The sequence below is a fragment of the Lepeophtheirus salmonis genome, chromosome 7, assembly GCF_016086655.4.
Source record: "Lepeophtheirus salmonis chromosome 7, UVic_Lsal_1.4, whole genome shotgun sequence".
In the NCBI taxonomy this organism is placed as follows: domain Eukaryota; kingdom Metazoa; phylum Arthropoda; class Copepoda; order Siphonostomatoida; family Caligidae; genus Lepeophtheirus; species Lepeophtheirus salmonis.
Window position 1 is genome coordinate 28,561,080 of NC_052137.2, and position 144,179 is coordinate 28,705,258.

Here is a 144,179-nt window from a genome sequence, read left to right on the forward strand (position 1 = left end):
AATTTCCAGATTTTTTTTATACATATTTTTCACAACTTTACTCATCATAAACAACATCATTTTTTTTTTTTTGCAGAACTTCCAATAAATGATGAACATTTTGAAATGTTTGATCTGCATCTAACTTAATTCTAACAAAAACGGAAGTAAAAAACTTTCTGTTATAATTAACATGCGTTTATTTATTTTGCTTTAAAGTCAAGGATCTACTCGTATTTATTATTGATGTTGAAAAAATACGTGAATCATTGGCAATAAGGAACAAACTTAATAAAAGATTTACAATGATGTATTGATCTTTTTGTGTCGATATTATCATTTTATTAAATTTAATACAGGCGGACCAGATATATTTAGATCGATATAATTTATAGAATAGAATCCTGATTCATAGTGCATTTCAGCAAATCCTCGACAATTGAGCTTAAGGTAAAAACATAACTCTTGTGGAAAAACAATCAGAATTAAATCATGGATCGAAGGATTTGTATTTTATTTATGTCAGGATTAAAATAAGTATAATGTTATTTGTATGTCCAAAGTAATATATATATATAAATGGTACGACCTATATTTAACATCCAACACTATTTTTTCTTTAAATTGATTTATAATCTGATCCTCCAATTTCAAATAAAACCAATGTACAATGGAAGTTGAATTTTTTTTTAAACCATTATTCGATATTATCGGCGTTAATAAAGACATCGCATTGACCTCGGAAACGAGAGCAGGTATATATGACCATATCCTTTGGAAAATTGAGAAATTCTTCCCGAATCCTGAACATCAGCTCAGATTTTGTGTTGCAAGAGCATCTGTTGTTTTTTCTCTCAACTCCACTTAACACAAACAAGTGTATGAGGTGGAGGTCCGATGAGCTTGATTGCTTTCTACAGAGTTAAAAAAAAGTCACAGTCATATCTACGTTTACTGGAACAAAATTTTGTCAGCTTCACTTTTATTCATCAAATTGACACACGGCAATCATCTGTTGTTTTGCTGCTTAATTTTCTATCTGGGCAAAAGTTTGCAATCTCACTTTGTGTCGCGTCCGACACAAAGTGCAAAAAGGACACACTGACTTTTCCATGATTGTGGAATAAATACTTTGTTGACCCACATCATTCCTTTTGAATGGAGGCTAAATCAACAAGCTATGTTCTACCAGCGTATGTACAGTTGTTACCGGAACTCAAAGATTGCTGTTATGTAAACTATATAAATTTGAACAATTTTGTGAGGACTTTTTATTTTTCAAATCCCTTTTACATAAGATTTATTTCTAAATTATCCAGGGATATGAGATTGTAAACAAAGTGACTACCCTAATGTACAGAACACAGTTATTACTATAATTTATGCACAGATAACTTTGTTCCATCTTTCATAAACAACTATGACAGTCGGAGATCTTCAGAACCTACTTGTACCCATGTCCTCGAAAATAAAGCAAATAAACTAGAAAAATAAACTTCCTGTCTGCTCCTTTTTTGTTTGTTCATCTTCTTCCATAGAAAAGAGTTAGATAAATTGGGTTGTTTCAATATTGTTTGTATATGCTCCTGGCAAATGGGGAGGAACCCCTAGGGAAGGAGAAAGAACAAATTATAAATGAAATCAAACGACTAAATATATTGTTATTTAAAAAAAAAACAATTTATATTGAATCATTAGATAGAAAATATAAAAGGGATCAAATGCAACACTTGAACGTCATGCAGCCTAAATTTTCTTCCCATTCCTTGAACTATCCTCTTTCCCTCAGCTGTTGTTATTATTATTTAACTACTGAGTAGTGAACATCCTTTTCAAACCCTGATTGAATTGATTGTGTGTTTATAAAGGACGAAAAATAACCTTCAGGATTTCTATTGGAGTTGTAACTCCTTGTTGGACTCTGAGGAGAATTCAGGATAAAGATCGGAGTAATTATCACTTATGATCTTGTTTATTTCCTTCTTCCCCTCTTTCCGTGTCACAGTTGATTGTAGCTAATCTAATAAAACGTCCTGATACCTAAGTTACTCTCATCCAAAGCATTTCTCAAATTATCAGGGTTACCATGTTAATAGTCGGTCTCTTTTATTTTAACATGCTAATGATTTTTATCACTAGTTAAAAGTGGAAGTGAATTGGAATCAATTCGAATCGAGGATTGACATTGAAATATGTATTTATTGCCAATTTCCAAAACATGCTTGAAATTGTCAGGGGTACAATGTTGATTTTTAGTTGATTTTATTTTAACATGGCTAAAATGCTAACGATTTTTATCATAAGTTATCACTCGTAGTCATCATTGGACACAAAGTAGAATTGAGGATGGACATTAGACGTGTTCTTCTTTTATTTCCTGCTCTTTTGCTTAATTTTAACATGCCCAAAATACACGCAATTTCCATAACTAAGTATAAGGCATAGGTAAGATTATTTAAAAATAAGAATATTAACAAAAAATTACTTTTTTGTTAATATTTTTTGTACTGTCTCATGAAATGTCTGGCAGAGATGAATGGATAAACTTTATCTACATTAGTACCGTGCATTTGTGCCAAGGATCTATGACTCCAGTAATAAGGGTACTAACAAAATAATGACACCCCCTAATTCTGTTTTTACGAGTAATGTTTTATCGCTCGTATTATACAATACGAGTATATGTATACTTTTGCATGAGGGTATAAACGTGAAAGCTCTTTTACTATAGTTTTAATCAAATAAACACATTTCTTGATTGAGAGGATCCCAAAGGAATTTTTTAGAATATCAACTACTAAAGTAACTTTGCAGTAAGAAATTTCCAACATGTTTTGTATTTATATACAACATACAATTACTTATATACTCTAATATACATATATATTGAATATAAAGTAGTAGGGATGCTTCCAAGTCATATTCGAATCATGAGTATTCAAAACATAACAAAAAATTTATAATATTACTCGTAAAAACGTGTTATTACTATTTAGAAAGTTAAATATATACAAAAAGTTGTTTTGGCCTTTATTTATTAGTGAGTACCAGAGGTTTCTCATTTTCCGGATAATGGATCCTGGAACACCCATTTTTAAAATATGGGATGTGTGGAAACATTGTCAAATTTAAGTATTTCTATTGATACTTAAAGAAGAAATAATAAGTTTTAAGGCAGTCCTACTCCTTATAAAATGCATACTTCTCATGTTCTTTATTTTTATCAGTATGACTATAAGTAGAAGGGTAGTTTTGTAGAGCTCATGTATCTAGTTTGTTTTAATTCCGTCACTCGATCCTATCAACAAAACCCATAGATTTGATAAGTAAATTAGATCAAGAAGAGATCATCTCGAGGCAGTTCTGACAAATAATAGTTAGTACACACTCTATAATGTGTATTACTTAGTGGGTTGTCAGTCCTTATTTAAGACTGAAGACTGCAGCCCCGTCCAGTTAAGTCTTGTAACAATCCAGTTAAGGCCTGCATATCAGTCCTAAAACTTATCAAATTAGGTCATTGATGAACTCACTCACCTTTATTTCTTCTTTTTTAAATATGTTCTAGTCCCGAAAGTCCAAAGGACCAACAGTTTTAAGGACCGGTCCTAGAATGGGCTGTACCAAATAAATAAGGAGTTCTTGGTTTTTGTGCTTCACGGCGCTTAGTATACTTAGTACTTTAAAGATAAGTTCCTCAATCTTCCACCTATCCTTACATATACCGTGAGGACGTTACAATGAACCCACCCGAGGGACTCAGTTTTACATCACAGTTTATCCAGATATACAGTCCGAATCACTGATATAAGGGGTCCAATGACTGGATTGGACCAAATAAATAAGGATGGACAAAAAACTATAATATTTCCTTATACTTAATCAGTGCAACTCCATCTAAAAAGCAATTAAAAGAAAGAAAGAGTAAATAAAGTAGTTCATAGTTGTTTTGTGACGTCATAATCTGTCTATACATATGTATATTATGTAATTATAAATTATTTGTTTCGGAGCTCTGACGCATTAGTAACATAAAACATTATTCGGTACTTCCTGAACGTTCTATGTAATTCAAACTATATTGCCACAAATAAATAGCAAATAATAAAATACTCGCTTGCTACCTCAGTTCAAATTTAAATCATCCAATTAAAAACCATCCCTACTATATGTAATTAATATCATTTTTATAATGTTCTGCTTCAGTTGTGTGATGCATGATACAGTTTTCATTTAATTTGGATAAAGTTTCAGATGATGTAATCGTATTTGAATAAGAATTAACATCAAACTTTGAGTATGAGTATCTTCTGAATATATATAAAAGTGAGATTGTGTGTTTGTGTATGACCTTTATGCGTGCCCACACCGTTACACCTAGGAGGCTGAAATTTTGAAGGGTTCCACCTTTTGAACCTGGTCAGGCTATGAGGGAAGGTGTTGGTTTTTGCAGTGGTCATATAAGGGGCTTATGCTATATCCAAAATAAAAAAATCCTTTTTTGCAGCTCAAGAGGACTACATAAGGTGCTGAGTTAAAAATGAAAAAGTGATTGGCGCTTCAAAAAGCCACTATACAATTGTCTACGTTTTCTACATTTATTCGAAATCAAAAAAGTTATGAGCAAAAAAAGAAAACGGTGAAAATTGATTTTTTTTATTATTCAAGTACAAAAAAATAAACTTTAAAAAAATATTGGATAAGTTAAAATGATAAAGCTTGTAAAATTTTGTCTGGAGATGTTTTTCCATATAAATCTGACTCATAAAAAATGATGTTTAACTGCAATTCATTTTCTGAATATTTTTTATGGAAAATCCTTTCTTCCCAAACATTCTTTTTTTTTAGAAAGGATGCATTCAATAAATCTTATTAAGCATATAATTATTTACATTTAAAATAACAATTGAATAAGCTAATTAGACATTGAAACAGACAGAAAAGAATGATGTTGTTTTTTAATTAATACGTTAATAGTTCAGTAGAGTACCATCAAAAACTACCATTTGGCTATGTGCCTCCAATTGGGAAAGAGTCCATGATTTTAGTCAAAGTGGATACGCAGCCTTGGATTCTGGGGGGAATAATCCCGTTTGAGTGCTTTGCCGCGTAGATCATTTCCTGGACCTTGAAAATAATGTTCTCTATTTTGAGACACTCGTCATATGAAGGAGACGTGAAAACAAGCCAATCTAGCTCGGTGAGTCTCACTTCGATGTGGTGCTATGCCATGTCCTAAAAAAACATAAAGTAAAAAACATGCAATGAAGTCTCCGTCTCCTCCTTAAAGAATGAGACTCCCTCTCAATTTATTGGTAAAAAGTGAGGACGTTGCTAACCTATACCTAAGCCACTTCTAGTGATAATCGCTGAACATATTTTTCAAAATTCCTAATGGGTCTACTTTTTTTATGTTACTTTTTAGGTCCAGTCTATTCATTCCTCTCTGAATTAACGTGGAGGGGGGTTCCACAGCATGGCCGTTGGAGAAAGCCTCTCTTATTATTTTAAAAGATTCCGTTTCTAGTGCAATACAGGCCAGAGTACTATTCTTATCTGCTTTTTTGATCCGGGAAAGTGTTTTTCCGGTCACTGAAAGTATGAAATTCCTCAAAACGATGTCACTCCAGTGCAGCTGACCGGTAGACGTTACCCCCTTGTTTTTGAAATACTCATCACGACTTCTTAGATAAGATATATACGTGACTGTCCCTATACAATTTATTTCCTTATTTTATAAACTTTTTCCCACAACAGCTGAGAGATGGTACATATCTCATAATGTGAGAATCTTTAGGACATATATTTATTTCTTTGTGGTAAAATTGGACACTTCTTTCCAATTTTTCTTTCATATTGACATCGTTTCTAATTGCAGCGATCCTGGCCTTCGTATTTACCATAATTACTAGAAGTGACACACATTCTTCAAATTGCTAGGGCGACCACATTTATTTATGATTCCTATTGTTTTTTTCTTACATATCGGCAAATCATATTTTTACAACTAAATTGATAATTACAGAGTTGATCTTATTTTGTGGTACAAATTTAATTTTGTTCAAGAATCTGTATATACATAAAAGAGACAGATGTTGGCCTAAATTCCATTCAGACCTTGATTATGCATTCAAACTCGAGCCTTGTCCACTCCTTCTGGATGGACCCCTCTAGAGAATGGACACACCTTTGAGGAGTAGTACACACCCTCTCTTCCAGATGTACTAAATTAGTATGAGGGGTTTGCGTCTGTAGACGAAGGTGGCTGGCTACATGTTGATATCCCAAAAGTATGGAAAGTCGTCTGTAAATGAAGCCTTGGGTCTTTGTGGCGCAATGACACGGAGCTCCGTTTTGAGTGAAATTTAAGTTGTCTCCGAAATTTTCTATGGCCAGGGTAGTACTTTATAATCCAGAAGTTCGATGTGAGCATCAGGATTGAGCCGTCCTTCCTCTCCAATAATATTGGGGAAAACTTCATAACACCCAAGACCATAGTTCTAGCTAGATTTTTTGTACAATATATATGTTTGACTGATGTTGGTATATTGTATAGATGTTCAGTTGTGATGTAGCGGCTATTTTGCTTATACAGTGTTGTATCAACGGTAAAAATTTTTTTGTCAGAAAAGAGCAAAACTTTCACCAAATTTTAGTTGGCCTTGTGAAAATTTTGATACTGCATTGCCATTTCATACCATCTTAGTTTGTTCTGTTCAGAAATAAGATGTCTTGTTGTCCTCCTCTGTGATTTTGCTCCAATCTCATTCCGGATTAACAATAATGAAATGTGTAGCTCTAAATAAGATCACCCCTGTATATACTCGTGCATCATTCAATATATGGGGGGATGTCAAGTATTTTAAAATAGTTATAATTATTTGGGTTCTTAATTGAAACAAAGGAAATACATTCTGGGAGTGAGTGAATATGAAAAAGCAAGGTTGGGAAAACCATCAATAATAATTTTATAAGATAATTAACTTAACTCTACTTAGATAATACTTAATTGATGCTCACGCATATACAGAACATATTTTTATTAAAAAAAGATAATATTAATAGGTAGCTCTTAACTTTTCTATCAAGAAGAAAGGAAATTAATGTTGTGAATCACAGCAATAAGTAATTTGCCAAACAAATCTATTCTATATTTGATAAATAATAGTTGTGTACAGCAAGAAATAGTTAAGTTTATAGATATTGATCATTAGGGACTGGGGGGGGTATTTTTCCGGGAAATTGATAGATAGCTAGAGATAAAAATTGATATATTCTGTTAAAAAAATAAATATCTAAAATTCGAGCTCCGAATTTTTTTTACTTGCCATTGAACTTTCCTATCGATAAATAATGCGAAACAAAAATATATGCTATATTTTTATGATGCATTGTTTTTCATATTCATTAGTAGATTCCTATAAAATATTGTTATTTAATCAACAAGTAGAAGCGAAAGCGATAAAGGATTTAAGTTCAAATTTATCTGAAAAGCAATATTTTCTGATTTCTTATATGTTAGTAATATGCTTATTTGTTTTTAAAAACACAATTTGAAACTTTTTCCACAACAATTACTACAGGGTGCTCTAGATACATTTAAAAAATCTTTAAATGCTTATAATGAACGATCGAGACTGAACCATAGTTCTTCATCATATCCTTGGTTCTTTTCTCCAATGTCAAGGACTGTGCTCCTCCCATAAAGTTCTTAAGTACTGTACTTAAGGCGAGTTACATTCGCCTTGATTCGTGGATACGCACTGGTCGACTACGCCATGTTGTTTTATCAACTTACGACGTTTCTCCTGATAGACGATTCTATTGATACTAATACAAATATATTCAATACAAAGATATATTCCAATATTATATACATACAGGTTTTAATCTTTCTATGCGATGATCTTGCAGAAAGCTACAGTTAAAGACATTTTTGTCCAAACCCCAGCGATTTCTATCCCGATGGAGAGTTGAGTATGACGACTATGTCAAGTAGCATTCATTTGTAGAGGCCCTGAAGAAGTCCATTGTCAGTACAATGGCAATGCTGGATCCGCATGAGGTTCCCCCCATATTTTATCTTCCAAATTCAAGTCTTCCAGCACCGCGTGGACTTATTATTCGAGTTCATCACTGTAATAAAGAAATGCGGAACTCGTTATAAATAATTGAATTTGATTAAATGTAACATTCAAATAATAAGAATCTTATGTTATGTTACTTTAATATTTTGAAAGGAGAAGATGTTGTTGTCAAAAGTGGCTTCTCCACAGTCACAAAGCTTTCCATCCACTTTTTTGATAGCTCTCTGGACAGTCTGGTGAGAAAATCCGAGATCTCCTGCATGGACCATAATGGACTTGAGAGGATTAGTCTGGGCGGGTGTCTCTAACTTATCCGCTCCCAATTTGTTTTTGTTTTTTGACAGTGCACTTCTTCCTCTCCAATGCTTTGTACTTGGTGACAGCATAGACAGTGGTCCTAAAGACACCCAACTGCTTGAACTGCAAGAATAGATATTCCTCAATCACGTTAAAGTGTAATTTTCTCGAATTGTGCGTAAGCTACAAAGCTCTAGTGTTTTTTTTTTTTAATTTAACTAATTGATTATGCTTTAATAATCGAAATATGAATTAATTTCAATCACTAAAGCTTCACTAATTATTGAATTAGTATGTGCTCAGATTTTAATGGACTACCTGGTATATAGAAGAATTCGTATGCAAAAAGTAAGGCTAGGTTATCATATAAAATTGATTAAAAATGTGGATGAAAGAGTTAAAAAAATTATTTTACAAGTCATAACAAAAAATTCGGAATTTTTTTATTTTTTTCAATATGATTTGTGGGAATAGAGCTGAGATTTGAAAAATTTTAAGTCTAGTAAGTATTATGAAAACATTAGCTAGACAATGTAGATATGACTGACTTATTTTGTTACCCCTCATTATAAAATCTTTAATCAACAGCTGTTCATTCCGGACAAATATTCATTGCACACTCAAACTGTTGTTTCTTTTGTGAAGGCGTATTTTTTTGTTTCTTTTGTGAACGAATGATTTTTCTTTCCTTTATCCATGGCATGGAAGAAAATTTAGAGTGCAAGTATTTATTTAGTAACCAACACTTAGTTTTACTTAAAAAAACTACGTAACTATGTAATTTTCTTTCATGTTTTTGAGTAGCTCAATTTACAAGTTTTATATCATCCATGCGGCAATACCTTGCTATAAATTAGTATAGTTAAGTTGTTAAGCTGGCCTTTTGTTCTGTATCCGGTTTACCTTTTCAGACTGTTATATTTGAAATTTGGATTTCTTGCTTCTCCTCACAATGTTAAAAAAAACCAATGTGTCTCATTTTAGAGAAAGAACCTCCTGACGAGGCCATGAAGCCATCAAGGCTCACTACACACTTAAATAAAATGCATCCAGAACAAGAGAACAATGATTTATCGTACTGTTTGCCAAGGAAATGGATACAAACACTCGAAGGTTGTCTATTTTTAAAGTTGTTGAATAATTCTTTAACGAAAATGACATACCTATGAAAAACATCATTGCGTGTTTTCTTCAGATGGTGCTCCATCATCAAAAGGAAAACATATTCTTTCTTATTTAAAAAAGGCAGTACCTCATGTTTTTACCATACATTGTGTAATTTATCGGCAGCATTTGGTTGCAAAAAACTTGAGTTGTCGTCTTCATAATTATATCAGTATTGTTGTTAAATCGGTAAATAAGATCAAGAGCCCACTCCTAAATTCTCGAATATTTCGTCAATTGTGTGGCTACAATAATGAAGAATTTGACTGTCTTCTTCTACATACTAAATTTAAATGGTTATCCAAAAGAAACTGTTTAAAACGATTTTATTCTCTTTTCGACACAGTCGTGCAATTTTTACAGGAACTTGAGGGATGATCTCTTAGCATGCAAAACAGATATTGCGTATCTAACTGATTTATTCTGTAAATTTAATGATTAAAATTTGGAATTACAAGGAGATGAGATGAGCCTATTTAAGGGAAAATCTAAAATCTGTACTTGCATATAAAAGCTGCAAGAAAACATTGGTCATCAGAATATGTCTAATTTTCCAAGTCTTCGACTACTAATTGATGACACTAACACTTCAATAGATATATCTCTTGATATATTGTGATCATTTGAAATCCCTGGAGAATGACATGATTGAAAGATACCAAGATATCATTCATATAGAAATACTAGACTGAGTGCTCAATCCATTCGTTCATGTTTGTTCAAGTGACACTAATTTTGTAATTCTAGAAGATGTAATTGCTGTAAAAAACGATTTTGAATTGTAACCACTCATTTTTGGTTATATAAATAAATTCTTGAAGGATATTCAAATTTTTGGGAGGCAATTAAACTTTATTTCCTTGATTTTCTATCCTTTTGCATAGCTGGCAGGGGATTTGGTGCAATTTCTAAACTTCTTTTAAAGCAAAGAAATCGCCTATAAATTATAAAATTATTTCAAAATAAAAAGATAAACTTGACGTACGGGCAAACTTATATAGTGCTCCCCAATGTTTGTTTACACCTAACCTAACGCCATAAATAACATTAAAATAAAAATAATTTCTACCAGTCCATAAATGTCAACATTTGGACCAAATCATGTCTATAAAATATTTAGCTGTGTATAGGATTACCTATTAACTATTTTTCTCTGTTTTGACTACTTTATATAAGTGAAATTTCGAAAGGATGCATAATAATTTTAAGGTTTATTTACATCATTACTCCAAATAAAAAAACATTAATTATTTGAACAGTAATAAATATTGCATATATTAATTACAAAAATACAAAGGGAACATCAATTTCCATCAAAAATTAATATTAACTATTTTGATTGTAAAAATTCAAAGGAAACATCAATTTCAAACAAAATAAACATTAATCACCTATAAACATCATAAAATTAAGGCAAAAAATCCTTGAAAAATTGCTTGAAAACAAAGTGCCTATTGCACCATTTTAAAATGGTAAAAAAATATAATCAAATTATGTAATAAATATTTTGATACTTTTCAGTTTTATGCCTCAAGAGCAAAATAATAATGTTTAATTTTTTTGACGATACAAATTAAAATTTATAATTATCAATATCTAAAATATAGTTACTCTTCATAAAATACGTTATGTAATATTGTCATTGCGATAGAGAAAATGTGTGAATGAGTCATTTTCACTAAAAGATGAATTATAGGAAAGAGAAAGAAATTGTTTAAGTGTAAAGCGGGTTGACAACAAACTTTGAGTGTATACACATGTAGAACTTTGTTATTGTTTTGGCAGCTATCCAGAAGTGTTTAGAGTCAGTTAAAAAAATTGTTACGGTCCACTACGGACAAAAAATGTTGACATTATCAACTTTTTAAGCCTGGGCAGCTCCTTTGTCTGGAGGGTCAGAAAGAACTAAAAAAAGTTTTGATTTGATACGGAATCAAGAAAATCAAAAAAAAATTATTTAACTTTGTTGAACTTAGTGTTTGGCCTCAAAGCTCACCTTACCTCGCCCCATGGACTTCTTTGTGTGGAGCACAGTTGAGCGAACCACCAACAGATCCTCCAGCAATACAAAATCCGAGCTAATGTTCAGGATCAGAGAGGAATTCTCCAATCTCCCAAAGGAGACGTTCATCAGAACTGCTCCCTTTTCCGAGGTCGATTCCGGTCCGTTATTGAGACCAAAGGTGGTTATATTAATTTAATTCATTTTGTGATTCAGCTTTATTTGATATTAGTTTTTATTCAGATCGTGTCATTAGTTTAGGAGAAAATCCTTTTTATATCGTGGTGGCTGTTAAATATAAGCCGCACCGTATATAACTTTCTGAGCCCGCTTGTACAAGCTTATATTTGACACAACTTTTTTCAAATATCAAAATTCGAAACAATTGAATAAGTTGCCCCACCCTAATTTACAATATTGGCTCAAACGTGTTGTTGATTGAATAAAGATAATTCTAATGTTTTATACTCTTATTCGACGCATACAAAACATGATATGATATGGAATAGGATCCCTACTGCAAGTACAAATTATGTACTCTATAATTTTTCACTCTTCAATATACAACTAGAGTTGCATAAAATATGACCTGCTGATATGCTCAAAAAAGAAAAGAAACCAAAGCCGATATAGTGATCCCCACAATTTGTAGAATATTTTGAAGGAGAGCAGCTACGGTGTCATGACGTTCGTTACATTTCCTACAATCCGCCATCAGAGGAAGAAAATAAACTCAAGTATCACTCTATTTCAAGCCAGAAATATAGTAAAGCCAATTCCGAAGAACTCGGGTACGCTATAAGTAAATATTTACTATTCAAAAAGATCCGGGATTCAAGATACGAGACCCGAAACGACTTTGGGTACTCGAGTTTTCGCAGATAATAAAAAAGATTGGAGGATATTTCGGGATTTTAAAAAGCTTTTAGGATTGCTTAGTAGTTATAAAAAAAAAGAAATCATCTATATCGAACATGGCATCTCTATTATTCTTTATTGGTGCTTGGAGTAACAACTTTTTGCACTACGGGGTTATTCCAAACAGCGTTACCTACCATACATAATAAATGTACTTTGTATTTGGTCGTCAGCTGTCGATATTTGTGCTTCCTTTCCTCTAATCAGTGTTCTTTACATTGATTAGTTGGATACGAATTTGTTCTTATTAAGCTGAGAACCATTAACAACTATTATTAAATAATAATTTTATAGTTGGAAGAATTGGATAACTAACAACGGATTTGGGGTCTTTTTTTTTTTTTTTTTTCCAGGAGGAATTGCTTACTGTTATTATGACAATAATACTTGTAATAACTAAAAAATATGTTCAAATAATAATAACATTGGGTTATTCATTTTTTTGGGCCCAGTAAATCAGTAAAATTGTAAACACATAATCAAGATCCTATTTTATTAAGGCATGAACTTTATGTAAATGCTAATCAAATTAAAGACAAGTATGCATCTAATTTTGGTTCGAATACTTAAGTCTAAAGATCCCAAACGAGCTAGATCCTAAAAAGTGTGGATCCTTTTTATATTTAGCATAAGTTACTCAAATATCGATCCTCAATTCTACTCTGAGTACAACAAGGACTTAGACAGATAACTCTGCAACAAATCCTCAGAGTTGCTCTTTGTCATCCATTAGCCTATGTACTAATGATTACTTTGTTGTTGATCCTTATTTCTACTCTGTTTCAACAAGATCTTAGACTTATAAGTTATAACTAAAATGCGATGTGGGGGTGGTTGTGAAATAAAAAGGAATAATTTTAGTCAGTTATGCTAACCGTTTGCAATTTTTAGCACGCCCATTTCTTTTGGAGTTGGTAACCTAAAGAGTGGATCTTCTATTCCAAAGCTGTTGCCATTATTATTTAATTCCTATGTAGCAAAATTGGTAGCAATTTGACACCGAAAAGTGAACATGGTAACGATCACAATTTAAAGAATGTTTTGAAGGAGATCAGCTTAGCTGTTTTAATGTTTCATTAGATCAGCTACAAGTAGTTGTGACGAGGCGGAGGGAGATAATGAAATAAATAAGGGCATTTGTAAAAATTCATCGGACGTCCATCCTCAATTCTACTCTGAGTAAAACAAAGACTTACAATTATAGCTCTGGAACAAGTCCTAAGAGATTACTCCGTCCTTTAACAGAACACACAAATGTTCGATCCGGTTTCGTATATATTAACAATAGCTTGTATTTAGTAGAAAAATTCTATCAATAATACTTGTTATTAATTATGCCAATTAGTCCTTCTTTCACATTATTGGTTTTCAATATGTACTTTTTCTTTTTTTACAAACATAGACAAAAACCTTTGACAATTATTTTTTACGTATTTTTTATAATTAGGGTTGGAAATTGTAAGCATTTTTTATCTGTGAAAAAACAAAAATTATCATGGTAACCATGACAATTTAAAAAATGTCTGAGATGAGAGGAGCTTCGCTCTTATGACTTTTGATTAGATTAACTACAAGCAACCATGAATAGAGGGAAATAGACACAAATCACACTCCGTGAGTATAAGGGACTTGGGAAAAATCCCTCTGTTGTCGATCCTCAATTATTCTCTGTTTATAAAATCATTGTAACTTCCTTACAAATCCATAGTGCGACTCTCTGTCTTTTTTATAAGTAAAAAAAACAAATAATAACATGGTATCCCTGAATATTTGAAAAATGGTTTGGGAGAAGGGCAGCTTAACTACTATGACTTTTCTTTAAATTATCTGCAAGTAGCCAAGAGAACAAGGAAAATAAATAAATACAATTTCCACTCCCTGTCTATCAGGGACTTTGGGAAAAATCACTCCGTTGTGAAGCTTCAATAATTATCTATTTCTACACTGTTTGTAACTTACCAACAAATCCTCAGTGTTACTCTGCTTGTAAACTTATTTTGACTTATCAACAAATCCTCAGAGTTACTCTCTGTCCTTCATAATCATTCAAGCTATAAAGTAAGTCGTATGAAGAAGACGTGATCATTATTTATACAAAGTAGTGTTCTTAGCAACACTTTTTAGTGCATTCAATGTTTCTCCCTAGCTAACTACACAGCCTTCATGATATCAGAGATAAAAAGTTGGAAACAGCTGAGAAAAAAAACGACCAAAATAATATAGTGACGTCATCTGTGATATCTGTGTTCTATTTAATAATGAAAACAGCTTTAGAAAAATAAAAATAAAAACACTGTGGGATTTGCCAAATCTAAAGAAAAATCATACGTAGAAAAATGCTTAGGATTTACAAGCCAATATATAATATTGATTGATCATCCACAGTACATTTGATAGCATCGTTGAGATCTACATACAACCTTGTACGCAGTATACATATAACTATTTAAAAAGAGAGTTAGCGTTGGAATCAAATGTGAAGGTCAATAGAAAAAAGATGTTGAATAATATATATAATATATACAGGGTTAATCTTATCTAGTTGTACAAATTTTATTATTTTCTATACAGAATGACATTGGTACAAAATCAAAGAGGAGGACAAAAAGATATCTTATCTTAGAACAGAGCAAGTTGAAACGGGTGAAAAGAGTAAAAATGATCCAAAAAAATTTGGAGGCTCACAAAAATTCTGGTAAAATTAACTGTTTATGCCACTATGTAAAAGAAGAAAACCCGCTCGCGTCACTGAGACATATCATCAGAACAAAAAATCCAACTGGAACCATGGTATTGGGCGTGGTGTAGTCTGTCCTCCAATTTTTGTGGAGAGGAAGGAGTACTCACATATAAAATAAAAGTTTTGCAAGGTACTATTTTCAGACGAATTTGTCAAATAAACCTCTCGTTTAAATTTTACCCAATGGAAAAAGATAAAATGTGCATAAGTAAATATGCAGGTATATCTGCTAACGTTATTTCGGTATCAATTATTGAAGTCAGCTTGTAACTTCTTTATATATTTTAATACCAAATGAAATCTGCTAATTGTGTGGAAATAAATCTATAGAAAATAAGTTTAGCAGGATATGAATATTTCAAGTTACAAAATGAAGAAAACATATATAACGGAACCTCCTAAGAAAAATGATAATTTCCAACATATTAAGCATGGTTATAATGTATATACTTCCAGGTGTCCAACAAACACTGCTGCACCAAGGGGAGCATATTGGTTTCAAAGGATTATGATGCTATAGAGTTTTTGGAATACAGAAGTCAAGATATGATAGCAATTACCGTGAGAATTCAAGAAAAGGAAGTAATAATGGTATCCTATTATGCAGATATAAAACTAACCTGCAGCTTTCCTATTCTATTCTAGAAAAAACTGTTAACTAAATGTAAGGAAGAAAAAGTACCCATATTAATATGCATGAAAACCAATGCTCACAGTTCTTTGTGGGATTCAGAAACGACCAATAGAAGAGGTGAGAAAATAGAAGAAATGTGTGCCTCATTATGTGGAGTTTCTAATTAGGCAAGTATGTCGTACCATAAATAGATTATGTTCCAAATGAAATTAGAGATTGAGCCGGTCCTAATAAGATGTCTCAGGATTGTGGAATGGTCAGAATTTTTGAAGATACTACAACCTTTAAAAAAAAAAACTCTTATAGGGCTGGAGGAGACAAAATTCTTCAAAAAAAAAAAAAAAAAAAAAACTTCTAACTGAAGTCACTGAATTTATTAAAATAATGCTTGAAACAGTAGCACCTCTTAGAATAAGGCCCCAGAGGAAGACTGTTACTTGATAGAAGAAAGAATTAAGCAATTTGATGAAAGCCGTCAAGAGGGCTGAAAGACATGTACTCAAAACTCAGAGTTCCAAAGATAGAATTACTTATTATGGAAGAAAGAGAGAACATGGGAAAGTAATAGATCTGGAGAGGTGTCATCACTTGAAAAGGAGATGTACTGAATGGGACTCACAACAGGCGGCTATAACGCCGGCAGTTAAGCGGAAAATGGAAGAAATAAACACAGATTAGGTATCCTACAAAATGAAGCAGGAAACTTTTCCATTGAAGAAATTATGTTTTTTTTAAATGTTTTGTATAAGTGTTGCCTTTGGGATTTTATTTTATGTGTAACAATGTGATGAAATCATTGATATGAAATATGCCTCAATTTCTGGGTATATGCTATACAAACTAGTTACTACATTAAATTGGAGTTTTCGTGACTTTGGGACGGCTGTTCCGTCAACTATGCTCCAGGGGTCCGAATAATAATAAAAAAATCAACTGTATAAATATTTTTTCGGGACGATAGATCGTACTTTGTAGGTTCCCCAATTCAAATGAATCTTTCCCTATATGTACATATTTTGTTGATTTTTGAATATTCTAACTATTACTATCAACTACGGTTAGAAATTTGGTTCCTGTCGATTAACTGTCTATTGTCATATTTATGCTTCAAGAGAGTGACAATTAAATTTCGCTTTTTTCCGCATTAATAATAAATTATCAATCAGCATCAATTCCTTATAAAATATTTAGGGTGAATTGTCTTTGGACTCAATGAAATTCTCTTAAAAGAAATCAGTAATAACTAATAATCAGTCTAACTCGTTAAGCAGCAGCTTTATAGCAATCAGAAGACTAAAACGGTCGGGTAAAAAAATGCTCAAAGTTTATGTTGGCCCTTACAGCCCTGACTTGAACCTACTTGACTGACCTTCTGGGCACGCGTGGATTGAGGCCCTGCACCATCTGCTACCCAAACATTGCCGCTCTGAAAGCCTCCTTCAATTAATACTAGGAGGCAGTACTGAGAATTCTATCTGGAGCAGGTGTGAACCTTTTAGACGACGCAAAAAGCGAGAAAATTAAAAGGAATTGTTCTTAAGTTGTGTTTGAAGAAAAATTGAAAAATATTGCTGTACATATATTTCACCTATTTGTTCTAGAAATAAATGCTATTGTTATATTTGAAAAGTGTCCTAATTTCCATGCAAAACTTTGTATATATATGGATTAGGATCCATAGTGAAGTCAATCCCTCAAACCAACCACTTCTAGCTTCAACCACAGTCTCTAACCTGCACCAGACATAGGCCTTAATGTGGAAATCTTTGTCCATGTTGGCATCTGCCTTAAAAATGGAAGGCAGCAAGGAGTCACAATGTTATGTGTACGTTCATTGGTCTCTTTTCCAAGACACAGTACACATAGTAGTCCAATGTCTTCAGGTCCAGCGAGCTAAGAGGCCACCTTTTATTATCTGTAGGGCCTCAAAGTGATCATGAGTCTTCCTTGCAGGGGCTCTCAATCCATGATACTCCTTGAAAGCCTTTTCAACTTTGTGAAGAGTTGATTTTAGCCGGTTCGTAAACACAATGTTAATCTTGGGCTTACACTCAGCACGTAGGTGTAGAATAATAGGCCCACAACGTGTGTATACGAAGAGCATCCCAAGGGTTTTTTAATTTTTCCCAGTTTGGAGAAACTGCACGAATTTTGAATTCTACCATGATATCAAATCTTTTAACATTGATTATAGCCAGATAACATCATTATCTATTTTGTTATTAGCGTCCTTGGTCATGCACCCGGCACGGAGGTACATACTAATGGCCCCACCTTGTTCGTATTCGGAGGACATCTCAGGGATTTTGTACTTCTTAATATATTGTTTTGTTATTTAAGTCTAATGTGTACACTTTTACTCACATAGCTCTTAGGGTTGCCAAGACAATTAGATCTTAACTTTTTCTAAATTAAAATCCTATTTATAAAGTAATAGAATACATTTTCAGTCATTCTTTTTTTTCCAAAATTGTTTTTATATTGAAACAATTATTGGGGAGCATCTGAACCAGTTTCCCATGTGCTCATATTTTACCCCATTATTTCTATACCAATACCCCGATTTGAAATCTTGAAATAGTTGATGAAACACACTATAACCCTTTAAGCGTTGAATTAAATTTTAAATGAAATTATTATTTTAAATTATTCAAACATGAATAACAGGGTGTGTATAGTTTATAAAGTCTATAAAGGTAAAAAATGTCAGCTGGTACAACAGAATTGACTAAAAGTACAACCGATAAAAACTGTTGTATTAGTCTTAATCTTAACTAATAATGTGTTTTTGGTGACATAAACGTACACAATTGTTTACAACTACTTAGCATACTAGGAACTTTGTCCCTCCAGAAATAAAATGGAAGTCAAGGAGAAATGAATTTCATGTAAATGCACCATCAAAGTTTTTGTTTTGACTCAAAAGGGGTATGCTTTTCTGATGCAACATTAACTTAAAACTTTAACAAAACCTTTTCTCTTCCAGCCTCGTTCTGCTTCTAACCTCTACTTCTTTATTTATCTATAATATATGTATTTTTTGATAGTATGACCAATTAGTCACATATGGGCATAAAAAGTTAAATCGACCCACCCTAGTATGTATACTGAGCTCCAATCAAACAAAGAAATGAATGAACTCACTCTGGTTTGTATTTTGTTTGTATATTTGTTTTTTTTTACATTATTATAAACATTAAATATTAAATGTGTAGAAATAAGACAAAATTTTATATAAATCTATTACCTTTCATAATATGAAGAATATATGCATAAGTATAAAATAGAAAGAAAAAAAAACAATTTATATAATATTATATATCTTTTAATCATAGTAAAAAGATACACATAGGTTAAATGACGTAGAAAAAGTAGTCCTTGAGCGAGCGAGCGAGCAGGTTGATACACCTATTCTATCTAATATGGTTGTACATACAAAATGAGTCCTTAAAAGGGGTAAAAGAGAGGGGGATTTCAAGGCCTATAGTAGTACAAAAAAAAATTGTATTTATATCACAGTTACTTTTCCAATGAGCCTATGGAAATATATTTATGGGAATTTGCAATTGGTTATGTTTAAAAAGTAGGGGGAACCCCTTTTAAAAACACTTTTTGAAGAAAAAAAAGCGTAGGAGAAAAGTATATAGAGAGATAAACGTCTTGTAATGCCCGAAGGGTATATATGTTTCATCAAAGTGATTTTGTGTGAAAGAAGACGTCTTGCAAGTTTCCCATTTTACTGTGGTATGTTGTCTGTATGGACAATGGGTTGTTCATCTGTATGGAACGTTTTGTTTGATGATTTATGAATGAATCCGCTTTAAAAGTCATCGTCATACGACGCAGCACGTCTTCCACCCTTTGTCATATAGGTAGAGCCTCCTCCCTCAGTCGTATCCTTCCCTCCAGGGTTTTCAGATGCTGCACGAAAATTGTCAAAATCTCCATTCCATTCAGTTTTCCAAGAGTCGTACAATTGACTCTGGTAAGGATTGGGCTTGGAAATCGTATTTGTGTTCGTATTATACCCACTGCTACCATTCGTATAAGGCCGCTGCTATAAAAAATATAACATATTAGCTAAGGTATTCATCACCAACTACAGATATAAAAACTACTTTATTCTTTTGCGTGTTATAATAAAACTTGTCATTATTCCAAACATCGTCCATGTTGTAGAACTCGTCATGACCGTAATTATCATATGCGGCCAAGGTATTCTTATTCATTTCATTCAGCATGTCTTCTGTAAGAGGGACTTCTTTCTTTTTGGAAGACCGTCGTCGGCGACCTGTCATCTAACGTTTGAAAAATAAATATATATGTATAGAATATTTGTTTCTAAATAAAATACATACCATTGTGAAACCGAATATCATTAGGAATAAAAGTGTTCCTAAGCCGAGGACAATGATGGCAATAGCCCAATCTGGAATGGCTCCTCCCTCATCAGCTGTTATTGGAGAATCGTATTCATCAGGTAAAACTATTTTCGAGGAAGAAAAAGGGAGAGAAAATAAGAAATGATGTCATCTGAATACATCACAGGGCCCGAGCAATATGACCACCCCACTTATGATAATAAAGTTATAATTTAGCTGGAATGACCTTTAAAATTCTGTAGGTCTGAAATTATTCCCACATGAGGGAATATATAATTTTTTACTTAATTCCTTCAGGAGTGAAAAAAAACAAAGTTAAACAAGCTAATCTGCATGGGTTATTATTATATATGTCACCTGACACGCTACCCCGTGGCTCATGAAAACTATTCGTGTCTTTTATCTAGCTGGTTTGGCAGCATAATGCTGTATCTCAAATACCGCATATACACAGGCAGTCTTGGATTCAAATCATGAGTTTTAACTTGTGTCAACGTTTCATAAGTCAAATAAACATTAAAAACAAATATTAGGCATGATTTTTAGAAAAACATTTTTTTAAGGCAAATTTCCCAATATTTCACTTCCTGTGTAGTTCGGAAAGGATTTATAACAAAACGGGGATATTTCTATGTGCGGAATGCCATTTCAATTCCAGAACTAACAGATCTATTGTACATTTTCTGTAAAACAATTTGTGTAGTTGTTTCCGATTGCACAAAACGGTATTGAATTTGGGTTTCCCTTCGAATATAAGCCAATCAAATATCCCCGAATATATACCATTTAGATAGGTAGTTTAAATCTTTTAGTATTCTGGACTAGTAAATTTTTTTGAAGTGCTAGCGAAAAAAAAAAAATATATATATATTAGCCTGTTGGCTAATGCCTAATTTTAATGACACTCCAGCCCTTGTCTAGAATTCACAGCATGATCATATGTTGATTTTCAAAAACTAGTCCTAGCTTTAGGGAGGGAGCGGTGGAAGGGGGTAAATATTATTAAATTTAGAATCCTATTCAAATAAGGAATATTTGATAGGGGTGCTTTTTTATTTTCAAAATTAATATTATTTTTTAAATAAGTATTCTTATAGAAAATAGGCAATGTAATATTCATATTAAGAATACCAATAAATAATTATTACACAAAAATATCCTAATTTTTAATATCGTCATATTTGACATACACCTTTAAATAGCAGATATCTAAAGAATTTATAAAAAGTCCCACGGACGCTCTAACAAGGATGTTAAAAAGATCCGGCAAATGAGAACGGTTGGCCACTCTACATATACAAAAGCACTAAATCTTTTATTTTCCCCCCTACAGATGTTTCCCTTTCAACATTTAAAAACATTTCCCCTTAATGTGTTTATAAAACCTACCAATAAAGTCTGTTGAATTAGGATCCACTTCAAATTTTCCAAGCATGGCTTTTCCATCTGATCGCTCCATTTGTTGATTTAGTACTGTTTTTAAATCATTTGTCTTAACAACATCTTCAAACTCTTTGAAGTATACGTAATAGTCCACAACAATGGATCCTTTACTAAAGGCGTCAATTTCAATATGATCAAAGTTGTCTCCCACTAGAGAGTTTCTGTAAATCTCACTTAACTATGTAAAAGATATAAAATAAAAATATATAAATTTAGTTGCAAAAAAATATAAACTGTCAGCATGTAAAAAAAAAAAAAAATTGACGTGGTAACCCTCACAATTTGAAGAATGTTTGAGAAAAGAGTGGTTAAGCTATTTATAATGACGTTATATTGTATTAGCTCCGAGGGGCTAATAAAATTAAGTGAATAGCACACAAGTTTCACTCATTATGTAGCATGGAATATATAGCAGGACGTACGCAGGATTATATATATATATATTACTTATTTTAGGGGGGGTTGATTTTTGGTTGTTTTTTTTTTTCAAAAGAAATCCAAAAAAACTATAGCTGTCCACAAAAAAAAAAAAAAAAAAAAAAAAAAATTCCGATAGTCCACTGTTTCAAATATTAATCCATAGCAATTTACAGAAAATTAAATTATAAAAATTAAATTTTTTCAAAAAAAAAAAAATCAATTATGAAAATGAAGTAAGACCTTTTTTTTCGGAGAAAATAATTAGTTAAAAAAAAAAAGTATCTTTATTTTGATGTAAAAAAATTTCCTCCATACCAAAAAAATGTCTAGTTAAAAGGAAAAATCCTTAATTTTTTTTTGGGGGGGGGTCCACAGTTCATTCAACCCATCCCTTTTGATGCCCCTTGATGCCCCTGCATAGTCATTTACTCGTATATCAATCCTTAATTTCTACTCTGGCTCGCTCCATCAAGGCCTAACACTTAATAGTAGTGCAGTCCTTATTGAAGACCGAAGACAGCAGTCTTTCCAGGTCAGTATCGGTCCGGTTCAATTCAGTCCTACAACTTATAAAGTTTGATCCTTGATGACAACACTGAACTCAATTTCTTTTTTTTTCTTTTTTATCAGTTCTAGTACTAGTATATTTTGTACAACTTTACATATAATAACTTCAATAAAACTTACTTCACGATTGATTCTTTCGGCTAAATCTTGAAACTCATAAGTATTTGGATCAGTCAAACTATTGGACCATTCATAGCCACCCTTGATTTTAACAATACCAGCTAATCGACAATTAACTCCGCATGTGCCTGGCGTTGTAGGTTGAGCCGTGGTAGTAGTTGTAGGGATGGTTGTTGTAGTCGTTGTCGTGGTGGTAGTTGTCGTAGTGGTAGTTGTCGTCGTGCTCTGATCAGATGATCCAGAATGTTTGGATTTTGATGTCGTTGAAGGTGGTCCTGCAGGCCATCCAGCAAACTCTGTGGTAGTTCTAACTCTGTACAGTGTGTGGAAAAAAAATAGAATGATATTTTTTATACTTTTGTATGTTTTTTACCTATCTGAGAATGATTTGATGACGATCTTCGGGGGAGAAGGAGCTTGGGGTCGTTTAGGCTTCTTCTTCGTTGTGGTTGTTGTTGTTGTTGTGGATGTGACTACAACTACAGGGCTCAAAGTTGATGTTGTTGTAGAAGACTCAGTCGTTGTAGAAGACTTAGTCGTTGAAGAAGGTTCATCTTTCCCTCCAGAAAGATTAAAGCCTGGTGGTAAAAAGGCAGATATGTCCTCGTTACTAATGCTTCCCAATAGATCGACTGTCTTTGTGGTGGTCGTTGATGAAACTGTTGTTGTTGAACTGATAGTAGTGGTTGTCGATGATTCCTCTTTCTCCAGTTTAAATCCAGGGGGTAAGAAGGAAGAAATGTCGTCATTACTAATACTAGAGAAAATTTTCGAAACAGGTTCTTTTGTTGTTGTAGTTGAGGCTTCTGTTGTTGTTGTGGACGCCGTAGTAGTTGTGTCGGAGGTTTTAGAAGAGGGAGCAGAATATCCAGGAGGAAGGAATGAATTCACATCATCGAATTTTACAGATGAATATACCTGGGGGAAAATAATGAGAAATGAATATCAATTTTTTGAAATATTGCATAATTATAAATATGTACCTTCGATATTCTTTTAGTGGTTGATTCAGGCTCAGATATGTCGGCTTCCTTTGGCTTTGAAGTAGTCACACTAGATGAAGAAAATGTTTTACTACTGCTGCGACTGCTTGAAGTTGTTGCATTTTTCGGAATTAAAGCCTCCAAATCCTCAATTTCAATGCTTGACAATATATCAGCGATAAGAGCTGCATCAGTAGTAGAGGATGTGGAAGATGGAGAGGCAAACACGAGTTTTGGATTGTAGTCAGAGGGTAAGAACTTGGAGACATCATCTGCTTGAATTTTCGTTGAATATTTTTTGTGCTTGGAACTGTATCCAGAACCCTTCTTTCTAGGTAGTAGACCGCCTACCTGATCAGTTGGAATAGCAGCCAAAAGATCTCCCACTGTCTTCTTTGCTTTGGATTTTGGTTTAAATCCCCCAAGAGTACGACGAGTAGTTATTTGAGTAGAAGTTGTTGTAAACCTTGCAGTCGTTGTATTAATTCCACCTTTCTTTGATCCATAGCTGAGACCCTTTAGTCTGTCTCTCAAACGATCTCCCAAAGAGGACGTAGGGCGAGGAGAGATGATGGGAGACTTTTTCTCATCTGCTTTAGTCGTAATAACTGGACTATGGGCTGTTGTAGTTTCTTTTCTTCCCCCCGTATGAGATTGAATCTTTTCACCATCTCTATGTCTGAACAAATCTTCCAAAGATCTAGGCTTAAATGTGGTTGTGGACACCGTTTTGATGGGCGGAAGAGTCCGGATGTTAAACAGGTTTATTAAAGTCCGGACTGTTGTTGTTGTGGAGGATGGAGAGTTGGATGAGAGTGTTGTGGCGGGGTAGATATGAGCCCAGGGGTCTAGATTTGACTGCAGTCTATCCAATTCACTTATACTAATTGTCTTTTTAGTAGGAACTGCTGTAGTGGTTGTTACTATTGTTGTTGTTGTCGTAGTCGTTGATGTCGTAGTCGTTGTTGTCGTAGTCGTAGTCGTTGTAGTGGTAGTACTTGTGGTTGTAGCTGTTGTAGTGGTTGTGGTGGTAGTGGTACTAGTAGTTGTTGTTGCCGTGGTAGTTGTTGTGGTGGTTTTTGTAGTTGTTGAAGTTGTGGTCGTAGGCGTTGTTGTCGTCGTTGTCGTTGTTATAAGGGTTGTTGAAGCAGTTGTGGTTAGAGTAGTTGCTTTCGTTGTAGTCACAGAGGGAAATATATTTGAGCTCACTGTTGGTACAAAGATAGGAGCTGATGTAGATCTCTCAATAATTGTATAAGGGGGTGGAGTTACCAAGAGAGAATATGGTTTAGGTGTTTTTTTGGTTGTGAATGAGATGGGAATAGGTTTCAAATGGGGATGTGGAGACTCCTTTCTGAAGCTATCGTCAATCAGATCTGTGTCAATAAATCCGTGGAAATTTTGCTTGGATAGAGATCCTCCCTGCAAATTGATGAGTGTAAGATCTTTGTCAATGATTTCTTCAGCTTGGGGTTTGTTATTATTGTTCCTGCCTAGGAGAATGTCAGCAAAGGTGATCAAATTACTTTCGTCAGAATCATCTGTAATGGGCTGAGATGGTGGTCGGATCTTAGATGACCTCTGTAGTGGGATAGAATCTAAAAGAGTCTTTGGGGCACTGTTATGGGTAGGTGTAAATTTCGTAGCAAAAAGGAATGATGGATCAAACTTGTTAGTTCCTACTGTTGGACTGGGAGTAGGAGGAGAAGGAGGAGGTGGCGGAGGTGGAGGTGCTGATGACGCAGTTGTGGAGTCACGAGTTTCACTGATAGGTGATGAAGTAGGTCTAAAACGACGTCGTGTACCACCACTACGAGCACTTGTCGTTGGGCGAAATCGTCTTCGAATGGTTGTTGGTACATCAGTGTCTTTGCTATTAGTATCTTCGAATCTGTTCAAAAATCTACCTCCTGATCCAGAGGCTCTAGGCTGTTCCTCGACAATTGGAGGATTTGGAGGAGGTCTTCTTGCTCTTACGGTCTTTACAAAGTTCCGTTTCTCTTCTCGTACTGCTGAAGTGGGACCTGGGAAATCTTCAGGAACGATAGGACGGCCTCTTACACGAGTTAGAGTTGGAGGAGGAGTGTTCCCTTCAATGAACTCCGTTGGTCGACTCGTATTGGGTCGAACCACACGGATACGTTTGCGTCTTTGAGGAGGAGGTGTGGGAACTAGGGTCTTGGGTTGAGTTGGAGGAGGATCCTCAATGGCCGAAGTCCCACGATTAAAGACTTTAGCTCGTGTTTTAAATCTATCTGACACAGGAGTGGGATTAAAACTGGGTTGAGAAGGTGGAGGCGTTGGCTGATTAAATCTACGTTCAGGTTGACCGCCATTATTTATGAAGGATGTGGGCCTTACTTTGAGGCGACTGATGGTAGAAGAGTCTTCAACTTGATCAGTAGGTATAATCACACGAGGGGCACTCTCTTCCTGAACTTCCGAAGGCTCTGGAAAATTATTAAACACCGAGAATGTTTTAGGACCACTGAAAGGAGTGTTTAAAGGCCCAGATGGCTGCGGAGATTGCTGTGGTGGTGGAGTTGGTGAGAAAGAAAAGCTTGGGGGTTGTTCCTGAAATGAATTTGCCTGTGGTGGTCTCGGTGGTGGAGGTGGTCTTGGCTGAGGTGGCTGTCCAAAGGAATTCTGGAATTCTGGAGGAGAGGGTAAGAGCCCAAATTGAGAGTTTTGTGACACTACTTGTCCATTAGGGAAACGAAAAGTTTGAAAGTTCCCTTGATTTGATGGGAATGAAGGCTGTGAACGAGGTGGGACTTGACGTCCAAAGGGATTGAATTGATTAAATCCCGAGACAAAAGGTTGGAAAAATGTTGTTCCTGCAAAAAAGAGATGAAAGGAAAGTTAGTCATAGTCCAACAAAAGAAACTCTACTCGTATAATATTAAGCATTAATATAAAATAAATTGAATATAAATTCGGTAATAAATTTAGATGATAAAATGATATAATAAGAAAAAGAGTATACAGTGTGGGGACTCAGAACTTGTAGATTTTAATTACGATGCTATCCCCCTTATTTTTAATAAGGTTACAATATGCAATCAAATGACACCTGAAACAAAACTGAACAAGGTTTTTATCCAATGTCTTTAAAAATAAAAATATGAGGTTTATGCAATTTCCTCTGCGCCGGTGCCAGTACCTGTAAGGCCTCAAAATCATTCGCTATCTCCATCTTGATTGCCTACGAGATCAAGAAGTCCATTACAACCGTATACGGGCAAGAATAATAAAAACTACAGTAACTATATGACTGACTTCTGGCTGCTTCCATGTGGCCCAATAGAGTCAATTATAGGCTTTATATTTCAATCAATATAGCCCCTCTCAAATAATATTAATTTATTGTTATATTCTTTTCTTTTGACAATCGACTTTGTCTACTTTTGCAACGCACACAAAGGATTTATAAATATAATTTGTCAATATAAATTGACGATAATTTGTTGAAAAATACGAAAGTAATCCAGACTTAGTTTTGAGAATAATCATTCTAGCTTACTTTTGTGTTGACAAGTAACTTCTGTAAACACAAGGGAATGAAAATAACTCATTCTGTTTTTGTTCATACATATGAATGGCTCGAGATGATATCATATTATGATAAATAAATATAATGTTGCTTCAGGGTTTGAAAGATAATCAAAGAGAGAGAATGATAGGGGGGGAGGCACAAAATGCAAATATATTTAATTTAATTAAAAAAATCCTTATACATTCTTTAAGTGCCTATAGGCACACATTCAAAGTGGACAGCATAAATTGGAGCATTATATATTTTTAACAATAGTATCTATTTATTATTAAATCAAATCAAATCTTGTCAAATTAAAATAATAATTATTTTAATACAGAGACGGATTTGTTCAAATTGTACGTAATAGCAGCTAAGCTATTTCATAATATTTAGAAAAACCTCATCAGACAGATCGGTACCTTCACTGGTTTTTCTCGCAAAAGTTATAAGCGTATGCCCCTGCTGGACTCAGAATAGAATTGAGCATCGAAAACAGAGTAATTTGAGGCTATATTTTTTGCTTAATACGGATTGGGACTCATGTTTGTTTCATTCATTTCAATGCTGCATTTTAATTATCTAATGTAACAAAGTGACAGCTAAGCTTCTCTCCTTTAAAAACTATTCAAATTTGTATAGTTATAACATTGATGTTGGATTTGTTTTACATTGCATACCACATGAGGGCAAATAAAAGAAGTGATTAGTTGAGAAAAAGTATTGACGTCATTTTTACAACATTCCTTCATGAGGGGAAATTACAACAAACAAGCAATGATGCATGCATTGATTTTTGGAATCTTTTTGAAAAAAAAGAAGTTCAAATAAAAAAAAAGTTAGCCTACTATATAATTTGCCCGATTGACAAAAAAAAATTGTGGTGAAAATCAAAAATTACGAAATTTGGGGGTTTGGAGGGAGTTACAATCCCTACAGTTCACCCCCTGCAGACGCCGCTCATAACACATACTATTTGAAGGGTTTGTTGCACAAAATTGTTCGCATGCTGACCAATGTTTTTCTTTTCTTTTTCTAAATTTGTTGTCATTATTATTTCACTGTTGAGAAGAGAACATCTATGTATAAAGTGTAACCATAAATGCGAATCCTCATGAATGACAGAGAGTAATAACGCATAGTTACTCTTAGATTACGTATAGTTTGGTATGAAAAAGCAAGTTCAGCGTGAACTCTACCATATAATTCTAACAACCTGGAATTCTCACGCAGCTTTTATATTCCCACATGAGGGGAATATAAAAGAAGTGATTGGTTAAAAACATGCAAAAATGACTTGAGTCATTTTTTACTCCATTCCTTCAAGAGTGGAAAAAACTAAACTGCAAGCGAGATTACTTCTTGTGTCTAAAATTCCACAACATTACTCATAGTTTTTTGTTTAAATCAGTTGAGTTAACTGAATTGATTTAATAATTGCCAAAACAATATCCCAAAAATAATATATATAACCTAATATTTCATAAACATAATTTACTCCAAATATTGGCACTTTTGGACCAGCAGAAATTATTTTTAGTTAGTTAGATGGAATTGCACTGATTAGTTATAAACAAACATTAGGGTTCAATGGAACAACGTAGTTCAATGAACGATGCACACGGAGAAATTATTCTCTTAAACTCAATGTTTGTAGGTTCGGTCTTGGTTGTTCCTTGAGAAGGAACTATACTTAATGTTTATGGACTTCCTAGGTTAGACGGAGTAAAACAGTGCAAACTCCATCTGACCAATAAAAGGAACATAAATTTTTTTAAAATAACTCCCTCGTTTCAACTCTTATCTTTCACTGTATTCTTGTTTCTACTACATCCCTTTGGGTTAAAAGCTGAAATTATGATCATTCTTATTTACCAATATGTCGCACGTTTTTCAAGTGTTTTAATTTTTATAGTTAATTTTTTCTACAGAGTGGTATTAATCTCTTCCTTTCTCCTTTACAACGTAGAGAAAAGGATGTTTTTCTATGTATCGTCATAGAATGTAAAAAGAGAGTATAATGTACTCAGAAAAGTACTTAGTAAATATACTAAGAACTATTTCTTTAAAAATACACACCATTCACAACTATTTATTAATCTTCTTTACATATAAAGAATTATACTTGTTCACACTAGAATTTATAAACAAAAATAAAACTTCTCCATTTTTTTTAATATCGCGTCAGCATATATACATATAAATATGAATATTTCTTTCATATCAATTATTCTTTATATGTATTAGGGTGGATTGTTTTGAGGGGGTTTGATCATCTTAATCGAATTTATAAATCGGAGTATCAGGAAAAGTTAATTTTTGGTAATAAAATAATTTGTGTAACATATAAGTTCTAGAGTAGCGGTGTCAAACATCTTATAATTTTGGTAGGGTCCAGAATATGAATCTGCATTTAAAAAAAAAAAATGAATTGACTGTAAATTACTTTACATTGTAAATCTGGACCACTATAGTATTAAACTGGGCCTTATGACCGTTGGTCCTTCGGATTGTCAGTAATAGATTATTTAAGGAAAGAAAAAATAAAGTTGAGTGACGCCATCAAGGGCCAAACTTCATAAGTTTTAGGACTAATATGCAGAATTGAATTGGATCGGACCGATACTTAACTGGAAGGACAGCTGTCTTCAGTCTCAAATAAGGATTGCACTACTTGGAAGTGTAATTCCTTGTTGGAGTCAAAGTAGAATTAAGGATTGATATCGGAGTAATTGGCTATACAGGGGCGTTTGCAGGGGGTGGATGGAGGAGCTTTATCCGCCCCCCTCCCCAAATTGAAAAATTTTCCCTTTCTAAAAATTTTATGCAAAAATATGTGTTAAAATTTTTTTGAAAGAATCATTTTCAAAAAAAAATCAAATTGCAGAACAAAAAGGTGAATATTTGAAATTTTTTTCCAACAAAATTAATTTTTACTGAATAGCTATAGATTTTTGAATTTTTTTTATAATTTTATTCGAAAAAATTTATTATTTGAAATATAATTTATGAATTTTTTTTTTTCAAAAAAATAAATTTATTACATTTTTTTCTAAAAAATAAATTTTCTGTGAAATTCTATGAGTATTAGAACTAAAAAATAATATTTGAAGTTATTATTTGAAGATTGAAATTTTCTGTGAATATTAAAATTAAAAAATTTAATTTCCTATTTTTTTTTCGAAAAAATATAATTTTATGTGAATAGCTATAAATTTTTTTTTCGTACATAGGTAAAAAAAATTATTCAAAATTTAATATTTGATAGTGTCTTAGTAGACAACATAAAATCAACACTTTGGTGGAACTGACACCAGTAAGTGAACACATGTATTGGCAGGAATTGCATTATTAATTTTTAATTTAGCCTCCCCCTCATCAGGGAAATGTCTTTTTCAAAAAGGAAAGAAGAAGACACGGAGTGCAGGATTTTTTAAGAAAAATGGACATTTTCTTATATATTGACATAGCCGAATGGAAAACCGGTATGCTGACGATGAATACAATAAGTTTTGGTGTTAAAAGAATACAATATTTGCACCATGTTGAAACTCAACTCAAAAATATAACAGCTTGCAGAGGTCACTGAGAAAACAAATTGTAGAACGGCTACAAAATACAAACCTCATTTAAGAGATCATCTACACTAAGTAGTCACATTTTCAATTTCCCTTACCAACCCGCTTAATCCAGGTTTGACTATAGCTTTAAAAATTAATTTTTCATTCTTCGTTTTGATCATTTTTTTAAAATTTTGAATAGGGGCTATCGAGTAAGAGATTGGTTTTGGTAAAATAGTATCAAATATGAATTCGAGTAAGGGATTTTCAGAGTTTCCCCGTTATATATTAAACACTTTTCAAATGTTAATTTTTTCACATAATTGATTTCTTTTGTAAGCAGTATTGTCTCACTCTCTTTACTCTATTGTTAAGACATAATTAGTATACTTATTTGTATTTTATGTTGAGCAATTATTTATTTGAGATTGATGATAATTAATTAAAATTAAGATGGTAGAAAAGAATTGAAATATTATTATTTCCTTGTTTTGATGCATTAACATGACATTAATCCAATATTTAATAAAAAATTTGTTTTCCAATAAGATAATAAATTGATTGCTATGATTCTTATTATAAGTTTAAAATACCATTGAAGTTCCTCCGAAAAATGAAATGTATGACCATTGTAGGTAATTACAGAATGGTTCATTAAAATCTAAATACTTTGAATTTTAAACTTCAACAAAATATAACTTATTAATTAAAAATAAAATTTCAACAAAATTATTTCCATAAATAGATTTGTGGCTGATCTCCCGTAATTATTAATGTAGCCATCCCTAGCGGCAACGATGTTTCCTAGGCGGCGGCAGAATGCCTGGTACTCAATGCGGATTTAGTCCTCCGTTGCTGTGCTGGCTCATAATGGCCTTGAAGGCCTCGGTGTTTGGATGACAGACACTGCAGGTCTTCCCCTTGACGTGCACCTAGAACGTGTAGTCAAGGGGGACTTTAAGAAATTCAAAATACGTTTAATTGTCCTGAAATTTGTAATAGAATAGTCTTTGACGGTACATATTACAAATTTCAACCCACTCTAATATACATACAATCATAAACAAAAAAATATTTGAGAATTGGAATTTATAACTCTACACTTCTATACAATACATACAACATGAACGAACAAGGATAAAATATTGCTTCGTGCTTTTATTTATTGCATTTCGCAGCCATTTAGATTATGTACGAGTTCAGCATAACAAGTATATATAAATATTTATTTATATAATACAGTAATTCCCCGTTTAGTTAGAAATCGATGTTGTTTTTGTTGTACGATTTTGCCTTTTAAAGCCGCTTTAATATGAAACTCTACCATTTACAGAGGGAAAAAAGTATTTGATCCTTTGTCAATTTTTTAAGTTTGTCCAATCATAGGAAAATAACAGTTTGTTATTTTAATGGTAGATTTATTTTAACAGTGAGTAACATTAAATTAGATTAAATAAAAAGTTCTGAGCGTTTTTTTGCTCGATGTCTTTTGTGAGCCATATCTCACGATTAATATATTACATAATTAAAGGTTAAGTGTACAATTAAAAAAAGTTCATTTACAATTTTGTGTTTGAAAGAGCCAGTTTTTTATTACAGCACTCAAAAATGGAAGGGAAAAAGAGGAACATTCTTCAGTATCAATACAACCAAGGTGAAAAGGTGGAGCAGGGAACCAAAAATATTTGTACTGTTTATGGACCCAATACAGTATCGAATCCAACAGAAAAGTGGTGGTTCCATTTATTCCGTACTTGTAATACCGAAAATATCAATAAAATAATGTAAATTGTTAGTTGAACCCACATGTAAAAACTTATTCAATTCCCCTGGAACTAAAGATTAGCCAGAAAACCGTTTGGAACCATTTAAATCTGATAATCCCAACTATGTTAATTTTATTATCAAAATAAAGTAAAAAGTAAGGAGATGAATTACCTTCACCTATTCTATTATGCATAAAATTAAAAAGTGTTTAGAGGAAGATAAATGCGGAGTATAGCACTCAGAACACCTTCCCAACGTCAAGAATGTAGGAGGACACATTAATTTTTTGGAAAGATTTTTCTCTCCTATAAAGAAATGAGGACTTCACCTCATTGAAAAGTGGATCGAACAAACAAATCCAGGAAATCTTGGGTAAACATCTCCTTCTCACAGCCAAGAGCACTATAAATCGGCCGTGTAATGGGTATTCCAGCACGGCAGTGATCCAAAATATAAGAACGAAGCGACAAATAAGGTCACGGAGAAGCTTAACCAGTCTCCTGATCTTCATTGCATTGAATATATTTAACTGTGTTCTAAAATGTTATGTAATATATTGGGGTATATGAACCCCCAATAGCTAAAGATAGTGCTGTATTGAGTAGTTTAGTACTTTCAAGTATTTCATATAAAGAACCATATTAAAATATCTGCTGTTATAATTTTACTCATATGCAACATTATAGTGTTACTTCCAATTCAGACCCTTTGGTTCCTTATATTGGATACTAAGTACAAAGAAATTTGTCAAATGCTACTAATTGCACCAATTTTTGCCCCTGCGGTCAGACCCCCATGAAGCTAAGGCCCAAAATATCATTTTTATATAATACGTTTTTGTAGCAATTTACAAGGATGCCTTAAATATATCTATCCAAGTACTAGTTGATCAAAAAGAATGAAACAAGGCATTTAAAAAAAGTTCTACACGTTGAATATCCTTTGTTATGTTAAGAAAAAAAATGAAAATACAACATGAACATGTTGTAGCTCTTTTGGCCAATTGCCACAAAGCCAATAAAATTAGCAAGGCTGAAGACCTGGGTTAGATCCTTGTGTACAAGGTGACAGAACATGTAGAGTAAGGAAGAATACTTCTTGATGAACCTGGACTTTAACATTTATTTATAACACAAACTTTCATAAATAGGGTTTCAAATGTATTAGTGGAAAAAATACTTTATGGGTCTTAGTGACAACGGAGCAGACCCCAAGGGCCAATAATAGTGAAATTATTAGTATCTGACAGTTTTTTGTATTGGTTTAAGTTTGGAATGAATAGTTCCTAGTATACGGTCACCGCAAACAAGTGAATTTTGACTCCGTTAATATGTTAAATCAACTTTACCCTGATCTCTAGGGCCAAACAAGAGTAAAATCATAACTAATGTATCATCATTTCACATATGTATTTACTTTCTTTTAAATGAAGTATGAATGGGGTTTAAGGGCCTTGGGGCTTTCAAGAAATTGACAATTGTCATGGGGCAGTAAATTCTCCTGTTTTTTTTTTTTTTTTAATTCCCTTTAGATAGAACGAGAAGTCAACAAGCTCGAACGTACACATTCTGTAATATTTATTGAGCAAACATGAATGTATGTAAATCCTTGGAGCTCTTCCCATCAAATCCCTATGGTATGAAGATAAAAGACAAACACAAATTCTCTTCCTGAGTATAAATATTGTACTTCTTATATATTATTCCCATATCGAGTAGGTATCTTACTTATTTTTTGATAAGAAAATGTACACTTATATTCCCTCAACATCATTTTAAATCCTATGTTATGTATTATCTTAGCACACCGTCATCTTCTTCACTATTTCCTCCTACTAGTTTTTTACTTTGGAATATAATGTCCTTGAACGAAAAAGATACTCCAAAACTTATCCATCCATTCACTTCTTTTTCTTTGTAAACAGGGCGGGTATTTTTGAGAGCGCAAGGTAAATTAAATATAGGCTTATTATTCAAATTTCTGGAATGAGTTACGATACCCATGAATTGGAAATATAGTTAGTACTTTTATTAGATTTAATAGACTCATATTGACCCCCCTATATGACCTTTCAATTTAAAGAAATCCATTTTGGGTAATTTATGTGAATTTGCAACGCCTTCAAAGGTTTAATAAGAATAATCGGTTAATAGAATTTGACGATAATTCATCGTTGAAGAATAAAACACACTACCTTTTTAGAAAAGGCATTCTATCTTGCTTTTGTGTTGACCGGGGACATATAATAGGAGATAATTCTAATATATTTGTGTACTTCATATATAAATACAGGCCAATATTTCATAGACATATTTAATCAGTTATAGGCTTATTATTCAAATTTCTGGAATGATTATAAATACTTAAGGAGTATAGGTATTGTTTGGAACCTTTATTTGATTTAAGGGACTTATATTGCCTCCGATATGGCTCCTTATAAAAAAAATGTTTGATATAGCACCATTTAATTTATTCCGCTGTCTATGTTCAACGTGTTTTCTGCAACATCAATATATGTAATATTGTAATTGCAGGTAACAGCCATGCAGTAATCCTCTGTGCATACTATAATATAAATCTTATTATTATATCTTTTTATATGGTATAATATATACAATGTAAGCTAAGAATAAAGGGTATAGTTATTTAAAGTTATACTTTGGTATGTATAACTTTTTTTTATAATTTATATCTCAAACTTGAATAATTTAACTCCCACTTGCAGAACAGTTGCGCCATTTGATTTATGCAATTTGTGGAAAAATGAATAACTATTATAATTTCTCACTAGCAACTCAAAATCAATAATTCGTAGAAGGATAAAAATGTAATACTCACTCAATTTTGAGAAAAATCCTTCTTTTTTTTTTTTTTTGTACTGATAGGCCACATATGATAGGTACATAAAAAATTAAGATATTACTCTATAGATTTAATATATGTCGTACAATAACATAATAATAGTCTTAAACACAAATCAAAGAAAAGGAGAAAATCCTAATACATTTTTGTATTTCATTTATATATATATACAGCACAATTTTTCAAGGAATTATTTGAGTCATTTACAGGCTTATTATTCATATTTCTGGGATGAGATAAGATACCCAATATTTTAAATGTAATTTGAAACCTTTATTTGATTTAAAGGACTTATTTTGGGCCCGTTATGGCTCCTTCTAAAAAAATAATTTAAATAGCATCATTTCATTTTTTCATATCACACTTTTTTAGAATGGAACCTTTGACACTGCTTTGAATCTATGCTCAACGTTTTTCTTCTAAATTGCTACATATATGTAATTATAGTATAACTGCAGGTCATCCTCTTATTTAATCTTAATTAGTCATAATACATACATTGAAAGTTAAGAATGAAGAGTCTAGTTACTTATTCTTTAAACTCGATTTTTTAGCTATTAAAACCTTCTTCAGGGACAGTTGCAACATTTGATGGGTAAAATTTTCGAAAAACTACAAACTAGTGTCATCTTTAAATCAATTCAAACAATAGCCGATACATATAAGTATATTTTGTTAAATTTTGGCGTGTCTGAGTCAAACCAACCTTAAATAACTGGCCCCAACCCCCCATATTTTTCAACTATAACGTGCTAATGTTGAACGTTGTTGCATTTAAAACATTTAAATGCCATTATACTTTCTTCTTACATGTTGCAATTTTTTAACACTACTTTACCCTCTAATATATTGTAATGATTAATTATTGTTTATCAATAATTGCTGATTCGGGTGAAGCAAAAGAGGATAAAATATATTTTATTGTATGTCATTTTGCAAACCAATGATAGAACTATCTAATATAATTATTTATGATTTATATTTGAAGAAAAACAAATCTACTTATTAGTTTCTTAAGGGACAATGATGGGATGATTACATAGAAAATGTACACTTATTTGAATGAAAATGTTCATTTTACCGAGCTGATGAACAAGATCAGCGAGAAATTCCAGAATCTGGCAAAGGAGACTTTCATCAATACCTGCTCCCGTTTCTGAGGTCGAGTCAAGGCCAGTATTATTATATAATTATTATTCAATTTTCCTTTGACATTGGTTTTTATTGAAATTGGCAATGGGCATCTACTATTGCAACTTTAACTAGGGTGTCCATATTTTGATTTCCAATAAAAGAAGATGTAGTCCAATTATTGTCGATGTTAGAGGACAAATATTTTGAAAAAAGTAAAATTGAAGATTAAATGTTTCTTTGTTATCTTAATTTTTTTTTATTAAAAAGAAATTACAGACTTTGATCTTTCTTCATATTACAAAAAAATTGATTTTATATTTTTCTATTATCATGGAAAATCCTTGTTGTGTATTGAAACATGAAAACCAATCAGCCTCACTAGTTCAAACATTTCTTTTTACATGTTGAAAATTTGAAAATTGATTTAACCCATAAAACACCGGAGAATATCCCCTGGACGCTATAAATAATGTATAAAACGGTGGAACGTCTACTGAATCAAGACCCTTGTTAACATCACCATCTTGCTATAGGATTTACAAAAATGAATTGTTCTGTTGAAGAGGAGAACCTTTTACGCTTAAATTAGCAATACTGCAGGAAAATATTATAATCCTTCAAACTGAAGGAGATGTAAACCTATTCATGACATACATATTAGAGAATGAACAAAAACGAAACCAAAAAGATAACACCAACCCTTCTTCCTTTTTTACCCTTTAAACTATTATTTTTCTATACGTTTTGCCCATACATGTATATTAGATCAAATGCTGACAAATGACTTTGAAATGATTTTAATTCCTATTTTTTGCAGAGTTACAAATATTGAACATGCATATTTTTGCTAATGATTCTACTTTTGTTATGTCCTATTGATTCGTTCGTCTTACAAGTCCAAGGATGTTTTGTAAGAAGATTTACCACCATAATCCCATGAAATAAATATATAATTTATTAATTCTTAAGCAATATATAAACAAGAATTTATTTTGATGTATACATGATACAGTTATATAAGTATTAGTCCACAAATTTGCAAATATATTCAAACATACAAACTAAATGCAATTAGTCAATTTTAACTTAATGCAAAGCACTCATTTCATATGGGTACATTTTGTACTATTGGACTGGTTTTCAATAAAATATTTTTTTTACATGGTGAGAGAACAAAGTACAAAAATGTTCTTTTTGCTAGGAAATAAATTAATGTGGTCAGTCAATACAAAAGCAAGCTAGAAATAATTCTCAAATGGGAGTGTATACTCTAATATATTTCCCTAAATGAATTCAGCAATTCACAACTCTTTCCCTCTTACATGACAGGGTACATTGTGAAGTTAATCATTCAGCCCAACCACCTCCAGCTTCATTTACAGCCTTAACCTAGCCCTTAACCTAACATGCACCTTGAGGATAAGCTCCTTGGTCATTTTGGTCACTGCCTTACGAATGAAATCCCCTATGGATTAAACAGTGTTATCTGCAGATTTGTTGAACTATTTTTTCAAGACGCCTCACATATAGAAATCCAAGTGTTCAGGTCAGAGGCCAAAATTCCTTTGGATAAACACAAATGAAATGGAATGCATGTTTGCTCTAAGAACGATCATGAGTCTTCCTTTAAGATTATATCAACCCATCCGACTCCTTGAATGCCTTGGCAACATCGTAAAAAGTTGCTTTGGGTAGCCATGTAAACTCAATTATCTCTTTGGGCGTGCAACTGGTACGTAAGCACACAATAAATGCCACACAGAGTTTGTATTTCGAGGATATCTCCAGGATTTTGTGTTATTTATTATACTATCTTGTCAGTTAAATCTGATAGGTACATTTTCATAAATACCTATAGATATTGAGGATTAAGCTTGCTCCGGATTTAAAATTGTTTAGAGCTTCCCCATAATGTTGTAATTTACTATTTTTCATTTTGTCTTACGATAAAATCATGTTAGGAGAAAACTTTTTGCAAAATTTGAAAAAAAAAAAATCTTTATTCATCTAAAATAGTTATTTATTTCACATCTATATTTTGACAATATGTTGACTATTTTAAAATAGAAGTTTTATTTTTTCCATAAAACTTTGAAACGTATATCATAAGGAGTTCTGTTCATCCTTTTAATATTGATGGATATTCCTCAAACTTTAAACTTCTACATTTTTTCAAAATTGAATATTTTTGGACTATGTTTCGCCGATATTAAAAACTAAACCTTTTAAGAACCAGTCCAATACCCTTTATATCCTTAAGCATTTGTCTTTTTCCTTCTATTTGCTGCCAAAATGAACATTCAAATTCCCTAAAAAAATTAATTTAGGGGGAAAAGTGCGGGTTATGCAATACAGTAATACTTCATATGTGATTGTGTTATACAAATACCCACTTTACGGTATTATTATAAATTAACTTTGAATAGATTTTGTATTCATCTAAACTAGTCTTTAGTTATAAAATGCTCTATCTTAACTTGGATTAACTTTTTTTTTAAATTATAACTTCAAATGCTCTGTGCTAGTTTTAAACATTGATCAATAAGGCTAAAACTCAATATTTTTTTTCGTCCTTTTTTTAGAAAAAGAAACATTTTTGGAACACGTTCTTCATACATTTTGAGAAAATAACCATTCTAATAACCAGTCAATTATAATGTGTATGTTGATAAAGAAAACCTCAAGGGCAGGGCGTTATTCTTTAGTGGGAAGTGGGGGGGGAGTTCTTGAACAAACTCTTTTGAGCCTTGATGAAAAAACCTTTTTTTTTTCCTGAATCTATTTATATTTAAATATTCACATTGGAGTTTTTTTGTATATGTTTGCATTGTATTAAGAAGATTTTTTCACGTTGAATACACTACACGAATAATCGTTCCGGAAGAGGAGCTGACTCTGATAGACTTTATATATGATTGTGTGAAATATTCTGGCTTAATGACAAGTTGATAACAATGTTGATTGTTAGATACTAAATATTAGCAAATCATGTAGATATATGAGTCTTTACCATTAACGATTATTATCATTATTCTACCCTTCTACATAATTATATGAAACAAACCTTTGATAATATTTACGCTAGAGTCATGAGTAGTGATGGAGATCGGGCATATTATGGATATTTAAAAAAAAAACCTCTAAAATCAACATGGTAACCCTGACAATTTCAAGTATTTTTAAAGTAAAGAAATAATAATACTCATAACGTTTGATTAGATCAGCCCCAATCCTCTGTAATAAAGGAGGAAAGGATAGTAAAGATAAAAGAATATTATCAACGATATAAGATCCTGGTCTGTATCGGTCGAAATATGTCTAGAAAAAATTAGTTATGACCGAATCGAATAAAAAGGTTCTTGGATCGAGTCTCATAATTAACACTAATATTTAATTAAAGTTGAATAATGTGGGAGTTAAAATATTATCATGTTTTTGAAGATACTAAATTATTATTCATGTATGTCATTGTATACAATCACTACTCAAATAAATAATTACTGTAATATAATTAGTTGCAAATCACGTACTCATAAGAGACTACGTCATCAATGATTGTAATCATTATTGTCTCCTTCGACGTAATTATATGGAATTATTATAATATGTATACTGTACAACATAAGACTTTGTGTGTTTGAATAACGTTCTACGCGCCGTGGCGCGTAAAACAAGGCCAATGAAGACACATTTAATCAATCAGGGTCATGTGTAGAAATATGTTTTTGTATGTAAGATTCTAAAGGGCTTCCTACCTACATACAAACAAATATAGGGATGGAGGTAGGTAGGTGGATTCAAGGGAGGACCCCCCCCAAGGTCTAGATAGAAAATAGGTTTACCTCATTCTTATGTATTATGTAAGAGCTTTATTATGGATATTTTATTTGATACAAGAGTATGTAAAATTGATACTGGGCTAAAGGGGCAGAACCCCCCCCCCTCCAACGAAAAAAAAAAAAATTACTAGAATATTTTATGGTCAGGATGTAGAAATTTGCGCAAAATAAGAGAACTTTTTTTTATTTTGGTAAATATGCAGCAGAAACATAAATTAAAAAAAAAAAAAATTCTTGTGAAAAACTATGGACTTTTCAAAAAAAATTTAATATTTGAAATTTGTTTCCAAAAAATTTAATTTCTAGTGAAAAACAATGGACTTTGCAAAAAAATTATTAATATTTGAAATATTTTTTCCAAAAAAAATAATTTTTTGTTATTACCTACTGATTTTAAATTTTTTTTTATAAAAATTAAATATTTGAATTTTTTTTAATATCTGAATAGCTGAGGATTTTTGAATTTTTTTTCCAACAATTTTAATTTTTCATTTTTATTTTCCAAAAAACTAATTTTCTCTGAATAGCTACTGATTTTCTACAAAAAATTCCAAAAAATTTAATTTTTAGTGAAAAGCTATAGATTTTTCAAAAAAAAAAAAATCAATATCTGAATATAATTTTTAGTGAAAAGCTATAGATTTTTCAAAAAAAAAAAATCAATATCTGAATATAATTTTTCAAATATGTTTCCCAAAAAAATTTATTTTTTGTTGTTTGTTACTGATTTAAATATTTTTTGGAAACTTCAAAGTATTTAAATTTTTTTACTATAGTTGAAAAGCTGTAGATTTTTGAAAAAATTTCCAACCAGTTTAATTTTTCAATTTTATTTTCCAAAAAATTTAATTCCAAAAATCTGCATATGTATTTTCTACTAATAACAATTGAATATTCTACATCATAATTATTGTATGTATATTCAGTAGCAACACTATTTGTAGAATAAATGTTCAATGTAAAGCCTCGGAATTTTCAGCCCATTAATGTATTAATGCAGCTCAATATTTAAAGACATACTTGAGTCAGTTATAGGCTTATTAATCAAATTTTGTGGGATGAGATAAGATACCCATATGCTTTTGCGATATTTTATAACCTTTATTTTATTTAAAAACTTATATTTGCCCCAATTAACCCTTTTCTAAAGACAATATTATGTCCATTGCTTATTCTGTTAGGGTAACAATCAATTTGGCTTAGTTTAAGTGCAATTTGTGACACACCCTAAATGGTTAATATGAATCATTTATGGGTAGATTTGTACGATAAATTGCCGAAGAGTACACAAGAAATCTTTCACTAAATTTTGAGAAAAAAAATTCTTGCATGATTTTGTGTTGACGGGTACATTTGTAAAATTAATTTTGGCTGGCCCTATAATTTCACTGTATAACGTATATAAACTGAAAAAAGGATATTTTAATATTATTTTGAGTGGATTTTATCTTTTTCTGTAATAAAAACGTGAGGTTAAAATAATTTAATCTTAATTAAGTTTTAGTTTAAGGTCTTTAAATCACGTTTTTTCTCTGTTTACTCACTTTGATTTCCCAAATAGTTATTACTATACTTAATAGATGCCGACAACTGGGATGCTTGATCCATGCTGTCATAATTTCAGAAGAGACCAATCAATGCATTATATTAATTTTGTGCAATGCACAGAGTATCAAAATGTAAAAAAAATGTATCGTCATCATACTGGAAATTGGCCATTTTAATAAAGGCATAAACAATCCCATTTTATAAGAATATAAGGCCTTGCCCTTAGAAATACAACAATTAAGTTATTTTAACTATTTTAGTATGGCATTGGATGAGTTTTCTATAAGCTATATTAAAAGTTTTATATGTATGTGTCCAACAAGGCGTCCCTTTTTGGTTTATAATACAATCCGTGACGTATGTATTAATGCTTAATTAGACGATTGTATCTTTATTGTGAATACTTCCTAACCTTTCCTTTCAAAATAACCCGAATAAGGGCTTAAATATAGACAATGCTAGTCAGTTCATCTAACTATCGAATTTAAGAAAATTGTACACAGGATAACAAGTGCTAATTGAAGTATGGTCAATCATTGCTCAAAACAATAAAAAGGCAAATAGGTAGTTGACAAAAAATAGAATGTAAATTAAGCAGAGCAGGGGGTTTCGCAACATAAAAGCTCCTCCGTACTTCCGTATGGATACAGAACCATCTAAATAAATGGTTTGGATATTCGGTACGGACTAAAATGAAATAATGTCATAATCAAATCTACAAATATTGAATTTTAGCTATCTAATTGTGCCTCTTTGTATCGGTATTCGTTTGATCTCTCAAAACCTACCCTAATAAAAAGTAGTAATGGGTCACAAGTTTTTTTAAAGCTTCAGTATTAGATTTTTATTCAGTAAGACTTGTCGATTAGCTTCACAACCCAAGTAAACTCGCAACACATCAGGCATAAAAAAGAGAGGAGGGGGGTAACAATAAACATACTCTCTGAAAAAATGATATGGAGGTACAGATACCAAATCTTAAAAATGGTACACTGCCCAGCTCTGAAATTTTGTATATACACACCACTAACTTTACGTTATATAGGATAAGCTTTACCATGTTTATGCTCTAGAAAATGGATTATAAATTAGTAGCATGATGATACAAATGAATTTTCTAGGCATTAAAGCCAACATACATTTCCCTACATGCATGTTCGAGCATCAAATGTATTCCATACGATTGAACATTTCCTTAAATTTCCTATTACTTATTATTACATTAAAAGCATATTTCAATCATATATATAATATGTATGTTTTAACGAGAAAACCCTTGGATTTTTACATAAATATGCTATAAAGAGTTTGAGAAAACTTTTTGCTACGCAGAGATGGCTTTTCAGTTCATGTGAGATGGTTATATAAGGATTACACATGTACTCAAAAGGAGAGATAATTATATTAATCGATTATCTCATAAGTAAATCATTCTTTAATGATTTACTTATCTTCCATTCAGCATGGTCCTTTCAACGACAAATACATGCATTTAGTTATTTATTCATAGCAATCAAACAAATCTATATGATATATAATATGAAAAAGGAATATTAATTATTATTAATCCATCAAATGATCGTTAATCACAAGTTCGGCCTTTCGTTGTACTCATAAGCAGCAAATAATTTTAGGACTAGAAATAAAACAAAAATAGAACAAACCAAATTGTACCATCCATCATGAACAAAGGATAAAAACTACATAGGTCTGTACATATAAATAAAAGCATTCGGACTCGTAAAGAAAAGAATTGAACAGCTAACTCTAAAAGAGTCATTAATAATATTTTCTTTTAAGAAGTGCTTTTATTTGTAATAATAAAATGTATGGGATCCCGTGAACAAGGAATAATATGTAATCCCTATAAGACCAATTTGTAACTAACTGAGCATCATTGAAAAAAGTTACTCTGATCTTAGTTATGCTAAGTTTAAAATTTATGTTTATTTAATGGGCCTCTTGTATAAGCAAATTGAAAGAAATTAAAAAACCAATAAAATGATACCCTTGTAATCCAATATTAACATTTCTATTTTGGGTTCTACAATGTAGGATAATTATTTTGACTACTCGCAAGCAGAGTTCAAACTATTCTCAAATGTCAGTCAGATGATGCTAACTGATTCAGTCTTGTTTTCATGTAGTTTCTTGGAATTGTAGGCTTAAACTCGGTGGGAACCTACTCAAGGCTTGACTCAGGATCCTTAAAAATTAACTAGTCGGCTCGTAAGTAAATATATTTGTGATGTGTCAACATAAAAATAATCTTGAACAAAAAAACAAAAGGAAGAAGAAAATCCAAAAATATTTTTTTTACTTCTGATATACTTATAGACCAATATTTCATGGACACATGCTTATATTTCAAATTTTGGATATAAGATAAGATAATTAAGAATTTCAGCTATGCTTTAAAACCTTTATTTGATTTAAGAGCCTTATATTGATCCTGATTAAATAAATCCTATCTATTTTATCCGTTTGTTCATAATTCGTCAAGGAATACAAGTATAATCCACACTTAAAATCATTCTTGCTTGCTTTTTGTGGTGATGGCCACACTCAATATAATGTACAATATATGGGAGTAGACATTACTATTTTAAGAAGAGGTATTCATCTGTGCCCACACTTGAAGTTATTAACGATAGATTGAAAAATAATAGTAAAAAAAGCATTGCAATATTATTACCTTATGATATAATATAAATATATAATGGGTATCCCTTTGTTATTTTAGGGAATGGGTTAGAAGAGGGGAGGGGGGAGGGATTGAAACGAATTATATAAGAAGACAATAGAAAATATAATAATATCAGGGTTTTTTAATCATTAATAAAAGAGAGGTGGAGTCGAAGACTCTTAAGCCTGATTGATGATGACAAACATTGCTAAACCAGGCGTATCCATAAGGGGTGGGCTGAAGGGGCAGTAGCCCCGCTATTACGATATTTTTCTTTTTACTAGAATATGTTTTCGTCATACTGGCAAATTATGCCGAAGAGCAAAGAATGTAATACTTGAAATTTTTTGTAAATATCTACTTATTTTTAATTTTTTTTGGCAAAAAATTACTATTTTTGTAAATAGCTGTTGAATTATAAATAAAAAAATTTAATTTTAATTTCTGGATTTTTTTTTTTAATTACAAAAACTGAGCCCTTGTCAAGATAAAAGACCATCATACTCTCTTACCATTCTTGAGGAGTATCGTCCTTCCTTCAGGGGACTCTGAAGTCAGTAATGCATCCTCATCGTCCTCTTGAATAGAGAGCGGCAAAAATAGAGTCCATATGACTAGGTACTTGTATAATAACATGTTAATTTTAGTTGTAGCTCCTTGATGCAAAACACTACATTTCTTTTGTTAGCACAAAAAACAAAAGATACAGATAAACCTTGAATAAATATTATTTAAGAAGACGTCGTCACTCGTCGTCAGAGATCACATTCAATACTGAAAAACACTTTCAAAAGAATGGTTGATCATTTAGTGGTATATAGTAAAAAAAAAAGAAAAAAAAATGGATGAAAGAGGGGGGACGTGCGTCCCGCGTATTTAGTACATCTCTTCTCTTCTATGCTGTTAACGTGTTGTAGGAACAGCGCTGAGGAAACGAATTTTGAAAGGGTTTATATATATATAATATGTATGTATATAGTATTTACATATTCTATAAGTAACCAATAATACTATATACTACAGTGTGCGTTAACGAAATCTGAAACAGTATAAAAGGTTAAAAATAAAAAGTTAGGAATAGTTAGAAATTTGAAATTTGTGAGGTACTTTTTTTAATATATTTTTACTTATAAATATCATGGAAAAAACAAAACAAAACAATCTTAAGCTCTTGCGTGCAAGTCGAGAAAATAACACTTGAACGTGATCTACGAATTTCTTTTAACGCACTCCAAGCAGTTGGGCGTCTCCAAGAACACTGTCTACGCCAACAGCCGTTGGAGAGGAATAATGGCTCTGTAAAAAAACCAAAACTGGACTAGGAGAGATGAATTAAAACAGTCCTTGCATAAGGGCCCGTGCATGAGATCTCTCTGTGTGTTTCACACCATAATGTCCAAAGAGCTATCAAAAAAGTTGGTGGAGAGGCCACTTTTGACACCATTAGTGAAAAAACCATCTCCTCCGTTGCAAAACTCTTTTGATTGAGGAGTTTGAACTCTTTTTTCTTGCCCTCCTAAAGTTCTGATGCCAATCCATTCGACTACACTTCTTGGTTGTAGGTCAAGGGAAAGGCATGTATACTCTGTTATTCAAATACCGAGGCCCTCAAACCAACAGTCAGCTAGCAATGGAACGCCATGACCATAGACTACTTCCGCATTGGGTACCAAGACTTCCACCGCCACCTGGAAGCTATCATCGCCACTAAGGGCAGCTTCTATAATGATTAAGAGAGCTCAGAAACACATCTATTAATAGATATTTTTTTTGAAATTCCATTGCTAATGAATAAATGATATCTTGCTGAAGTTTAAATTCATAGTATTCCGATTTTAATGAATCACCACTCTGTATTTGCAGTTAGGGACATATTTGAGGCATCTTTGTTAAACTTTAAGGATTAGAGTCCGAAGTTTGGAAGGAGTCTAATTCATGTTGTTATTTTTGCCCTGCATCCTGCAAACCCCACCCCTCCCCCCACCCTCATAGCCAGATCTTATCGAACCTCCCACTGAAGGCTTTCAGTATTCCTGCCTGGCACAAAATGGATGAGGCTTACATCTGAAAGATTTGCTCTGTCTTTAAGAACTGTTTTGAAGTTGTTTGGCACAGCTAATGGGAATCATATATAAAAAATTAAATGCTGATTTATTAAACTTAATTTCAAGTTTGTATTTCTATTTGTTCTTGAGATATATGATGAAATATTATCTTACTGATATTTGTTCCTATTTCAGTTACACACCCTGTATGTACTATAGAGCTATTTGTTTTTCAACTATTTTGGAATTTTGATTTGGGGTATTGCGAAAAAGTTGTGATATGAAAATTATCTTTGCAAATTGCATGTTTCTACAAGGTCATCTTTAGGTAGCCCCCCATAAAAAAAAAAAATCAAAATTTTCCAAAAATGGAATTCTTCAAATTTTTCAAGGAATTTTTTATTTATTGTGAATAGTGAATAGATTTTTAAATCTCCAAAAAAATTTATACTTCTAACTTTTTAACAAAAAATCCAAAAACCAAGTACCCCACCCTCCCAAAAAAATATATAAGTATAGATAGTTTCTTTGATGGCTGTAAGAAAAAAGGTTAGTCATGAACTATGAAGTCAGAAAATATTTTGGCGGATGAATAATATCGAAATTATTTATTTTTTATAGATCTCGAAACCTTTTGGTCTGTAACCTTCATGATTTGTATTTTATAATATGGTCTTCAATTATTATTGGTATTTTAACTATATTAAAATTATCAAAATATCCAATTAACCAAGATACAGTTAATAATATGTTATTCATATACAATATCAATGAATGTATAGGATCCATCCCTAAGGCTAATCCAATTTAAGTCATTCAATAAAAGAAGAAGAATATACACATTTAACCCGGAACCATTACGAAGTCTTATTGACTCTTCTTCCTTCTAGATTATTATATGTACATTTATCTACAGCATACCAACAAAAATTAATTCACTCACTTTATTCGTAGAATATATTATGTATATATATATATATCAATCCTATTCCCTTATTTCATTCTTATTGAGAGCAAGTAAATCTGAGCATCCCTTTTCACATTTACAGTACTTTAGGGTCTTCGTGTTCCCTCTTTTTTCGAACTTTGATTATGGCTAATTCCAAAAAGTTGTGATATGGTAAAAAAAAAATAACCTATTCAAGATTTTGTTTTCTGTGATGTCATCTTTAGATGGTACATTTATGTAGTTCAAAGGTTGAAGGAGACAGACGTGCTTTATTTTGTTCATAAATATAGCATTCATCATTTTTATGCATTAATTAATTATGATAGACATTAGTCTAAGCTATAAAAATTATTAATAAAGTTTTTTTTTTTTGTAAAGCTTTAACATGACATTTAATAATAGTCCAGAGCGTCTCTCCTCAAGCCTCTTTAATTTCCGCCCAGGAATCTGTACCACCAATGACACCGTATTCTTACAAAATCTAGCCAATAAATATAAAAAATTGCCCAGTTGCTACCAAATTTGGCTAAATTTAGCCGGAAATCGACTTATTTGGTAATACTGATGAGGCATACAAAATAAGGTAGGGCAACCAAAACGAAACAGACAACAAACATGTTCCATAATGGCTATGACGTTGTGGAACTATTACATTTAGTGTCTCCGTAGGAACTTATATAATAGTCTTAAAATAGTTTGCACCGTGTTTGTTATAATATTCATATTTGTCTCAACCCCCAATTAACGACCACATGATATTAGGATTGAGTCCCACAGCTTGGGAACCATTGATTTAGATTACAACCAATAGTTGTTGTTGCTTTTTCAGTCGAATTTGTAAGTGATAAGTAGACTGTATAATTACATTGCACTTTAAAGGAGTGGCAATATAATATGATGCACCAAAGCATTAATTCTATATGTAAGCTTCCTCATTTCTTGACGTGCAGTTCCAGTCAACTACAACACGTTAGAACTCAATAAATTTTTGATTTTTTTCCATTGACCTTCCTCTAAAGTAAAGTCTGACGTAAATATGTTATAACTATAAAATGTACATTCAACATACATAATGAAATAATGCAAATGATTTCAATCAAAGTAATGTAGGATTTATCTCAAACAGATGTGCTTTCACGAATAACTAAATTGATATATCATAATTAAATACATGCACCATAGCATAAATATGTACAAGGCATTTTAATGGGTAATCAGTATGTATGTGAGTTGTTGCCCCAGATGTGCTGCGGCAACGTAAATTACAGTCTTGAGCCAAAATCAAGAAAAGTAGTAAATCTTTATTTATTTTTGTACTTCACAAACCCAATATTTCATAGACATATTTGGGTCTATTTTAGGCTTATTATTCAAATTTATAGTAGGAGTTAGGATACCCAGTAATTTTTGCTATAGTTTAAAAAGTTTATTGAGTTTACCAGACTTATACTGTTCCCCATATGCCTCTTTTCAAATAACACATTTTTAATTGTAATGATACATTTTGGCAACATTAAATGAATTTGCAAAGGCTTCAGAAGAAGAATTTATTTAAAGAAATTGACGATAATTCGTAAAAGAGTACAAATGTAATATACACTTAATTTTGAGAAACATGATTCTAGTCTGCTTTTGCAATGACAGGCTACATATATAAAATTCCATGACAAAAATTAAATAACTCAGAGATTATAGTCGGTATAAGACAATGTATTTTATAACTAATTCTAATGGTTTAATATTAACCTACAATTGACCGATATTTGATTCAATGTACAAGGCCTTGTTCTGAACAAATTTACAGAAAGGCCTTGTCATCGATTTGCAATTAGTACATGCAACTTCTTCCAGAAAATGTTGGCCATGCAGGCTCAGTAACTGCCATGAGGGAGTCCTTGGTGAGTCTGGAAACTGCAATCACTTCAACTTTGGGCATACTTTACATTGCAAAGTCAAGATAAGTGAAAGATTCCTCAGAATAGTCTTTCTACCATTCACACATTCTTTGTGGTGTGGAAAGAGGTCCAATCCTGTTGTTGCAATAGTTCTGACTTGAGTAAAAAAACCATGGAGACCCACTGCTGCTTGACGGAGGCCTTGTGGTCATACAAATTTTGGTGAGGCATAACACAAGCTCTATTGTCGTCTACATCATAATTGGAATAGTCGAAGAGGAACAGTCTGGGAAACATAACAGACCTGTTGACCCATTATCCCTTAAGCGAGTTAACAATTTCTGACCTCTCTTGAGCTGGTTGCAGTTGAAAACAGTTGTCGATGTATTCCTACATAAAAAGCCTTTCCCAAATCCTTCTCATGCCATCTCAAAGTCTAATCACGAACATTGAGAGCAGTTGACTTCTGACAACTGGTCTTTTTTAAACTTTTTTATTTATTGTTTATTCACTGGAATAGTTCTTACTTTTATTAACGCAACCTAGCATTCTAAAATATTAAACCTAAATTAATCCAGAATGATTGAAAGTCAAGGCCACGATTTTACCTCTCACACTGTACATCCTTCTTAGTTACCAGCTGAAATTAAAATCATGTTTTTTCCCCGAATATGTCGCAAGTAAAAATGGCTCTCATTTTTCTAGTTCATTTTTGGTGTCTTGTACTTTTACATTCCGTAGTGGTCATATTTTTAGCAACAATGTACATATTCATTCATGATATGAGTCTTATGTGACTATATGACGTCATGTAGTTCAATTAAGAGTGTTGTTTGTATTTGCATACAAGTTATGAGTATAGGTTTAATTAGGTAGGCGGAATGTTTATGTACCTATTCATTGCATACAAGCTTTGTTGAAAGATGAGTTGATACAAGTGCGCGTTCCTTGGCCATCTTCTACTCACATTGAAACTTTTCTCCTTAAAGCAATTCATTCATAAATAATTAACTACACTAATTAAGCATATAGTCTTTGCTAGTATGTACAATATCTGAGATTTTCATATAGGCACGTACCATACAAAATTTATATTAAAACACTTGAGAATAATAAATACCAGACTTTTTTTTGTTGCAAAAAGTTGTGAATACATTTTTAAAGTATATAATAACATTCTATAATATATGCGACTACATATTATGCTTGAAAAATAAATGAAGAAGATAAGATGTAAATAACAACTACGCTTATTCCATGTATGGGAAATGAGTAAACTAGCAATATACATAGCAGTTGTATTTTGAAGAAATCTATTATTTTTACGTTTGTTGGCTTGAATTATGTGTATTTAACGTTGTATAAGTATGATCAGTTCAAACAAGATGGCGTTAGACATAACAGATTTGCTAAACATAATGAACTAATTCGACAATTTTGCAGTTGTTGAAGATGAACAACAGCAAAGAGAAATTACACCATTTTTTATAGCCTTTCTTCAAAATGTTAAAAACGTAAGCCAAGCCACTAAAAAATGTAAATAGTATTTGAGGCCTTATACTGTAAAAGCCAATTACATATAATTTTGGGTTCCTTCCTAATTTTGATGTCCAACTACGCTCTGGAAGACAATTGTCAAAAATGCGTATAAAATATTGTAAATATTCAATTCCGACCGTCATGTAAGGTCATGATGTTTTGATTACCTAGGGGATAAGCATTATTGATTTTTTTTTATCCATGAGTTTCTTTTTACTGCATCTTATCCACAAAGTGGTGTGGCGGTTTCTAGTTAGGGGGCATTACATAATTAAATGAAATAGGGTATTCCTTTTTATTAATTTATCTAACGCCTCAAATATGATTTTAAATTTGAATTTATAATTTATAAAATAACTAGTCGTTGTTTCCGGAGTAATTCTCGTCAACTAGACATATTTTGCTCTAATAATATAAAAGGTAACTATCTCGCTAAGAAATCCCCAGAGTTAATTTCTCTTTTCCAGCTGCACACTTATACGTAGTTACTCAATATTTATTTGTTATGTCCTCAATAATGAAATATGTATAATAACGGCTTGAGAAAAAAATAAGAATCTAATCTTATGACAGATGAGATACTGAGTACTTTAATCTCTAGAACCCTACCTCAAAGAACCTTCACTTCACACACTCAAGGCTAGTCGCAAAACGCCATTAATATAAATACATGAATTCTTATTTCTAAGATATAAAATATGATATGATATACATCAGGGAGTACTATATAGAGTGCACCCTGAACACACGCTCAATGCTTCGTGTAAAGCGACTGACATATTGCAAAAAATGTATTTGTTTGCATTTATTTCCTCTGGTTTTTGTATTGCTCGTGTACAAATGAAGTCAACGTCACTATCAAACAGAAAAAGTATCCCTTCCTACCATCAGAATACTCTCTCTCAATTAATTGGGTAATCTACGGTCAATTGATTTGAATTAAGAGCTCCGCTCAAGGGACGATTTCAACGTTTCTTTATTTTATCGCTGAGTACGGAGATATGTTATGATTTCATGGGCAGTTAAAGGAAATAAGTTGATTGGTTATTATTACATCATCAATGTTAATCAGAGTTGAATAAAATTGGAATTGCCGATTAAGTATTACCATAAGAAAAACAAAAATATATTAAGTAATTAATTAATATTATACACCCCCCTTCTAAGCTGATACGTTTGATCAATCTTTCGTACATCTTGTAGTATCTATAAATTTATTTCTCTATGGATGGAACAAGGCCTGGTGACAAAACAGGTAGAATACCCATACTTGAGTCCCCACAAAATGAATAGTGTATGCAAAGAAAAGGCTTCACCATATTGTCAGCTCGGAAGAGGTGAATAAGATCCGTGTATGAAGAAGTTGGACCATTTGTCTTTTTAGCAACATAATTAAAATGCAGCCTGCATTGCACAGGGGATTTGCATCATATTATGAAGATTTTGTTCGTGAAAAAATACTTATAATATGGGGATATAATTCATGACAGTGGTAGAGCATTTTAACGTATTATCATCATTCATTGTTATGTCCTGGTTATCCTATTTTAAAGGAATCATAATTATGTTTTTCACCAAATTAAACTCTTGCTCTAATTCATACAATAGTTTATATCTTTTTCCCTTTTTAAAGCAGCTGCATACTTTCATTGCAATTTTTTCATGCAAAATGTGTCCATTTTATATAAATGCTACATAATATATCGCCCCATCACTTTTGATTTATAATGTACAGGGAGCGGGGATTATATTGTCGCCTACTTTAAACCTTGATAACTTGAAGACGACATTATCAAATAAAAAAACCGGTTACCAAATAGGAAAGCCATTTTTGTCAGCTGACGATTTGTAGTTCAGTTAGCATCATGCCGTCATCATATGAGGAGATAAAGAGCTATAAGTGGAACGAGGAGCTTTCGAGGTCCGCCGTAGTCATGGCATTGGTTAATGAAATCTCAAATTCAACGATTGCTTCAACCTTAGGAGTAAATTTACGGTTCAGGGTATCCGTAAGAAGCTAGAGGACACCTGGGATATTTATGCCACCATAAAGAGGGCACCCTAGGAGGAGGGCGCCGACAGGAAGGTCAGGGGCGCCGACTTTGTCGACAAGGTGAAGAAGATGGTTGAAAATGAACCTACCAGGTCCATGAAGGCCATGGCGAGGGATCTGACAGGCTCTGGGTGGGGCAACAGGACTCAGCACCCTGCCATGTGTCCAAAATCTCCATGCAGTGGATAACCGAGAACTGTTATGACGTCGTAACCAAGGATTTGTGGGCTCCTAACTCTCCAGACCTTAATCCTTTGGACTATTTTGTCTGGGGCTATGTCGAGAGACATACCAACAGACATCCCCATGGTACCAAGGCCAGCCTGATAGACTCCATCAAGGAGGTATTCGGCAACATGGACAATGAGATGGTCAGAAGAGCCTGCGGCCAGTTCAGAGGCCGTTATTGATGCCAACGTTAATTATATCGAATGAATGGCTATTCTATACCTATATGCTCGTCATAGTTTTGATTTTCAATCAAAAAGTTAAAAAATGTATATTTTGTGTTGTTTTTTGTAGAAAAATATTTTGGCGACAATTTGATCCCCGCTCCCTGTATTCTATGGCATCGGATGAATACTTTCTATAAAGGAAGTCCGAGTCCAACAAGGAAACACACTTATAAACCTCATGCCAACCCTCATTGTTACTCTCCGTCTTTAATGAGCACACGCATTAGTAATTACTTCATTACAAAAGTTTTGAAAGACGTAGTGTATTTTCCTAAACAAACTCTTGTATGATTTGAAACAGCTTACTTTACGTACTATCAACTCAAAAAATTTCATTCAAGATCCTTCAAATACGTGAAATTTCCTCTCCCTTGACAGTCGAAGTTGAAACTGAATCAAAAAAATATAATTTTGTACAATATCATATTTATTCATAAAACTAATACCAATGGTGTATTTTATCATTTAAAGCTTCAGCTTCCATATAAAAGGTCACAAGACTCTGTTGCTCTGTAACAATAATAGAAAAATAACTCTGTATTTTACGTAAATAAATGCAACCTTTCAATTCTACATTTTTTTTTTTTTTTTGAAGTAAATATATTTGAGTATTTATTAACACTATACCTATGTATTGTATATACAATGCAAATATAAGTACTCTTTGTGAACAAAGCTTTCATATATATGAGGAAAAAAGGGAGAAAAATTACCTTCTTCTATTCGTATAAGTATAATATTTACCATTATTAAATATAAATATATTTATCTATACAAAAGGGCCTTGTCAAATTTAATTTATAAGTATAGTTATTTATATTAATAATATTTTTATTTCATGAATAATGCATTGAATTGATGGCTGCATCTTGGAAATATAAAAAAGGATAATTTATAAACATGTATTAAAGTTATAATTTATATATCCATATCCAGGGGCGTCCGTAGGATTATACATATATATATAATTAATTTCTAAAACTACAGCTTTTTACAAAAAAAAAAATCCATATCTATTCACCAAAAAATTTCCAAAATTAAATTTGAAATATATTTTTTTTTTTTCAAAAGTTTGGATTCCATTTGTACTCTTCTACCAATATTCGTCAATTTCCATCAACAAATTATGCTTATTAATCGTTTGTGTGTGTAACAAGTTACTCATAAAGTAGTTAAACTTGAGTGACAATATAAAAAAATGTTAAATTGATAGAGTTTATGGTAGAAAGAGCCATATCAGGGACAATATAAGTATTTCAAATGGATTATTGGGATTTAAACTATCGCTAAAATACATGGGTATGTTAACTCATCCTGCAAATTTGAATATAAAGCTCATAAATTGCCTAGAATATTATATTAATACACATATTGACCATAGGAAAAAGTGAAATAATTATATATACTGGTGCAAAGGTCAAAATGATCTAACGTGAAATTAATTTAGAGATTACATAGCAAAAATAAGCACACAGAACCTAAACCAAAAATATGTTGGAGTGCCTAAAAAAACTTCATTAAGAGCCTTGATATGTGATTTCTTCTACGAAATCTGGTTCAACCGATGCAAAAAAGTCCAAAGTATGAAGCATACACACATCATGCTGAAAGATACAGAACCAAAGAGTGTCAAACTTAGACTTGAAAAGATGAAATTGCTAGTGCGATTAGAAATATTCCTTACTCATAGCTGGAATTGAATAATATAAAAACAAAGAAAATAATAATAAATGATAGCTAGAATTTATTTAGTAATAAGTTCTAGCCACACACCTCCTACTTTAAACTCCAACTCTCTTGAAAAGAGGTTATGTTGAACAGATGAAAGTACATGGTTAGTAACTACGTCATTTTAAGCAGTTGTAGTAACCATAGGAGACCGATAAGGACAAGTCATACGACTGAAATATTTTATTAGGACCGGACTGCAGTCTTTTTAAAGCAATCCAACACTATATTTCTTAATATGTTTTCAAATTGTCAGCAATTACACCATTAATATGTCGATCATCCATGGAATATTTATTATTGCATGATCCTCATCCCAGGAAAATACGTTAAATCGTTAGTATAAAATAATTCATCTCATATTTTGGTTGCAACTTGTATAATTTATTAATACCAAATATTTGGTATTTGATTAGGAGCTGGTGATTTTATTTCCTTGCCTAACAATAAGGAGGTTAGTTCATTGGGTTGAGAAATATTTAAACTGCACGTTATTTATTGCGATACTAGGGGCTTGACATGTGTATGCATGAATAACATATTTAGAGTGGTCAATTTAAAAGGTTATATACAAATTTATAATAAATTTTTTGAGGACTGTGGATATTTGTAGATAAAGTATTCATAGGTGAAGTGTCTACCATTTTTATTTATTCTTTTAACTCATTAAGATGTTACTCATTTTTACAAAATAACAACTTAATGAGCATAATTGCGGGATTGATTTTTAATTTTTTTCGAATTTTGATTACGGCTGGAGGGGAAAGGTTGTCGTATAGCAAGACAATAACCAATGCAAAATTTCATTGTCCTACGAAGTAAAAAAGCAAAAAAATGTACTTACTAAATATTGATTCTAAGAAGACAGTTTAAATATTTTCATATTTAATAATTTTGAATGACATTTTTTAACCTATAAAAAGTGTCACATAAGTTGTTTTTTATATAAAATAGTGTTTTGGAACAAAAAAAGTTGGGAAAGTTTTATGATCTCAGTATAGTGTGCATCTTTTTTATACATTTTCAGAAAGGATAAAATCAAAGTTTCCATAGGTTATTCTCTCTTTTTGCTTTATAGTACAGCTTTAAGAAAAAAATGTATATTTGTTTTTAAATGCTAAAACAACACATATCATAATTACTCTTTGCAACATAATAATTAATCCCGTATTTTAATCGTTATTGACAAAATAAATAACAATGGTATCCTTTCAAACTAGATGATCTACCTAAAAATGACATAGTAGGAATATAAAATTATCTATAAGTGAGTTTCTTACAATATCAGCATTTTTACGAATTAATCGTAATTGAAATTCGAAAAAGTTGGGAAATAAACCACCAATATATGCTTCATTTCATGATTTTTATTATATTGACACACACCATATATACTTTTATCTTATATACCTTTTATTTTGATATATATATATATGTCTTTAATTACGTTAAGTAGCTCCATTCGATGAAAATAAATGATAAATTGTATTTTATGTCTATAATTAAATCTTATTGATTATGTTGATGAAGAAATAAAAAAAGGAAGACATACTTTATCTTAAAAAATAGACTTTCTTTTCCCTTTGAGTACTCTTGAAAAATATCTTACCTAGAGAAAGAAAAAGATTTTTTGTTAAATACATTATAAATATTAAATATATATATTTAAAAGCTGCCAAAAATATGATCACGTAACATAATATATTTGTATATTTTAATAAATTGATATTTATGTAATAGGGAAAATCGACACTTTTTAAAATCTTTTTAACGCGTATTTAACTATATTGTAGCACACAACCTTTCTTTCGTAAAGAAACCGTAGTTTGCCAACTGTTTCCAAATAGGGAATTATTATTTAATAATGGTTGGGTATTCTAAACAGCTAAAAAAGAAGTAATTCAACCAATCAAGGCTCAAAGCACTGACTAAGAGAAAGTAAGTCATAACATCGAGAGCTGACAACAAAATGCATTGTATATTTTTGTTTTGGAGAAGTTACGCCGTGTTAACGAATAAAATCTATGTTGATCAGGGTTGGATTCGATTATTGCTAAAAAAATCAAAAATACACATCTATTCACAAAAAAATTGAATTATTTAAAAAAAAAAAATTTAATAAAATTTTTTTAATTTTTTTTTCGGAGAACTATTTTTGAGTCGTATCCCGGGATTTTTTGGAAATATTGTACAATTTAAATTTACTGATAGTCCTACTGATAAATCGTCATTTTAGCGTTATTGCTATCATATGCAAGTTATAACTTTAGAGACCAGTGAACCGTTTTTTGTAATTCCGTAAACAAACCCAACCCGCAAAAAAAAAAAAAAAAAAAAAAAAAAAACAAGTGATGAAGAAATTAAATTTTCGATATATGTGGGATCTGTATTGTTTTGAAATGTATAACCTGACCCGCAAGATAAAAGACTACTCGCACATCACACGAGTATAAGTAACTAGGTATATTAACAACATAGATAGGGCTTCAAGTATTTTGTTTTCTTGAAAGAGAGCAAAGTTTTTTATAAATTTCAAGATTGAACTAATATAATATCTACGTTTTTGTCATTTTTTTAAGGTTTTTTTTTAAATTTTCTCTTTTAAAACGTTTAACTTTGTTTGACGAAATTTCGTAAACCTGACATGAACGATCTATGTGATATCATATGACAAAAATCTTACTATAGAACTACATAAGTTTATAAAATTAAAATAAATTTGATACATTATAGTAAGTACGAGGAATTTCTTAAATTAAACAACTTAAACACTGTGAATAATATCAATCAAATAATGTATCAACCTCCTGAAAAATAAAAGGGAACCTCTCTCTAGGTCTTTAACATAGCCACCAATAAATTAGAAAAATAAAATTAAACGGATTAAATGTATTTTATATACACAAAACCTAATGTGTGGCATAATATAATATTCAACGGAATACATGCATTTTTAAAAACACGCAACCTAACCTATTTTTTACCATCTAAAATTTTGTTGTTTAATGTAAAGTATTCGTGCTAAGAAATTGCAATACAATTAGTCGTAAATGTGTAAACTTTTATTTATAAAAATATACACTGATATCTCACTATTAACATCAACAATGTTTTCTGTCAACTGTTAATATTATTTAAATTTTGCAGTTTTTTCTCCATTTGATAGAAAGGTTGCGTGGTCTATTGTTTTATTATATTTAGTTCCGAACATTTATCTGTGGAACAAGGTATAATTTAATCTTGTTAAGTTGATAATATATCACTAATACTATTAAATTGAGAGTTGTTTAATAAATTTTAGGAAGCATTACGGACGGTAAAGTACAACTTTTCTCGTGCAATTTGACAAACATAATTGTATATTCTTGTAATATTATATTTTTATCACATTTTAGGGTCTGACATATAATGCAACTCAGGTCAGGTGTAAGACTCATTATTTGTTGTTCTCAATTTAACATCCAATAATTCAGTATTTACCCTAATATTAATAAAAATAGTTTTTTTTCTAATACCCCTAAAATACTGACGTCACGTGAAAACAATCTATAGTTTAAACCAAGGATGTCCAAGACGTGTACCACGGGCTGCATTGCGACCTATTCAATATTTAAGTGCGGCCCACCACTAATTATCATTTCAAGTAGTATTTTTAGCAAAATTGTCATAATATCATCAAACACGTAGAACGCTCATTATACGTACAAACATAAAAGACGTCATCTCCTATTTTCTGAGACTCTTACAGCAGGGCGTCCGAGAAGGGGGTGGAGGGGCTATATCCCTCCGAAATGAATGATTCTTTTTTTAAATTATCGCGCTGGTTAAAATAAATTGAATGAGGAAACCAAAAAATGTATATATATATATATGTAAAATCCTGCGAATCCTGCTCAACAGGGTTGGCAGATTTTCAATATGGTGGTTTTGAATCTATCAATTGTATTTTTAAAGATTAGATGATCGTATACAAAATATAAGTACATACTTGATATAAGCATAAATTTTGCAAAATAACAAATTATTTTTTTGCAGGTTACTAAATTTTTTTCTTACTCAAAAGTTGACTCAACCCCAAGAAAATTGTAAAAATACTTACTCAACCGCCATATTTTATATGAAAGAACTAAGTTCAGACTCGAGATCAACACGTCAGGTGCTACTATAATTGAATACGGAATTCAAAAGATTTTTGGGAAAATCAAATTTTGGTTAATTATATTTTTGTGTCAGTACTTATTTATTCGGTCCAGTCTTCAGACCGGCCCCATCAGTCCTTGGGACCAGTCCTTCAGACTATCAGTCCACCGAATTATCAGTACTAGAACTGATTAAAAAAAGAAGAAATAAAGTCAAATGATGTTATCAAGGGCCGATCTTTATAAGGTTTTAGGACTGATATACATGACTGAACTGGAACTGGATCTAGACTTAAGCGGACGGGACTGCAGTCTTCAATCCTAAATAAGGACTAACACAACACTAGTTATCATAGATGAGCATTGAAAATATAATGAGTAATAACGCTAAGAGTCTGTTTAAAATCATAAAAACGTACTTGAATAAACAATTTAATAGGAAATACTAGAATTAATAAATAAAATATGGGAATTCTAACTGTAATTTACCAAAAAAAAAAATGCAAATAATTAAAATCATGGTCGATGATGTGTGACTTTGTTTTTACATATTTGTTTGTATGCATGCATGACTAGGTTCAAAGGATGTGCCCTATAATGTACAAAGATAAAATGGATAGAATGCAATTATTTCTTTCAAAATTCCTAGGATCGTGACACGATGCAAACAGGGTATACGCAGGAAAACGACCATTTTTGTTGTATCTGAAAATCTAAATCGATGATTAATCGAAGGGGATTAATAGTATTGGTCATAAGATAACATGGCAAGATTTACTATATTGTCTCAATATTGTAATAATTTCGACTTCAGTCAGAGAAAAACATTGGAAGAATTAACACTGAATCCTTTCATCAACTATTTGAAAAGAGGAAACTTGGATCTTCCAATAGCTTTTGTTACTAAAGCTATAAGAAATATTACAATGTCCTCCACTAAAAAGTGATTGAAATATCCTGTACTCTCTGGCAATCTTGAAGTGAGGTAAAAATTATTCGTATAACCATTGCAAGAGTTATTTATGCTGCGACGAGTATGAGCATAGTGATCTATACTTTACATTAAGATAGTAAATCTTTTACCTCTTTATCAATCTATTTCTTAGCTTATAAATGATAATTTTTATATATTTAAAAGAAGCGATTTTATTTATTTTTATGCTGAAAAGCAAACAAATATAATGGGTGCATTTATAACCAAAACATAAAAATTTCTTGTACGCAAAGAAAAGTTCTTACTCCTACTTTAGCACTCCAGATATTTTATCAATAGTTAAACTTCCCATGAGATTTTTAAACAAAACAGTTTAAGGATCTCCTTTAACAGCGTATTTGTGTTTTTGTTTCTTAAGTTTTTATTATTATTCAAAGTATCTGTTTATTTTACCTAGGATAAGCTATTTTATGTCCCAACCTTTGTTTACATGTGTTTTGCTTATTTGTGACTCTCCTTAAACATTTCATTCGTGTTTTACTTTGGAATTTATCAATTGAATCCATTATTTAAGGAAATACGGGCATGAAATATGCCTTTTGCCCAAGAAAAATAATATATGATTATTCTAGGGGCTTGACCGAGTGGCCCTTTGAAATAGACATCAACCCAAAAAGTGTAGTCGAGGGGATAGGCATCAGGGCTGTGCGGACGCCAAAAGAGTTGAAATGAGCTCATGAGAATAATTTAAAACTCATTCAAAAGAGTCCTGTAACGAAGGAGATAAGGTTTCTTTCGTTGCTAGTGACAAAAATGGCCTCTCCGCCCTAACAAGGCTCTTTTCGCTCACTTTTTTTACTCTCTGGACAGTTTGGTGGGAAACTCCGAGATTTCTTGCATGGGTTCTTATGGACTTGATGGGATTGGCCTGGGATAATTTCTTTAACTCATCTGGATTCAGTTTGACCTTTTTGACAGAACCCTTCTTCTGCTCAAACGTTTCAGACTTGCTGGTGGCGTACACGGTGGCCCCCAACGAGATGCCCAACTGCTTGGAGTGCGGAAAAGAATTATTAATTAATTTAAATCACTTAACCTTAATTAATTATTCAAGTAGTAAGTGATCAGATTTATATATATACAGGGAGCGGGGATCAAATTGTCGCCTACTTTAAACCTTGATAACTTGAAGACGACATTATCAAATAATGTCATGTTATGCCTCCCCACATGTTTGAAACGGGTCTAAAGGTAAATACAGAGGTATACCTGGATGTTATCGAGAAGGGGTTCTACCCTAGATCCAAGGGGTGGCCGGAGACAGGCCCTGGGTGTAGCAACAGGACTCAGCACCCTGCCATGTGTCCAAAATCTCCATGCAGTGGTTAACCGAGAACTGTTATGACGTTGTAACCAAGGATTTGTGGCCTCCTAACTTTCCCGACCTTAATCCTTTGGACTATTTTGTCTGGAGCTATGTCGAGAGACATACCAACAGACATCCCCATAGCACCAAGGCCATCATGATGGAGTCCATCAAGGAGGTATTTAGCAACATGGACAATGAGATGGTCAGAAGAGCCTGCGGCCGGTTCAGAGGCCGTATTGAGGCTGTTATTGATGCCAACGGTAATTATATTGAATGAATGGCTACTCTATACCTATATGCTCGTCATAGTTTTGATTTTCAATAAAAAAGTAAAAAAATGTATATTTGTGTTGTTTTTTGTAGAAAAATATTTTGGCGACAATTTGCTCCCTGTATATAGTGATAACCATATCATAAGATGAAATGAAATTTCATCTCAGGAAATTATGAAGCAAGATATACTAAATGGAGACGAGAGGGAGTAATTATTGTCATTTGCTAAGCAGAGGAAGAAGAAACTTACTTATAATTTTATGAAGGCATTATTATTTTTATTTTTTTTAACAATAGATCTAGAAATGAGGTATTTTCTTTTAATTACACAATGAACATATCTGTAAGAAAAGAAAATATATATTATAAAGAAAATGAATGTAAAAGTGAAAGTTTCTCCTAATTATATTTCTGTCTTCAGCCAATAAAAACTCAAGAAATATAAATGATTATCCTATTAGATGTACTTTTAATGTGTTTAACTAATATTGACTATCCATCAGTCATTTCTATCATTAGTATAATTAAATTTAAAACGTTAAGTATCATTATAATTTTGACGTTTAATAATGATGAAGATTTCAGGTGTTGTTTTCAACAACATATACAGGGTGTGGCCTTTATTTGACGACCGACACAATCCAATTGAATTTTTGCTTATTACTTGAATTTTAGTTAGTCATGGAGGCAAATTAAATTTGAAATTTGACATTTCATTTTTTTAAATATAATATCTGAAATTTCATTTTTTTTAAATTGAATAAATGAATTTTAATATGAGATTTTTTTTTGTAAATAGAAATGGATTTTTGAATTTTTGTTTACAAAATTTAATTTTGTAATTTTTTATGAATAGCTATAAATTTTTGAAAAACTTTTTCGAAAATTTTTAATTTCTTAATTTAAAAACCCAAGCTTCACCCAATATATACTCCTGCAGACGCCCTTGTATAAATATTCGATAGTAGATGTTCGAGATTGATTGATGATACTGTACCTAGTTTGTATCTATAATGAGGTGCTTAAGCAGAAATTGTTCGATGGAACGACTTTTAAATTCGATTTGAACCCTTGAAGATTTAAAACTGTACTGGGGGTGATTTCAAGACCTTGGGACCGTTTTATCCCTAGTAATAGCTTTATAGACTTATAATTTGTTGAGAAATGACTTCAAAATTGCAATAAATGGTTTGTAATGCTATAATCAGGCTTCATGTTAGACAGGCATATTTTAATTTTTTTGAAACATCTGATTTCAACCGAATATTTGGGCATCAAAGGATTTTTAAAAGCATTTTTTTTAATAAAATAAATTTTTAATAACTTTAAAAAAATATTTATTTTATAATTGATGACCTTGATAATCCTACGAAGCCCTATAAAGTCCACTGGGTATCCCCATCTAAGAATCAATGCTCTAATTTATAGCTATTATTCACTAACATTTAATTTCATCTTATAATTTTATAAATAAATACCTTAAATTGATTGAAATACTCGTGTATATGAATTGAAACGTTTTAATTAACATATTTGGAACTTCTCGTTATCTTAATATTTGTTGATGATTTTTTTTTTTTTTTTGTGCTGACAAATGTATTTATATGTAGCCCATAATCAAATTAGCTTCACATAATCCAATAAATGAAGAGAGTACATCAAGAATAGCCTTTTCATCAAAAAATGACTATCCTTGTTTGTATAATATATATTTTTATATTATTTATTTATCATTCTTAAAACATATTTTGTCTTTTTCCTATAAAAAAATAAAAAGTTATTTAACAATTGATTAGTTCTAGCATTTGTGCTGTATGTGAGTCATATTAAGATTTATCCGTTAGCACAAAAGTAAGCTGGAATGATTTTTTTTATTGGGTGATGATTACATTTGTATTCTTTAACGAATTATTGTCATTGTCTGCAAACAAATAATACTCATTAACCCTTTGGATGCGTCATATTCTGCAATTAAAGTTTCCAAAATTCATTGTCCCAATAAAAGAAGCACAAATTGATAGATTTGATTAAAATGGGACCATATCAGGATCAATATAAGTATCTTTTATCAAATAAAGAATCTAAGGTATAGCTATATTTCTTAGCTATCTTAACTTATACTACAAATTGAAATAGTAGGCATAAAATTGACTAAAATATGAATATATTAACTATTGACATGCATACAAAGCATTAAAGAGCGGTGCTCAATTGATTTTTTTCTCAAAAAATACAGTAAATAGCTATGCATCTTTGAAATTTTCTACCAATTTTGATTTTTTTTTCAATTTTTATATTAGATTTTTCTTTAAAAATTAGTTATAAATTTGTCAACAGATGTCTATTTTTGAAAAAATTCCAAAAAAGTTCAATATTTGAAATTTAAACTTCAGATATTTGTTTGAAAAAGATGCCACTTTTTGACAAAAATTTAATTTTACAAGTTATTTTGCCATTTTTTATTTCATTTTTGGATATTTATTTTACAAAAATCCAAACTAAACAAAAATATATATATTATCCTGCTTACGCCCTTGGAATAGTAGAATAACTTCTACCAACTGATTTTGGGTTGTTGTTTTTTTTTTTTGTTTCTTTTTGTATGAAAGGTTGTTTGTTACAATATTTAAAAATGTATATATACAGAAAAAGAGATTTTTACTTTTATAATATGTGTTACTATTTGTAAATTACAGGGCTTAATATAACCTTAATAACACATTCAAGTTATTATTCAAAAACATATTACATTATTCTCGATGTCGGTAATAATAAACCATATGCATGAATATATGTTTTTGATTCTCCTACTTAAGTCCTTGTACGCACATATATATATTTAAGTGAACAAACTTTCCTTATAGAGACTTTAAAATGTCACAAAATGGGAAAACCTTTTATTAAAAAAGTTGACCAGGCATCACTTCATAAATAAAAATACATTTAAAAAAATGAATAGGTAGCTTACTAGCCGCTTAAAGAATAGGACTTTAAGTAGGATATCAGTACATTTCTTCAAAAAATTTGTACTAAAAATGGAAATTGGAAAAAGTTGACCTACTTTGATACCTGTGATATTTTATATGACCTTATAACTGTACTTTACCAAATTAAAAATTATATGTCCATTGCTTTAAGTATAAAAAGACTTTAATGATCACAACATTCCCAAGTTCCTTCTTATTATCTTACAAAATATTAAAAGAATACGCATTCATCCGAAAAGTTGGGTTAAAATTAAATCAGATTTTACCCCCCCCCCTCCCCTACTTTAAGTTATGGATCTCGAGTATATAGAAGAAATGAAAAATCGAATCCGATTCGTTATAATAGTGAATTACCGTAAAAAGACGTAAATCTCATATATTCAGATTAGGACACAAAGAATAGTAGAACTGTAATAAATTATTATTATAATTTTAAATGGCCAATACGTGAAACTACGCACATTGAGTTGAAGAATAATTTATCCCTTGCATGTTATCCATTGATCTACGTCATTCTATATTTATTTTTTTCATTTAATTTTGGTCCTTTGAAGCCATTGCTAATTGTACTTAGGAGCTTATAAACTTTCTGAATATACCATATAAAAGATTTTACACGATATACTTTTTTTTGCGTAGACGTGATATCTCTTCTAACATAGAAATAAATAAATAAATTTAGTAAGCTTAGACTGGAATTAGATTTCTCAGAAAGATAACAAGTGGGTATAGATTGAATTGACAACAATGACTTACAAAGGTGAAGGGAGTTTATAAGCTTGAGGAACTCTTTGATGGATGTGAATCCATCCTTAGGAAGACTTCAACAGGGATGCACAAAAAGGATTCACGGATTCTTTCAAAGATTTAGATTCAGAAGATCTACCCATTCACTGATCCACTATGTCTTCATTTTCGTCGTAATTTTTATTTTGCTGCAGCTCCTTGATGATTGATGGATCCGGGTGACCACATTTTTTATATATTATCTTAGGTGCAGATATTTAACAAAAAATATATGTTATTTTTTAGAATTTGATTGCCAAAAAATTGACCTGGATTTGAAATATGGATAATCCGTTAAGGGATACCAAATATGATTTATGATTCAAATTGAAAGGCCATATCGAAGCCTATTAAAGTCTAATAAGTGACTACGACTATTACTGATGGACAAACATAACTTATTTATTTGACAATTGCTTTAAGTTTATCATTAATTAGTAATGGTGTCTGAACAATGGGCACAAGGAAATAAAATAAGGAGTATCGTGATCCCTAAGTAATTGTAGCGAGTGTAATCCTCTCAATTTGTTTATTCACAATATTTTGCCAGACCTGATATCATAATCCCTATGAGATATAATTAAATACATACATACTAAACAATATATACAGGTTCTAAATAGTTATAGAGAACATAAAGTTCTTCACATTTGTCAAGCCATTAACATAGTTCTTTAAAATGGTTTCCTTGCCTTGATAAATTGTTGATCATTTTTGTTGGCAAGAAGGAGGCAAATTGACATTAAGTACACATATAATGTATAATTCTAAAAACATTATTTCAAGAAAAGGTAGCTACCGTAGGATTGTAGGACCGCTCATCGATGATTGTGTGATTTGTGGTATTGAAGGTGCTTTTGCCAAAGTATAAGAAAAAATACAAGGGGTTCGAAAAGTCTTTGACCACCTATAAGAGGCCGATTTAAGTGGTTTTGTACAGTTTCCTTCCTCTTTTTTTATACATCTTAGCTAATGGAAAAATGTTGTCCCAAGAAAATGGAATCAAACAGCGTAGAGATTGCCTCATTGGTCCGCGCCGACAATAACAACCCTGACATTGTTAAAAGACTGAATGTTAATCGTCATACAGTGTACAACGTCAGAAAGTTTGTACATAATCGTGAAAGCCTCAGAGATCGGCTTAGAGGTGGTAGACCAATAAAATTGACCGCAGAGGCTGCTAGATATCCATTTGAGGTCAATCCAACCATGAGCATGCCAGAGTTTGCCAAAAGATAAAAAAGCAAGTAAATTTACAGTCTCTAAGGCTGCCAAATATGCTGGAGGGAAATATTTGAAGTATGTTGAAAGGCGTCTGATAACTCACAATCAAATGGATGTCTTTGTGGAACGCTGCAAGATGATTATAAGTGGCATCAAACACAATGGTGATCGGATCAGTTTTTCTGGTGATGGGAAGACATTAATGTAGTTCCTGTCATCAACGAAGAACAAAATGACGGGGTTGTTTGCTTTGAAGATAACCATAGAAGCCTTTTGGAGGTATCCAAGACGAAACATCTACCCTCAGTGATGATACTTGGGATCATAGCCTTAATAGACAAAATGTTAAAAATAAGGTTTTCAACAGGCTATCAGCAAACAACAATTGACTACTTAATGATCTGAATGGAGCCAAGTCTTACTGTAGATCCAGAAAACCTTTCAGAAGTCAAGGAAGAGGTCCAACAAGATTGAAATACTTTAGACCTCCCCAGTACCCTGATCTGAATCCTTATGGATATTTCAATATGGTGGCTTATTGAGTATGAAGCCACCAGAGTTCACAAGAGTAAAATAACCCAAATCCAAGTCTCTGAGGAATCCCACAGAAAGTCTAATTGCAAAGTATGTACTGCCTTCAGACCTCATCTGGAGACTGTAGTTAAAACTGGTGGAAGTCAAATTCATAAATAATAATCTTCATAACATTTAAATAAAAAAGTTTTTTTTTTAATATTTTCCAATTCAACTTCATTCTATCTGTTGTATATGGTTATTTATAGCACAATCAAAGAATATGTTTTCGAACATCTGGTATGTCAGGGGTGCCCGGAAAGGGTGGACTGGAGGGACTGTAGGCATTCCCCCAGAAATATCCAAATTTCTAAAAAAAATATTCTTTAAATTAAAAAAATATATATATTTTTCACATTTTTTTCCAAAAATTAATTTTTTTTGTGAATAACTACAGATTTCAAAAAAAATTTCCTAAAAAATTGAATTTTTGAAATTGAATTCCTTAAAATTAGATTTTTAATTTCCTGTAGATTTAGGAAACTTTTTTCAAATTTATTTGATCTTTTGGAAAAAATATTTTTAGAAATTTAATTTTTTTCCCAAACTTTTTATTTTTAGTGAAAACTGTGGATTTTGTAATATTTTTGTGAGTAGGTGTGAATTTTAGAATGGATATGGATTTTCTTATCTATTTCTTTTTCTTATAAATGTAATTTTAATTTTTTTTTTTTCGAAAAACAATCGTATGTTCACATATATTTCGATAAGGAACCCACATAGGTACATTGTCTGAGGAACTAATGAGTTTTGCTCTTGATTTGATAATGAGAAAGAAGGTTCAACTCATTCCTATCTATTTGTAGTAACTAAGTTTTCACTTACAAATAGAAAAACGCAACATTAATAATTTATTCTAAGAACGAATCTTCTTCATTTTTTTATTCATATAATATGTTACTTTCCTCCAAAAGATATATTATATTATTTTATGATGTATGTATACAATGCTTTAGAGAAAGAAATGGAAGTAATCCAACTCTTCAAGGTTGTATGTGTACTTTGTAAATAAACAAGTCTGAATAGAAACTCGAATCAGTCACCCTTCTATGTAAATATATGTATACAGTATACCCGTCAACACAAAAACAAGATAACATGGTTTATATCAAAATAGAGCATGACTTACATGTGTATTCATTGACGAACAATTCTTAGTAACCCTTTAGACCAGCCAATTGCTATTTAAGTTGCCAAAATTCATCATCCAAATAAATAAAAAAGACTTATGGGATTCAATAAACGTCTCTTAAATCCGCCAAAGGGTTTTTAACTATACCAATAACCTTTGGATAACGTAACCCACCCAAAAAATTTGAATACAAATCCTCTAATGGACTCAAATATGTCAATGAAATATTTATCTACATAAAGTAAAAAAATTAATTGAGATTCGGGATCATATCGGGTCCAATTTAAGTCGGTTAAAACAAACAAAGGTATGAAGCTGTAGTACATATTCTTGGTTATCATATCTCGTCCCACAATATTGAATAATACGACTAAATGGAGTACATTATTGGTATACAGGGTTGTCTGTAGGATGTATATATTTTTTTTTTGGAGGTGGTAATTGAAATTATTTTGAAATTCAACAAAAATTTTAAATATTAATTGTTTTTTTCAAAAATTCACAACTATTTACAAAAAAAAAATGATTTTTAATAAAAAAGTTAAAAAATTTTTTTTTTTAATTTATGAAATTAAAAATTTTGTAAAAAAAATTAAAATTTTTATTTTTAAAAATTAAAAATTTGTTGAAACAAATTAGAAAAATCAAAAAAAATTAAAAACAAAAACTTTTGAAAAAAAAAAAATCAAAAATCATCATATTTATTTGTTTTAAATTAAATTTTTTGAAAAAAAAATCCAAAATGTAATTTTTTGCTCTGCAGCATAATTTGCCAGAATGAGGAAAAAAATTCTAGTAAAATTACTGTATATTTATAGGAAGTAAAAAAATCTATTGAGATTATCTCCTTTTTGTTCAAGATTGTTTTCATGCAGACACAGCAAATATCTTGTACATGATACCGTGTCGTCCATGACTTCTACATCTCCATAAATGACTTCATGCTGTTTTTCTTTTCAACTCTCCTATACATTTTATGTATAAATAAAGTACATACATAAAATCAAGTCCATGCCAATAAAATATTAATTCTCTTAAATTCCTTTTAAATTGACATTTCATGGGAGATATTCAATGTTCTATATGTCTACAGTATGCACATGTCCATACCAGTTGCATGAGGGGAGCTCAAAGGATAATGAAAAAGCTTTTATTTATATATATTTCCTTTAAATTGAACTTTAATATAATATTATTATAATTGGGAAACTTGTGTGACAAAATCGCTTAGTAAAGTAATGATGTAATAATTTTCATCATTTAATGAAGGTGATGATGATATAATTCGCCATTTTATTTGATTTTCCTCTCTTCAAAAAACAATCTTAAAGATGGCGTAATATATAAGGTACATATATAAGGTATGGTTATAGGAAGATTGGCCTCCTGAGTATTGTCATCGGAAAAATTTAATTATTAGAAAATGCCCTATGTTAATACTCTAAAGGCAACTTTTTTTTCGAGTTGCCGACAAAGCAAAAACGAAAAATCTTTTAAAATTTGCCATTACATTTTGCTTTTTTGAGCACCACAGCTCTTATTGACAATAAACTGAAAGGTGGAGTGCCGATTCACAAAGAAAAATTGAGAGCCCTAGTTTGTCCTCTACTATTGACATTGTCAAATACAAAATATCAGATTCAGCTAGATACATTATTATTTTAAAAAGAATTGCTCGCCTTCGCGAACAATTTTATTATTAAATTACTTGTACCGGGACGTGCAAATTATTTACCGATGATGTAAATATACTTTTTAAGAGGTTTTGTGGTAACCAATCTGATTGTTTCGTATTTTTACTGTTAAAATAAACAAAAATCCTTCCTGTGAGAGCGTAACAACTTCCACACGTGAGACCATGTCCAATCAGGAAACACAGAGGATCGAAATTGCAGCCCTCCTCCGAGTGGGAGTGCCTCATAACAACATTAAGAAACAGGTTGGGGCCTCGTTGAAGACAATTTACAACGTTTCCAAGCGCTTGGAGGCTGGGGGTGATCTCAAGCATTCCCCTGGGGCTGGCAGGAAGCCCACTGTCTCAACAAGGCAAGTAAAGGCAGTGTTCAAGAGGTCCAGTGTTCAAGATCAACTGTTTCAAGGCATTGAAAAGGGCTGGTGGAAAGTCCCTGAGGTGTACTGGACGCCCTCTGCTAACTGAACGTCAGCGAGAAGTCAGACTTGAGCGTGCCAAGAAAATCTTGAATGATATCAAGAGCTCATCTGGACGCATTATCATTTTTTCAGATGATAAAACTTTTACCGTCGATTCTGTTTTCAACAGGCAAAATGAGCGTGTTGTGAGCTTTGGAGATGTTTGGAGATCCAACGGGAAGGCCATGAAGCCGGTATGGTTCCCCACTGGCTCAGATTAACAGCGGAGGATTATGTGAAGATTCTGGCGTCCAAGGTCCTTCCGTGGATCAAATCCATAGTCGGCAACTCTCCTTGGGTTTTCAACAAGATGGAGCACCCGCCCACGCTTCCAAGAAAGCTCAGGAGTGGCTCAAGGACAACATGAACTTTTGGTCAAGGACTACTGGCCCCCTCAGAGCCCAGACCTGAACCCACTAGACTTCCCTATCTAGGCGCACGTGGAGACCAAGGCCTGCAAAAAACGACACAAGAACATAAATGCCTTAAAGGCTGCTGTCAATAAGGCTTGGGCCTCCATCGACCTCGATTACATCCAGCAAGTCTGTGGCCGCTTCAGACGTCGCCTGACCAGTGTCATTGAGTCAAATGGTGGCTACATTGATTAAATTTGATCACAAACTATTTTATTATTCTAAAAATGTATGAATAAATTGTTTCTCAAGTCATTCAAATGTCATTATTGTCCGCGATATGTTCTGAACAAAAATCGGTAAATAATTCTGCACGGCCCAGTATTATTAAAATGTTCGATTGTTTTTAGGGGTAAGTCTTGGCTAGGAAGTCATATTTGAAACAAAATTCTTATTTATCTTAATGTAACCCAATTCCTCACAGCAATTCATATTATATCTATATATATATATTTTTTTAAATGCCTGCAATTTTACTAAATATGTAGTGATTCATCATACCAATCTCTCCCATCTAGAGATCCCATTTGCAGTAAAGTCGATGAACATAGATAGCGGCTGTCGAAGCTTCCATTGTAAAAAAAAGTATTAGGAGGGGGCCTTGATGATTCCTGAAGCGGCGGTGGTGGTTTCAATTTGCCTGGAAGCCCTATGTTTCTACTACACAACTCGTTGACGTGGAGAATAAGCTATTATATAGGGGTTATTTCGAATTGGCGGCATTATATGACTACATAGGTTGATAGATGTACATGCTTTATCTAAGAAAAACTATCCAGTTCATCTCTATCAAAGAATGAATTATATCTCATTTGTACTTCCCAGAAGTAATGTATTCATTAATCCCCTATTTTCAAATTTAGGAAGGTTATGAAACAGTTTCCTACCAATAAGCGGTGACTTTACTGACCAATTAATACAGGTTTAACTCTCTATATATTTTTTGGTTTTTACTATTTTTCTTATGATATCTATTATTGTTCATATATCTCCCTTCATTTACTAATGTTGCTAATGTCTTTATTAATGGCATAGAAAACAAAAATGAGGAGCAAACTTCTTTCTTTTTTTTTCCTGTTTTTTTTTTAAATCAAAGTTTCGTTATTTCAATCTTTTTTTCAAAAGAGATTAACAAAGTTATATATTTATTTTTGATTCAAAAACTTTTTTTTTTTGCTTTTGACGTGCATTAAACAATAATTATAATATTACGTACATATATTGTTGTCTTAAGCCACAAAGAAAATCCTTTATAAAGACAACTTGTAAAATATAACATTATCATGTCAAATTTGAATGGATCTGGAGAAAAAAATGTGTCAAACTGTTTTTTCTTTCTTTTTTAGCTCAATTTTTTTTTTCTTAAGTTTGAATGTCTTGTTAATTTATGCTAAGAAATAAAAGTAGACGAATAAGTATAACAGCAAATATCCTCAGGACAATCCACAATCCCTTTGTGTGTGGATTTTTACAGTTTTGATAAACATATACTCTTCATTAGTGAGCTCTGATATGTACCCAGGGTTGCAGTTGTATAAAACGATTGTATAAATGATATTATGATCTTGCTGATTTGAAGTATGTTTTGGAGGATATGAGTTTAGCTGTCATGCTGTTTATTAGATTAGCTGCGAACAGCTACGAAGGGATGGAATAAATACGGATCCCACGTCGTATATACCAAGAATATCGAGAGGATTTCCTCCGATCTCAATCCTCAATTATACAAAGTTGGGACACAAAAGATGCAATTTCATGTAATTACGACTTTCTTCCCGTTATTCTTACTTGCAAGGTGTTAAAGCGTAACCAAACGGCAGCTCAAACAAAAATTAATAAACAAGTTTATTTTTATACTATATCTATAAGTGTAGAAATGTTGGAGAAGCAACAAAAAGGCAGTGCCAGTGCCGAGAAGGCTGCAAAGACTGTTGGCATCTCCATCCGGAATACCTACAACATCAAGAAGTCCATTACAGCCCAATATAGCCATGAGGAACCCAAATGTGTCCCTCCTCAGCCCAGGCTTAAAACGCATAGATTTTGCAGCTGAGGGTGTCTTGGAGAAGAATTTATATTACACCTCTTATCCCCATTTGAATTCGCTTCTTGATGTCATCATTATAGTGTGGTATTCATGGGCACAGCCTTTAACGGCAACAGCAGCCAGTCTCTCGAGTGTAAAGGCTGTAATTGCTTGTGAAGGAGAACATATTGAATTAACAACATAGTGTTTAAACATATCATAAATTATTTTTGAGTTGCTTTTTCTTGATTACATAAAAATTACGTTTTTCCTAATTTATTCCTGATACTATAGCTTAAGGATTCTCACACGTACATTTTTAAATCCTGACAAAATTATCGATACTCCTTTCCATCTTTCATGAAAAACCATATTTTGCAGACCATATTATATAGGAACATCTCTTTACTAATGGTTATAGAACCTCATTCGATAACCTTTGTTTAATTCTTTAATAGGTACATAACGTATATATATTTTGGAAGGGCGGTAATTCTATATACTGTCATTCAAGATGATTTAAGAGTGGTTCTTAAGATAAGAATATACAATAATTTATAAGCCTCAACGAAACCCCTTCTTTCTCATTACAAACCTCTTCATCATAAAGAATTATATTTGGAACAAATAAACAACGTTATTAATTTCTTAGTTAATAAATATTTATGTATATTTTAAGAGCACATTCCCCAAATTACACGACTGTAAGTTGCCTTAAGTCAAAACATATTGCCCGTCAAAACAAAAGCAGTCTCAAATAATATTTTTCAAAATTGAATGGGGATTATATTTGTATTCTTTGACAAATTATCTTTAATTTCTATAAACAAATTATTCTCATTCCCCCTCTGAGTATGTTGCGAATTCCCCTAAAGTACACGAAATTGATCGTCACAGAAAAAGGGGGGAAAATCGATTTGTTAAAGTTGAAAGGGATCACATCGGCGCCAAGATAAATAATATACAAAAAAGTGCTCAGGACAACTTTTATTCAATATGTGAGCCTTCAGCTCTAATAATTGTCTCAATAAGAGGCCTAAATCTCTAGCAGACCTTAACTATTTAGTCAGACTCGAGCTTGGTACACTCTTACTTGATGAAAGCTTCAAGAAACTGGACACTCCTCTGAGTAGTAGCACGTACCCTCTCCTCCAGACACACCTAAATAGAGTAGTCCAAGGGTTTAGCGTCTGGAGAGTATTGCAGCCACATTTTTAAGGTCCCGAAAGTACGTTATGTTGTCTTACAGGTCGCCATAGCTCTAAGTGGCGCAATGACACCCAGCTTCATCTTGAGTGAAAACAAAGTTGTCCCTGAACTTTTTTCTGGCCCAATGTAGCACTTTTTGATCCAGAAGTTTAATGTAAGTGTAATATATTTCATATTTCCTTTCATGTTTTTATCTTCTTGTATATTCGTTTATGTATTAAAGTACTATGTTTTACGTATTATAAATAGTCTCGTATTTTGTAAATATATTAGAGTATAGTTAGAATACACATGATCTTATAAACAGTGTTACATTATTCCTCCCCGTGATTTCTTCTCCTCGTGTCTCTCGGTCATCCTGGATCTCTCCTAATATAAATAAGATTGTGTCTCTCCCTCGTCAAGACACAACATTGGCGACGAGGATCACGTGACCTCCTTGCTGTGGGATCGTCGGCGAAGCTAGCCCTGTTGGAGTTGGGTAGCCCTTTTTCGTCGATGGGGAGAACGCTCGTTCGTCTGCAGAAGGCGGAGCAATATGGACTGTGCCTCAGTTTGGACCTCGTGGAGGAAGGAAGAGAACCTTGGTCACTTTCAAGAACTGAAGCGTGTGTCCGGGTCAGGGACCACATAATTAAAAGTGGATTTAGTCCTACGCAATTTTGGTTCTCTGCTGTTCCTACTCTCCCGTTCACATCATTGGTTAATGGATGTGCAACGGCCTCTCTCCTGGATCATCCTGAGTTGGATGAGGGTACATCGAGCAAGATGTCTCCCAGGGACGAGCAGGGTGCTCGTGTCTCTAAAACCTCTATAAGGGTGAAGGTTATTTCTCCCAGGGACGAGCAGGGTGCTCGGGTCCTTAAAACCTTTATGAGGAGTATTGTCCTCCTTTCTCCGGTGCGCGTGCTTCCGTCTGTGTGGTGGTGTTCGTAGAACATTACAGTAAGTATCTGCATTAAGCTGCCCCGCCCCACCACCTTTCCTCTCCACAAAATGGGAGGCAGACATCGCCTTTATTGGCCACTATACTTTTTGTTCTGGAGACGTTGACCACTAGATAAAATCAACTCTGTATATATGAAGTTTAAAAAAACCGGTATTTTTTCTTTTTTTTTTTTCAAGATTGTTTCCCTGTTGACAAACCACATACATATATTTGCTGCTACTCGGTGAAGGAGGAACCAATTAAGTGCTTTTTAAAATAATCTTATCCTCATAATGATGATAATCCTACAGAAGGACTCACGTACTTTTTTTTCGAATTCATCATGGAATACAAGAAATACCTGTAGCAGCTACACATACCTACTTATAACGAGGCCTTCACGATAGAAAATAAACAATTAATAACAGTCTTCAAGACATTCCAAGCCGCCGCCACATCTTTCTTATTATTTTTGGAAAATAGACATAGATATACACGGAAGTGAGACGGTTTTAAATGGTCTTTTCATGGGTAAGATATTTTGTATTTATGTAGATATGAATGAGAGTGGAAAGCCATTAACTTTAGTAGTAGTATTTCATTGATTGTACCTACGTTATATCACGTGATATATCGATTAACTCTTGTAAGATAATAAGGGTCAGTTTGCCTCGTTTCGATTATTGTGTAGACCAAAGTAATTATCCTCTTTTTTTTTTTTTTTTTTTTTTTTTTTTTACATTTACTCTTCTAAGGGTTAAGCACATGTGTCCAAAATTTGAAAGGCCGTTGATTGGATGTTTCGTGTCTGTATATAAAGCTTCTTTACATGCCATTTTGACCCCTATACTTCATAAGAGGCGTAGATTAAGTTTCTTTAATTTTCATATTTTATCTGCTAATTAACTGTTTTATTATTTTACTGATAATCAAGACCAAATATCAAAGTGTGTATCAAAGCTCTAAAAAACAAATTCCGTTGATAAAAACTGTAGACAAGTTTGCATCAGTAATAATAAATGCAGACAAAGAGATAAAAGGCCCTTCAAAACCAGAACACATTTTCAAATCATTTTCAGGTGGTGGATTGGCTGTTTTGTGTTTGTATAAAAATATGTTGCCATGGGTCATTTGTTATCGTAGACTTCATATAAGGATCAAATCCCGAATAAACTTGTTTCTTTGATTTTCATTTTTTCCTTAAAATTATTTATTTTGTTATTTGACTGCCAATCAAGCTCAAAAATCAAAGGTTCTGTTAATGAGGATCTTATAACCACGTTTCTTTGTCATACGAACAACAAATAAGTTCTAAAAGCTTTTCAGAGGAAGAAACTGTGCCGAAAACAATAATGAAAAGCAAAAGAAGAGATTTCAGAGATAGAAGATCTTTCATAGATAGCGCTAATTTCCTTCATGGCCCACACTTTTTTTATTTGTCTAGTTCCAGTGGATTTATACAGTACAGATCAAAATGACCCTAAACATATGTAAAAACCAAATGTCACGTAAATAATTGATTCGGTAAAAATAAGGCCTTCCGTTCATTGCTGAAAATTTTCTTTTCAGGTACTCATTTGTAAATTTTTGTCTGGTCATCAGTTCATATTGACGTACTTAAAAAAAACCTTAAACACATAATCAGTTTATGTCCAAATTTAGTTGATTAAAGAAACTCTGTACTATTTGCGAGATGTTCATTTTGAGGTACCATAAATGACGTCACTGAATCCTTTGACGGATGTAATTATTTCTCTCCTTTGCAGAGCTCACATTGTGATTTCAACTAATAAAAGTCACTTAGTTAGTTATAGAGTACTATTCATGATACCTTCAGCGCATCTAGCGGACAAATATTTAAGTATTATCTTAGCCAACTAAAGAAACACAAAAATTGATCACATTCTTGTCGTTTTATCTTTGGCCATGGCGTACAATATGTCTTTTGAATTGTCCAATAAAGAGGGAGAAAAGAAATGAATATCTAAATGAATTCCATTCTACCATTCTTTTTTTTAAATATTCATTGTTCATTTTTCCCCTATTGATACGTTCAAAACAAACAAGAAACATAAACCGCCTCATTTTCAGCTGAATATCCATGCTTGTATAAATTTTTATGTTGAATTATTGTTAACGAGTTTCCAAAAACGGAAAAAACTCCAAGTACATAGGAATGGATATCCAAAATAATTAAGTAAAATCGAAAAAAAAATCAAGATGGAATATCCTTGCCTAAAATCAGTCAAATAAGACACTAGACTAACATAGACTTTGATGATTTATTGTCGTTATTACCTCTAGATACGTATATATTTGTTAAGAAGATATGAGTACGTGAGGAGTATACGGATCTTGACTTGGAGCACGTGACATTACTATCAGTTGTACTACACATAAAGATATGGGTTATGTAAATAATATGAATACTATTATTGTACGGAAATCAAACCATTGGAACGGAGATATGCTTATAACACCTAAGTACTTTAACACTAGGTTTTCTACGTATTTAAACTACTAGAAGTACCAGGCAGTCAAAATTACGGCTTTATATACTTTTATATTACATATTGTGTATTTCATTTTCCAGTATCAATTTTTTTGTTAATATATAAATATCGTTATTTAAAAGACGTAACTGATTGTCTTCAATGTCTACGAAATAAATTCAACTTGATATTTTTTGCACAATATTTTATTAAAAACATTGCGAGTGCATGTCCGCGAATTTTTATTTTGCACCCACAACACGTTTCTCCTGATTTGTTGATTCCTTCGGGACTGTCAGTACTAGAACTTATTAAAAAAAGAAGAAATGACTTTGAGTGGCGTCATTAAGGTCCAAAATTTATAAGTTTTTGAACAACTGGTATGCAGGACTGAACTGCAGCGGACCAAGACTGAACTGCATGGGATGGCAGTCTTTGGTTCACCACATTTAGGAGTCTTGCAAATTGTACTTTAACTCACCATACAGAATGAAAGAATGGATATATTTTATATGAACGGGCACATATTAGGCCTAATATAAGACTATACCTTAACGAAGAATGAGTATTCTTTTGGAACACTAAGACGGATTCACATACAAAGGAGCTTTAATCAAAGATTTGATATGGATTATTATTTAAAGTATATTGTATCCTATTTTGCCCTAGTGATTCTACTTGTAGGGTCTATTTTATCATATAATATTTACTTTATTATTGAATTGATTCTCTCAGAGATTGTTGGTTCATTGTACATATTATATTATATATAAATAAGTAACATTTATTATAAAGTTATATACGAAGAATAAGTCTGTGTTTATTAAAAAAATGATTTATATGCTAATACAAATGATTTATGAAAGTGAAGCTCCTTTCTATTGTAAAGTTATGAACTAATAGAACTTCTAACATACATACCTAGATATAAGGGGTGTTGCATGTGAATGAGGACACTTCTCCGTTTTAATTATAAGAACAGAGCAGTGGAGCTACAACTTTATTTTACTTAATTTTCTTCACACACTCCTTGTAAGCCATTATCCTTCGATGTGGTCTCTCTTGACGGTTTATAAAGGCTGCACATCCGTTGGAGATAGTCTGTTTGTTCATGCCCTTCCAGAGCTCATTGACAAAGGTTGTCAGGGTGGTGATGTTTGGGCTGTAAATGGTGTAGGTCTGTGAATCCACGTACGCCCAGAAACTTGGGCCATAACTTTTTCCTCTCTCCCACTATTGATTTTACTCCTAAGAGCTTCCCCTTCATTTGATTGACGAGTTAGACTTTATTTTTAGACAGATTGAGATGGTCAGGTATCTCTGGTAGAGTTATCCCTACCTGTACAAATGCAGAAATCTTGATCGGAACGCTTCTTTCTCAGATCATTTTACCATGAGAGTAACGATCGATCCAGGAAAACTGCCATACATACACTCAGTAGGTTCTAAGACCATTTAAAGCCTCGAAATTGGTTAGTACAATCTGGAGTTATAAAATTTGAGAGGAGTGTTCTAATTTCTATGCATCTTCTATAACAAGAGTAATAACAAAGGTATCCTAATAACAAAATACCTTTTTTTATGTACATCAAGTAAGGGACTCATTTATAGGGATTCCAAGGTTATTTAATAACGTTTTTAAAACATTTTCCGAATGTGGTAAAACTATTGTTCAAAATGTTTTTCAAAATATTATTTTAAGACTTTAAATCCCCAATCCGTCAATGATCTCAAGGGTTGTCATGACTTGCTTTTTGGATAGACCCAAAATATAATGTATTACCTATATATTTTGCTGTTTTCGTCAGTTGACTATTTAACATTTCAAACAACTGACTCTACATGTTTACGAATTCAAGGTCATATTAATACTAAAGCACTTGCTCCATACTAACCTATAAACCATGGAGTAAAATCAAGACCACAGCATTAATATGAGTCAAAATATGTTGGTTTAGTGATAAATTTTGTGTCTCATGGGGATGTCGAGTATACTTAAATATTACTACTCTATTACTGAATTAATGAATTCATTATTTAATTGAATTAACATTGTGAACTCGGCTAAGGAAAGATCAAATTGCAAAGGTCATAAATCAACATCATCAGTACCGTTGTCTAAAAAGCAAAATCTCCAAGAGGAAAAAGTTTTTACTTCGCCAAAAAAATCTCTTCAATATAACAAAGTTTTGTTACTTTGTTTGATAGCTTTGGTACCTACGCATATCAAAACTTCATTTAGCTGCTATGATTTTTGTCATTTTCTACTTAAAAGTAGATGTTATGAGTGGAAACACGGTATTACTTCGGTTAAACAAAAGTAAATGACGTAATTTATTATCTGTTGTCGATATTTCTACTACTTTTCTCCAAATCAGTGTTTTGAACGTTAATTGGTTTAATTAAAATTTGCTCTTGTTAAGCTATAAACAATTATTGAACAATAGTTTCATGGTTGGGAAGAACTGCCTAATTCCTACAAACGGATTTTGGGCTTTTTCTCGGTTTCTTTTTGTAGGAAAGATTGTGTGATATAACACAGTATGTGGCGTGGACAAACAAGCACGTCGTCCTGATTATGGAAAAGAGAAGCAAAACTGATAGCCTAAAAAAATAAACAAACAAAAAAACAGTATATGATTGGTGAAGCCCCACTCTTGATTCTGTAACCTTTGAAAAGGTCAAAATTGGAAAATAGAAAACAATTGCGTAAGATTTATATTATATTTTTCCTAGGTTTTCTTTTTACTTTTTTCTTATAAATTTGGAAAATAATAGAAGCCATGGGTGACGTGTACATGAACTGTATGTTATATTGACCTTAAAATATCTGTTTCTGATGTTTAATAGCAAAAAGAGTAAATGGTTTTTAATTAATTTCCTTTTAGTTATATATAATGTACGAGTACATATATATTCAATTAATTATGAAACAAAGAAAGATAATTAAAACATCCAAGCCCATTGCTTCCACATTTACAGTCATAAATAGTACATTTTACTATTTACATAATAAATGAAATAGAAAAACTTGAGTGAATATTTGTTTAAAGAAATATATCCACACAACGAGACAGAGAGATAAAGATACTAGAAGTGAGATATATAGATAATTAGTTCCGGGTGTATTCATTGTCCAAAGAACCTGTGGTTTTTATTCCTTTTTTCAAGGTCGCGTGTAGTATTCTTTTGAGGAAGAACTTTTTGTTTAAAAAAAGAATCTTTTTACAAATGAAATGGATGTGATTAATAGAATATATACTAAGGGTCTCTCTTGAGATCCCTTTTGACCGGCATACCTTGGAGATTTCTGAGAACCCCTTCCCCCCTGCATTTGATTATTTCCAAACTATTAGTAGGCATCGAAAAAAATATACACCTTTTGCTGTGATAATATAGATGATAAATCTCAACAAATATTTGGTATTACTCTACATTTTTCATGAGCACACTCACACGTAGCTATTCACTCAATAATTATCTCCTCAAGAATAAATAAAAACAACTTGATTAAAAAAAAAAAGATTTGATGAGCGAGGAAGTATTTTAGCTCGTTCCTAATCCTCATCTTAAATCACACTAATTTAAAAAAAAAATTATATTAAGTACTTTGAGTTGAACTAAACGCCGGCAAAATATTATACCCATTTTTTTTCTTTTATTGATATATGATATACATCAAGGAGCAGTATATACAGTGTAGCCTGTGATTGTTTTTCATACATACAGATAAACTTTGTTTTATTAGAATATATGTATACGTTACATTTAATTATTTGTAATTCACCCAAAATTACACACTACTTTGTTATTTTTTTGAGGCGGGAGGGATAGAGCATGGAATTGAAGATAAATAGAAGTAAATTGACGTCATTTTGTTTTCCTTTTTTTATTCACTAGAGTTATAGATTAATCTTTTTTTAATTACTTTATATACTTATTGTTCGTTGTGCTTAATTTATATTTCAATACATTTTTTGTTGGTGATTCTTTGCAAATAAACACATTTAACAATATCCGTGGTGAGTTAGTTATTTTTTGTTTTTTTTGTAATTTTAATAATGAAAAATTATTTTTTTTGTCAAACATAGTTGTTACGATTTAGGACCATATGAGGAGGACCAATCTTTGTTGCAATTTCTAGTTTTGCATTTAAAATTGTTAAAGGTGTTCCTTCAGAACTTTTATAAAAACATTATAGTAAAACCTCATAGCACAACTGTTTTGTTACCGAATGCATGTTTCCACTGTGATGATAAAGAATAAGTTAGTGTATTGGGAGTAAGCAGGATTGATTTAGTCAACCACACAAAATAAAATCAACCACTCTCAAACCATCTTTATTAATTGGTTCTCTCTTCATCTTGACAAAGAGTAAATACTTTGATGGATCGAGACCAAGACCCACAAAAAAATTTTAGAGATAAAAACCAAATCAATAGTGAAACAAATTTATCTTCTTTACACAAACTCAATCAGTTTTTCAGTGAGAAACTTTTTTTATATGTAATCATGTTGCAAGTTGCAAGTCTAATGTATAATAGCCATTAAACTTCTTTTGACAACAAAGGAACATTGATTACTGCACATTACTGCCACCTAATTTATACACGTGCATCTGCTGTAACAATCTCTTGGGTCAATTTTGATTTAGAGGCTTAAACGTATATTGCTCGTAGTTCAAGGCAAATAGTATCATATTGAGTCCATGTTTTCCATATAGATGGATATTGCATTAATTCCAATTTTCTTTGCTTTAGTCATTCCAAAATCGCAAACCTCTTCAAAAGAAATGAATGCAAGAATAATTCAATTTCTTGTGATGGGACACATTGTTTTTAATGAACGTTATCTGATCGCAGTCAAATTCAATTTACATACAGAAGCAAACTTTCAACTAAATTTGTTTTACAAATGCCCACATGGATGATGTTCGTAATTCAAGGAATTACTGCATTATTCTTTGAAACAGAACCTTTAAAAGCCAATATTTCTCTTTCTATCCCAATGATTATATGAGGAAATAACCATTAAATCACTATTCTAAAAACAATAGCACAAATAAATCCCCCATGGCCCGATAAAAGTAGGAACATTCATAAAAGTTTTGCCTTATTTATGGTGGAACTATAGGAACTGTTTGATGTACAAGAATAGTCATTGGAACGCCCTACATCCAATCAAGGCCTGACAGGAATTCCCATATTATACAATACGAGGAAGTTAAATTTATGTAGAAAAATTCAAATTAATCCATGGCATTAGTTACTTCTGATATAAACTTTGCTTTAAACTTGTATTTTTTGAATGTTTTCAATCATAATTATAATTCTTATAAATCTTATTAAGTTTTTGCTGCGATAGCATCATGTAGGTCGTTAAACAATCCTTATTGATCACCAATTTAAAAACCATACTACCATATATCCCTAAAACACATTCAAAAAAGTCAACATTTCTCTCTAGGGTTGAACAAAGACAGGTATTATTAGCCTGTGTGACTCAGTCTTGAATCCTTATAATAACATTAGATCCAAAGTTTACATTCAAATTCGCAGAAAAACAACTACATACATGAGTATGTAAAATACCACTTACTGATTTGCAAATAACCAATGACGTTGTATACCCCTCCTATGACGTCAAACAATACTGTGGTTCTTTGTAACTGCAGTGTACTTATTATATGGATACATATGGGAGTATGTACATATATTCTTGCAAATAAATGTAATTTAGTTGACATGTCTGTTCACTATCCAAATATATATGTATAATTTGGGCGTAGACTACATATATAATATGAGAAATAAAAAAAGCTTTTTCTGTGTCCGGTTTCAAGGTCAACCATTTTTATTTTTCTCATCATTACTTCTTTCTTCCTTCTGCTATATTTTCATAGGCGTGGTTCTTTACAACAACCAACACATCCTTTCCTCTTCGTTTTCCTCCCTCCCTTTTGTTATATGGCTTCCTTTCTTTCATCACAATAGATGGCTCTCTTTCATGAATCAAACAAAGTAGAGTCTCCGATAAGTGTTGTCTCGGTCCATATTTATTCGGTCCTGTCCAGTCTTTAGAACGGTCCTTGGGAACGTTCCTTAGGAGTGTTAGTATTATAACAGATTAAAAAAAATAATTTATAAAGTTGAGTGACGTTATCAAGGACGGAATTTAGTAAGTTTTTATAATTTAATTGGACCAGATTTAAGTTGAACTTGGAACAAAAATTATTAACACTGTTACATAATTATTTGTATAAATAGTTTTATTAAATATATATATATATACTAGTAGAGTGTGCCCGAGTAGCAGGGATAAATAGATGGGAATAGAAACAAGGAATGAATGTAGAGGACAAGTGATAAAAAGAGGGATGTAGAAAGATAAAAAGGGGAAGGGCAGAGAGAAGAGAAAATATGTTTTATTTCCGTCAAAAACAGGCTCTTAATGATCTTGTATGGGCAAAAGCACATCATAGGAATATATTTAGTTATTTTATACGTCTACTTGCTATATTTCAGACTAATCTGATCGATCGTTTAGTATTCCAAGCGTAATAACATTAAAAAGAGACTTATAAGATTTTTTATTAGCATGTAAGAAGGGTTAACATATTCTTATTATACTTTAAGTCTGTCCACAAAAAAATAGTTTAATAATAAAATGATAATTATTAAAATTAGTTTTAGTAGCTGGTTTATTTGCTTCACAATATAAGAAAAACAAGTTTGACTCCATATGGAAACCTTTGTGGTCAAAAAGGGGGGATTAGGTGGGAGTTTTAGATACATAAAATCATTTGTTTGCAAGTTTTTATTCGATTTTTGTTTCCGTGATACTCCTCTGTTTCATACTAATAATGTAATTAGAAATATCCATAAATATTCAACATAATCTTTGCAACGTTATTTTTTTCTTTTTCTTTATTTAAAACATTTTTGCAGATTATTACGTGGATTATTGGATCCTTGGGAATAAGGGATAGAGAGTAGTTAATAGGATATAAATTCATGACTTAACTATATAAAAGTTGCAATAACGTGTAATCCTACAGAAGGGATTACCGAAATCCAATAATAAATATGGTAAAACCCAACACTTGGCAACAAATAAAGAAAGAAAAAAATCAAATCGGATTTGCAAAAGAGAATCCCATTTTTTTTCTTTGATCTTATTTTTTGCACAAGAAGACGACGTAAAAAGGCGTTTTGACTAATTAGTAGAGATGTGAAAATGTACGTAATTTTAGGCATGCGAGGATGGAATAGGGTATACGCAAACTAATAAATATATATTATCTTCAAGGAGGTGTTAAATAGTTTTATCAGTTCATACAAGGTTGGTCAGAAAAGTTTTCGAACTCAATATGAAGATGACAGCACTCGTAAATAAATGCTAGCAACATCCATTTAGCATCTGTTGACAGTTAATCACTAAAGTTTTATCCATTTTGGATGTACAGTTGTTATGTAACAGTCGTTTGAGTGAGTGGATGTGAGTATTTTTTGGGGGAAAAAATTAATTTATTTTTCGACTTAGTTTCCTCGCTTTTCCATTTAATCTCGACCTTTTGACAGTCAAAAAGGAAAGAAAAGATTTAAATAAACATATGACATCTAAATTCCTGTATTTTTTTTCTTGTTGCAAACTGTTTATTATTATTTAGAGAATAGTTATTTATCATTATAGGGATTGAATTGATAATTTTATCAAAATAAGTATCAATGACAGATTATGAAATGACACAAATTCTAACGAAGGCCCTTGACTGAAATTTTTGAGTTCCTCATTCTTAGAGTCAGCCGCTTTAAATCTTATGATAATTAATTAAAACAGTTGAAAGGAAAATTAACTACTTCTTTGTTTATTTCAAAAAGCGAGCCGTGGATAAGTCAAATCATCGAAAGTTGACACAAGAAACGAGGAATTGTTCATTGTCTTGAGAAAGTAGTATAACAATATACAAGAATAGACTACACTCATATATGTAGGCTAATGGTTTGGATGATACTGGTACAGACAGAATGAATGCAGACACACACTCACTCTGCAACTCTTTATATCAGAATTCAAACCATTGTAAATAATCCTTACAAAGAGTCACAATGCATCCCTTAATAGATAATTAAAAAATTAAATCCATTCCTTGAATTCGAAAGAACAAATTATAATTTAAATGTACGAATATCTTATTAGAGTAAAATCCTTAGACAATGGAGCTCGTGTGCTTCTAAATTTATAAATATGAAATTGTAAACTTTCAGTATTCAGTAATATAATTTATTTCCGCTTGATTTGAGCCGGTGTAAAAGTATGCAAAATCATTCAGCCCCAAGGCTCAATTTAAACATGAAAAATACAAACAAAAAAAACATCATAACAACAATACCTATGAGTACACTCGAACAAAAAATATTTGGATGTCTCCAGTGAGTGTTTACAAAAGAAACAAGTTATTTCTTCCAATGTTCTACCAAATACACTATCGAAGGTTGATAAGTTGGCAACCACTCTGTACTTCAACCAAAGTAAGGAATAGTCAAACATTCTTTGACTGTATCCAAAATTGAGGTTTTAAATTTCTTCTTTGCTATTGGATTTAAAAATGGATTTATTTAGGATTTACTCACAAAAAAAAATATCCGGCTATTGTTTCCTATCATTTTTTATACAATTAAAAAAAAATATCCCTAGGACCAATCTCTCTTGTCTAAAAAACAACTTTCTTCAAATGTATATTTATTAGAGTAGAATAATATAAGGAAAACATTCCTCAAATGTTCAGGTAGAAATTTCTGGTAGTACCTACTAAAACAATCCTGTGTTACAAGGGAGTTATGTGGATTGCAAGAAATCAACTGCCTGTCTTACTTTTTGCATACTCTTCTGGTTTGGAATTTTAGTCAACTTTGATAAGAGAAAGTTTATCCCTTCAAAATCTTTGTTGTATCCGGATCTACAATGGGATAGTGCTCTAATTTCAAAGGCATCTTTAGAAGCCATTAAATGCATTTATTCAAATTTGTGGGATGAGTTAAGAAACATATTTTTAGCCATAATTGACAGCCTTTATGTCAATTAAGAAACTTATATTGCCCCCACATGGCCCTTTCAAATAAAATATTTATGAATTTATTCTTTTCTTTATTGCGATGATCAAAGTGTAACTTGCGACACACCCAAAGGATTAATTAGAATAATTTGTTCATAGAAATTGAAGATGATTTATCGAAGAATACAATACTAATCCAGACTCAATTTTAAGAAAAAATATTCTAACTTACTTTTATGTGAACGGGCCACATATGTCATATTTCTGCCTTAGAGGTTATTCTTTTTTTATAATAAAAAATGTTTTCAAGTGAGTAGCAAGTATACGTACAAGAATTTGCAACGCTTTTACGCCTATAATTATTTAAAGATTTAAAAGACACATTTTGAAAGATCTAAATGAAAAATTGTCAAACAATAAGGTAAGCTGGTATTCGAAAGAGACTCAACTTCTATGTGTGAAGAGAGTAAACTTTTTTTAAACAAACATGCTTTTAAAAGTTTTTTCTGTAAATACAGATTTTACAACCTCTTATTTGTTTTGAAGATGTTGCTAAAACGTAAAACTATGTTTGTAAAATTTAAATTGTTTTCTTAACGATACATGTATCTACATAAATATCTATCTAAAAGCCTAAAAACAAAATAGAAGGTTCTAATGAGATCCTCAAGAGATGCAAAAAATGTTTTTTTTTTTACAACTACAAAAAAGAAATGATATTATGGGCTTTGAAGAAGTGGAGTTGAAAAGAATTGTAGGATAATCTTGAGTTATATCCTCATTATGGTTAATAGGGTGATTAGAACAAAGAACAAAGTTTTATGGTCATTTAAGAAGGCTTTTTTCACGTAGGAATGTTCCCTTTGAAGCGTTTATTCCTATCAAAACCATAACAATTGACAACGTCATTACCCTTATTGTATCACACATCCTTTCCTCCAAAAAGAAAACAACAATAGGCACAAAATCTGTTGGTAGGAGTTAGGTAATCCTTCCCAACTATGGAACTATTGTACAATGATTGGATCGAATTTTGTTTGTAGCTAAGCAATAGCTAATTATAAATAGACCAATCAAGGTATTAGAGACCAATAATAAAAACAACGCCTCCAATATTTCATTAATACGACTATATTGTTATTACTTTGATCAAAATATGTTCACTGAACATCACTATATAGAGTGCACCAGGTAACTTGTTGTCATATATTCAGACAGAAGGAAAGACAAACTTTTCTTATTAATATAAATGTGTCAATCTCCTCACATGGGGTTTAAAGTGCAGAACTATTTAAGGATGAATAATTATTTCAATAATTTTGTTTCTAAAATAAAAGGATTAAACACAGTTATTAAAACAAATTGGAAATAAACAAAATAACCAACCACTGTTATTTATATGTACGCCACAACGTTCCGTTACATTAACTTTGTAATTACATCAATTCCCTCTCCTAACCAGAATGCATCAAAATATCACCTCTGTTTTTATTTGCCAAAAAAATGTTCTTTCAAAATCTAACTTTTTTTATATTACGTATTAACGTCATATAAAGGAATGCAAGATATACCTTGTATGGCCAGTTTTAAAGGACTATGTGAAGGTTTTCATTATCATATTACTAATATGGAGAAATATGTATGTAAAAGGACGGGAAAATATTAAAAAAGGCTTGCCAAAAAGTTATATGGAAGCATAAATATATAGTGTAATTTATTTACGAATAATATATGTCTACATATTTCTTTTTTTTTTTAAATAAAATTGTAAAAGTCAAATTTAAATATATGCAGAGTGCACAAGGAACTTAGAAATTATTTGAAGTCACATAAATATTTTAATATTTAAAGTAAGTATTCAAGATTCATGTATGTGATATTATATAGGGTTTTTGGAATTTCGAACAAAATTCTTCAAAATTAAATTTTTTTTTTTCAAAAATCTACAACTATTTGCAAAATCATACAAAAGTTAATTTCTTTAGGAATAAAAGTTTCAAAATCAAATAAAAATGTTATAGTTTTTGGAAAGAAAATTAAAAAATTTGTATTTATTCACAAAAAAATTGCACTTTTTTGGAAAAAAACTCCATAATCAAATTTTCAAATATAATTTTTTTTTTTAAATTTAAATATTTCGAAAATAATAATTTCAAAATTCTATAGTTATTCACAAAAAAGTTGAAAAATCCACAGCTGTTCACAAAAAATTTCAAAAATTAAATTTCAAATTTAATATTTTTTGTAAAAAAAAATCAAAAATTAAATTTCTTGGGAAAACATTTCAAAAATTATATGCTTTTCACAAATTTTTTTTGTATAGATTTATTTTTTAATAAGTTGGATATTAGGGGGGTTCACTTTTCCATTCCCCAACTCCAAATAAGCATTTGAACTATAAAATCTTCCGATTAGCATAATTGCTGATGATTTGGTAGGAAATTATAAGTGTAAATGTCCGTTGGACTCTTAGTATAATTAAAAATTGACCTCAGAGTCATTCCTTCCTAAATTATAGCTTAATACGGAGCAGAAATTGTGTTAATTTCCTTAGTCTCATAGCTGTTTTATGCTTATTTATTAAAATCATAGAAGCTAAACTGCTCTCCTCTGAAATGTCATTTAATTGACTATGGTGGCCATGTGAATTTACGGTTTTGTTCTTTCTAACAATGCCAAAAATACTTACAATTTACAACCCTAGTCATAAATATAATCATATTTGTAAGTTCAGGGAACATTTATATACATTTGTAGATTTAGAGGGATTTTTATGATAAAAGTATCTTACTGATGTATCCAGGTCATGTGGAACGAAGATCTAAAGAAAAATAATTATCAAAATCCCCATATGAAAAGCTAAAGATAATTAGCAAAAGTTTATAATGTAAATTAGTACATTAATTTGTCAAATTAAAGTATATTTTCTTGTAGGTATGAGGTTCGAACTTGTTTATTTTTTTAAATTGCTTTATTTATCATATAATGTGATACTATCAGTATGACAAGAAACTGTCTAAGAAGTGAAAACATTAAAGTCCTTTAAAAATCGTCAAGAATGCAAAGGGATCTCAAGAGGGCTTTTTTATTATTTTGATGATAAATGTTCATTTCATTTTCTTGCTATTTCTTACAAAAATGAAATGAAATATTTTGTTTCCTACATAAATAGCATATGGAATTAAAATCCTCAAAAGGAGGTAAGGGGGAGATAGGAACGTTGACAATTATAGAACACCATCAGGGGATAGATATTGGATATAATATGTATATTAAAGAAAATTGAAGTACATATATACATATGTTGTGTGTCGACATAAAGCAATGTTGAACAATCAAGAAAATCCCGATCTATTTATTTACTTTATATTTACTTACTTACCGAGTTGTACATCACATCAGAAGCATTCAAATTTTTATCTTCAACAATATATAATTTATTCATTAAAAATAGAATTTCAACAAAATAAATGGCATATTAAATATGTATCTGAGCTCTTATAATCATTAATATAGCTGCTCTTAGAGCCTTTGATAGATTCCAGACGGCGGTGGAAGGCCTGACCCCCGTTGCAGATGTAGTCCTCTGTCATTATGTCCCAGTGGTGGTTGTCAGTGGCTTTAAGGGCCTTGGTGTTTGGACGAAGGTCACTGCTGACATTTTCCTCCTCATACACCCAAAAGGTGGTGTAGACAAACGTGTTGGCATCAGGGCTGTAGGAGGTCAAAAAAAGTCATTCAAAAAAATCTTCCAACGGGGGAGATGGGTTTATTTCATAGTTGGTATCAAAAGTGGCCTTTCCACCCTCACAAGGTTTTTTCCACCCATTTTTATAGCTCTCTGGACAGATCTCTTGCATGGACACTCATTTTGTCAAATCAAATGTGTGGTATGAGTTAAGATTCCCAATATTTTTAGATATAGTTTAGAATATTTCTTTGATTTAAGAAATTTATACTGGCTCCAATCAATTAGAATCGATTTCTCATTCTTTTATTATGACAATCAATTTTGGTTACTTTAAGAAGGAAATTGTGACACAACCAAAGGATTAATTAGAATAATTTGTTTTATAGAAATTGACGATAATTTGTGGAAGAATACAATTTCAATACACACTTAATTTTATAAACAAGAAATCTAAGCTTGATTTTGTGTTGACAGCCAAATATCTAGATAAAAAAACGTAGTGTTTATACCATAATTTGAATTTGTCGTTTTTTTTTGCCTGAAGGAATTAAATAAATATTTATGTGATATATTCTTTAGTCGATATTAAAAAACATCAATCACAATGAAACAAACCGATCTCATGACTCACGAACACGCAGTTATCTGTATTGGTTCACTCAACCTTTTATTTATTCCATGAAGTTATAGGTAAATGGCTCAAAATACATTCATTTGTAGTCGTTAGACCATTCTTCCCAACTTTGGGATTATTTTCCAATTCACAGCTTGGTAAGAGCTAATTCGAACTCAACAATGTTCAAAACACTAATAAGGGGTATGAATAGCAAAAAATTGACAGCTGAAAAATAATACACAGTATATTTGTTGTTTACTAGCAACATAGAAAAATAAATGTGGTATATAGAGGGAAAAATTTGGAAAGTATCTTGATCTAAGGTGTTGCACATTAAAATCTGGACTAATAATAAATGTTAACTTTCTCATTAATATAGGATGTTTACTGATTATTTTTGACATTCTGGTTCAATCATCCTTTGTGTATTAAGAAACTATAATAAAGATATCATAATCTCATCATCAAGAGTGAGTAAATAGACAAAAGGACTCTGATCTTAGATCTAGATGGTGAAGTTAATGTGGTGAAATAATGAACATTATGGAGCGCTTTAGGAGCCTGGTTTTGAAGGTGGCCAAGATGAATAATGGTGGAGAAGACCTCTCCAGGAAAGCAGGAAGAGAAGCGTAAAATTTGAAGAGGGAGTCGGAGATCCTGTCAAGCTTGGAGAAGAAGATCAACGAGGATCCACTCAAATCGATGAATCGCCTCGCCAAGTAAATGGCTTCAAGGAACATGAGGAGGGCTGTGAATGGTGACTTGGGATTGTCCTCAAACACAAGAACCCCGAATCGTCTTCTGACAAGGTCATGAAGGCCAAGATGCTTGTGAGTCCACGTATTGTTGCCCAACGCTGTAAATTACAGCTGTTAACGTACATTCGGCGCTCATAGCAGAGAAGAAATGAACGGAGAAAGAGATGAAATGTATTTACATATATTGTATCACGCCACCAAAAATGCTAATTGGAATATCACCAATCAACGTTTATAACACTGATGGAGAGAAAAGAAGAGAAAGAAGGATAGCTGACAACAAAATACTCTGTTTATTTTTGTGTGAGTAAGGTAACGCCGTGCCAAATAAGAGAGTTAATTTATTATTCTTTTGGGGATATTACTGTGGCCAAGGATTTAATTAATTATATTAAATCAGCTGATGTATAAAAGCAATGAGTAGGGTACACGTTGAATACTCAACAATGCAGGTTTTTTTTTCCAAATATTTTGGAACTTTGATTTCAGTAAGTGCAATTTCATTGTTCTGCGAGTTCATTTTTAGGTTGCACATCTCAATTAAATTATAAAAAAAGAAGTAAAACTCTTTACTTAGTCAATATAGATACTAAGAGTACATTTTCAGTTATTTTAGATAATACAAATATGATAGACATTTTTATAAATGATAAAAAGTATTTAAAAAGTTTTTCTGAAGTTGTTCTATGGAACAAAAAAAAATAGAAATAATTAGTAAAATTTGATGCTCCGCGTATAGCGCGCATCAGTTTATTCTCTCTTTTTGCTCCATATAGTATCTTTAGAAAAATAACTTTTTAATGTTTTTTATAGATAAGAATTATATCTAGGTTATTTGTCTTATGCAAAATAATGATTAATGATGTATTTCAATCCTTATTGGGGAATTAAATAATGTTTGACTCCTTTCAATCATTTTGCTATCTAAAAATGACATTATTTTTTACCACATGACAGCTATTAATCAAAATTCGAAAAAATTTAAAACAAACCCCCCTCATACCCAATCCCTTCTTATAGCAGGGGTATTATTTAATCGGAATCGTTCCATTCAAAAAGGCGTCTGCTTCAAATTACCAAATTCTCTGTAAAAATAACTTGTCTTTCTTTATATTTATTTTACTTATCTTTGGATATATGGGATAATGTCGTGAGAACGAGATATGAGACCAAATGCCTATTTAAAAGGACTATTTGCCTGTTTGGTTCTTCAAATATCACTATGAATGTTAATATCATTGTTTTTTGGCAGTGGGACTCATTTGAGAACACATCAACGCTCTGTTATAAATATAAAGATATCTTAACTAATTAGCCAATTATGTTAAGTGATCCTTTGGGTGGAGGAAGTAGAATACATTTGTTAGAAGAATGCAGACAAAGTTGCTTCCTTTTTCATTCAATGTCTATAAACATATATACATAGATAGGCAATGCGTGATACATTCCTTCAGTTCTCATTAAGGAATCAATCAGATTATAAATAATGCCCTTGAAATATTATTATTGGTTACATACGGCTCCCGGTCCACTGCAGGAGATGAATACTGCCTCTTCAATTAATAAACCATGATATTAATCAATGAATCATATTATGGTAGTATTTGTGTATTAATAATATATGTAGATTATAATATGTGGTGAAGGACATAACGAACCTAGGAAAGATTGTTGACCTTAAATGGGTGGAATCAAGGACGTTTCGAGAGTCATATTCATATGTTCACAAGAAATGAACCTACTAAAATATGAACCAATTACATCACTAGACCCCAGTAACAATAACTATCCTTCTTATTACCTATAATTGAGTGTATACATATATATATATATATATACATATTGTGTACAAGTTGCGATTTTGTACAAGTTACAAATAAGGAATGAGAGAAATAACTTTAAATGAAAGATTCAGAGTACTGGGCATGAGGATCTTGCAATAATTGAGTCTTCATGGATGATCGATATATTAATGGTCTAATTTTTGACAATTTTAATACAATATATTATAAAGTTACAAGGACCAGACTGCGACAGAACTCTACGAGACTGTAGTTTTCAGTCCTAAATAAGAACCAACACAGCACTATCCAGAGTTACATTTCACATAAATGCATTGAACCATTTAATTTGAATGGATCAAATATACATGATAGTATCCACTTATAGTTGCCATTAGAATGACCAATGGAAGGGTACAATTTGTGAATACAAGTTACAACTTGTACACAAAATATGTATATATACATACATGTCACGCCCTCTATCAAAGGGAGGAAACAAAAATGGCGCTAAATACCAAGAGCAGACATATTACATATTGATATTATTAACTAATGCACTTTTATCCGTCAATTTTCATTTATAATTAAAGTATAAACACTTGATTATCATTCTGTACGTTTATTTGACAAGAAAAGTATTTAATTAATATGGAAGGCAAACAATTAGTTATATATATATATTTAGTTTCCTAACGAAAAAAACAAAATCTAAAAGATAATTGCATAATTTTAAAAGTTAATATGCCATTCGTCAATGGGCAACATAAAAATAATAATGCATGCAAAGGATTTATAACTTGACCCAACCTTGACATTAAACTATTATCATCTTTCAAAATGATGCAAAACAAAATATATATTAATGTTTAAAAATACATTTAATAAAAAAAAACTGGATTTTAGTCATTCTTCAATGCGGAAAAGAAACTTGCTTACCTTGTGAATCAACACTTAAGAAGTAAGGTGAGGATAGAAGAGCCAATATTAGGGGTAAGCCCCTCATTCTGGAGTTTATTTCGCGTCTTACAAATAACTTCAAAGTAAGAATTGCTAAGAATATAAATCCCCTTTTTTTTTGTCTAATGAAAAATGTGTCTAATGTGTTCCACTTAGCAACTGGTCAAAGTGCACATTCCTAATAAAAAAATTGTAGAGAGATATTTTTCACAAGAATGAAGACACACTATATCACTTATTGATTCGACACACACAAAACCTCACGCGTCTACTGCGACCAAAAAGCGAAGATAAACTAAAGCTGTTTCATGGAATGGTAGAGTCTTCTTTTTTTAAATATATAAATACATATTCAGGTATGCTTCTTCTACCTTAAAGTCTTGGCGCACACACGCCGTATATATTTGGTTGTTACTGCTAGAATGCTACAACATACATCGGTATTAAAGTAGTCACAAAAATGTCCATCATACAATATATTATAAAAGGTGAATAATAAAAAGGACAATGGTGGTCATTGGTCATCTTAAATAAAAGTATTAGGTGATGCGAAAAGTTTTAAAAGAAGGAGGTTTGAGGCTTATTTTTAGTCTTCCTCCTTGGAAAGTTTTTCATTCTCAGTATTATGTAGATTTTAATGTCAAAGACATTGAATAACTAAGATCAAATTTACTGTCAAAAAGTGATAGTATACTATTCTTTTGGACTTTTATGAGCAATCACTCAAAATATTGCTCCCAGTGACTTTTTGGTGAAGAAATTGGTCATTTTGCCTTGCTTTTTTGTCAAAAGTGCTCATTTTTCTAAATTAGTATGAAATATAAAGAGAAAATTTGGATTCTAGTTAGATTACACAACAGTTTTTGATGATATTTTTCAAGGGTAAAATCCACCTGCAAAAACCTTCCTTTATTAGGCTCTCTTTTTGGAGGTAAAACTATGTATATGATGCAATCATTCAGGGTTATAATTACATGATTGGATATGTGAAGGAACCAGATTTCTCTACAGCAATCAATTAGAGGAAGGGGAAATTTGCCGCAAAATTGACTCTTGAACGAAAGAGAAATACATTTGTACCAAATTATGAAAACCTGATCCTGAATTTATGGAAAAGATCGGACGTATGATCCGGGGGTGGTGATGATGAGATGCCTCCATCCAACCAGACTCCTCAAGATATCTCCAGTTTCAAATTTGCTTTAATGTGGACGTCTTTTAATATGTTTAAAACTACCAGTTCTGATCAAAAATAGATATTAACGGATCAAAATATTTCTAAAATCTTTCAAAATTGATGTATAAACTATGGTAAATATAAAAAAACACAAATTAACTTAAATTATTCTTTTAAAAATATGCTTTGTTTGTATACAAACTACTCAATTTTTATATTTTGGGTTACTATTTTTCAAAATTTTAGCTCCTTTTATTTTTTTTTTCAAAAAAATGTCTTAAAATCTTAAAATGAGTTAATCCAAGTATCGAAATATTTGTTTATATTTAGGAAAAGTTGAGTAGATAAATAAGAGCTTAAGAATTGTGTTCTCAGACTGTGGTACACGTATCACTACTGATCGTATGCGAACTTCCCTTTGGTTGTACGGAAAGGCTTCTACAAAATGTGGTTTGTTAATTAGGAAAATGTTAACAAATACATATTTTATAAAATAAAGTCATCCCAAAAGTATGTCTTTTATAAAAAAAATTTATTAGACTTTGTTAACATATCCCTAATTTTAAAGGTTTTGAATAATATTACACCAGTTCATACATAATGAACATTGTATGGGAACCTCTGACTTAAGGTATCTTAAAATAGATATTCCTGTTATGGGTACTACATGTTTTTATAACGCGTTTGGTCAAAAACAATCCACGTGAGCATATTTGCATTTCTAAACTGTAATTCCATTTAATGTTTTTAAATGACAACATTTTCTTCAACAAATTTTGTTTCCGACACGCAATAGGCATTCCTTTCGGAATCTCTAATTATATCTCATCCACTCAAAAAACAGCCATGCAAGAACATCAAATTACGTGGTTATACATAGAAATAGATTTTTATTACCTTTTTTAGGGATCTATTCGGACCATGTTACAATTTAAAATATGTAAGGTAATTAGTTAGTATTGAGACCCAGTCCACGACCGAACCTTTTTTGGTTTGTTTCTAACATTTTTTTAACCCAATATTTCGATCCTAACCACAATCTCAGATTGTAGACATAAATTTAATCATTTTTAAATCGTGGACTATTTTTCCCTGAACCGATTTTCTTGCCACTCCTCATTTATGGATTGTAAAAATTTGATTATTGCAACACATTTAGTTCTATGAAACATTATACTTCGAATATTTTTTATTTAAAAAAAACATACATCATCCTCAATTCATATATAGAATCGGTCTTGCCCAAATTCAAAATACGACCCATCCAGACCAAATTTTTACTTTTTTAATCCTCCGTTAGTGAATATTCTTTTTATAACACGGTTAATCAACTAGTTAAAAAAGAAACTCAAAAATAAAACTTATTTAATTAAATGGTAAATAGCTAAAAGATTATAAAAATTAATCTTTAATTAAATTTTGTATTATTTGTATAACGATTTCTTTTTTTTGCTAAAAATACTTGGGTGATAAGCCCAAAAGAAAAAAATAAAGTCTTATTTTAAAATAATCTGAACGACATGAATCGAACGAGTCTTAACGAATATAAGGTCAATTTTTGGTGGAGCAACAGGCAAAGTAAAATCATACTCCACAAAACCCCACAAAAACGATACAGACAATAGGGAAAGGTTCACAGGGTAATAACGCATAGTTCTACATTCCATGTTGCTCTACTAAAAATCACCCTACTACGTTATTTTTATATTAAAACACAACATTTATATTTGTAATAAAAAAATGTATCAAATACTCAAAACGTTTTCCGAACTTCAAGAATCAAATCAGTAACTATCAGTTTTGATGGGTTTGTGTGTATTAAATATAATAGTAGCTATTACTCCTCAGTCCTCACTTTGAAAAAAAAAAAAGGAAGAAAAATCCAAGAAAATACTAAGGAACGACTTTAAGCTAGAAAGTTCATTAAATTTCTTAAACGTCGATTAAAAATGGCTTAATATACGAATAAATCCTAAAAAATACATCAGTATGTATATACAAGGTACGACCTGTAGTTAACAAACAACATGATTTTTTTGATGGATTTTCTCTTAAACTTATCATCCCATTTTAATAAAAACCAATGCCAAATTAAGGCTGAATATAAAAAAATTGTTATTATTCAATATATATGCGCCTTTGCCGTCAATAATAGCCTCGACTCGACCTTGGAAACTGGAGAACGTCTTGATGATAGTCTCTTTTGGCATAATCTGGAATTACCAGAATTAATGTTAGAGTACTTGGGGTTGAGGTCCAGTAAGCTATGAGTCCAAACACTCAAGGCTCTCAATTTTCGTTGTTAAATAACGACTACACATTGTAATTAGATTTCATGTTTTTCTGGAGTATACTTTAGATTCAAAGGAATAAGAAGTATTTTCTAAATCTTGGTGTATCTAATATCCCAGTTGACTAAAAGAGAATAATACGAAATTAGTTTGGCCCACTTAAACTAATTACTGTTTAAGCCCGGTCTAGGATTTTCAAACCGAAAGCAACACTATTAATTATGAACCAATAAATTTCTTTTTTTGGAATGTCTTATTCGTTCATTGCACCACCCTGAGGTGAGGGTTGAAAAGTGTATTGACCGAACCACATCATTGATGTTTTTTTTTGTGTTTTTTTGTAACCTGAGCTACTGTGGTTTTTAAGTGGGGGTAACAACATAGCTTGATTCTGTGTGCATCCCTATAATTTTACCTATGATTGTACAAACCAGAAAAAGATCATTTGACGAATGATCTATTGAGAGCTGTTTGTGGATAAATAACTCGGTCATGACTTATAGAATCAACAAACAAAAGGCAATAAAATGGAATCAAGTTTGACACGTTTTGACATAACTGTACAATGATGTACATTCATCCAGAACGTCAAACATTGTACATAGAAGTACAATTAATGATTAGATAGTAATGTCTACACGTATTTTTTTTACAAATGGACTTCAATAATAAATCCCGATTGTTTTTACATTTTATATTTTTCGGTTCTCGATGCTAGAATCGAGTGAAATATTATTTTTATTTTTTTATGATTAATCTCCATTCTTTTCGTAGATCTCCTTTTCAAATTGACACATGTTTTATAACAAGAAATTGACTAGGACTATTTCAAATATTGTAAATTTTTCAATTTTCGGTTATATTCTTAGGTTCCCTATTCAAATTGACTCATGTCTAATACCCACTCATTGACAAAGACTAGACTTTAGGTTGTCTTTAGTTTATTGATGGATTTTGGGTCCTAATTATAGATCTCAGTAGTTTCAGCTATTTTTACACATTATTTGGGGTATGTGTATAACTTTTTGAATCTCGATACGAGAATCATACATTGTATACTTGTTCGATTCTTGGTTCGATTCTTAGTTTATTTTTAAAATTGACTCGTGTCTAAGATCAACAACTGACTGGGACTAGTAGTGTCTAGGTCCATAATTGTTTGGTCCAGTTGTTTTCAGTTTTAGGAACGGTCCTATGATTCTTTGGGAAGGAGCCTTAAGACTGTTGGTCCTTAAAACTGTAAGTACTTGAACAGATTCAACAATGAAGGTGATGCTATCCAGGAACGACCTTGATAAGTTTTTAGAACTGACATTCAAGGCTGAACTGAAACTTACCGAGTCTAAACTGGAATGGACTGCAGTCTTCAGTACTAAATAAGGACCAACACAGTACTAACTGTGACTATCCTGGAGGGGACTTTAAGTGACTAATGACTAGCCTTGGAACCTTCGTATTGGCTAACGACTCGATACGTTTTTTTTATTTCAATAGCGTTCTTATAATTTTTGGTTCCGAATTGGAATATATTTTGGATCCAAATCGCAGTTTCGATCTTTTTACTGTTGTTATCAATTAAATTGAACCGGAACCTTTTTTTTGGGTGGTTTTATATATCTGAGATCCATCATTAATTTGTAGTTACTTAATGTTGTATGTTACGAAAAATACCCAGGATCCATCACAAGGTATTTGTCAAACTATAAAGAATCAATAAAAAATTTCACAATTTGTTCCTTTATTAACTTTTAAATATATATTGTGTGTAGTGATGTATTAATTGCAATTAGTGTCTCAAGGTTTCGACCTTACATTTCTATATATAAGGTGCGTAGACATAACTTAACAAACTTAAACAACATTTAAAAAAAGGAGGAAATCTCAATATATTTTATATAAATATAAATTATATTTTTTGGGAAAAAAATATGAAAAATTTAATCAAATAAAAATAATTTTTTTTTAGTAAGCCCTAAATAGTTCTTTTATTTGGGGGGAGAGGGAGCTACAACCCCTCAACCCCTTCCCATTGTGGACGTCTACGATATGTTTAAGATTTACATATAAGGTTATAAGCTGACTAATAAAAAATATAGTATTATTTATAGAAGAAAGAATTATAGATACCCCTATTTTACAGAAGGTTACTAACCTTCCTTTTTACCTTCCTCCCGTTGCACTCTCTCAGTCATCAAAATAATTTCCATGCATCATCCTCTTACTATGTAGTATATAATGTATCTATCACCAAAACCACTCATTCTTTCCTTTTCACCATCGTTCTCTACCTGGATCATTTTTACTCAGACCTGCAAAACCTATAAATAGGAGATATATAATATTTAGGTGCATGTATTTAATGTTTGAAGTAAGTATTACATCGAAATATATATGTACTAGGGGGATATATTTATTATTTGTGGAAATAAAAAAATGTTGTTTGTTTTACGTTGTAAAAATATCTACCACTACCGTTAGTACCCGGAATTACCCGGAGTACTACCTCCGCTCTAATAGTATAGACGATAACTCACCCAGACACATTCAGCGTAACTCTTTGTTTTGAATAAGAACAATCATATGTAACTACTCAAAACTTTTATGAATTCATATGTAGGGTTCTCTCCTCAAGAATGAAAGAAAAATAAGGAGTGTTTGTGAAAAAAAAAATAGTTTGGGCTGACATGGCGTACTTGAGCCTTTAGAGCACTCACTTATAAATACATACAAAATATATTTCAACATACCAGCGTTTATATTTAATTCAAATCTGAACATATTCTATGGATGCATATAAGAGAATTGTTCTTGTTATACAGATATACCTACAATATTTCATTCATCCATTGTTATTTCTTAAATTAAAATATGTTTTGATATACATCAAGGAGCACTCTATACAGTCTACCCGGTGACTCGTTTTCATATGTGTATGTTAAAACGCTCTATAAGCAAATTGAAAAAATAGCTATCATCAAAAAATGAGATGAATGAAGAATTTACAGTAATTGTGGTTATGGGATAATGCAAAAATTAATTATTCATTGGAGTGTCTATGATGTAATTTTTGAAAATACAATGACTAATTGATAATTATTATGTGGCACACTATAAAGTTTACATGGCCACATGTATATAACTCGTAAATACATAATTTATGCATAGTTTAAATGGGAGAAAATGAAATGATAGCATCAATTTATAATTAGTAATTAATATGACTAATGAGTCCATTAATTATAGGATTTTTAGTAGAACAAATTACAACTGGTACTATTTGCTTACACAAATTGCAACTTATATATTTACATATAATATTAGTCAGAAAACAGCATTTCCTAGAGCTCTTTTTTTCTTTACAAAAATAACATACCTTGTCAGGGAGGACTCAAAACTTACCTAGTTATTTCTATAAGAAAAGTTAGGAATCACATGATTAATATTATCATGTGGTTTTTGAGATCAGTTATGTTCTGAAGACCAATTTATTTTTGATCCCTTCCGTGGTCTTTACCTATATATTGGGCAGGTCGGTTGAATTGGTAGTCTATAGGCAAGTTCTAAGGTTGCCATTATCAATGTATATATGATAAGGTTTACCAAGAAATTCTCGACAACTTGAATCAATACACATGCAGCTTAGCGTGTTTTCCTTTACCTCTTGAAAGTCAGAAATTAGCCTATCACACCTGATATTCTCCTCATGTGGGAATTAGCCTATTTCTTCCTCTGAAATAAGCATATTTGCTCATCTTTGTTATAAATTATTATTTATAAATTTGCCCTGCTCTAATGTTATTTTAAATATAGAAGATTTTCTTAACAACAGTAATTCATTTTCTCCCCCCAAAATCCTATAATAGGCAGCTGATAATAACAAGGTTCTTAATTCAGTAATATCATAAGTCACGCTCCTGCCTTCTCCTTCAAATGATTCTTCCCATTGTTTTAATGCAATTTATACGTTGGCTGAAAACATGGCTTGCATCACCTTGAAAGCATCCTGGGGTATCAACAATCCATCCACTACTCTCCCGAGTAATTTTCTAATCTTGGCAAACAAAACACGACTTTTTACAGATCAGCCTACTGGTCAAATATCCCTTTGTAATGACCAGGGCCATTCCTCTATTGCAGTAGTTCTCAAATGGGGGTAAGCGTACCCCTAGGGATACTTGGAGGCACTCCAGTGGATACTTGCTATTTTGAAAGAATATTTTATAAGTGGTACATAACCAAGGGCGTCCGCAGGCGTGGACTGGAGAGTCTGTAGCCCCCCTCCAATTAAGAAATTTTTGTTAATTAATAAAAAAACTTATGTTTGAAAATCTTTTTTTTCTTGTGAATAGGTTTTTTTAATTTTTCTCTAGAAAAACTTAATGGTTGAAATTTTTTCAAAAAAATTAAATTTTTTTCTAAACAGCTGTGAATTTTGAATTTTTTCCAGAAAACTTAATTTTTTGAGGATAGATATATTTTTTGAAATTTTTTTATGTAAATTCTTTATTTTTTGAGCTAAGATATGAGTTTTTAATTTTTTATCGACAAATGTGTTGTTGTTTTTAATAAGTGCGGGGTTTTGAAATTTTTTTCCCCAAAACATTTATTAAGTTGATTTTTTTTTTTTACTTTAATATTTATTATTATTTTAATATAATAATAAATATTTTAATCTTTTGAGATAAGTTATGGATTTTTAATTTTTTTTCAAAAAATTTGATGTTGTTTCTAATATTTTTGAAATTTTGAGAAAAATTTTCGAAAAATTTTGCATTTGGAATTTTTTTTTCAAAAATTCAAAAATTTTGAATTTTTTTTCTACAAAATTTAATTATTCATAGTTGATTCCAAAAAAAAATTAATTTTTACATATATTATCTAAAAAACTTCCAAAAACTGCAGGCGGACGCACCTGTTTTTTACAGGGTACTTTGGCTATATTAATATTTTCAAGTAGTCATTCACTAAAACAAAGGTTGAGAATCCCTGCTCATGTGCACTACTGCTCCTCTTTGTTGAAATTAAAATCTTTAAATTTCTTATTTATAGATTACTACTATGGAGTAGTTCATTACTAACTAAATTAAGTGGTATTAATATATGATCCAATAAAAATATTTTTTTATCATTCTTTTCTTTTGGAATTTGCTCACATTAATGGTACTGTAAAATAAAAGGTAGTTGTCCCAACCTTGCACAGTTAATATACATATTTATAAAGTAAAATTGTCAAAAACTATTCAAAATATTGTTTTTTTATGAGAACACGAAAAATACATATAAATATAACATATATTAATACTCATGAGTAAAGTAACACGCAAATATCGTCAAAAAGGTCACATTGTAACTACTAATTAAATCATACATTCAAAAAGGCATTGAATATCTGTTTTGATATTCTTGCTTCTTCACATTAACATAATCTGTAATTAATTAAATTTTTAATTTACTCAAAGATGCTGTTTCCATGTACAAGGAAACACAATTGTTTCCCCTCTTTATTCATAATGAGAAGTTAAATTTAACAGCTATAAATTAACATTTGAGTTTAAAATTACTTTCTTTAGAAAAAGGACAACAAAATACTAAAAAGCACCCAAACAAACATATTTAAAACGCTGCAAAAAAAAAAAAGTGAGACTAAAAACAAGTTTGTAAAACTAGAAAAAGCAACAATAAAGGATGAAATTTCATGAGATTTCCTCCTAACGTACAAATTTTTGAAATTTAATCGTAAGCTAAATGCAGCAATGATACACTTTTTTAATTCCCTCATTTCTATGTTTCAGATGTCTTAGTTTCTCGGCGATAAAACCTTGCAATTAAAGAGGGTATATTTTATTGATTTGGACTTTTATGGACTATTAACTTCTCTGCTAGACAATCCAAATAGTAGAGAGGAAGATACTGCTTTTTCGGTATCTCCCTTCTAATTGAGCAAAATATACTCTCTCAATATTTGCAGCCCCGGACAATTGTTGAAATCATAAATCATCACAGTGTTAAAAAGTTTGACACAGTCTTTACAAGGAGAATTGAAATAATTACGAGGCTGGTCGGATAAGTTTCTGGCCTCAACGTGAAGATGGTAGCACTCTGTAATAAAAGCTAGTCAGATCTATCTAGCATCTGTTGACAGTTACTTCCCGAAGTTTCAGCCATTTTGTACCTGCACTTGTTATGTAAGTGTTGTTTGAGTGAGTTGATATGGGGGAGTTTGTGAAAATGGACGAAATCGAGTCTGGATCTGTCATAAAACATTTTCTATTGAAAGTGTATTCTTTAGATAGATTCAAACAATAGCAGATACATATATAAAGGTTTGTTGAGTTAAAATTTGACGTTACTAAGTCAATCCAACTCGGAATAATTGAGCCAGAAACAAAAAGTGACACGTAAACAATTATTTTGGAGAGAAAAACCCATAGTAGTATTTGGACAGTTATTGGATCATCGCTGGGAGAAGTGTTTAGATGATTTACATGGAAAATATGTTGAAAATAAATTTTTTTTAAATTCTATTTTACCTTATTATGTTGGAAACTTTTTAGACCACACTGGTACATCCCAAGGATATTCAAAATCATTCATTGAAGACTTCCCTACGCCAGTACAAGAGATTTATAATTCCCCTTTTCTAAGACTCTGAAAGTACAAGTGTATTTTAAAAACTGATGCATAATTTCTTCCCCTCATCAACATATATTGCTGGATGTTGAACTTTTAAGCCCCTGGACATTGGCAACCCATAAGAATACAAATACTTTTTCAAGGGAAATAAAAACCGACCATAATTGAAAATGGAGCCATTAGTTATGCCATGGATTCTTTAAAAAAAATTTTGAGGGAGATTCCATCTCCAAGTTGATCAAATCCATAAGGTTTCTAAAATAATATTTTCTTATATTTACAAAAAATTTAATTAATTAAATATTTTATTTTCTCAAAGATGCACTTGGATGCACGTTTTTTAACTAAAATATTTTGTCAGTAGAAAAAATTATTCGGAAATTTAAATGTATCTTTTTATACTTGAAGATGAAGGAATAAATTTTAAGATCGTTTTACCCGCCAATATGTCCCTAATATCATTTTCTACATATTATCGTAATCATTAATTGTACGGGGTTGGTTTTTAGAGCTCACGAATCCCGTTTTGTTTTTTATTATGTAACCTGATCTGACTTGCAGCAAAAAAAAGAAAAAAAAATTGTAAGTGGTGAACGAGATAACTTTTTATGAAACTAGGGGATTGTACATTACACAATCCTACCCGCAGTGCCTATGGTTCAACCAATCAAATTTCAAAACACTAATAAAAGAGTATTAAAAAAATAAATGGGGGAAAAAAATTGAAAATTTTCGTGTTTGTGTGATAACAACAAATTAAACATGGACCTATTAAATGCTTTATATTATATTTTATGCTCAAAATTTAGTTTTTTGTTGGTTTTTTATATTGATAATTTAACAAGATGCACTTAAAAAGACATTTAGTTATCTTAATGCCCACATATTTGTGGTTGAGAGAGGAATATACAAATACTACATATTTTACCTAGATAAATATGTTTTGGGAACACAATTTATATTAAAGGTGAGCAATACATAATCTTCGGTATAGATACAGGCCACCCTACACTAGCCCGACTAGTTTTTACTAGCCAAGGTCTAGCAGGTTAGCTGTTGAATCCTACACTATATTTACCTAATTAGCATATAAGTCCTTAGGGTCTGTATAGAAGTGCAAAACATCAAAACTTCTTTAACAGGACACTGTTTATAACATAAATTACTATGACATCCCTAAAATAACTTTATACATAACATCGGTATACATTGTCGTACATATAAAGGGGTTGTTTTGGCCCCTTATATAAATAAATTACTTGTAGTAGTACAGTAATAAACTTGTTTTGGTTACTTTTTTTTTATATACAAGACAACGTGATAAGTTGACCGATTATATATTCTAGTCACAACGTCATTTAACATCTCTTTTTTATAAATACTACTAATAGATTTATACCTAGGCATGCATAAATGATATAAGCATTTACACCCCGTCCTATGACCGAAGTTGATTAAATAAATGCATGTTATGCTCAAGTTGCATTATTAAGCCACATCACATAATGCTCGAATTAATTTTACACATCTTACTCTTCAAGAGTCAGCTTTAAAATAAACAGATCTGATTCGACACATTAATAGGACTTATTTCTTATATTTCATTGATTGATATACAAGAAGTGGAATTATCTGAGTGATCTTTTACCTGAATGATACGTCATAGAAAAGTGGTTCTCAAACTTGTTACAGAGTGTACCACTTGATAAAGTATGAAGATCTCCATGTATCACCATTATGGCTATTTGAATATACTACTCTGTTAAAAAAATAAACCATAAGATCGTCATTACGAAATAAATCGATTTTCAAATTAATTTTTTTATTATGTTGGTACACATCAGGGATCAAACCTGAGATCACATCTTTCTCCACCTAAGGATACATTCTATCCTTTTCCACGATTCTCCAAAATGCTCATTCCTCAAATATGTTGAAAAAGTCGAGATCCCTCCCTTTTTCCTCCAATAATAAACAGGTTGCTAAGATCAAATCGGCGCATTTTTTCTTTAAATTGTCATTGAGGCCACATATTTCGGCGAATTATCATGAAGATTGGCTTGAATTGTACATATGAATGTTGAAAAAGTGTTCATTTCATTTGTCCGACTCAAGCATCAACTATAGTCTGGATCCTGGCCTAGAAGGAGGAGCAAGGGTTGACAAGCCAATTCCTTAGCATGTTGATCATTGTCTCATTGATAAAGACAGTAAGAGAGTCCTTGTTAGCATAAAATGTTTGATTTTTTTTTAGATTCAATGTAGCTCCAGATAAAATAATGTATCAGATTAATATCCAGATTGCTGGAGGTAATATTTCTGTTCTAATGAACTCAAAATAGTACTCCCTCAACCAATTCAGCGACCTGTCAGAGACATGATGAGGTACTGATGAATCTTTTTGGACGGTCTGGATTGGGTTACCAGTCACATTTGAGACCTCCCATTTGTGTAGAAACATCATCGCCACTGGGCAAGGCCGTTACAACTTGGTAAATTAAATCTTCTTTATATCTGTAATAGTTATTGCCATGATCCCCAAAACTTTACTAAAGTGCGGTCGATATAACAAAGTTTCTGCCAGCAAAAAAAGAACCGTCCTTAAACAGCTGCATCCTATCAAAATCGCCGGTGCACGCTAGCGCTGACTTAATTATAACGCCCTTTATTCTTCGCTTTGTGTTCGCAAAGTTATTTACTTTTTTTAGTTGATTTAATGAAAAGTTTGCAATCATTGAATTTCAACTATTCGCAGTCTCTAATTTTGAGATAGAAAGATAAAGTATGCTGTATACATCCTGTAAAGTTATAAAATGTACCAGTTTTTCATCTAAATTTTTAAGTAACTAAATTAATTTAAATATGCTAATGTGAACTTTGGATACATGGGGGAAAAACCCATGTAAATATTGCAGACATGTGTACCAATATAATAAAAAAATGAATTTGAAAATCGAAAGAAAGTTGATCTCGGCTTTAGAAAATAACGGTTTTTTATTTTTAGACATTGTATACTACCAGAGAATAAAGTCGTATAAAGTATGACCTGAACACAAACGAAATATTTTCCTTATTGATACTCTGGGGAGTGTTTTTTATTTTACTAAGCTGTTATCAATATTATTTCGTAAAAAATATTTCTTCAGGAGAGAAAATCAACGTATAAAGTACAGAGAAGGAGTGTGCTCATAAAAGACGTAGAGTAATACTAAGGAATTGATGGGGAGTTATGAGTCAGTATAGGTTAAAAAATATAAGAATGGAAATTCCTGCTCTTTTTGTAATTGCAACATGAAGAGTGTTATATTTTATTTTAAAAAAACTGTTGTCATTATAAATTTATTCTTGAAATGAGAATATATATGTATACAGTAATCACTAGTGTGTAAAAATAGGGAGTAATACTGAGGATTTGTTACATATGTAAGTTCTTGTTGAAATTATTGTATAATTGAGGATTGACACAGTTAAAGCTTCCACCTTCACGGAGTTTATGTTTAAATTATTCACCTCATAGCTGTTTGCAGCTAATCTAATGAAGAGTAGTGACATCCAAGCTGCTCTTTTCCCAAATATGCTTTAAAATGTCAGGACTACCATAATAATTTTAGGAAAACAATAGTTCAGCTAAAACATATATGACAAGTGGTAAAACAAAGCTAATCTACTGAAATCTCAATAAAGTGAAGCTGCAACATTCAAACTGTCGTAGTGACCACGTTCATTTTTGCTTTCTTTTTTAACATACCCACACGTATTATTATTTGAATCGATAGCTATAAGTAGTGATGTCCAAATTATGTAAATAATATATATTAGCATTGTTGGCTTTTTATTTACATTTTTTTAAAATTTGTTTTGCATTTTCTAGCTTTATTTGCATTTTTAGGTAGAAAATGTGAACCAGTGCAATTGTTCCATAGCAACAGCTCCAACTATATCCTCTCATAGTTCCCCCCCCCTTTCTAAAACAAGAGATCTCTGTCCCTTAAATTTCCCATCACAGTTTATTCTATCCATCTTGACGCCAAAGCGATTGAGGTTATTACAATCAACCTACCTCTCTTGACCCAAGAACTCGCCTTATTAAAGTCAAACTTCAAGTTCTTAAAGTAGAGCATGACTCAGTGGATGCACTCATTATTCAGTGGAATAAGGGCTTGCTGGAATAAAAATATATAATTTGATAGAAATATTTAAAAGTAAAATCAATCCTTTCTTCTGTATTTTTTTTTTTTTTTATACTTTTAGTCTCTTTGTGCTTTTTCATTTATATACATATTTAGCTCAACTTTATGCATTATTTGGACATCACTAGTTATAATGATAATTTCTTGTTAGGCTCAGACTATAAATAGGATCGTCATCGTCGTTGTTATCCCTGCCAATATCATCTCTAGAGACGGAGTGGGGTTGGGGTTTATTTCCTTCCTCTCATAGCTTTTTGCAGCTAGTCTAATAAAACGTCATAACAATTCAGCTGCTCTCTTCCAAAACATACTTCTATTGGCCAGGTCTGTTGTCATTTTTTGGTTTCTTGTACTTACACATAACAGCAATTTATATTTCAGACAATTATATATATGTATAGATTCTATTACCCATCATAAAAAAGTCTACAATGCATCTATCAAACTTTTTCTATATAAAGAAAAATAATAAATTGGTATTTAGCTAACTGTGTCATTCTTTTCAAATATTGGACTATTCTTTATTATTTTATTGTAGGGATTCTTTCCTGCTTAATCATAAATAATTCGAATACAACTGATCAGAACATTAAAAATAGACGATAGTAGATTGATCAACAGATACTGAGTGTAAATATTTATATGTTGTGGAAAAACGTTTTTCCTACTTTTCCCTGTTATTGATGTTCGGATCATTTGAAGTCAAATTATGCTTTGCTAAATATCCTTAAAATAATGTAACAGTTTAAGTAAGTGTGATGTAAATGGCCAACTATCAACTGATATGGAAACTTTTGTCTATGATGTGTTAAGGATATCATAAAAGTATAGCAATTACATCAATATAAGAATGGGGAAATCTTCATTCTCCGAATCTCCGTCTAACTTCATTTTCCCTAATTATGGTATATTATATATGTACGTTTTAAACGTGTTCTTTTTTTTTTGTGATTTTGACCTTGATCTCTAAAAATCTAATACCTCTTACTATCAAAATATACAATCTCTTTTAATAAAGTTTTATCAAAATCGGTATGTGACTCTTTCCGTAAATCCGCTTATAAACAAACCGAGGCAAAAACATAACTCTCGATCAACTCCGTTGTAAGAGATACTCGTTAGGTTGTTTTTTCTTCGAAGTGGATACTCTTGTCCCTTATTCACAACGGTATCTCCTTGTGGTAAAGAGGCACGATTTTTAATGGGGAGGTCATGTGTTAATTATAGCACAATGAACTTATTGATATTCAAAAGTCTATTTAAAAAAAAGCTCTTTGAAAAGTAATTTTCTGAGATTTTTTTAGAGAATAAACATAGTATCTTCTTAGCCCCCCATCGATTGGGCATTCTTTAGATTAGGGCTCCCTCTTCAGAATATAAATTGAATTCCAAAGGCAAGTGATTATCTCATTTTTTAAATAATTTATTTTTGATTAACATTATTTTTAGAAAATAAATTTGGAATCTTATTTTTCTAGAAAATATATTATATTACTTAATTCCTTAATCATTTGGCGCCTCATAAAATATCCATTACGGGAGGCTACAGACATCTGTCTCTCCTGCTACTGATATCCCCAATAAGAAAATCAATAGTTCTTGTGTATTCTTTTGTCGGCCAGTATATCCTTTGCTCATATTAATTTCCTAAACTTGAAGGATTGTCTAAAAGTTAATGAGAGTTACAGGGTTGCCAAGATAAATCCCGATAAAATTCAATAGTGTCTTTCTAAAATTGTAGACTAGATAAAGATGTAATCAATAAAAACAATTATTTTTTTGACATTTATGTAATAATTTAATCAATGTGACTACCCTCAGTGCCAATCATTTTCTCGAACCTTGGCCTATTGCTGTTGTAGGCATTCTCCACATCTGCAGCCGAGATCTTCGCCCACTTGTTCATGGTTGCCTTCAGGCTGTCCACGCTGTTGTCCTACTTTGAGCAAACCTCTCTCTCTAATTTTCTCTAGAAGAAGTAATCCAACAGATTGCAATCGGGAGAGTTGGAGGGCCAGATCTTGGGGCCCAGATATCGTAAAATTTGGGTCTGAGGAACTATTGCCTGATCTTGGACGTGTGGCAGGGGCAGAGTCATGTTGCCACACGTAGGGATTAGGGACATTTCCTTGCACCTGCAGAAGCACAGTAGACCTCAAGTACTCCACATATACAATAGAATTAACCTTTACTCCCTTCTTGAAGAAGCATGGTGGCATGACCTTCCCTGTGCTGGTGATGACACCCAAGACCATGATGGAGCTGGAATTCTTGGACTTGTACATATAGGGGACATTGTCCTTGGACGTGGTGAGCCATCTGTCATTTTTACAGTTCCTTTTGCATTCAATAGTGAATATTTTCTTATATGAGAAAATCATGATGTGACCTGCATTGGATATCTTTAGCCTAGAGAGCAGAGTCTTGCAGTTGGCCAACCCAACCTCCTTCTGTTTCTCAGTCAATAAATGTCGCACACACAACTTGTAGGAGGTCATACCAGGCTCTTCCAATGCCTTTTGGATGGTGTTGTGACCCACACCCTTCCTCAAGTTCGGATCGACACTTTTCTATCTCGAATTTGTCTCAGACTTTATTTATCAAGAACTCTTTATTCTTTTAGAGTTGTCTAGTAGTTAATTACATAGGATTGCAGCATGAATCATTATTCAAGCTATTTAATATATTTATTTATTTTTGCATGGTGGTCATTCGGCTAAGATTTTTTGGCCAATAACATTTTGACTAAGTGTTCCTGAACGTGTTCTAGGGATGGCACAATGTTTAGCCAGCACCCAACATCAGATTTCATTAGATAACTAAAAAGGCAGGTGATGGAATGTCCTTGAAAAGTCGAAAATTATCTAAAAGCAGCGTCAGCTCAATTATAAATTTAGGTCATTCTGAAATCAGATGAAAAGGTTATTTATCTCTTCAATCACACCCACGACATAGCGGGCTAACTTCATATTGTATAAGGTTTCTAGTTTTGGTGCAGGAGACAATGTCTAGTGGTAAAGTTAACCAAGGAGCTCAGTTTTCCTTTCCAAAAATCCAAGGGATGCTTCCACCTCCCATGTCTAACTCTTGGTAGCATTGCACGACTTTGACAGCAATAGTCAAGGTTCGACCAAAGTATCCTCCATTTGTCTATGTAATGGCCAGACACCTTCTCCCTAAGAGATGATCCAGGGATACCAACAATTCGGGTAGGAGGTCGATCCAGAGCTCCAGCTCTGGTTAGCATATCAGACATCTCATTTCCAGTGACATTACTGTGACCTACTACCCAAACGAGGGAGATAACTCACTAGAAAACTACCTCAAAAGATAAACATTAACCTTATTAGCATGCACACATAAAGGTAACTGTTGGGTTATGATATACGTCGAATAACATAATGCCACTTAAAATGAACACATAGCTTCATGTCATATCACATATTTAAGACTGGAGATGCCGATCCCTTTCTACACACACGATGCTAAAGATTTATAACTCATTGTCCATGTAGAAAAAAATATATCGCTAATGTTGATATCTTTCCATCATAGAAATATAGGTATATTTTTTGTTGTTGTGAGTTCAGCTGAGAATAGGATTTCATGTTTGTAAATATGTATTAGTGTATAGCATTACCTCTATGTCAAGACGTTTTTATAGTATATACTCTTCAAAGTAAGAAATTTATTATTCTAAAGAAGTCGTGATGTTATTTTCTCAAATCCATATTCGTTTATTTATTTATGTGAATACTTTTATGAGAGATTCTTGAATAGCTATTTAATATTTAAAATGTCATTGAAAAAAAGATATTTATTAAAAATTCACAACGGTTTGATATCCCGTGACATTTAAGCTGAGTAATATCAGATAGTGAGTAAGTCTTGCACTACCATCCATGCTGTACTTCATTTTAACCTGCATGAAGTAAAATATTCTCCGACATAGTAGACATCAAAGAAGAGGTCCCCACATAACACTGTTTAAAACACGGCAGATTTTGCATAACGCTGTGATGTGATTATTCTGACTCAAGGGGATTGAGCAATTGATGATAACTTATCTGGCTAAGTTGTCTCAGGCCCAGTGCACTTGGACATAACTAAAATTTAGCGTTTATGCTCTTGGAGTTCAGTATATTTCCCTGATATCGCATTTTTTTATACATGGTCCACGAAAAGTTATATTAAATTAACTTTATATAATATAATTATATGTAAGGTAGCGAGATTATATGCTTAAACTTTAGTTCGGTCGAAACTAGATCAAAACACACAGTTTTGAATAGTATAATGGAAGCGAAGAGAGAGGCTATAATTAAAGATCTTGAGGAACGTGAAGAGCCTATAGGTCAACCCCATGCTCATCAAGAGAACCACTGAGAGGTGGTATGAGGGGACTCAATCATTCAAAGATATACCCAGATCAGGATGACCAAGGTCAAAAAGACCTCCAAGAGTCGTCAAGGTTAGGAATGTAAGAAATCCCAGGAGGAACCTCACCCAGATGGTCAAGAATTTGAACATGGATGCAACAACATTGAGAGACCTTATCCATGATGCCCCTTGGGATGTATCTTTACAAATTGAAAAAGTAAAGGCACCTATCAAGCACGGTAAATGCTAAAAGAATTGAGAGAAGCAATGCCATTCTTCAAAAGCTGAGGACTGGCACGACCCCCAACATTGTGTTCAGTGATGAGAAGATTTTCACTGTATAACAAGCTATTAACCCCAAAAAAAGATCAGATTGTGGTCAAACAATGCGAGCTGGGTGACTATAGAGTCAACAGAGTGCAGAAGCCACAGTCTGTGATGGTTTGGGCGAACGCAACTGACACAGGAAAGTCCCTCTTGGAATTTGTGCCAGTCGGGGTGAAGATCAACACCAAGCAGTACATCAGTACCATCCCGGAGGAAATTCTTGTTCCCTGGGCCCAACAGCACTTCCAGAATGACCCATAGACCTTCCAGGAGGATAATTCCCCCTCTCATACATCAAAAGAGACGCAGCAGTGGTGTGAGGGCAATTTAAATGGCTGTAAAGACAAGAAAGTATGCTCCCCCCTCCATTCCCGACATAAACGTCATTGATAAATCCATGTGGTCCATTCTTGAGAGCAGAGTTTTTGTGACCACCAGCAAACCTGAAGGCCAAACTGGAGGCTCCCTGGGACTCCATCCTGTAGACATGAGTGCAGGATTAAGAGATAATTCAAAAATCAAGTCGCAAAAAAAAAAAATCTTGCAAACCCCTTAATAACTATACATTGATATAAACAAGAATTTTTGTAGCTGTTGATGAATCTTTTCATACCATGCCTAGTTATTCATATAATGGAGGTGTATAAGGGTATCCTGTATAACTTGGCCCACACGTCATACTTTCTCTTTCTATCCCCAAATTGGAGCCAGCGACAGGGGATAGTAGAAATTCAACTCTCGCAACCTTTTAATACTAAGAAAATAAATTTGGGATGTCAAGTGTAGGGAAGCGAAGTGAAGGGAAGAATATAATACGAATTTGCCCACTAGGACTCCCGTACAAAGCATTCCTCTAATTAATTCTACTGTCATGATCATGGTAGATATAAGAAAAAGGATTAATGCCTTACATGATTAGATATTATATCCTCCGGCCTCCTCGCTCAGTCAACGGATGGACTCCAAAAGAACTCCCCCCTCCTCCGAATACTCCATAAGAGCCAAATACCCAACTTTTTCCACAGAATGAGACCTTCCATCCACTTTCGTGCTTATTACCCGAACAACTCGAAAAAGTCGAGATCAATGTATTCTTCACTTCACTTCGCTTCTTCTCTACCTCAGCCAATTATATTCTTCCCTTCACTTCGCGTCCCAACGCTTCACTTAGCAAAATTTATTTTCTTAGTATTAAAAGGTTGCAAGAGTTTAACTTCAACTACCCTCTGTTTCTGTCTCCAATTTGGGGACAGAAAGAGAAAGTATGACGTGTGGGCCAACTTATACAGGATACCCGTGTATAATTTTGCAAAGTAAGTGAATGTCCTGTAAGTAATTGATTTGATACAGCTACAAATACTATTGGTTGTTACTTATTATTCAAATTTGCAATTAAAAATGTTGCTGGATAAATATTGCTTAAGTTATGAAAATTTAAATTTTACATTATTGAAATGATTTGATTAAAAATCAAGGAAAAATCTGATTAAGATTAAGTTTTAAAAAGTTTTTACATGTTGCCCGTCTGGAATACACTATTTTAAATAATTTATGTAGAATAAATTATTTTTATTGCTCTAATCATACTATAAAAACAAAAGAAATATATCAAAAAGTGAACATTGAAAAAAAAATTCTCGCATTATACGGATTTTATTACTAAAGATGTCCCTGTACAGTGCAGATTTTTATAGTTCCAAAAAACTGCAATAAGACCCCTTGTAAATACTGGGACATTATTTGTAAAATTGGCAGCCATTAGGGGCAATTGCAGCCACCAATCTAGTCTGAAAGACTGTACACACATGTGAGATGTAGCCGCGGTTCATCATCAAACCACTCCTTATTCACGGAGGACTTGAGGTCGGGAATTTTGCTGTGTTAGACATGGTAGGCTTTGGACTCCACTTACCTGTAGTACAGTAGGTTGAGGTGTGGGCTCCGGGGTGGACAAAATTTAATTACAAAGACTGATAGAACGACAGATACATAATTTTGGATGCTTTTAAATGAAAAATAGCCTCACTCTTCAAACCTGTCTCACTTTCCTCATAAGTCTTGACCACTCTTGACTTTGTATACAGATCTAATGCCCTCTTTTAATTTTTTGCAAAATTCGATCATACACATGGTCGGACCTCAAAAGAAGTTTGACAGCTTTAGGGATTAGCTAGACTGGTCTTAACTATACATGAGATCGGAATCATGATTCAGGCGCTTTCCAACATGGTAGATGTCTGAATTTAAAGTATATACATCTCACAAAATACAATTAAATAGGTGATGCAAGACAAGTTTACTATCTAGTATATAGGTAAAAAGTCTTTAACCTCAGGGTCAAAGGGTTTGCCTATTCGAGTGCATGATTCCACAATACGGCAGTCGTATAAAAATAAATTTATTTATTTTGAAATACCTTTGGCATCTTAAAAAAAAAAATAATAATGGGGTACCCGGGGATGGTCATTATTTAGTTTATTTCATGTCCAAGAGGTCCACAGATTCGAAAAAATGTTAACCGATGTTGACTTGCAAGGATTTTACTAGGATTTACAGCACCTTCAAAATATTACTAGGAAATCCTACATTTAATAATTTCATAATAATTTTATGAATAATTTCATAACTTGGTGTAGTACCCAGCATTGCTCAAAGTTATTTAGCGTCGTCGAACAGACATACTTTTACTACAAAGTATAGGAGATAACTGCAAATAAATCCTAATTCTTACTGACCATGTTTAATGAGGACATACAATAGTAGTTACTTAATACAAAATTGGTACCCTCCTCCAGAATGATAGAAAAATAACAACAGCTGGAAGTCAACTATCTCAGGGACAATAAAAACCAACTTTTATCAAAATAAAAGTAGTAATGTATTTATCCATCAAATTATCTCTTTTTTGGCATGTACCTTCTCTATAACATTATAAAAATATATAAGACCTTCAATGGCATTAAAAACAAATTGGAAAACATTACAGAATCAATTTCATAGGAATTTGTAACTCCTTTTAGTTTGATTTTTATCAAGTACCGGAGTGAGTATTTGCCATCAAGCCTTGTAAATTAACAATACATATACAAAAATGGCGTCATTTTGATTTATAATGTAATATATGACAGTTAAAATATTATGTCAATAAAACAAGTTTTAAATTTAGTAGGATGTGAGTCTTTTTAATCATACTACGTGACGTCATTAGTGGTATGACGTATTTCAAACGTGCTCTCAAGTTTGTAAATAAGTTCTGATAAATGATAATAATCCATTGAAACAAAAGTATTGAGTAACTTGAGAAAGATTATTTTATTAAATCAGTCGTTTTGAATAATTTTGATTGATGCAAGACAAATGCAATATATGGCGTGAGTACCATGGCAATTGAAGGAGACTTAAGAACCCTTTAAAGGTTATTGTACGAGAGTAATAGTGCATTAATTATTCCCAAATAGTCGGATAAAAAAAGGATCATTGACAAATTCTGTATTCAATGGAGTCGTAATAATTTCTCATTATCATATAAAAAAGTTTTTCACTTTATATAATATGTAATGACAATTTTTATGCCATATTTGCAGGCCTCGTTCGTAAAGATTAGGAAGTTAAATGTGGACTCTATAGCCATCTGGCATTTATTAACTTTGTTAAAAAATAACATGGAGTCCTCATGTATAATAACAACCCCTTCACGGCCCTCTTGATGGCCCAAACATCAAGAGAGAAGTCTTTGGCGATTCATCAATTTGGTGGGATCCTTCTTGATCTTATTCTCCAAGCTGAAAAGGAACTTCGGATCCCATTTGAAATAGTGCCCTCCACTTCCTCCTTTCGTTTAGAGGCATTCTCCATCATTCTTTATTTTAGTCATCTTGAAAACCAGGCGCCTGAAGCATTTCATAATGTTCCTAATCCTCACCACCTCTACTTCAGCATCTAGAATATCTGAGATGAGCTGCCTTTTGGCTTTTTGCTCACTCATTATGACGAGATGACGGCATCTTTATTATATTTTGTTTATGTAATAAAGATGACTGAACCAGAATGTCAAAAAGTTATTGAGAAATGAGATAATTAACATTCATTTACTGTCCAGGTTTTGCTAACCTAACCCTTTATATGTCCTATAATACCATTGGAAAATCCTAATGCACATTTTGTGTATTTTCTAAACATTTAATCTTAATCCTCCAGCGTTGTCAAAATTATCAGAGCATTAATGATATTCTCAAGTATCACAATGCATTATTTTTTGTCTATAGAAATAATCTAAGGGTGTATTATCACCTTTGAAACACCCATTTGACTACAAAGTTGGGAGTGGTAGACTTTGCTTTACCGTATTTAGTAGATTAAATAAATACATAGAGGTTAGCGTTGACATAAAATAGATTATTACATTATTTATTAGGCATTTATGAATCAGCTTGTCAAAGACTCCACTGAGTAATTAATTGTTACTAGACTAACTACTACACGTATATATTTAGGTATAAACAGGCCTCTCCGTCTAAAACGCAACACTTTTTTAAATGACACTGCTTTGTCATATTTGTTATTTTTCGACGTTTAACTAAAAATTTGATTATTTGTTTTCAAATATTACAATCAATTACTGCTATGCAGAAGAAAACATTCCATACTGTGCGTAAGCGAATATTACCGGGGCTATGAGAGATCCGTACAGCCATTAATACTTGCAATCAATGTTAGGGTGATAAAATTAATATTGTTTTAAAACTTATTAGCCTTAATACACTATATTACTTCTTCTGATACGTGGACAAGCAACGAATATAGAGACAAAAAGACCATGGATAGCAGATTATCTCTATAAAAGAGATCAAAAGAGGTTGTGAAGTCATTTTTGAATGCCAATCGTCCCAAAGATGATTACTGTAGGCAACAAGAATCATCCCCTGACGATAACACCATAACATGTAGTTTAGTGCAAGGAAAATCTTACCAATTTCTGACCTCTAAACTTGTGACCCCCTCATCACTCAAGGAATCCGTTGAGAAGGATGGGCCAATATGCCAAATGACTTCGTAATCAAGGTATTCAAGGCCTTCAAGACCCTGGTGAGATTATGAGAAATAGTTGTTGATATAATATGAAAATACTCCTTATACTATTTAAATATTGTTCTTGACGAATTTGAATCTGTTATCCATTGACTTTTGTCCTCTGTTTATGTTGCTTTTCGATGTATCAGAACCAATAATACAGTATATAAGAGCTAATAAGTTTTGAAACAATATTTATTTTATTAGCCTAACATCGATTGCAAGTAATAATGGGGTTTTCAAAATATACCCTTAGATTACTTTTATGAACAATAAAATATGCAGTTTCATATTGGAGAATATCATTAATTTTCTAATAATTTTAACAACCATGGAGGATTAAGATTAAATCTTCAGAAAATACACAAAATATTCATTAGGATTGTCCATTAGGCATTAAAAGGTTTTGCTTAGCAAAACATGGACAGTTAATTAATGTGAATTGTCTCATTTCTCAATAATTTTTTAACATTCTGGTTCAGCCATCTTTTGTACATAAACAAAACATAATTTTTATAGATGAATATAATGTTTACTAATATTTTATCAGTGCAACTCCATCTGACCAATTAAAGGAACACGGCCTTCATCGTCAAGAGCTCCCAATCTGTTTGTAGGGGTGTTGAGGTTGTTATTGCTTGTGAAGGAAGACATATTGAATAAAAATTATAGCTATATATAGTCTTTAAAAGTATCAACAATTGTTGTTGAATTGTCGTTTCTTGATTTTATAAATTGCAAGTTGTAATTTAGGCATGCTACACCGAATTTTGGGTCCCCATTTTGTATCTCATAATTTGTAAGTTTTTTTTTTTTTTTCTTTGAAAAAGAAAAAAAGTGATAAATTTGATGACCTTAACCTTGATGACAGTCTTCTTTTTCTTTTTTTTTTTTGAAAAAAACTACCTCTATGTCATATAAATAAAAATTGCAATCAAAAGTTAGTAAGAGTTAATGATTATAAAAACAATCATTACAAAAAAAAAAGTTGAATTTCAAAAATTTATGACCACGAACCTACCTCTAACTATTCATAAAAATGGCTTAAACTTTATTGATTGTACTTTTAATATTAAAAAGAACATTTTTAAACTTCTAAATCTTTACTTTTCAAAAAAAAATAATGATTTTCATCCTAATAAAGAGTTGGGTTATAACTCAAGGTAAAGTATGACGCATCATCTTTTTATCTTTTATTCAAACAAAACCAGACCAATAAAATGCAACAAAAACCCATATTAGTAATGTGAGTCCATAATTTTATTCAAAAATTACTTTTTTATCGATCCATACAGTGTTTCTCAAACTGTGAGACTCAAATTAATATAAATTAAAACATGAGTAAAAAAGATATTGAAGGATGCCATCCAAAAAGTTTAAAAATAATTTTCAATTAGAAATATCTTTCAAAAGTGTTAACAAGGATTAAGATCATCCCATTTTTAGCCCAGGGCTATTCAATTTGTGAGCGACGAGCCAGATTCATTTGCTTATGTGGATGCATTGGCCTGAAGAGAAGATAAAAAATAATCTCCCAAATGTATTGACTCTCTTATTAAGGCCTTCTTTGAATATGACTACATTCAACGCTGTATTAGCCCGTCAGGTAAGACTAAACTGAAAAAAAAACAAAGTGACCTCTTCAACCAGTTTACCTATTTTGTGACATTTCTTAATTTGAAAACTGAAAATGGTCACTTAGTGTGGAAAAACATTTAAAACAGGTGGTCGTAAGACCATGTTTGGTAGTATTACCATTATAAAACAATCCCTCTCGCTGATATGACTTATAGTGTTAAGGTAAGCTCCTACAATTTACTGTTATCGTCATTTGTATCAATCACTCATTGCTCAGTTTCCATCATGAGATTATAATTTAGATTTTATAGCACCTACTTATTTTAATAAAAACAAAACAAAATTAGAATTATAAATATTAAAATACAAACAAATGAACAATAAAACTACAGAAAAGCAAAAAGTTATTTAAACCACTATTCACCAGTTTATTAAAATTAATCACTATCTTGCAGACTATTTGATATCCAAAAGCTGTTATCACATTACAATATTGGGATCTATCAACTAGGTAGAAAAAACAATCATGGTTACTTGTGTCTATGATAAGTGTTAAGAGTAAAGGAGTATTAAAAATAAATGCTCAATATTTATTAAATAAGCATAGCCTATTATGATAATCATGAAGTACAATTAAAGTCAATGATTGAGAGAGGACTTGATAAAACGATTTGATATGGAAAAGTAGGATTATTAAGTGGTTTCAGATGCTTTAATTTGATTCAGGCTACTTTTATTCCTGCTTGAGTTATTTAAAGATAATTGATTTATACAGAAATGACTTTTGACTTTGTGTTGATTATGCTATAAAGAGTCCTCTTAGTGAATTAATTAGGAACAAAAGCTATTATCAAGGGCAAGGTGCCTACGTCTTGTCTGAATTTGTATTCTTCCAAACAAATAGGAATCCTATTACCGATTATGAGTCTTAAAAAAGAGGCATTCTTTATTTGTTATTGAGAACATTGTATATCACTGGAATGAAATGCTTGATGATACTCGAGACCAGTAACAAAGGCAATCCCAAAGACATGGAGAACATGATCGGCAATAATTTTCCTGAGAAAATCACGTGTCTCCTAGGAAAGTTTACTAATTTATTGTTATAACTATGCAACAAAATTCAGGTCTTGGCTAAAAACTCACATTTATTATTGTTATTTGAGCCATATCTGTAAATTTTTGAATTGTATTAACCCCTTTTTTAAGTCAGGTTTTTAGAGTATAATTTCGATTAAAAAAACTGGACGTGCTAGAGACAAAGGTGAAGCCCTGGATATACATGGCTACCAATGAGAGGCCTCACGAGTGGCAGCAGAACTCGGCTCTCTGCCACACCTAAGCAAGTGTCTCAAATGGCTCTAAGACAATTTTGACGACTTCATCTCGCCAGACTTTTAGTCTCCAAACTCGATGGATCTGAATCCATGGATGGAGATCGAACAACAAACTAAACAAAAGACAAAAGATGAACTTATAAGTTTGATCAAGAATGAATTCCAGGATTTGCCAAGGGGCCAAGTAGCGAAGGCATTTCTTCTATTTTGGCATCGTCATTTATAGACTGTAATTGAGACTAGAGATAATCTTATTGAATAAAATATGTAAATCAAAATATTTATAGACTGTAATTGAGACTAGAGATAATCTTATTGAATAAAATATGTAAATCAAAATATGTCACGCTTATTTATCAGAAAAATAATTGGTTTATTTTTTCATTTTGGACTCTTTTTAAATGTGAACTGATAACTTAAAGGATTTGAAGGAAGTTTATGTATTACTTTGTGTTCTTAATTTTATTAAAAATCATCATTTTTTAGTTACAATATACATAATGGAACAGATACCTTGTGAATCCATTATAGCCTTTTGTTGTTTTTAAATAAAGGAATCTTTATTAAAATCTATTGAAATGTGTTATTTAAAAGTTTTTATGGAATAAACTGACCATTCGCTCTGTTGTTCTAAGTGCATAAACTCTATTAGTTACTTTCAGTGGACAAACTTACAAAATCGAGAAGGGATCAAATATGTAATTCTCCACTCTATATATTATGTCAAGTATCTATTGACATATTTCCCTTGATGCCATGTATCTGACCTACTTTTTAAATTGTATACGAATAAGTAAATGTCCAAATAAAATAACTACTATTAGTGTGACAGTTGGTGGATCCGTTTAATATAATTATAACTGTATATATAAGTATGTATGAATGTATTAAACAATTTGTTCTTGTGTGGCACGAACTTCACCCATTTCAACTTACTAAAGGAATTAAAAGAACCATAATGTATTTTGAGATTCCAAAATGTGTAAATCATGATTTTATACTGATAAAAACAGAGTCTTAAATGAAGAAACATTAATTTTTAATACTTAGATAAGAACGTAATTTATTTATAAATAGATACGGAAGGACCGATTTGAGATGTCCTTCAGATTAACTTGGATATCAAGGGTTGTTATTTTATCAGTGGCAGAGGGCTACAGGGTCCATGTACCCAACAAATAATATTATATTGGACGGCAAAAGTTAGAAGGGCGCGAAATAACTGGAAAAATTAAGGGAAATAGATAATTTAAGAAAAATATAGAAATACTTAAATTCTAACTTCAAAAATGAATGAAAAAAAGTTAAAAAAATCCTGATGGTAGAGCCAAATTGTAATTTGATTTGTAAACAATTTCTAAAGTTCTATTGTAAATATGTCTTGTAAGGATGCTAAAATTTACACATAATCTCCCTTGTGAAAATCATGTTTTTTGCAACTGGTTTGATTGACGATCATTTGTACAATAAGAACTCAATATGTAGTCAAACTGTCTAAAACTTTGTAGAAGAGGGCAAATTGTATTTCTCAAAGCCCATAATCCATATTAATAGAACAAAGTGTGTCAGTAGACGCCTCATTTTTGAGTTTGCACTTAGAATTACAGAGTTTGAGCCCAAAACTTGGAGCACCATCATCTTAAGAATTTATACTCGTTTTTTTAATTACGAAGTTTCATTACATAACCACACGACAGTTGACATAAAATAAACATTCCATGCATCTAAGTGTAAAAATTTCGAAGCAACAACAATAAAGGCCACGCGTGTGCAATCTTCTCCACACTGATGTCAGTGCCCAGAAGTCCGTTGGCATCTCCAACTGAACTGCCTACAACTTCAAGAAGCCCATTCGGGACCACCTTTTTCCATGCAACCATGAAGGACCAAAACTTCTGCAGCACCGATATGGCTTACATTTTTCCTGCCTCCATGTCAACCTCCTCCAGCACTCACCTAAATGCTCTGGACTTAGCAATTAGCAGTATCTCGGAGAAGAATAACTTTGGAATCGCTCCGAGCTATAATAATTTTTGTAAAAAAGAAAATAGTATAACTTTATTATTATAAAGGAAAATCCTAATTGTAATACTTTGCTTGCGTTCACTCATGTATTAATCTATTTTTGGATTATGTAGTAAAGTTATTAATGCTCAAAACTCATCTTTTAAAATAAAAAAATGATATTAATTTTACATTAATTTAGTTAATAATAATATATTTGTATAACTTTAGAATCAGAGTGACAAGGATCTCGAATATAACATGACGATTTGCAGGAACTTCTGTATTTTGGATTTTTTTTTTTTTTTTCAAAACCGTGTGGAAAGAAAAAAATTGATTTTACAAAAACTATATTGGTAATAAAATGGAGTTAAATAATTGCCCTTTTACTTAACATTAAATTTTATAGTTTAATTAATGATAATTATTTTATGTGATAAAAATTGATCAACAGTTCGGACTCATCAGGTCCTCCTCTATTATTAAAACAAAGTTCGTCTGTATGTGTGTCTGTTCATGGACACCTATTATCTTTGAGCAATGCTGAATACTCCCACTAGTATAAAATTAAGTAATAAGTTTTTATCTTGAAGTAGCATAACTTCTGAGCAGAGTATGAAATGCGTCCTCTGATGTGCCGTATTCTGATGACCCTGATATGTATATTCATTTGAATAATCTATAAAATACCAACTATTAAATAGTTTCAGACTCAAAATACAAATACAGTCAAACCGGTATTACGCGGTCAGACATGGGAAACTCAAAAAGATAACAATTAATACAGGTAAACTCTTAAACCAGGATTCCTATTAATAAACCATTCTAAATTTGAAAATTGTAGATGGTCACTCAGTGGTGTTACTCTCTTAAAACTTGTCGCTGCCACACCAGATTTGACTGTATAAGTAAATATAAGTCAAATCACTTGAAATAGATGAGTGAAGTATTATTATACATCAAAATATTGTAAAGATAATGCAATATCCACATATACCAAAGCCCCTATTGACGAATTCCCAGATGTAAGATAAGATCATAAACTACAAAGTATTAAGTAAATATCAAGTAATTAGAGTTGACTAGTTTGTAATGAAAAAACTCCATTTAAAAATTATAAAACGAAAAACGATTGTTGAGTATACTCTTTTTTTTTTTTGTTGTTGATTATTTAAAAAGTATACTTGGTGTTAGAATTTTCTTCTGAAGGAAGAATTCTTACCTATCTTTGGTGTAAATTGATTTAAAAATTTATAATAAAATGAATGAATTGAAATAGAACTATAATATTTTTGTGCACTAATACAATTTTAAATATAAAAGCTTCTCCTCTTTATATATAGGCTGCTTGAACGGCGGATGACCCATCAATTCGACGTTTTGCCCTGTCAAAAAAGGCGCTGGTGTCAGCCCATGTGTGAGAGCTTGCATTGTCATGGTGAACAATGATTCGTCTTCTCTTGTTCGTTTTTTTGCATTTCTCCGAAGATTTCAGGCAAACAAATTGTGATGTACCACTCATAATTGACTCTCCTACGATGCTCAAGTGGAACTGTCACCACATACCCAGTTTTGCCGAAGAAACAAGCGACCATTTGCTTTGAAGTGCTTCTAACACGAACAAGTTTCGTTGGATTTGGCTCGTCTTCGAATACCCGCACGGTCGGGTGTTGTTTTGTTTGCTGCTCATAGATATAGATCCATGCTGTGTCACCTGTGGCAATCTTATAAGCGTCTTTTGAAGCACTACGTGCGTATTTTATCAATATTTATTTGCACCATTCGACACGATCCTTCTTTTGAGCGATTGTCAAATTGTGCGGAATTTAACAGAAACAAACTTTTTTACAGTCTGGTGCACATGCCATATCAAATGTATGCTGCTACTGGAAGAAATGCACAAGGATTCTTCTATCTCACTGTATGTCACATAACGATCTTGCATTGTCACTTCAAGCAAGGCATCAATGTTCCCTGGCACAACGGCCGTTTTTGGAAGACCTTCACGGAATTCGTCTTTGAGCGAGCGTGGGCCACAATTGAATTCAATAAACCAGTTTTTTCACAGTGTATAGGATGGTGCTTGCTCGCTATACAAAGTTCATCAATGCACTCTTGTCTTGTTAATCCACGTCGAAAGTTGTAAAAAATAATAGCACCAAAATGTTCACGATTTTATTCCATTTTTTTGCCAAATTATTTTTTTTAAATCACTGTAAACAACACAAATGATGGTCGTACTTCAAAACATTCTGAGTACAGTTATGCTACAAAAATGTCAAACTTGCCAAAGGCAATGTCAAATTGCACATGGCAACTTAGTGTAGCCTAGGCCAGAAATATATATAACAGCCTACGTAGCTGTTGTTCGTTATCTGCCCCCACGTAATGTGTAAGACAACTGATATTAAAGAGGGTCTAAATTCATTAGTACCATATCCCTCACTCCGGTCTTCTCCTTGCACTCTTCTTGTCGTTACAAAGATATAAACTCTAATTATAATAAATGATAAAGCCCCCGTATTTTTAAAACAATGTCTTTATTCAAAAGAAATAATTTAGTCCAAATAATCTTAATTAATTAATTATAATTATAATTGCATTACTTAAATCACTCAAGTAGAGGAGAACAGGGGATGTTTGAACATTTTTTTTTACTTTTGGACAAATTTTTCAGATTTGGTTTCACTGAAACAGTTTAAAATATTTCATAACCTGACAATAAATGTTTTCCATTTTTGAATTGATTTAGAGATAGTAGCATTTAATACTTTGTCCACCAATTGCATTTAATACACCTCACAAAATATAAAAGCTAACCTTGTTTGCACTGAGCATTACAACATTTCAAATTTATTTTCAATAAGTGAGTTTTCACTCTTGATAAAATTGTATCAAAGTTATAAAAATAATCATTACTTCAAATGATATGAGTTATAGGAAAAACAATGAAAATCATTATTATAAAAAAAATGCTCTGCTAAGAATTTACTTTTACCTCTCGAAATAAATTTTCATCTAATATCCCGAAGAAAACCAGACCAATATAATAAATAGTCGATATCATATTATACCATTATTTTGTAACCTTTGAGACTTCAGCATTTTTGATGCTTAAAAAGAGGTAAATCGCAACACTCCCGTGTTGCAACAATACCCATTCTTCCGAATAATATTTTTGATTTAATTTGTCTCATTTTATTCATTCAATGACTTCTATGAAATCAATTTATCTCTGACTGTTTGTTTTGCAACGAACATTTTATCTGCAAGTAAATTTTTCGTGGACATATATTCCTCTTGAAAATTTTGACATATGACGAATTCGCAGCCTTTTTATGTTTTTATATTATAGGTACTAACTTCATCTTTAGTTTTTACTGTTGTATCTCAGTTTTAGATCAGAAAAAGAATGAAAAAGTAAAATATTGTGGAAACAAAGAAGTAATATTGTTTCAAAGGACAAAAGAGCTATGGATCTCTGATTATGAGTCTTTTTCCATTGTACTTATTGTCATATAAGAAAATCCATCATGAGAAAGAAAATAATTTTTCAACAGTAAAGACAAAAACATAAAATGGAGGAGAATATGTCATACAACAAAATCGTCTGCATTATGTTAGTCCATATGTCTTCAATGTATGGTGAAATTCCCAGCCATTTTGCATTGTTAGTTTGTTTTGGACAGCTACAGAAGGTATTTGTCTTTTGGTCTGTTCCACGAGCTTCAATTAATGAAAAAATTGAAAGTAAAATCAATTTAGGAAATATTTGGAAAAAAAAACATTTGCAAATATTTTATTCTTCTAAAATACTTTTTTTTTAGACGAATCCTTGGTTTGAAGAAAAAAAAACTATACTGTTCATTAGTTTTAACAAAATATTCCACTGATTTAATCTATTCTTTCCATTTTTTCAATTATAGAAAATTGAAGAGTATATCAAAGGACGTCTTACATTAAAAATAAATTAATTAAAATAGAAAGTAAAGGTTTATTTTTTGATCATACATTAATAAAAGATGACTAAGTAATGATGAGGATGTTTCTTTATTTGAAAGACATTATTACATAAGTGAAATGTCATAAAGGACTCAAAAAACATAAGGGAAAACTTTTTTCAATGAAATACATAATTGTAACATGATAATTATCTTATTATACATATTTTTGTAATTATATCTTTCTTTTTAAGTGTTATAAATCATTTTCAACCTTGAGCATTTGACTGTAATAAAAAATATTTATGTTGAAATAGACACATTTGATACATTATCTGATAAATAAAAAATGGATTCAAGGAGGAGCATTTGCCATTTTTGAATCTATGTATGACATATTTGTAGGATTCTTCAAGATGCCATAATTTTTTTTTTTTTTTTTTTTTTTTTGACAGTTACGAAAAAAGAATATCAAAATGTACAGAGATTCAAGTGTTAAAGGTCAGACTATTGGCAATGACGGTAGAACCATTTGATCACTAATCCCCTTTGATTAATTATTTTTGAAATAAAAAAGGTTTACTCGTAATGACTTCAGGTTTTATGACCGATACTTAATTCTATGCCGTAGAAGTTACAAATCAATTATTTGTATTTTATCCCGTTATTGGTATATGCATTGCTTTCAATAAGGAACGTCAAGAGCTCTAAATTTCAGATTAATAAATACCTAACATCTTCTTTTAGTGGTTCATACATGGTATTTTACAATAAAATATTACCGGTAACAAATCTATTTGGATACAAACGGCTGTATAGGTATGGTATTTAACAAAACACTATTAGACAAAAACAACAAAAATATTGTCAACTCCCTGTAGGCCAATCTAACATATGAGCTGATAATTCCCAGGCTGAACAAAGAAAATACGGTTTTTTTTTCATTCAAAAACGGCTTCCTTTTTTAAATTATGATTTTTAGCATTTATTTTTATTCACTTTATAGAGCTGAGGTCCAATAACACTTTTTAAGCCATTGCTTACCTTGAATGATATTTGATATTTCAAGCCCCTTTCTCCCCCCCCCCCATCAAGAATCAGTGTAATATTAAAATACGAAATTGTTTTTGATCTATATTTTTTGAAATAACAAAAGTATCGTCACACTTAGTACAGTAACTAACAAACAAACTGTCTTGAAATTTTTACGGCTGTATTTTGAAGCTTCGTACTAACTAAAAATGACGTAAATTTAAAAAAAAAATCTTCGTGAGCCTACATTTAAAAAAAGTATATGTAAGTAACTTTCTAAATGTTTCTGTATTTATTAAAAAAATCGCAAGATTTGTGCACTTAATTTTTCGTTGAATTGATTTGGAACGATAAAAGTAGAATACCAAGACAAAAAAGCTTGTCATTTGTATGCTAATAGTAAATACAGTATGGAAATAACGATGTAATAACATAGTTTTAACACATATTAGGTCCTAATATATAATTAAGGTTGATAATTTTGGTAAGGATACAAAAGCGTGCGAGGAGAAGGGAATAACTACTTATGGTATTACTGATTCAAATAATAAACATTATCAATTCCCGCCTTTATAATTCAATATTAATATAATGTTAGATACTGATTGTCGATAGAGAACTGAATAAAATCCCTAAAATAACGTATCCTTCTGTGTGGATTTATGGAATTAGAGGCCCAGGAATTTGGAAATACTTACCGGATGAGAAACAGACGGCTTGTCTGATTTGTCGATATAAATGTGCCTTTAGTCCCCTGTCTAGAATTAAACGCCACTCATTATCCTCATCTCATATCAAGAGTATGGATATTCATCTATAAAATCAAGTTAATGATGAATACATCAAGTCGGACTTTAACTCTGATCTCACAACGATGCTTATTGCGTGTAATTTACCATACTTATCCATTGTTAATCATCCTAAGTTCAAAAAATTTAAGGAATTACCCCCATTGTAAATTGTGAAGTTGTGATAATTTTCAGCATGTTTAGAGTCATCCACACCAAATTACGATCAAAGTTATCAGTAAAAAGTATACAATATTTACTAATTTCGAAAAGGAACTCTGAATTTTGTACCATATCACAGTAAGTATTCATTTTCTTTTAAATGTAATCATAAAATATGATTCTATTTTAGCTTAACATATCAAGAATTATGATACACAACTCATTAAATTGCAAAAAAATCCCTAATAATATAATTATATTTGAACTGCAATAGAATAATTATATTTTCCCTGCACTAACGCTTTTTTAAATTTAGAAGGTTCTCTTTTTTTTTCTTTTTTTTAAGCAGAAATTCAATTTCTCCCCTAAAATCAAATAGCAGACAGCTTACGTTAAAAAAGCTCTTCATTCAAGTGTCTTGCTCCTTCCTTAAGCTCGTGCTCTTTTTTTCATTACAATCTATTCAACTCTAATCAGCAGAAAATCGTGCTTAATGGCCATGTTAAAAAAACACCGAACATCAAACACGGTAACCCTGACAATTGGAGGAATGTTTTGAAGGAGATAAGCAACGATCAGCTGTGACAAGGAAAGAGGGTGAGAAGGAAACAAACAAGGAGATTGGCAAGAATTACTCAGATGCTGATCACAATACTACTCTGAGTCTAATAAGGACAAACAATATAAACTCCCCAACAAATGCTAAGGGTTATAGAGAAGAAGTTCACTACTCAGGAATTAAATTATTATGACAAAAAAAGACAATCTAAAGGAAAGAAGATTTATCCTTGACATTATCAATTCAAAAAAACAAAAAAAAACAAAAACTGGCCAGCTAAAAAATTAACAAGGTTTACATCTCTAGTAATTATTCTTTCACACCCTTGCAGGTTACCAACAGACTTTAATAAACAGTCAAAAAAGACACACAAAATAAATTAATAAAATAAAAGTGAAGATATTCCTCTTTCTTTCCAAACTCCGGAAAAATGGCTATATAGCCCTATTGTTTGTCAACACTAGGTCCATCATTATTTGAAAAGCTCTATCATCACTCTTTTTACTCATTTGCAATTCCCGACCGGGACATGTTGAGAGTTGACTTTTGCAGCAAAATTATCATCTGGATTTTGGCTATGACTAAAAGGTTACCTTATATTTCTCGAAATTGGGACCAACCAGTCGTAGAGGCTCTTTTTCTCCTTAAAATGCCTCCACACCTTAGCCCCAACTTTTTTTATAGGAGGGCAAAAGTATAAAAGCTGAAAGGAAGTCTTGATGTTAGTGCCACAAAAGTTGACAACCACTCATCCATGATATCTCAGCTCTTTTTGATATAGATGGACAAAGTTGCCAATCTATACCAAAACCATTTTCCTTTTGCAAAGCTAAATTCACTTTGGAAAATCATATTTGGATTCACATCCAAAACTTTCCCCTCTAGATTATGTCTCTCTATTCTTCTCCTTACAAGGATCCCAGAGTTAGTACACTATTGACTACTGGGCTCGGATAATAATTCAATGATGAGGTGGACACATCATCTGCCCGTTTCCCAGCGAGAAGTTGAATGGTAAAGCATATCAATCCAAATTAAGCCATCACATCCAGAAAAAGTGTCAAAATTGGATATAAAATATCCTTTCATTTACTGATAGTCAAGGAAGGGATCTGTGAAAAGAAAAAACTAAAAATAGAAAGTTGATTAGGAGAAATTGTAGTTGGTTGTGTTCTTTATTTATTTTTGTTCATTAGTTAATAGATAGTCGGGGTGTTAACTTCACCCTATCAAATATGCTTACCAGCCTACCTTTGGTATAAATTGTTTTAAAAATGCAAAATTAGATAAATATATATGAATTTCAATACAATTATAATATTTTTCCTTCACTAAACTAAATTTTCAATGTAGAAGGTTCTCCTCTTTTTTTTAACAGTAATTCCTTTTCTCCTCCCAAAATCATATAACAGGCAGCTGACATTAAAAAGGGTCTTCATTCAGTTCTACCATATGTCTCACTCCTGCTTTCTTCTTTTTTCGTTTCAAAAATGTCAACTCCATATATAACCCAATATATTCCAGAAAAAATGATCTTCTCTTACTCAAAATCCAAATTGAATAAAACTTCAATTTTTACTTGTTTTTTTTTTTTTTTTTACGTAGATTACTTAGTTTTAAAAAGATGAAAAACTTCATTTTCTTTTGTTCTTAATTAATTTAAAAAATGTAAAAATAATTGACAATATTTTTTTATTAATTGGTATTTATCTACTCCAAGGAAATTTATTGCTATGCAATTTAAATATAACCTCTTATTTTTCTTTGTCCTATGTTCTAAACATTAAAATTGAATTAAGTAAGTTGTATTTTTAAAATTATTTTAAGCATATTTTTAGGATTCAAAAAAAGGTAAAATGATAAAGACTCGAAGTAGTAACACACCACAAAAGCAAGCTTGAATGATTTTGTTACATATTTTTTTAAATTTTGTTCTTGGGCATAAATATCGAAGCAGTTACGTACAATAAATAAATATTTTAGTGAAAGATGAATGCTTTGATGTAAGATTACATATCAATGTTACAAAAATTTCACAAAGAATATAATTGTAAAACTGATCAAATCAATATTATCAAAGTTAAAAAAATACTGCATTCGCAATAAAACTTAGATAATTGAGAAAATTACTAAAAACAAGCTTAAAATTTAAATTTTAGATTGTATTAAATCATATTCAAAGCCTTAAAGTAGTGTCTTGAAGTTGAATGAATGTTCTTCTACATCCAAAGTCCAATAATTATTCCCAAAAGACTGTGCTTTACTGTAAAGTTTTGCATATATTTCTGCTGCAGAAATAACAATTGCTTTCAGTTCCTGAGGATGTAACACATCATTATTTGTTATTAAGGCTTTAGAGCTAGGAAAGTGCCTTGGTTTCTGATAGGACTCCCATGTACCTTTTAGAAATCCAAACTGAACCCATAGCTTTGGCAACATTATTTTTAGCATGTTCTAACACTTTTATATTTAGCTTTACCATGCACCTTAAAGTACCTACAGCAGAAAAATCCAAGAAGTTATGTTGAGAGTCATTAAAAAATTGTTAACACTAGCCTTGTATCAAAAACTTATTTATTACTACGGGGATTTGGAATGCAGGAGTAAACTTTCTACCATCCTTTATTCCTCTCAGAGAGTTTAATTTCCTCTTTCTCCAGCTTTCTGGGAGCCTTAACGCTTGATATGATCATCATATTCCCCCACCCTACAAACTTTATTCTTTTTCATTTAAAGATAGGGGAAAACTTAAATCTTCTGTCCCTAAATGGTATAGAATAATATTCTCTTCAATTGAGTGTAGATTACATTTGTATTCTTCCGCGAATTATTGTCCATTTCTATTAAAAAGTTACTCTAATTAGCCCTTTGGGTGTGCTGCAAATCCCCTTTAAGTAGCCAAAATAAATTGTCACAACAAAAAAATTAGAGAAATGTATAGATTTTAATAAAAAATGGGCCATTTCAGGGACAAAAGAAGTCTTGTAAATCAAGTAAAGGCTTTAAAAAATAGGGAGAAAAATACTTATCTCAAATAGTACCAGAAATTGGTAAAATATCCCTATAACAAACTCAATTATGTCTATGAAATATTCGTTGTATCTAGATATGAATGATTAAAAAATCGAGATTTTCTCCTTTCCATGATTTTTGCTCCAAGATTGTTTTTATTTTGATGCATCACATATATCTCCCTCATTGTTTGGCAGTAGAAAAGTCATAGTAGAAAATTGATAAATTATTAAATCGAACTTATTTTCTAGATAATTTTCTTTTTGATGCGAAGTACACTAAGTTTTTTATTCATATTTTTATAAAGAAAATTCAATGTCAGAGCCATTTGAAATTGAGTAATCAATCTACATAGGTATATATAAAGAGTGGAAAAGTCAAAATTTCTGATTGATTTATATCATATGTGGTGTATCAACATAAAATAAAATTCAAAAGTTGTTGAATATTGATGAGGAGAAAATTAGTTGAAACATAAACAGTAAACAACAAAATACACTGTATAATATAGTGATTCTGGTCTAATCAGTGTTCTTAATATTGATTGATAGGATTTAAATTTGTTTTTATTCAGCTTTGAGCAATAATCAATTAATATTGAATATTAATTCCATAGTTTGAAAAATTGCCAAATTATTTTAGGCTATTTCTGATTCTTTTCAAAGGAGATACTTCGAGTGAAGTATATGTTACGACGTAATCAGTGTTATTATAGTGGTAATAACTAACAACATTGGGTTATTCATTATTTCGGAATGAGTAATTAGTAAAATGCAACTGTAATCTGGATCCTATTTTATTGAGGCCCAAAATTTGTGTTAAATGCTCATAAAATTCGAGACAAATATCTGTCTACTTTTGGATTCGAATTTGTATCTGCAAGTTTGGGTATCCAATATAGACTTGAATATTTACGTCTAACTGACCAGGATCCGGGGAAATGTAGATTCGTCATATATTTTAATTTAACATATATTTTGTCGGCAAACGGGATGGGTTATAATTTTCTTACAAATTTGAATAATTTTACTATGATCTTCGAGATATCAAAAAAGATCAGCATTCAATAAATTTAATTGGTATTAAAATAGTCAAAAATTGTACCATTAATATATCAATCATCCATGAAATATATCATTATTTCATTCTCCTAATCCCAAGTAAAATAAATCCTTCATTTAAAATTATCCATCTCATTCTTTGGTTGCAACTTTTGTGCTATATATAAGAAACAAAGCAGAGATGTTCACAAATCTGAAATAAGTCTTTCAGTTAAACCCAGGGCCGGTTTCAGACCAAGGATATCAGTATTTATATATTTTTAATAAAAGTTATAATAACTTATGTACATGTTGCATTTTGTACAAGCAAATTGTACAAATTGCAATTTCTTCGCCTTAAAATCCATTATTTAATTACCAACTATTAATCGGTACTATCATTTCATTTTGATAGGTATATTCAAATTACCAAGTAAATATGTATTTATGAGGCATATAATATTGGGCAATTTACCTCTATAATGCAATTTGTAGTCAAAAATAGCCAAAAATGACACAACTAATGTATCGATCATCCAAGGAATATTCAATTATTGCATTATTCCCATACCAAGTACTATAAATCCCTCAATTAATAGCATTCCTCTCATTTTTGTTTTCAACTTGTACAATTTGCTTATACCTACAAGTTACAATTTGTACAAAATTGTAACTTGTACACATCATACAGGGTTGGCAGTAAAAAGTGGACTATTAATTAAGGTTAATTTACTCAATGATATAGTAAGGTTAAGTGATTATTTTTTGACATTCTGTTTCAGCCATTATTTGTGCATAAATAAACCTAAATAAACATTTCGTCATCATGGGGAAGCAAAAATACAATACGCAGCGTGTCTCCGATCTCCTAGATCAGTGGTTATTAACCTCATTGGAGTTACTAAGCCTTGCATGCTTCATCAATACATTCACCGAACCCCTTCGTGATTGAAAAAATAAAATATTATTCCTTCAGAAAATAGGTATATATTATATTAGTACACAAAATGAGCGTTGCATCAGTCGCCACCCAAAACCATTGTATTCCATGAACAAAACCAACAAAACATGCATTGCACACTAAAACATAATTCAATGAATATTTGCTGCAAATCAATGTGTCCTTTGCTGTTGCCTTTGAGACATAAGCTCATAAATACGTAGAATTTTTTGAATATCATAGTGGGTCCACCTCCGTTGTAATTTCATGTCGATATCCCCTGCTCATAGTGATGCAACGCTATTATGGCACACTGACACTGAAAGCAGGGTATACCCGCCGACAACAGTCGCATCAGTGGATGCAGAGGGCTGTCGAATCCCTGAGAGTGTCTCACCGAACCCCTGGGGTTCGATCGAACCAAAGTTAAGAACTAATGTCCTAGTTGCTTTAGTTTAGATGACAAGAATTATGGACATTGGAATGTGCTCCAGGAGCCTGGTTTTAAAGGTGTCCCAGAACAAAAATGATAGAGAAGACCTATCCAGGAAAACAGGAAGAAGAGGCCATAACATAAAGAGGGGTCCAGAAGAAGATCAATGGGAATCCCACGAAATCGATGAATCTTTTCACTTACGACTTTTACGTGGTTACTAGTACCATCAAGAGGTTTTTAAAGGGGGACTTGGGATTGTCTTCATATACCCCACCTTTTTATTAAAGTATTTTCTATTAGACTCATTTCCCCTTCCACCTTACCTAATGGACTAAATTGCATTTATACATTCTAAGAACCTCATTTTTCCTTGGTTTCATAAATGAATTCATGTAAATTTATTACTTAGGGCTTTAACAATTCGCTTCCCCCAATTCCATATATAAAATGTCTTACTGAAGTATCCTTGAGATCTCTGTATAATATGAGTTATTTATTTGCCTTCTTCATTGAGTATTTCATTTTGCATTTAAATACAGATTTTCTTATTCGATCTAAAGTAGATTGTCTTCTCCACTTATGTTGTATTGTCAGAGTGTTGCAAAAAACCAAACATGTTTTGTTTTTTTATTATAACTCCAAATTTTCTCTCTATTTCCCCTTCTCACTATGTGATTTTCAAATAATGCTTTTATTTTTATTGAAACTTTGTAAATTGTATCTACATACATTAGGGTGTGTTGTTTTGAGAAGATTTGATTTATTTTTCAAATTTTTAAATATTTTGAAAACCTATAAAATAGCTTCTATCATTCGAAAGTATGTCTTTCATAATGTGCCAAATTTTTCCACATACTCAATCTCGCAAATTTTGATTTTCGACACACATATAATACCCTTTCTATAGTATAAAAAGTTTTAAACTTTGTTAAAAAAGTTATTTTTGTCTGTGATAGCTACCTATAACTATAATTCATTTTTTTTGGGGGATTTTTAACTCTTTGGACAGATGGACATCAATTTTAATTCTACGGCTTTTTTGAATAGACATTCTATTGGACTCCTTTTGATTGATTACACATAAATAATAATACCAAAAAAAAACAATAATTTCTCTTTCAATTTCATATCTAACCTTTTGGAACGGAATTTTCTAGGGGTTGCACAATAATATATTTTCTCTTATTTACACACAAGGAATAAGGACTTCCGGTTCTATTGGTCAATTAACAAAAAACAAAAAATTGCTCAAGATGTGTTCACTCATATGTTCAAAATCAGAAGTTATTGCAAGTGAGTAACTCTTGAAAAGACGTCGTCACTTAAAAAAGAATTTCAAAAGATTTCAAACTTGTACTTACGGATTTATTACGGATGTTGTTTAATTTATTTGGGACATCATGAACTAATTTTTTCAGTGCACTACTATGTGCTGGGATTTTTGATCGTGGGTTTTGTCCATGGACAATTTGATTAGGAGAGTATGTGCACTCGCGTCGTGTATTTATGTACTCTTATAACCCGTATTTTTAAATTCTTCTGAATCAATGGTTTTGGTTCTGCATTTAGTAAGGAGGTTCTTCATATTTTATGTAGCTACCTCTGCCATTTTGTTGCTTTGAGGATTCCAAAGACATGATGGAGACCAAATGATGCCACTATTTAAAAAAAATTATTGGAACATATGGGACGAAAAGGCTAAGCCTTGATCTGATCTCAGATTCATCGGATATCCAAAGTTAACAAACCATTTTAAAAATGTCTTGATAATTTTCTCCATATTTTTTATTTCTCATTATGATATTCCATCTACATTGTATTCTGATAATGCAACAGTTAACATAAACGAATCTATAGACAAGGATTCAAATATTAGTTGTGGTATATCATCAGATTTCAAACTCTCTCAGCATTGTAACGCTGTGTTTCTCTGACAATTTTCACAGTTCTCAATAATCAATTCAATTTCATTGTTCATTCAAGGCCAAAAAATTGACTCTCTTGCTCTTCTTTTGGTTTTAGTCACTCCTTGATTCAACAAATATAGTTTAGTGAGAATGTATCTCTGACACGCTTTAGGGACGTAAAATTCGTATTCCTTTCAATACTAAACCACCCTCAACAGCTAAGTCATCGATAATGTTCTTAAATGATCTTATGTTATAATTTTCTACTGTTCCTTTTCTTTCAGACCACACTCCACGAATTCCACGAGTGTTCGATAGTCTTCATCCGCTTTTGCTCTACTTCGTATCCCTTCAATTATTGAATCGACAACACCAATATTTCGGATTTTATCTTGTATGATCGTTACTCTAATTATTGCTAATCCAATCGTGTCTTTTGTTCCACTGTCTAATTCTTCTTCTTCTTTTCCAGGATCATATAATGGAGCTCTTGACAAAGCATGGGCAATCATATGGGGTTTTTCCTTTCTTCCATGATACTTTGAGCTAGTAAAGTTGAAGGGACATTCAAATCTTCTGTACTTTTGTGTTTTCGAATTGGTTTAAAAAAGAGTAATTGAAGATAGCTTAGAGAGAATGATGACTGGCTATTACTTCAAAGTGTGGTAGACCACTGAGGTAGATATGCCATTTTTTAATGACCCATTTGATAGCAAGGGCTTCTAACTTGATCATCGCATATCTTGACTCTGTTTCAGAGATAAACATCGAACCATTTTCAATTAGTTTCCATCTTTCGCTATGGCGTTGTAATAAATTGAATCCGAGACCTTTGATTCTTGATGCGCCTGTCTCTAAATGCGTTTCTCTCAACGGATCAAACAGTGCTTGCATTGGTGGGTTCAGTAAAATATATTTAATATTGCCCATCGCCAAGGAGTGAACAAACTCCCATTTCCATTCACTCTTTGTCTTCAACAAGCCCCTCAATGGTGCCGCTACTATGCTCAATCAGAAGTAGATTTTTTGCGATCAAATTTGATTTTTTTAATGTTTTATATCCAGGAATAGAAACCATCATTTGACTACAACTTCCTTTTCATGATTTCCATAAGCATCCATTATCTTAATTGTTATTTTATAAACTGGTTACTACAATTTGTCTCGTTTCTTTTTAAGTATGTGCATATGTCTTCCAGGACTTCTTCGAGGGATTTGTTTTTATTTGGTGGAATATCCACAGTATGTTGAATTTTTATAATGAATTCTCGTGAACAACAAGTCCAAAATATAAATAATTGTTCTTCCCTTGTTTTTTTTACATATATGGGTCAACAGACGTAATTTTTCCAAGTCTCCAACCCCTTTAGGAAATCAGAATACCTGATTCCATCTTCAATTTGAATTGGTGGTTGTCTGTGAATTTTAGGTGGAATCGCTAATTTTTCAGGTGAGTTGCTCTCTAAATATTCATCAGTTAAAGCTTCAATATTAATTAAACTCTATTTTATGTCAATAGATTTTTCGACTTCAAGTTCATATTCCGGAGAGGATTCCTCAAGAAGCACACACAATTCCCTGTTTTCTCCTATAATTTCTCGGAAGCTTTCCTCATTATTTTCTTCTTGATTTTATAACTATTTGGGATATCTTCTCACACGATCTTTTCCATGTTCATTATTTGTGCGTCAAATGATCTTATTTACGCACTTCTAAATCTTCCATGTTCTTTGAATTGATATGTTTTACCTATTTGCGATATTTTCACCAAGGAGATTTTCCGTACCTCATATCTCACGTACCTATGTCTTTTCTTCTTTTTGTTAAAATCTTCGTAGTTCAATTAGGACTTCCAAATGCACCATGTGCTGTCCGATACAATCAAGGATATAGTCTCAGAATAATAACGGGAGCCTTTTCTCTAGGTACATTCGTATCAAGAATATATTTTATATTCTAATCCGGGTAAGATGTACCTTAAATAATTACAATAAACATATATAAATATTACACTTTGGTTCTTAAAGGTCTCATTCAGCAGCAATATGAATTTTTTTTTTTCGATTTATTAAGGCAATCATCAATAACAAGGTAATAAAATACTAAATAAAAACTTCATTAGTAATATATATTGATTTATTTCTTTTGCAATACAATATAGCTTATTATCACTGGATTTAAAAAAAAACTTTTTCATTAAATATTAATAAATTCTGCTCCAAAAAAAAAAAAAAAAAAAAAAAAATCAATATTACTGCTGTAATAGTCCTTTTAGAAGAAGTAACTCTTTTCTAAATTAAATTAATAGAATTCCAATTATAAAATATTTTTTGTGCTTAATTGTGTTATGAATATACGTGAGTCGTTTGAAAAGTACGTTTTATGTCCGATAGATGGCACTTCTGGCACATATCCAGTTTATGTTTAGTTAGTATTTTCTCTTCGTAGAACGAACACCAAGATTAAGCCAGATCGGTATATTTATTTCTGTTTAGCATTCGTTTGAATCGAGGAAGTGGATTGATTTTTAAGAAATGGACAAAAAATAATTTTGTATTTTGATTAAATATTACTTTATGGAAGGCAAACCTCTCAGGAGACAAAAAAATATAAGATAAACATGAACTTGATAAACATAATGGGGACTGTGCACCGTCGATTAGAACAGTTTATAAGTGGTTTCAATTTTTTTAGAGTGACGCTGAAAGTTATGGTGCCTTGTTGAGGTTACTATTCCATAAACCAACGATGAAATCCATGATTTGATGATAGGTGACACAAGAGTGAAGGTTTGTGAGATTGCTAGTGCAAGTTTAGTTTACAGTTTTTGTAGTCCAAAATTATTATAATAAATTCGAGACTCGGTATCGAAAAACTAGATTTGAGTGGTACAAATGAAGAAACACATTTAAATATATGCGCGTTATACGCAGTATCAAAGCAGAATATTTATTTATTGGTAGCATGCTTGGAAATAAAATACTTATTCTTTAATGCAAGTTAAAGAAATATTCTAAAAATGTTGTTATTGCAACAAATATGTTTCATCTATAATCCTGTAACTATATTTAAATCGATTATTTTAAGGAAACAACACCAAAATTTCTTTTTTTTCGACATTTTATAGATTTTCAAATCATAACTCGTCAATGAAGGATCATTTTTTTGGACGTTTGATGGTTATTTTCTTGCTTCGAGGAATAAAATACAAAATAAAAAATATCGGGCGATACCAAATTCCCAACTTTTGTCATTACGATACACCCTAATATACATACTGATGCGTCCACTTAAACAAAAATACACTAAAATTGAATCAAAGGCATAGAATAAAACAAAAATTCAAATATCAAGCAAAAATAAAAACTAATTTGAAAAAACACAGAATTTTAGATTTTGATTGTAAAATGACTATCTGTTTTAAAACACAAAGGTCAAATTTCACAATGGGATAAAACACCGTTCTGAGGAAGAACGATATATGATGTGATATAATGAGCATGCATTACTAATCTTCTCCACTTTTTCCAGGTTAAAAGCTAAAAAATCACGCTCTTTCAGGGTATAAACAGGCTTGTGAACGGAACACAAAATTGAACAGTGTTCCATGGAACGTACTTTCAATAAACGGAACATATTTTTTTTTTTTTTTTGAACGATGAACGCTAAAAATGAAATTCTAAAATTCCTATCCAATAAGTCATAGTAATTTTGAAAGGGTTGTAGATGTCCACGGTTGAAGTATCCCGGAAATACGACTATGCAAATTCAGGGGCAATCTGCAGACGCCCATTTTATTAATATTCATGTTAATGTGAATTAACAACTCTAAAAAGTACATAATTATTATTTGTGTCCTCTTATGGAGTAATAACTTAATTTATCTTGTACTTAATGATAAACATTCTCACGCTCTTAAATATTTCAAGAGTACTTTAAAGCCAAAAATAAAAAACAAAGACGCAAACAACATTTTTCGTATGGATTTAAAGTACTTCGCATTGAGTGGATATTTGAGTTTGATATTCTGTTTAACGTTACTAGCTGCAATCAAGTTTATTAGTATACACTTGACAAACTAATCTTGGTTACAATGTATTTTTTCAATGTCGTCATCATGTCGACGTTTATTTAAAATAAATCTATTTTTTAATGAAAAATCATTTATTCAAAAGTTCTATCTTTTTTATTTATAAAATGACAGAAAATATTTAAAATAGATATTACGGTCAACTATAGGCTTTGAATTATAATTTCTTGGATGAATTGAAATAGCCGAGAGTGTTGACTTGTAGTTTAAAACCTCTGTTTTATCTATTTGAGTTAATTTGGCCCAAATGATGTGTTAGAAATATAATTCAATAATTTTCTAATTTTATAAATGTGGCAGTGAATTTTGGATACTTAAAATACAATTTGTAGTGCCTAATCATGATTAATCAGACTATAATTTGTTGGACAATGTATTCTATATTCCATTTCGAGAAAAATTATACTAGCATACTATTGATTCATACTACGGATAGGGTGGGTTGACGTTCTACAAATATTCAATTGTATCACAATGACTCAGTACTATTATGAGTTGGTCATAAGTTATTTATAAAAGGTTTTAATGATTAATTATGACTTAATTCATTCTATTTTGGTAAAATAAAATAATTTATTCTTAATTGGCTATTGGTGTTTTGAACTTACGTTAGATTACATTTTTTTATGTTTCCCGTAGAAATTTTAGGCGAAAAAAACTTTGGCGCCCCAAAAATACATAAAAGCGATTGCGTTTTTCTACGTTCAGTATAATTTAGCAATCTCACTTGGAATATCCAACTTTTGTACGACTCAAAAACTGTACAGCTTCATTTAACGAGCTCTCTAGGTTATGTATGTATACTAGCCTGGTACTACCCTATGATTGGAACACTGAACGGAACGTAAATAATGGGTGATAGTGGAATGCTTACAAGCCTGGGTACAAAAAAGAAGATGTTCCTTTAAAAGTTTGCTGATGGTGTTATATTTTAGGCAGAGCGTCTTGCATTCAAAGAGAAAATGATCGCTCGTCCTTGGTTCAACCAAAGCTACACATTCGTTTATCTCCGTAAAAAACTTTGTCCTTACTTCTAAAGTACCGGAAAGTATTCTATACTTAAGCCATTTTTCTAATGATGACAGTAAATAATTTTTTATAACACATAATCTCTTTCTTAAATATAAGTTCTTGCCCTACACTTCAAGTATTTAAGAAAAGGGTCCCATGTAGATGATTGACTGGATTTTCTAAGATCCGAAGTACTCCGTAAAAACAAATTGAAGACGTATGATTACATCATATATTTATATACAAACTGGCAAAGACTATTTTGTATCTAATATTTAGCCTCTCCGCAGACACACAATCTAGAACCCCAATCAAGATAAAGAATAAAAAACCCAAAAGAATTTTATCTTCATTTATATACATACAGCTCAATAATTCATTAGCACCTTGAAGTAAACGATAGGGTTATTATATAAATTTGGGGGAATGAAAGAATTTTTGCTTTAGTTTATAATTGTATTATGTCGGTTCTTATTCAGAGCTGTGGTCATTCATGTCTGGTCCCATTTACAATACGTCACTATAAAAAAGCATGTTGGAAGTCAAACATCAGTCGTACATACCTTATGGTATAATCTTGTATTTCTATTACCCTTGAGTCTAGCTTGCTCATGTCTTGACAGGCCACATATAAGTATATATTTTTATTGCATTTATGTATATTAGGAGCTTTTTCATATTATACAGAATATTATATATACTCTTCCTCGTTTCCTTTCCCTTTCTTTTTTGTATATAACCCATAATTTAGTTCGTTTCTCATGCATAAAATTAAAAAAATTGCCCTGTTTTCCATTTTAAAATGAAGATTTTAATTTTAAAAATGTCTCATTTAAAAACTGTTCCTTCTGCATCAATAAATATGTAAATATTAGAGCCCATATTACCTAGAGACAAGATATATAACAGATACTGTTTTTATAACAAAATTTATTAGAGGTACGCCTAATTTTGTGACGTTTGTGATTCTACGGTCTAGTCCAGTCCCATTTGTTGTTCCATACAAAAGATATCCCTCCTGAAGTTAATGAGAGTGTTTTCGTTATATAATTATTCCGCTATATAATAGAATATATAATTTTTTAATTAACTAACAGTTTAATATGTTCGTATTATATTGTGTATAATATGAAAAAAATAATATTTTTTGCAAGACATGTTCATTGTGCAATAATCTTAATACATATTTCTTATATCTTTTTTGTCTTAATAAGCCATGGATTTTTTAATGAAAAATTCCAAGACCGATAGGACAGGTCCTTAGACTGGACCAAATAAATAAAAACCGACTTAACACTCGACATCAAACATCCAACGCAGAGGTTGTTACGTTTCAATTAATATCAATAAATAATACACTTCAAACACTTAGAACAGACTGACTCTTAATTTCATGTATTTATACATATTTACGCATACTTCCTATTTACACGTTGATACTTACAT

General features: G+C 31.6%; 1 protein-coding gene and 2 long non-coding RNA genes across 5 annotated transcripts in view; 1 reads left to right on the plus strand and 2 right to left on the minus strand.

Annotated features, from left to right (window-relative positions):
* Positions 1–18,970: 18,970 nt before the first annotated feature.
* Positions 18,971–95,125, minus strand: LOC121122229 (uncharacterized). Of its 3 annotated transcripts, none has more exons than XM_040717222.2 (8): positions 94,808–95,125; positions 23,737–26,573; positions 23,127–23,671; positions 22,754–23,066; positions 21,593–21,824; positions 20,180–20,307; positions 19,940–20,119; positions 18,971–19,878 (listed from the first exon to the last, which is right to left on the minus strand). In XM_040717222.2, exons 1-8 carry the CDS (start codon positions 94,872–94,874, stop codon positions 19,642–19,644), a joined length of 4,539 nt encoding a protein of 1,512 aa, XP_040573156.1. In that variant the 5' UTR covers positions 94,875–95,125; the 3' UTR covers positions 18,971–19,641. The 3 variants fall into 3 exon arrangements, with proteins under 3 accessions (XP_040573156.1, XP_040573154.1, XP_040573155.1); XM_040717220.2 differs by lacking the exon at positions 94,808–95,125 and adding an exon at positions 45,180–45,479; XM_040717221.2 differs by lacking the exon at positions 94,808–95,125 and adding an exon at positions 45,180–45,445 and having other exon boundaries at positions 18,971–19,875.
* LOC121122230 (uncharacterized) lies at positions 32,038–33,260 on the plus strand. Its single transcript, XR_005865755.1, has 2 exons — positions 32,038–32,260; positions 32,431–33,260. It is a non-coding gene; the product is annotated as an uncharacterized lncRNA (long non-coding RNA).
* Positions 95,126–140,734: 45,609 nt separating the features above from the next.
* Positions 140,735–144,179, minus strand: part of LOC139905989 (uncharacterized) — a 3,603-nt gene continuing 158 nt past the window's right edge. The window contains exons 1-2 of the long non-coding RNA XR_011781176.1: positions 144,178–144,179; positions 140,735–143,791 (exon numbers count right to left, since the gene is read on the minus strand). The exon at positions 144,178–144,179 is cut by the window's right edge and continues 158 nt beyond it. This is a non-coding gene — a long non-coding RNA (uncharacterized lncRNA). The remainder of the gene's footprint in view (positions 143,792–144,177) is intronic.

What these genes read in the sequence shown, in the direction of transcription:
- LOC121122229 (XM_040717220.2), bottom strand. Translation starts at nt 45,303, where the DNA reads ATGTTATTATACAAGTACCTAGTCATATGGACTCTATTTTTGCCGCTC. An exon ending in CCACTAAAAGAATATCGAAG is followed by an intron (nt 23,672 to 23,736) that starts GTACATATTTAT and finishes ATTTTCCCCCAG; the next exon opens with GTATATTCATCTGTAAAATT. An exon ending in ATCAAATCATTCTCAGATAG is followed by an intron (nt 23,067 to 23,126) that starts GTAAAAAACATA and finishes CACACTGTACAG; the next exon opens with AGTTAGAACTACCACAGAGT.